At 38.8% G+C, this 144179-nt stretch overlaps 2 protein-coding genes across 3 annotated transcripts in view; one reads left to right on the plus strand and one right to left on the minus strand.

The window, feature by feature from the left end:
- Positions 1-14089: 14089 nt before the first annotated feature.
- Positions 14090-115609, minus strand: vegfc (vascular endothelial growth factor c). Its single transcript, XM_042388926.1, has 7 exons — positions 115208-115609; positions 70368-70605; positions 64567-64757; positions 44671-44810; positions 36549-36691; positions 17823-18147; positions 14090-15040 (listed from the first exon to the last, which is right to left on the minus strand). The coding sequence occupies exons 1-7, from the start codon at positions 115319-115321 to the stop codon at positions 14932-14934; spliced, it is 1260 nt and encodes a 419-aa protein (XP_042244860.1). The 5' UTR covers positions 115322-115609; the 3' UTR covers positions 14090-14931.
- Positions 115610-139401: 23792 nt separating this feature from the next.
- Positions 139402-144179, plus strand: part of naf1 (nuclear assembly factor 1 homolog (S. cerevisiae)) — an 8193-nt gene continuing 3415 nt past the window's right edge. The window contains exons 1-7 of one of the 2 annotated variants that reach the window (XM_042399642.1): positions 139402-139506; positions 140349-140608; positions 140724-140868; positions 142766-142859; positions 142947-143029; positions 143134-143294; positions 143462-143513. In XM_042399642.1, coding sequence (XP_042255576.1) covers positions 140349-140608; positions 140724-140868; positions 142766-142859; positions 142947-143029; positions 143134-143294; positions 143462-143513 — 795 coding nt within the window. In that variant the 5' untranslated portion in view covers positions 139402-139506. The other variant, XM_042399650.1, reaches the window with a different exon arrangement.

The raw sequence follows: 144179 nt of genomic DNA on the forward strand, positions 1-144179 counted from the left end.
AATCAAAATATCATTGCAAAAGTAAAGGCAAGCTGATGGCATGGCGTATAGTTCTAAGCATACTATGAGGTACAGGAGAATTCCAACAGATTTTTCTCACTGCAAACAGACATTTGAATGTTATTTTAGAGTTTTTGATGTTTCCAGATCCCTTCCATGTTTATGAAAATACTCTGCTTTGAATAGTAATTTGTGTCTGACATTTTCCACAAAAAAATTCACTTACCTTGTCAGAAATTCTTAAAATTACATCTCCCTCATTAACGATCCAGAATCTATGAATATGTAATTATTTGTTTATTTCAAAGGTTTAACCACTGGCCAAAAGAGTAGTTAAATTACAATCTCGTACTTCACTGTAAAGTCCATTATCAATGTTCAAAATTCAGTGGCATCTAGCAGAACAGACTTGGCAGAAATGGAATATAATATTCATAAGTATAAGTTTTCATTAGCATATAATCATTTGAAGAACCATAATAATCGTTGTGTTTTCGTTACCTTAGAATGAGCCCTTTATATTTATATAAGAAGGAGGTTCTCTTCCACAGAGCCCACCATGTTTCCACAGTAGCCCAGAACAAACCAAACTCTGGCTATAGAGAGGGCCTTTTGCGTTTTTTTTACTTTCACTGTCACTGTATGTTCTCCTCATGTAAAAAATAATAAAATAAAAATAATAATGTAATACAATAATGTAGCCACCCTGACGTCACCCATTACTTTCTCTTCTTTTTGACTGTCGCCATCTTGGATTTTTGGAGCCAGAAGTGACCATATTTGGACAAGAGGGTGGAGTTGATGCTAACGCAAGCTGCTAGCTTGGTTAGCACGGTGCATTTACAGTCTATGGTTAACTGTGCTAATACTAATGATAATGCTAATTTTTGCTAGCGAAAACAGGCTTAAAACCATTAAAACAAAATGTACTTACCAGAAAAAACTGAAAATCCAACTCCCTAGAGGGTCTTTTAATACATCCAAATACTGAACAAGACTTTTTTAGGTGACCAAAATGTTACAATTAACTTTCATGAACTGAAAACACACTGAAATAGCGACGGCTACAGCTACGCCTATATGGGGTTAGTTATATAAAAATTCACCCCGTGTACAATTGTCATGACCGGGAAAATTGGCTATAGAGACCGAAACTGTTTTTTGTACCAGGCTGCAAACATGTTTGCCTTGCTGTAAAGTTGGCCATTTTAATATGAGGGTCTATGGGGATTCACTTGCTTTTGGAGGCTGCCTCAAATGGCCATTCAAGGAACTGCAGTTTTTGGCGCTTCCATGTTGGCCTCATTTTTTAGCCCTGGAGGTTGCTGCTTGGTTCTCCTACAGGCTTGGAAGGGGAGGGGGAGGGGTATTCAGTTGGTTGCAATCTGCAACCTCGGATGCCACTAAATCCTATACACTGGTCCTTTAAGGCTTCAAGTTTCCACATCACACTTGTATAAGTTTATAAAACTAGTTGAAAGTCACAAATCATGCTCATAGGAACATGCCTTAAACTCAGATTTCAGGTAAACAAAGAGAAACTTTCCCCCTTCACCAGATGAATGTGAAAACAGTCTTCAGATTTTGCTGCAACCTCTGTGAGCCAATCATCTCATTGCTGTCAAACTTTTAAAACTGTTCCTTTCTGTGCTGCTGTCAGCTGTCATTTCAGTGTCGGATCAGCACAACCCTCCTCCACCCCTTTCACCTCCAGTGTTAATCAGATCCTGTACAATTCATGGCATGACTACCCCCTTAAAATGATGACATCAAGATGGGGTCTAATCACCAAAGACTCTTCACATATTTCTTCAACCATCCCTATTTTGAAAACTTCCTCTCTTTTAATTGAATCTCTCCTGATTTAAGGTGAATCTTGAGGTTCACTGGAGAGTTTCCTGTTTTTTGTGCTTTCCATCCTCATCAAAATAAAAGTCTGATGTAAATGTCTTTCTTTTGCAAAACAGGGGGAACATTTGAGATGCACAACAATAGCAGGTTTAACCTGGGAAAAAATGTTATCAGAGGAGTCACAGAAAACTCATAAACAGCTCATAAAAACAGGAAACAAGCAGGGATGTGGTGAAAAAGGGTTTCTATGACAGCAAACAGTATATTGAGTTTTCTAACTTGTGATTCTGACTCAGCATATGGCAGTTTGTCTCAGCACTGTACATTGTAAGCAGCTCGTGTATTTGTCTGTATGTCATGTAGCCTGCCTCAATTGGACAGCTTATTGCGCCTTTTAGACTATTTCATGGATGTAGAGATTAGAACGAAGGAACTGCACAGCAATCACACACTCAGACACACACACGCACACACACAGCGTCCAAACAGGTGTTTCCAATCTATGCTGCTTTCATTCACAATTATTCACAGCTAGTAGACGGTTCAAATATTATTGACCCACAGGAGACACACACTCATATGAGTCAAATAAAAACCTGATGTGTAGTGTCATGTGTGTTGGTGTACACACTGGTTCAGTGTGATGTTTTAAATTTGACCACTTTTATGAAAAACAAACAAAAAAACCCAAAAAACTCAGCATTTAGACCATCATGGGACACTAAAACGTGTAATGGGCTATTTCAAGTGTATGTGCAGCTTGTTAAGGCAGACTGAGGCAGATTTGATTACAGGTCTAATAGTCAGCTGAGCCTAATTCTCAGCTCAGACATTTGATATTAAATTAGAATAAAAATGATAACCTTAATTTGTTTTCCTCTTAAAATGAGATGAGGCTGCAGAGTATTAAAATCATGAACAGCAGGATATGGCTGAGGTGAAGCTGCTTCCAATTACCTGGATTGGCTTCATGATTATAATATAATGGTTTAAATAATAAATTACAATAGGCTGTTATGAAAGGACGAAACGTGTATACCTTGAGTTAATTGTTAAATTAGTGATTTTTCTTGTCTGAGGAAATGTAAACTGTGATGATACTATAGCTATTGCGCATAGTTTTCCATTTTAAATTCAAAAGAGAATATTTGGATATGTTTTTTTAAAACCGTGTCTGAGTCTCAAGCTCTCCTGGCACTGATTGAGATTTGGCACTGCTGGGAGACATACTGTCAACATACTGTGTTGTGCCAGAGACTAGAAAATGTCCTACTGTATAGCCTATGAACATTGTGAACCCACATAGTGAGCTTTCAACTAGGGGGGTCATGCATTCAGGGGGCACTGAGGCACAATCTCATTGTCATGACATTGTCATGAGCATTTGTCATCATACAAATTTACTTATAAGATAAATTAGATCTACAGAGGAGTCCTTAATTTGTTATACAATATAAAACATCTAAGATTGAGAGACAAACCATAAAAGCTCCTGCATATCAATCTATTTTGTCTTAGTTAAGCTTTTTTGTGTCAATTTAATGGAAAGCTATAGAGTAGCACATTTTCAACAAGATTTATGATTAGATTTAGGGCTTAGATACAGTTGCTTTGATGATGGTATGTTCTATATACTCCAAAACAAGCAATAAATTAATTTTTTGTTTGAATGTACAAGAGTACAGTAAAGTGAACAACAGAAACACACCTGACCACTTCCTCTAACATGCCTACCTCGAGTGGCAGAATCTACTGTATCTTCTGTCTCTGAATGACTTCTTGTTTTCAATGTTTCCTGCAGCTAATAGAATGATACATAATGAAAACACAGTAAGCCCCTAACAAAAATCAAGGCTTAGCTTCACTCAAAGTGATGACCTCTGTTGATTGTAATCACTGAGCCATTTTGAGATCTCACTTGAGATCCTGTGGCTCCACCAGCCTCCCCTGCTATCTCTGCATGTTCCTACTAACACTGAACCAAGTTGTAATCATCTGCGTTGGCTGCTATATTTATCATTAAACCACCCCCTACCAGTAACTATATAGAACTATATTTGAATGATACTTTAATTATTAACTCTTTATTTACTATCACTATTGCATTTAGAATAAATATTGAACAAAGACATGTTAACGAAAAGGCTTAAAACTCAGGACTTAACTGAGCACTGTTGACTATTTAACACTAAGAAAGCTCACATTCACAACATATACAGTAGCTACTGTTTTTACTCACACTATAACTCTTGACTCTTCGTAAAAGATCTCATGTCCGCCTCATTTTGTAGGACTCATTTCAGTGCTGTAAATGGTTTTGACAAAAACAATTATTTAGCTACTAATAACAATTAGCAATAAGCTAATACTAATGTTAATTACTTATGTGTTATAGTTAAAACCACTGACACCAAAGTCACTTTAAATAAGAAAATTCTGAAGCTATAAATGATTTACAAATTAATTCCAAAAAATTCAAACTGTTTTCATGGTGTGAGCTGAGATTGGTTAAAGTGGGTCTCTGTCAGCGCCCCCAAACTGCAATGGTCATTACATGCCACAACATTTGGTCTGATGGTGGCACTAGAGGAGAGGTCAAGGGGTCACCAAAATCATTACATATGATATTTTGGGAACCATAAATTTCTGGGCAATCTGAGCAATATCTGCTCTGGTCCAAAGTGTTAAGACAGACCAACCAGTTAATGCTGTCATTCCTGCTGCTAGCAGGACAAAAACAGAATAATTCACTCTAAGTGGCTGCCTGTTCTGATTTCAATGCCAATGTCTGACTCACTGAAGTTATTAAAAGCCTCTGTTTTTATCTGTCAGTACACAATTGTAACCACAATTGTAAGCTCAATATCTGAATGTTTAAGTGTAACGTGAAGCCTTTTTTAAGAAATTAGATTTGTATTGCTACTCTAACCTTACCTGACCAAAGTATTTTAAGTGTCATCTCAAATTAAATTTGGATTAAATATAAATCTGTCTGCAGTTTGTTATTCTAAGGACAGACGTGAGGGATTGGTTTCACTATTTCCTTAACATCATAAAGCCAATCAAGTCATGATTGTTCCATTCCAAACATCACATCAAACATCAGTCATGAAACACAATCAATGCACATGAATAAAGGTATTATTGCAGGTCAGGGAACAGACTGTTATTTCCACCATCCTCCTGTTTGATTCTACTGACAGGCCTGATATGAGTGACAGGTCTTCTGTAAATGTTAGTGAAAACACTTGCACAGAAGTGAAAGAACATCTGGCAGAGGTTCAACTTAATTTGGACAAAAAATAAAATTACACCAACTGCTGTGAGTTCACATTTTTAATAGTGGCCATTCCCTTCAAGCACATTACACACACACACACACACACACACACACACACACACACACACACACACACACATACACACAGCTTCTAATTCTATTGTACTATCTAAGCAGCTGACACACCCAATGCCCCCATTTCCCTCCTATATGGCCGCGCTCTTTCACCCTCTCTCTCCATCTCTCTATCTCTCTTGCAGACACACACTTGCACACACACAGAGGTCATAAGTCAAAAAGGGTTTGAATGGCAGGAAGGGAGTGGGATTGTTAATACTGGACTTCACTGTAATATATGGTGTGAACTGCTTTCTGTGCCACTGAGCTTTATCTTCACATCTCTCTCTCTCTTTCCCTGTCTCACTCACTCACACACACACAATCACACATAGTGTGTGCCAACATCTTCTTATCTTCTCATCAGCAGACCTGGGTAGCTCCATTAGCTTCCTTCCCTATTATGGAGGGATTTGAGGTGTGTTTATGTGTGTGTGTGTGTGTGTGCGTGCATGTGTGTTGTGGGTGTGTGTGTGCGTGTGTTGTGGGTGTTTATTGGAGTCTCTTCAACTGTCCCACCTTTACTTCCTGGAAACTGAAACAAAAGCAAACAAAAAAAATTAAAGGAACCTCATGTATCAAAAAGAGAAAATAAAACAGGCCACTTATTTAGTTATTTATAAACTTTTTTTTTTCTTTTTTCATTTTTTGCTGGCCTATCCTGACACATTCATAGACTTTTTGCTGCAAATTAAATCAAAACATAAGGTGATGTAGTTAAATAGTGAAGAAGAACAACATGGACATAAAAACCTACTGTAAATTTATGATTTCATGTATCATTGTTTTACAACACTGAATCACTGAACACCAAAATTCTATGATATTAGCAAACATAGTATTTTAAAGACGCATACAGGCCATGAATGTATTACAGACAGTTAAGTTACTGTTTACAGTGAGCAGAGCAGTTTCCAGTGTTTCAGGTTTTCTTCCACATTTCAGCACACAGATTGGTCCACAGTGAAAACTGCAAAGAGCACAAAAGCCTAAATTTCCATGGCTTTAATTAGCAGGACTCTTCACAATCACAAACCAAACCAACCAACTTTCATGTATTTTGCTTCTTTTACTTCTGTAGTATTTCACATCTATAACATAATCTACTGAAATGTCTGTCAGAATAGGCTACAGCTATTAATGTGACTAAGGCAGGTCTGAAATGAGATTAATGTCTGAATTTTACATTAATGTTGTTCAAGTGTCACTGAATGTAATCCAGGATGTTGCAAAACATCAGTAGTTTACTTATGTTCTGTTTTTCCACAGCTGCTGTGCATCAGATTCTTTCCTTGGACTTTATTAAATACTTATAGCATCACACAGCAGCTGAAAAGAAGTGCGTCTTTAAATTGAGAGAGTGATGTGAGTATTTACACAAGTGGCACAGCAGCGATATCTTCATCAACACCGGATCGGCCCCACGCCCACCAACTGAGGATTTCGCCTTTGCTGAAAACAATCCTGTGTAAAACAATACAGGGGTTGGTGTAGGCGTGTTGTTTAAAGTGCCAGTGAGACAATGAAATACGATCCAGCAAATCTGGTTGTTGTAACAGATGATTGCATTTAAAGGTAGATCAGAAAAACACTGTACAGTGGTTTGTAATACTCACAACTCTGGAAAGTTATCATGCAGAAGCCCTGTTTACCAGTGCACACATGTGGAATGCATGTGTGTCCGTGGATTCCAAAAATTATGAATGGAACCGAGTGCATGTCTGTGGTCCACGTGCAAGTCCACAGCTGTCCGCAGAGGACATGGAAAGTATGAAAAGGTCTTAACACACACACACACACACACATACACCTTTTGGTCCCCACACTTCTGAAATGAATGAGTGCCCCTGCTCTTCTGTAGCTATCAGCTCAGCTTGTATAGTCAGTGGTTCGTAACAGTGAAGCACGCCAGGAACAACTACGTTAATGCAAGCAAAGTTATTATAAAAAGACACATTCAAACAGAATTTAAAAGGGTTTCAACAAAATAAAACAGAATAAGACAGATCAAACTAAAAGTGAAAGTTGTGCTTATATATAACCCTGTGCTAACAGTGCAGCACTCCCCCTGAAAGTTTAGATATGTTTTGGGTGCAGTGAGAAGCAGAATCTGATCTGAAACACAAGACAAGACTGAAAGTCTAAAGCCATGCTAGCGGCACCTATGCTGTTCTTAGATACAGCTGTGCTTCGAGCTAAATGGTAATGTCAGCATTTTAATTAGCACACAAAGATGATGTTAATATGTGGCTTAGCAGGTATAATGTTTACCATGTTCACTTTTTTAGTTTGGCATATTAGCATGCTTACTTTTGCTAATTTGCACTAAATACAAAGTACAGCTGAGGCTAATGGGAATCTCTTTCAATCAGAGACTTGTATGTTCCGGCATTCACCAGGAAGTAGCACTACTAAGTGAGTAGGCTACCTCAACACCAAATCTGTGCTTGAGTTTTCATTATTCATTTCACAAAATCTTGTAAGAAATCTATGGTGAAAATAATTAACAATAATTTAGGGACCAGAAGAAGATTCTGTTTTGATTTGAATGAAGATATGAAACAGTCACCAGTTGTGTTACAAGCTTAAGGAAAAGCATCAGAACAAGAAGTTTCATTTGAACTGAGTCTCTATATTATCCTTGTTTATATGAGTACTGACCTGATAATTTTTTATGCCCACAAAAGATTAAGCAAGCTTTATGAAATCAGTGTCTCTGTCAGAATGCGTTTCCCTTTTAAATACATTTAAAGACATCTTTTTTTTTATGAATTATTCACTAGGCAGTCCTGACTCTCCATCATGAAATTCCAGGTTACCTTTTATAAATCCTGTGTAGAGCAGCCTGTAAACCATTCATGAGCACATAAACATCACTCCACTGTACCGACATAAAAGAAAAAAAAATAATTTGCTTGAGTTGACATTGACACATCTCAAAGGGATTGGGGGTCATTAAAAATGCTGCTTGGTGGTTCTGTTTGTCTCAGTGGCCTGTTGTTGAAATAGTTTGTGGCTTCAATTAAGCAATGATCAAAATCCCTGTCCCTTCATCTCAAATTCATTCTTGTGGCTGCTGTTTATCAGTATAAAGGGTGCGGTCATAATTACAGTGGCATGCTACCAAGCATGAATATAATAACAGGTCAATTTGGGGTAGATACAGTATGTTTCTGTAATACATACTTTAATTTAGGTAAACTGACCCTTACATTTACCAATTTGACTTCTGTGCCCAGAACATTTTTGTATTAGCCAGGCTCGCCAGGCGCACCTGTGGCACATGGATATGGGGTGGTATCAGAAAGAATACATTTGCTACTTTCATCTCCTATTCAGACTCGTGGGCATTAATGCTATAACCAGAAAGAACCTGTAAGTAGAAAGTGGAAAGACAAGCAAAACATGAATGAAGTGGTTTGTGTGATTTCAGACAGGTTTATGTAGATGTGTCTTCACCAAATAAAGTGACAAAGTATCACTGAACCTAAGTGTGCAAAGTTTTTGAGCTGCTCTAAGCAGGTGGGCAGCAATCTTGGTACCAATATTGCAGTGCACTACTGGATTGGTATCGCCACACCCTCTACAGTGCCTCTCCTCCCGCTGTGGCGCACAGTGAGTCACCAAGATACCAGTCAAGGAAAAGGCCAATTCGGTGGTGCCACACTGCACTTCCTCCCTTTGTCACCACAAAAATTACACCCCAGATCTCAGCCACATCTAAACAGGAATAATTTCCAGGTTTTACTCATAGTACAGCACTGAGCACTTTAACTAGAGGACTTGGGTGTTAAGTACTGTGCTTGAAGGAACCCTGAGACTAGATCCACTAACCTTCCAGTTAAAGGTGGAAGTTTCTCACCTTCTATTTGCCACAGCTGCTTGTTGCAGTGTCCATGGGTACAGCTACAGACTAAATGTGTGGATTTGACAATGGACCACACACACTTAATATAACACTGCACTATAACAAGCATCTGAAATCCCCCCTTTGAACAAATGTTGTGATGTTCTGACATTTGACGCTCCCCTGTAATCTAATTTAAATCTAATTGACATTTCCTTCAGCAAAAATAACTTTAGAAATAACTCTATTCTCACATGCTGGTGAGAATAGTGATTGTGTTTCACTTTCACACAAACAACACAGACAAAGACAAAGATACACACACACACACACACATACACACAAACACATATTCCATATCCAACATGGGCACAGCACACAGTTTGATGTTGACAGTCAAACGTAGAAGAGAAAAGAAAGGTGAGGTTACCTCTTTCCTGTCTCCTCTTGTTCCACAGTCTGTCTCTGGTCTTTTGCCTGATTCATGCTCTGCACACACACCATCCACCATGCCATTCATTCAGGCTCTGCACGTGTGTGTTAGCATTCTTGCTTCGAGTGCAGCAGTGCAGAGGTTAGCAGGTTGTGTGTGTGTGTGTGTGCAGGACATGCTGTTCCAGGGGTTAATATATTTTATAATCTAGTCCAGATGTAGAGCATTAGTTGTTCAACCACCATCACCTCTCCTGTCAACCCAGTTAATATGTGTATGTGTGTGTGTGTGTGTGTGTGAGAGAGAGACAGAGAGAGAGAGAGAGAGAGAAAGAGTGCCGGCAACAGTTTGAGGTTTCTTTACAACCTGTATAATCCACATTTATAGTATAACATAATGAAACAATAATAAATTAACTGCATGATGATGATATATGTACTGTCTGTGGTGTCACATCATCATTGCATAAGTCTCACTGCATAATTTTCCCAAGGGAACAAAGCAACATTACGTATATACATATAACACATCCTGAGAGTACTGTGAGGATGTTGTCTGATTGGCCATATGCTAGTGATACTGTTCCAATTCATGGGCTACATCTAGCCGAGTACGGTTCCTAACGACAGGGAGTGTTTTTGCTCTACCCATTTTATTGAAGGTATATTGGGAGCTGATTTGTGTGAGTTACAGCAGCATGTATTTTGCATCAACCAGTCCTTTGAGGAAATCAAGATTTCGCAATCTAAAATACTGCAATTTTTCTGCATGAAATGGCCAAATTTCAATTCAATTCAATTCAATTTTATTTATATAGCGCCAAATCACAACAAAAGTCATCTCAGGGCACTTTTCACATAGAGCAGGTCTAGACCATACTCTTTAATTTACAGGGACCCAACAATGCCCCCCATGAGCAAGCATTTGGCAACAGCGGCAAGGAAAAACTCCCCTTTAACAGGAAGAAACCTCAAGGAGAACCAGACTCTAGGTGGGCGGCCATCTGCCTTGACTGGTTGGGTTGAAAGAGAAAGAAAGAGGGAGGGGGAGAGGGGGGGAGAGAGACACAGAGAAGCATTATAATAACAATACTAACAATAACAACAATAATAATAATAGAGATATGACTAGTAATAATCATACCAGTAACCGCTGAAGACCACCCCAGGGCAAGACACCAATAGGACCGCACCACCATCCCTTCACCATCCCCGTGGCGAAGGCCCACAGTTTGGATCCCAGAGTTTCCTGCCAGATGAGAAAGCACAAAAAACTCTGGCGAAGAAGGCAAGTTAGTAACATGCATTAATGGTACATGAATGCATACAGATGGAGAGGATGAGGAGGAGAGAGGAGTTCAGTGCATCATTGGAAGTCCCACGGCAGTCTAGGCCTATAACAGCATAATTAAGGGCTGATCCAAGGTGAGCCTGGCCAGCCCTAACTATAAGCTTTATCAAAAAGGAAAGTTTTAAGCCTACTCTTAAACGTAGAGAGGGTGTCTGCCCCCCAGACCAAATCTGGAAGATGGTTCCACAGGAGAGGAGCCTGATAGCTGAAGGCTCTGCCTCCCATTCTACTTTTGGAGACAGTAGGAACCACAAGTAAGCCTGCATTCTGGGAGCACAGTATTCTAGTGGGGTAATTCGGTACTATGAACTTTTTAAGATATGACGGTGCCTGACCATTTAGGGCTTTATAGGTGAGGAGAAGGATTTTGAATTCTATTCTGGATTTTAGAGGAAGCCAATGCAGCAAAGCTAAAATGGGAGAAGTAGTAGTTTTTTAGTTTTTGTCAGTTCACTTGCAGCTGCATTCTGGACCAGCTGGAGAGTCTCTAGAGACTTGTTAGAGCAGCCTGATAATAATGAATTGCAATAATCCAACCTAGAAATAACAAATGTATGGACTATTTTTTCTGCATCTTTTTGAGACAGGATGTGCCTGATTTTTGCAATATTATGTGAAGTGAAAAAAGGCAGTCCTTAAAAATTGTTTTATATAAGAGTTAAAGGACATATCCTGATCAAAGATAACTCCCAGATTCCTTATATTGGTGCTGGAGGCCAGGGCGATGCCATCTAGAGTAGCTATATCATTAGATAATGTGTTTAAATTTGTGTTCACCCACTCTGGCCCCAGGAATACATTTGACTATGTCCACTGGTGTTGCTAACTTCATGTTTCTCACTATGGATCTGCCAATAATCGGAGTTGGTTTCTCAGCAGGTGTATCACTGAGTGGGGAGAACCTGTTCTCAAACAACAGACTGCTTGGGCCATGGACTGAATAGGACCAATTGTCACATTTTGTGTCGTGGTAACTTGTCATTTTTGTTAACACTATTATTTAATGATGTATTATCATTGATGATGTATTATTATGATTAAGATTGATGATTATTATTATAGTACTATTATTATTGTTAATGATGTATTTTATTGAATGTGTTCAATTTTACTTTTATGTATGTAATTTTTCCCCATGAAAAAACCTAATAAAGCCTGTGTAAAGCAACAATAAATGTGTTTTTTGAGTTTTTCACACCACAGAGAAATGTGTAATTAACCACCCAGCCAAATTTGAATGATTAAAAAAGTCACCAAGTATATAAAGTTACATTTCAAAATCATGGGAAAAAAAGCAGTATTCTCTGCTGGGGGCATGTCCACTGAAGGCACTGAAGGCACTGAAAGCATGGTCCAACTGTACAGCCTCTGAGTTCACAATGCTCATATCAAACTCCCGTATAAAAATATTGACAATTGAAATAGGCTTTGTTTGTAGGTAATATTTTAAAAATTAAAACAATAAGTAATTGTGGACATACACTTATAGTAAGTGATGGACAGCAAAAAGACATTTTTATTCCCCTTTTATATTTATACACCATCCCTTTAAGGTTCATTCTCCAAGATTGTGGTGGAGTGCAGATTTAAGCCCACAGCCAATCAGTTGCAGGGAAAGGCTCAGGCCAGGAAGCAAGAAGAAGCGAGAAGACAGCAGCGTGTTGATGCCATGGATGTATAATAAGAGCTGGATAGGGCGCCGCAGCGAAAAATCCCCTGCGGCCCAAAAAAGGATTTTCTCGAATTGTGTTGGGGGGCCTTGACCAGATCCTTGGTCTTCCCGCCATCTCGAGATAGCAGCATTATTCCCCTTATTCTGTTACATAATGTTAGGAGCCACTATTTGATTCGGCACATACACTCGTACAGCAGATGAAAGTTATGTGCAAGTGTAACCACCAGCTGAGCTGGGCTCTGGTATTGCGGTTGTCTCAACTGCAAATTAAGTGCACTGCATCCTCCTGTTCTCAGAAGCTTAACTTTGGACTCCCCAAGTTCAACTTGGAACTAAACACACACATAGAACAAACAAGCACACGTCTTCCTTTATCTCTACAACTCCCTGAAACACAAGAGCAGTTAGGTTACTACTGCATCACACCCAGTTGACAGGGCCGGACAGTCAGTGAGTTTATCAGATTCAACTTCTGCTTCTTCATCCTACTCAGTATGGGCAAATGTGAAGACTGAGAACATCTTAGTTCAATTTAAAAGATGATGGATGTTTTCATATTTGCATGACGTTAACCTTCATTTGTATTCTGCCGTCTGTGTAGCCGCAGGGAGGACGACTCATTGTTGGAGAATGTCCAGGAAGGAAATGAGGAGGAAACAATAATACGGTTAGTTTTTTTATAACATGTCTTTAGAAGAGACTCACAAGTCTTGAACCAATCAAACAAAATGCTCTGAATGTGGGTACTCTGCAGTCATTCTTTAACAAATATTTATTAGTTGGAAACCATTGATTTCCAGATAGAAAAAGCAATTTAATATGAAAAAACAAGAAAAAAAAGCAATGTCACCACAAGGTCCAATGGGTAGCTGTTCTGGAGCTCTCTATCATATTAAATGATCTTCAGCAGAATTTGGAGTTTGCTAATGCGTCATGGCTTTGTAGATGTGATCATTGAGTGTTTTCAAGACCACTCATCCATGTTGGCTCAAAAGCTGAGGATCAAAGTTCATTATTGGCCTTGGAAACAGCTTTTATTTTACTTCCATTTAGTAGCTGTTCAGGGGCTTTGAAAATCTTATTGCATGGGACATTACAGGTGTGTTTATATGGTGTGTATGCGTGTGTGTACTGTAGACCTATAATATTCTTAAAATGTTCTTATTGTGATTTAAAGATGGACTCTAGGGAGATCAGCCTTGTGCTAAAAGAAATCCAAATAAACACATAAACAAATAAACAGGTGGAAAATCTTTGCCTTGTTACCTGGTAAACAATGAACCTGATAGGTTTATATGCAAGTCATTAAAATGTATTGTAAAAAATTATCTGTATGAATGAAAAGTTCTCCTTTCAAAATGGTCGATCCTTTTATGTATGTTTAAACTGCAGCATGCACAGCAGTGATTGATGATGACTGGTGCAACTTGTGATGATCAAATTTACCATAGCCTTCATGCATTGTTCAGTTACTGTTAGATAAAGTGATTTATTACACAAACTCTGGTGAGATGAAGAATTTAATCAAATCTCACATATCAAACACAAACACAGCTCTTACGAGGTCTTATAAACCTAAATCCTCATTCTAAATCTGCTCCTTCATATTTTCCTCCCTAACCTTTCAGGTATGAAAACTTTTGTGTGGGTTTGACTGTCAGTTTCACAAAATGAGGAAGTAGAAATCAATCAAAGGTGATTTCAGTGTTTTTAAAAGTACATAGTTTTACCAATAGCTTCTACCTTAAGGCCAAGATTTTTCCTTTTAACTTTTTAAACCACTGAATGCTCATTACTGGTGCTGAAACGCACCAGAACAGACTCGATAAGGAGTAAGTTAACAATATACAACATCCAGTATACTTTATTTTACAACATATACTTTACATGATACAAAAATATTGATCACAGTGTATTTTCATGGAAAAAGGTCGAAATTGCATAAACAGAGGTTGAAAAATAACATTTAATAAATTATATAATCAATATCTGACATAAGAATACTGAGACATAATTAATACAAAACCCCCCAAATATTTTAAAACAAATTATTTAGACAATATTTTAAAACAAGTGTCGAGTGTTGACTCTTTCTTTCAGTCCTTTCCATCCTTGGGCTCCGATCAGTCGCTCTCATATTAAAACGTCCTCATAGCCGGGTCAGTGCATTTCCCACCTTCAAACCACCAGAGTTTCCCATATCTGCACTCCAATCACTAAGGTTTCCCCACATTCATCAGGGTCCGCACACTTAGCTGCCATCACAGCTGATGGGGATACTCACGACCAGCAGGTCTATAGGGGATGGCTGATGAATTCTATGTGTTAAGTTTGTTATTTGCTCTTTAGCATCTTGTTAGCGCCTTATTAGCTGGCGGTTAGTCCAGCCGTCTCCAATGGGACGGTACACAGCGACACACTTCTTCACTGAAGGAGAAACCTGGTTCACACCTTCTCCTCCTGACCTCGCAGGGAGGCCTGAGACAACTGCAATGAAGAAGAAAAAACAGGATTTTGCTTTGAGACTAATAACATAACAGCAAAAAGTAGGTCAGGTTAGGTAGGTAAAATATCTAAAATGTATTGGTTTGGTAGGATTGAGCCCCTTTCACAAATATAACATTGTCTTACTTTCTGTGCAGAAAAATACTGAATACATTAACTTTATTGTCACCCATGTGTGTATGTAGGTGAATCTGGATTTTTCATTAATACGTTGGCTTGTGTCTGCAACCATCAGTCAACATAAAAAACACCACGACCTCTCCATGTATAGAATACCCTTTAACAGGGTGAAGATAGAAGGAGGTGATTGCACTGTATGTCACACAAGTTTACAGTGTAGAATGGAGCAAGCAACAGTTTGATTATTGCCAAAAATGGGACAAAAAATATAAAGTATGTCCTGAGGGTGGTGCTGGAGGAATCAAAAAGATCAAAAGGATTTATCCCACTGGAAGCATGAATGTATCCAGTACATTGTTACCTATTAAAATAAGATTGCTAGATCGCAATGCAAAGTTGATATATTGACCTAGCACTAAAGAAAGCTCATGGGATGTCCAAAATGGGAAGGTTTATCCTCTGGCGAGCATGAATATGCTCAGTAAATTTAGCTGCATTTTGCCCATTTGATTTTGATATTTCTTCTGTACATGTTAACAATTTGGCTTAGTGAGGAAAAGTAGGCCGAGTTTTAACTTCTGACTCAAGCTCTTTTTTTATTCTTCACACAACTATTTTTGCCACTTTTCATGTGTAAAGCAAAGTGCAACACCATGAATCCCTTTCTGGACAGACTGTCTGAAAGTGTGGACCATTATTCCCATTTTAGCACAGTTCTTTTCAAACATATCCTGGCCTTTATTTTAGACAGTTCAAAATTAGTGGGCATGGTAAGGAGGGAGAAATGTAGAAAAAATGCTAATGAATCCCAAGATTTTACTTAAAAGCCCAATCTGTATAATTTTGACCACATGAATTTGAGGTATATTTTCCATGTTATTTCCAGAGTCACCTCTTCATGTGTTTCTAAAACATGTGTCATTTATTTGTTGTTAGGTAGTCTGTCCAGGGTGTACCCTGCCTCTTACCCAATGTGTGCTGGTTTCCAAACTTCATAACTTCAAAAAAAGCATTTCTTGCCTTTAATATTATTCTACATTACACCAAATGCTGCTGGTGAGTGAGGCCCATTATCCTTTGATAATGGATAATGGGTCTGTTTGATTTTACCTTTATTGTAGAAACATGGAAAGCACCCAAACTGAAACCTGTTTCCAAATGTTGTTTGGAAATGTTCTGATCAGATTCCACACTGGTGTGGATGAAAAATAAGTGCTCACATATTATCCTGCATTCGAATAATTTTGGTCACTTTTAGTCCATGATTGTCTGATATGGTATACTGTTTCCTAGGAGCTTGCAGGTTTTAAATACAACCAAACTTCTGCAAATGATTGAGGACCACTACTGCCTCACAAAGACAAACACTAACTACTTTCTTGTGTGTTCTGAAGGTCAAAGGTTACAACTAAGGTTTAGATTTCAAAGCAGTAAAAGCTACAGCCTTCAAAACTACTATGTGATTAACAACCCAAGCCTGAGCCACCAGAGCTTTCACCAGAACAGGACATCAACCCTCAAGAAATGTTTCACAGTTTCACTTCCAATGCAGGTATTGCTCTTTGGCATTAAGGGACAGCGTGGTCTAAATCCTATCTTGAGACCCAAAAACATTTGTAAGAGCTTGTAAAAGCTCATATCTGGTTAACCCCAGATCAGAGTCAAGGTCAGATTGTTCAACTTTCAAATGACTACACGAGGAATGGAGCTCAGGAAGTCGAAAGACCACATGAAGTGTTGGAGGGATGGAGTCAATGTTTTACGTAGTGCTTACGCACTTCATGAACAAGGCAAAGGTTCTGGGACTGGCGTGTAATCGCCACTGCGTCTCTGGCTGCATGGGGTGTCACATGGCGGATGACGGAATATTTAGTCATGGTTACTTAAAGACACCCATGCACCCATGGTGAAATACACAGGAGAGTGCAACTGAATGCCCACGCACACACACACACTGTCAGATTCACATAGACACAAGTAGCAAATCCCAGACACTAGATTCCTACCACTACTCATAAATCACTCTCTTACGGGGTCACAAAGGGTCAAGACTGGATGGGATGGATGTGTGTGTATGCGTGTGTGTTTCCTCCTGAGAGAGGAAATGGTTAAGTGACAGCTAGGAGAAGTCATTAGCACACTGCAGTCTTGTATTACAGAGTGGGTTCACAGCAATATCCAGCTACCACTGCCGGATGCACAAACACTGTGTGTGTGTGTGTGTGTGTTGGAGCAGAGGTTGATGACTCTAGGATGTTGCAACCGCTGAACCACTGAAATACAACAAGAATTTTGGCGTCCAAATACTTCCACATAATCGCAGTGGTAAAGAAATTGTTTATACTAATTAGGTATTTAATTTACTTAGTGGTATATTAATGGGCTAATAACTTGGCTTTACACTCTTGGCTTTACATTACACATGGCAATATGATATTACATACTGTATGCACCAACATAGAGTAAGAAAGCATCATCATGTTGGAAAACTGATTTTGTGTAGATGCAGAAATCCTCTGATTGGCCATGATCAACACATCTTGTAGTGAAAATCTGCTATAATATTCCTATAAAGGCTAATCAACAATTATCAACAATTGCAAACCACAGGCAGCACTAGATTCTATGCATCCCTACTCCTTACCTGCATGTAGCTTGGTGGAACCTCCGTCCTTTTAGGAAACACTTGTTAGGCGACTCGTTACATTCACAGGAACACTTTGTTTTATTGAGGGGCTGGTGCCGTGGGCAGGTCTTGCTACACGTGCACTGACAGGTCTCCTTGTTGAAGACGTGGGTCAGTGGGCAGGAGGGAGTGGGCGAGACATTGCACACACACTGGCAAGTGTTACGGTCCAGGTGCCGGTTAGGGCCACAGTCGTGAGTTTGATCCCCGCGCCGACAAATACACTGACAGGTTTCCACGTCCAGTTCCTTATCTGGGCCACACACGTCTGTTGGGAATATGTCTGTAGAGATGGAAGGAGAGGGAGACAGGTGGAGTTTGTTATTTGAAGAAGTCTTTACAGGAGTAAATTAACTAGAGACAGTGTGTACTCATGTACAGTGTTACTATTTTACATTTTCTTGTGTCTATGGTCTCTGAAACTGGGGTCAGAGTTCCCCAGCATAATAAGTCAACTCTATCATATTCAAATTGACTATAAATGATCTCAATAAAATGACATAAGACGAACTGTAATTAGGAATTCCCCATCACCACTATTACACCACTATGTATAATTTAAACAGTTACACATCTCAGTGCTACATCAACAAATTAAATTTCACAATAGCCAAAACTCAAGCATTACATCAGTTAAAGGCTTGTGACATGTATTAGAAAATCAAAAATATAACAAAAGAATGTTATAATATTTTTAATGGCTTTTACTGCCACTCATCCAATGAAATAGTAGATTAATGCCATATGATGATATGTACTGTACCACTTTATTAACTAATAAATTTCGGTTCTTTGCCTCCGCCAACCTGCAAAGTTGCAGTTTACATCCATGTTTGTACAGACTCATATAATATTTGTAACGAAGACTTTGAAGGAATTTAATAAAAGGTACCTAGTATATTTTCCTTGTTTACTTTCACATGCTTAGCCAATAAAGTTGTAGCCATGACAGTAGACAATGATTCAGATATGGATGTTGCCGCAAAGAAGCTACAAATTCTAAAACGTGGATGATTCACATACATCTTCAACCCAGCAGCACAGAAGATCTATACAATCACCACAGTTTCAAGGTGGCATCAAGATTAGTGTCACCGATTCAGTGTCCAGCTAAATGTGAAATATGGTCACAATCTCCTTTTCTGTTTCTGAGTTATGGCGTTGAATAATGGCCAGAATAGTGTTTTTGCAGAACATTATGATGTCAGTGAAGTTGACCTTTGACCTTTTGGATATAAATGTCATCACCTCATCATTTCATCCTGTTAGACATGTATGAGAAATTTAATTAGTGTATGAATTTTTGAGTTATGGCCAAAACGTGTCACAGTGACTATGACCTTTGACCTTTGACCACCAAATTCTAATCCGTTCATCCTTGAGTCCAAGTGGACGCTTATGCCAGATGTGATGAAAGTCCCTCCAGGTGTTCCTAAGATATCGTGTTCACAAGAATGGGATGGATGTGAGGTCACAGTGACCTTAAACTTTGACCACCAAAATCTAATCAGTTCATCCATGAGTCCAAGTGGACGTTTGTGCCAAATTTGAAGATATTCCGTCAAGGCGTTCCTGAGATATGGCGAATGGGGCCACAAGAATGGGTCGGACAACCCGAAAACATAATGCCTCCAGCCACGGCTGTTGCCAGCATGGAGGCAAAAAGATAATGGATGGATGGATAATGACCTAGGCTGACCCAGAGATGCAAGTGAATTTGACACCTCCAATGAAACAAAGGTGTGTGCCACTTAATTGTACATGATTGTACTGTATAGGTATACATATATAGTGTCAAATATACATATACTGGTCAGACTGGTATCAGTGCTTAAATTTGCAATATATACAGTATATGTGTAGTAAGTATTATCGCACTGATGTTTCATATGAAGATAAGGTTGTTAAGTGACATGCAAAGGTTACAGATGTGGTTATTTGCTGCTGTAAGAAAAAAAAGAACACTACTGCAAAACACTGTTGTAAGTTTTGGTCATTAAGTAAAAATGTTACTCAACTACATATAAAAACTGTGCATGATAGTTGTTTGATGACGCTGATTAAGTATGACACTAAAAACATTCCTGAAATGGTCAAGCGATGATCTCTCCTCAGGGATTACACAGATGGTTCTCTTTCATTACTGGCAAATTATCTTTTAGCTTAAAAACACAGAAAGAGACAGAGAGAGAGAGCAACAAAATTCTGGCAAATTGATGATTGTTCCATACACACATAAAGTATGTGTGTTTATGTGTCTACAGATGAACAAACACAGATAACAACTGTTACAAAGAAACAGTTTACTGCTGACAAAATGCAGGCTGTGTCTACTCCAGCAAAGTGCATACACACAAACACACTAAACAACCTAAATCAATGTAATGAATGTCAATGGAACTTTGTATTCCCCTGAGGACAACTGTTTTCATGCTGTGAACAAAACAACAAAAAAGACTTGATAAATTCTGTCAAATTAATATAACATTTGTGGCCATGGATTACTTATTAGTAATGCATACACTCAAATGACTTAATTTCTTCTAATAATTTCTGCCCTGAATGGCATCTGCAATAACAAAATAGTTGCCTGATGATGCAATCGGTCATCCCCTAAAAGACAAAAACGCAAAGACATAAAGTCTCACTGCATTACATTTATTATATTACACACGGCAAATATGTTTAACATGCTTAACCTCTACTTGCTTCTCCCAAAGTGGCCTGATTATGCACAATTTGGATTAATAATTGAACTTTTAATTTAAGAGAACAAAATTACATACTTTGAGGGCACCAGTTATTAATTTCATACATTCACACAAATTATGTAATTTGACAACACAAAGCCTTAATTTACGGTTGCATATTTTAGGGAACATATTATCTAATTCAAGGGCACAAGTCATTTATTTGAGGAAACAAATTACACAATTGAGAGCACGACATTATTTTAAGGGAACAAATTACATAATCTCAGGGCACAAATTATTAAATTGATGGAAAAAAATCATTCATTTGGGGGAAACAAATTACATAGTTGAGGTCACAGATTATTAATTTAAGGGTACAAAGTGTGGAATTTGGAGAGACACTGAATTTGAGAGAACATATTCCATAATTAAAGGACAAATTATTAATGTCAGGGATCAAATTATGTAAATTGATTACATAAATTATTTTTAAATTCTTAAATTTAAGGAAACAAATTATAAAATTCATTGACACAAATCATTTATTTGAAGGAACAAATGGAGGGCACAAATTATTAATTTAAGGACACATATTATGAGGGTGCAAATTATTAATTTGAGGGAACAACTTATGTAATTTGAGGGTTTGTGTTCATTACAGCTCACAACATAAAATGGTTTGATGTGTAACGCACAGACCTTCCAAGAACCATTTGGTGTGTTGTGACAAATTTCACGAGAAGTTAAACCATTACAATCATAATCAAATTTAAAGCTATGAAAATAGAACACATATATTATCATTTTTTGAAATGTGGGTATGATGATACTGATAAATTTGAATGGTACTGGACATACCATGGTTTGTACAATCATGTTCCAATGAGAGATAAAAAAAAAGGTTTTAGTTATGCAGGATCACACAGTGCTGATGCATTGTGGGTTAGCTGGAAATCTGGTTTTTGATTTGATGTGACAGTCACTGGCAGGGGTTAGTTCTCTACAAACTCACACATACATAAACACACATACAAACCGGCTGGCAATGTTATCTCTGTGGAAACTAAGCAAAAATTGGTGGTTACTCCAGCTCAAATTACACCATCGCAGGATTTCACATGAAAGCCATGTTGTGAAAAATTGTCATTATTATTATAAGCTCCCTTGCTTTGTTTCTGCTGGGAAACAGTTTTATGTTGCTATTTTATGTTCTTGCTTGAAATGCTTTCACCAAAGTTGACTTCTAAAGGTAAAGAAAAAAATAATGAAATGTAGATGCATTTTTTTACATGACAGTTTTGCACAGTTATACTAAAAATACCTCTGTTAGTTCTGTAAGGTTATACCTAAATTGCACATGGGACACTCATCTTAAGTTCCAGTTATTAATTTTTAAACCAAAATATATCAAAGAAACAAAGGAAAATGACCATGTGATACTTTCTCTGGACGGAGCTCTCAGTTGCTGCTGTTTAGGGGATACTTTATGGTTTCCAGTACAGGGCCAGAGAATATTTTTAATGATGCCAAGTTCTTTCTGTCCTCCATTCCCTTGAGATTTTTATCATTGCTATTTTCCGTCTTTGCTTTTCACCAAAGTTTTTGAGTTTCACCGTGTGCAAAACACAATTTCACAACACAAGAACAAAATAAATTTAAATAGAATGACATGGAAACTGTCTACACTGAGGTCTAGGGATTATCCTGAGTGACCAATACGTTGTTTTTGGAAAGACACATTATTGTTGAGTTTTTCACAGTCAGTTTCTTGACTGTGCCTTGATTCACTACAATCCTTTGTTTCTCTTGTTGATTTTCACTAGAACACTGGTTAAGGTGACATAAGATCATTTTCTGGTATATAGTTCCAGTCAAAAATTTGGACATGCTTTCTCTTTCAAATGAATGGGAAGGTGTGTACAAACATCTGACTGGTACTGTATAAGCATCTAAAATAACACTTTATGTTATTCTTTTTCAATACTGTCTTTTTCAATACTACCACTGGGATGCTGGAAAGTTGGACATTTTCTAGTTCATATAGTGGCTTTAAATTATTTATTTCTTGACACACAGGGTATATGTTTGGTTTATGACAATGTAATTTTCTTTTCTTATTTGATTTCTTGGTTTGTACAAAAGCTATAAAATATCACATATTTTTGTAGCCTCTCTGAAGAGCAAGCTGTTGGCTAACCCTAACCCTAATTTGGTATTAAAACAATGAAAATGCCTCCAGCAGTGGCAAGTATTTCCAGTTTTAACCTACAATATAAACACAATAACACATGTATTTCAGTTGAATGCCATATAGTATTTCTAGTATAGTATACTTTTCTCCTCTCATGTGTCTTTTCTCAACATTCCTCCACTATGACCTCATGTTCATTGCTGCTGTCTGAACATTTAAACAAAACATACATCTCAATACAACATCCAGCAATCCATTTCCATGGGAATGTCCAACCTGAGGGGGCTCTCAACTGATTTTATATGTCAAAGTTGATTTACTAGTTATGATGAGTACTACTCAGGCTGTGGAAACAGTTGTATAATGTCTTCTGTGGCACTGGAGGGAATTTTGTCAAGTCTGAGAAAATAACTTAATAACTTAATAATAAATAATAATTTTTTAATACTAATTTGTTACCTAACAAAAGCAGGTACTGAGTTGTACTGTGGGAAGTGTAGTGATCTGGTGTTTCCAGCCTCTGCTGCATTGCAGGTCTTCCACTTTAAGGTGCAATAAAAATATCACTCTGTTAACAAAAATGTATATGCTCTGAAATTATTTTTAATAAATATATTTTAATAAAGCTGCTAGGTCCTTCAAGTGTCCATTCTGGAAACCACATTGAAACTAAATTTCACCTCAAATTCTCAGATAAAAGTCAGCATTCACAAAGTGGCCAAATCTCATATTACAGATGTAGCATAAAAAAATTTCAGTCAGCCAGTTAAATAAAATGTAGAATATGTACAACATTAGTGTTTGGCGTCTAGGCTCTGACCTTGTCGCTCCCCACACACTAACTTTCCCACTAGGGCAAGACAGACTCAGAGCCTACAGGTGGATGCTGGGGTGGAGGTGGGGCTTTTGAAACGCTATATGAATGGCAGCAGCAGCAAATGGCAGCAAGAAAGCATGTGAGCAGTGTGGCAGCAGGTATGTGTGTAAATGTGAGCAGAGCACTGACTGCTTAAATATGCTGCCATTATTATAAGGGTGCATTGGATATACAGTATGTTACAGTGAGGGGAGCATGGCGTGTCAGTGGAGCGGCAGCTCAAGCTGGACTGCCTGAACTAGCTCACACTTCATTTCAGTCAGCCAACTCACATGGAGTAGATCATTATTTAAATGTAGAATATGTACAGAATTAATGTTTGGCGTTTAGGTTCTGACCTCATCGCTCCCCACAAAGAAAATTTGATCTCACACATCAGGGAGTGGGTTGCAATGATATTAACTTTCCCCCCAAAATGGCATTACATTCAGAGTCCAGAACTAGCCATTATGAGGAATCTGCTATGTGTGGGCCTAGGCACCAGCCGCCATATGGCCATTCCCCTGCTTTGCACCTCAGACTATGAAGGGAACATACTATCTAGTGAAACTGCTGTGTGTGGGCCTCGGCACCAGCCACCATGTGGCCTGCTAAGCACCTCAGACCATGAGGGGAATATATTAACCATGTCCCCTGCTAAGCTCCTCAGACCATGAGCCATCAGGGGAATATACTAACCATATCCCCCGCTAAGCTCCACAGACCATGAGGGGAATATACTAACCATATCCCCCACTAAGCTCCTCAGACCATGAGGGGAATATACTAACCATATTCCCTGCTAAGCTCCTCAGACCATGATTGGAATATGCTATCTAGTGAAACTGCTATGTGTGGGCCAAAGCAGCAGTCACTGTGTGGTCATTCCCCTGATAAGCGATTGTTTCAATAAAGAAGACTCAGCTGGAGTTGAAACTACAAGAGTATGCAGTCTAATGGCAACAACAAACGCACAACAAAATGGAGAGAAGAAGAATCTTCCCTCGCAAATGATCTTTGGCCGAACACAAAGTGGCTCACACACTTCACCCAGACAACAGACTAGTTTCACTTGGCGACAGCATCTCACTCACGGAATTAACATTAAATAGCAACAGTTGTAATGTGATGTAATCTGCCACAGGCGATATTTCCGCATTTTACTGACAAAGATGTGGTCAGTGCCAACTAAACAAGTTTGATGCTTGAATGTTGCCATTGATCTTGGCTGATAATAAAGAGGGAGGAAAATTAAAGGTTTGATGACATAGATGATGTATATAAATGGCATAGATGATATAGATGGTGCTGCCGATGGCTGCCTCAGTATGTTGGTGCACATTGTTTTGTCTTGTTTTGTTTGTAAATTCAGTGTTTTACTACGGTACCCAGAGCTCTTTCACCAAACAAGAGCTCGTGAAAATCAAGGAAACAACTTCCGCAGATTTATTTCCCAACTTTCTCATCCTATCTGTCGAATTACTGGACATTTTGGTCAAAGTTGCGCTCACTTTTGTTCACACAGTGAGATGCCGGAGGAGAAGAAGATGAGCCGGTGCGCTCATGTGTCTCCACAGACATGGACTACGCACTCCATTACCAGGAATATTTCTTTCCAATGTGCGATCACTGTGCAACAAACTAAATAAACTTCAGCTACTGGTGGGGAAGAACAGAGACTTTTCTTTATCATTTTGTGCTTCATGGAAACTCGGCTGTGTGGATCAACACCGGACTCTGCGCTGCAGCTAGCAGGCTTCCAGCTGTTCAGAGTGGATTGCGACAGAGCTCTCCAGCAAAACAAAGGGTGGAAGTATCTGTTTTTATACTATTTTACACTGTTTTTATACAGTGGCTGGTGTAAATATGTGACAGTTATTCTGCAGAACTGTTCTCCTGTTCTGGAAACCTTTATCATCAATTGTAAACCCTTCTAGCCCCTGTAGGTTTGCTTTATTCATTCCGGTAGGTGTTTACAGGTCGACGTCAGCTGATTAAATGTCAACCTGAGAGGGGAACACTTTAGATCACTGTTATACTACAATAAACAATGCATATCACACCGTTCCCTGCGCTGCATTGGGACACTCTGACCATGTCATAGTCCTATTCAACAAGTATCTTCGCCCCCTGAGATGCAAGGGGCCCTATTTTAAAGATCTAAAGCACACAGTCTGAAGCGCATGGCACAAGTGCATTTAGGGTGTGTCCAAATCCACTTTTGCTATTTTAACGGCGGAAGAAATGGTTGATGCGCCATGCGCATGGTTCAAAGAGGTAGTCTTTAGTTTCTTAATTAATCATTGGTGTGTTTTCGGCGTAACATGCAATAAACCAATCAGAGTGTCATTTCCCATTCCCTTTAAAATCCAGGTGTGCTTGCACCTAGGTGGATTGCTATTATGACAGCGCATTTGCCAAGTAATAAGAAGGAACGCTTCTCTACAGAGGAAACGGATCTGCTGGTGCACAAAGTGAAAGCGCACAATCCATTACAAGCACACTGGCCCCTGCTGCTCCGAACCCTCCCGTGGCCCCAGACCACCAGTTTAAAATCCTGTCTATTAATTTGTTGCAAATGTATTTTCGTTTGGTTTTTGAAAAAGTTTATTTTTTTAATTACAGCTTTGGCTTCTTTAAAATCGTTTTGCTCAGTCATGGAGTAACAGGTCAAATCAGTGAGATTTTAACTGCTGAAAGTATGGAAACCTGATCGCTGTGCTCTCAAAAATGTTAAAGAATATTTGTTAAATATTGCTCAAAAATTAAATCATTAATTTTAGTCATGTAAAGAATCATCAACACAGTTGTCAGGACTTGATCAGCTCTCCAAGGTGCTGATACCCATCTGGCGGGGGAACTGGCGTTTCCTGAGGTTCGGGTTTGAGGGCAGAATTTGAGTTTCGGGTCCTGCGTTTCAGCAATTATCTTGATGATTGGCTACTCTAGGCGGTCTCGGTGGAGCAATGCCGCTGTGAAGTGGCCCTGCTCTTGGAGCAGAGTCAAACCGTGGGTCTGTGCCTGAACTACAGGAAGAGCAAGCTCCAGCCTTCCTAGGTGACAACGTTCCTGGGCATGGCTCTGGACTCCAAGAGGGCGATCATCATGCTGACTCTGGAGAGGCAACAGGTCTTTGCAGCCTGCCTCGGCCGCTTCCAGTGGTATTCTCAGGTTGACTGGGGGCTCTGCTTTCATCTCATGGGCCTAATGGTGGACACTGTGCTAGTGGTCCATCTCGCCCTCCTGTACATGTGACTTGTCTAGAGGTGCCTGCTGAGCTTGGGCCTGTGTCCACAAAGGTCCCACCAGACGAGCTAGTGGTTTCTTGTAGACTTCACAGAGCCCTTTGCTGGTGGAGGGATCCAGCCAACATAGCAGAGGGGAGTGCTCTAGGATCAGTGGTCTATCGCCAACAGGCCTTCACAGATGCATCCCCTGTAGGCTGGGGAACTGTCCACGGAGGCTGTGGGGTCAATGGACACTAGAATAATAGAATGTTTCATATTATTTCATTATAAATTTAATTTATATTTAGTTTAGTCAGAAAAAGATTAAGAAGTGTGTGCTCAGTTGTTAAAAATAAATAAATAATATGTGAGGTTAAAGAAGCTGTCTTTCTCACAGGCATGGTGGTGGAGTCTGGTTGGGGCTACTTCTGTGTCAGCCACATACACCCCTCACTCAGGACGGGTTTTTTTTTAATTGATTTTACTGATTATTCTGCCAGTTAAACCCCAAAGTCACAAACCACCAAACTAACTGTCAGGAGGGAAACAGATGACAAATAATGAAAGTAACAACACAAAATCTCCGCCTGGAACCAGGTGAAACGAAAGGCAGGAGCCCCAGTTTGAACTAATACCAGGGAAAGTGAGCAGGAGTCCAGAAAAGAAGCTCTGTGTTTCACCGACTCTCCGTGCTACAGTTCCCCGCGAGAGAGGCTCCCTGCCCGGGCGTGCACTGCACAGGCTGACTAGCAGTGGTGACACTTAATGTCTGTGACATGTTGTACAGATATAGACATTGAAGCCATAGTGAAAGGAAGGGAAATGAAAAGCAAGAGGTTCCGCGACACACACATGTTGCTCACGCAGGCTGTGTGTCCCAAGTGTTACGCTTCCTGGGAACCATCATCACCCAGGACCTCGAATGAGACCCTCACCAAGAAGGCTCAGCAGAGGATTTACTTCCTGTGGCAGCTGAAGAAGTTCAACCTGCCAAAGCCAATGATGGTGCACTTCTACACGTCATCAGTGATTCCATCCTCACCTCACCCCACCTTGGGGGCGGTTGTGGAAGATGGGCAGTTCGATTCCTGGCTCCTCCAGTCCGTGTGTCGATGTGTCTTTGGGCAAGATACTGAACCCCAAACTGCTCCTGATGGCACAGCCATCAGTGTGTGAATGTGTGTGAATCATTAGATTTCCTCTGATGGGCAGGTTGACACCTTGCATAGTAGCCCCTGTATTCTTATTGTAATTTTTTTTATTTATATACTTATACCACCTGTCTTTTGTGGTTATTATATTTTTCTCACTTTGTACAGTTACTTTTTTTTCTCTTACCTTCTGTTTTTTGTTTGTTATGCATCACTACATCAAGACAAATTCTGATTCTAATGACAGACAGCAACACAGCCTACAAAATCCGTGTGTTAAATTTTAGTACTAGAACACACAAATACTTAATATTTACTCACTTAAGTTTTGAGTGACAGTGAAATGCTTGCATTGAGGAGCCCTGCTGGTCCCCATAGAAGCAGATAGCCAGCCAGCACTGACTGAACAGAGCTTTAACAGCCAGACCAGGTGTGGATACATTTGCATGTAAGCACAAGCAGCAAAATTTAGCTCAGTGACTGGAGCGGTGATTCTTTGCCATCTCCCGAGGAGTAAACACTTTAAAGCAGATCCCCAACCACTGCAGCACGGTGCTCCAGTCTCAGACCCCGAAGTACACATTGTTTCCCGCAGCTGAAATGATGATGACTGCCAGAGTTTTGGTGCTCTGGGTAATGCCAGAGGAAGCAGCAAGGGGACACAACGCAAACATAGTTCCTTACTCAACCCCCCCAACGCGACATGTTCAGGCTGAGAGTTTGCTTTTGAAATGCTATATGAACGGCGGCAGCAGCAGCAATGGCAATAAGCAAGCATGGCAGCAGGTAAGCAGCAAAGTGTGAGCAAAGCACTGACGGCTTAAATACATCGCCCTGATTATAAGGGTAGTGAGGGGAGTATGGCATGTGAGTGGGGTGGCAGCTCGAGGTAGGCTGCCTGAAGTATCTCGCAGTTGTCGCTTTATAAAAACAAATTGCTAAGAATGGCTGGGTTAAAAACATTGAGGGGGCTTAGAAATACTCTAGTAGCTCACATGGTAAATTCAGTATGAGGCACATTTCCACATAACTCATTTCATCAGTACACAGAGTCATGTCATACTCACCACTCTCTTTTTGACATGAATACTGCTTTCATTCACTTATTATTACCAATAAATTCTAATTTGCTGATTTTTCATTCAGTGTTAACTTACTGTCAATAAAACTCAACACTCCCTTCAGATGTTTCACACTAAAAGTCATCCAGGAAAGAGAGAAAATGGCGATGGATTACGCTTTTAATGTGAAACATCAGTGGAAGCTGTGGAAATATACATTCTGCTGAATTTATCAAGACAAACAGTTAACATGGAGGAAATGTTGATTTAGAAAATTAGAAAGGAAGATCTGTCTCAAATATAAACCAGTCTCAAAATAAAGGCTTGGTTCTCTCTGTAGTTGAGGCCAGTATTTGAGAATTTACAGTAGTCTAAATTGTAATCTACAGATTCTCTAATAACAGCCTTCATATATTTTGTTTTTATTATGATTTTTAGTATAGAGGTCTCACTCATTGCAAATAGTTACAAACATAGAATATCTACATCATATATCCCACAGCTCATGCTATGTTTGCCTCACCATCTGCTTTTCTGAAGGCATTTAGCTTCACTCTTTGAATGTTGCTTTATATCGCGCTGAGGATGTATCTTCTTGCCCCTACATGAACAGAGGGCTCACTGCCTTTTATGGACAGTCAGTCAGGGGTCAAGGTTTTCCATTTCTGACAATATTCCAGACTGTCTCTATTTGCTTTCTGGCTGAACTTGGCTTTTTCAGTCTTATTCTGTAAAATTTCATGTGTGCGTAATCCATTACAAGACCTCACATATTGTTTCATAAGGACGAGATCATCCATCTTCATCTGTACCTCCTTATTCAAACACCATGCTGTCATGCTCACTTTGTATCTCAAGGTCATTTCTAGCCTTTTCAGACATATCAGCACATATTTTGGGGAGCTCTGCCACACAGAATTATTTGTGTAATATTTCCTAATAGTAAGGTCTGTTCTACTGGACTAATGCCATGGTTTGTCAAACCTACTTGCCAAATTTCTGTTTTATATCCTAATCTTTGAGGGGTGACTTTGGGGTCTCTCTCCATCATGAGAAGTGTCTGCGGTTTGAGGCCTGCTGCTCCTCACAACTGAGAGTGAGTATGATGTTGCATGTTCAGACGGATTTCGGGGGAGTCAGTCCACACATCAATTAAGTTGATACGCAGATTAAGATATCTGTCCTTGATTAAGATATACTATATGTCCAGTGCACAGCACCATCCAACTCACACAACTTCTGCAGATGTGCATGATTTACAGAAAAGAAGCACAATGAAAGGATGAGGTAAGAGTATGAGAGGAAGGAAAGGCTGTAGAAGTTGAGGAGAATAGATTAACACATACATTAACCTTTAACTTGAACAACAGGAATAATGTTTAAAATGTCAGTATAAGTCTTTCTTTTGAAACCTTGACCAAATCTTAACCAATTTTCATTACTTAACCTACACCTTTTCAAATGGCAAAGAGTTATCATGTCCCCACCTCCTGTGAATGGAACATAATCTTTTGACCATGGAGATAAGAAATATTCATTATATCCACATAATGGAAGTGTTGGACAGAGTTCAACACCTTCTGGGTACCATATATGTCTGTACCAAATTTCAGCAATAATTAACATATTGAAAAAGAAAGTTGAAATATTTCAATAAAAAACAAAAAATGACAACATCATGTTGTCAAGTTCTCACCAAAGTCATTAGAATCCATCGTATGGGAACCATGAATAACTGTTAAAAAATTGTGCCTATTGAGTAGATGTTGAGATATTTCACTGAAAGGAAAAGAACTTTGACCTGCTGGTTGTGCTGATGTCAGAATGTTGTTAGAATGTAGGTCTCTGGGGACTTTGAATATCCATTGCACATTCATGTTCTTTCATCAAATTGTTGTTGTATATCACCCTGAAGCACAAATGTTAACCTGATGGTGGCGCTAGATGAAACATCAGAGGACCAAAGTCAATAGGGTTCATCCTCTGGAGAATATGAATGTTTGTACAAAATTCAATGGCAATCCATCGAGTGGATTTTGAGATATGTCAGTGTGGACCAAAGGGGTGGACCAAATAAATGACGGACAGACATTGCCATCCACTCAGCTAGCATGGCTACAAGACAACATACTGATGATTTTGCAGAAAAAGTCTGTAGTGAGGCTAAAACACAAGTGCTCCAAATGAAATGACAAAATATGTCATATGACAACATCTTGTCAGGGCCATTCAAAACAAAATAGTTGTCTGAACTTACGCCACTATGGTTAATGTCTGGTTTAAGCACAATAGAAAATTTGGTTAAGGTTAGGGAAAGATCATGGTTTGGGTTAAAATACTAGGATTAAAGCAAAAAAAAAAATGTTTTGACTGAGACTTTTTTCAAGGCAAATCGTAATCCCCATCTGCAATTTTCACAACTCCAACACTCCACCACTAAACTTTGCATTTTGGGATGAAACGCCATATGAGAGGCTATATGAGAGGTAGGGCTATTACAATCAGAGGATGAGCTGTTACCACAGAAGCTGTTACGAATAGCTTATAAAGTTGTCTGTGCAGCTGTTTCAGTCACTGCAATGGCATATAGGCTAAAGTGGAACTTTGCATAGACTGCATGGATGCTGGCTAGGTTACAACAATCAATGGCACATTGCTTTTAGGAGCCTATAAAACAGTTCTCGAGGATGTGTGTTAAAGTAGAGCCAATTTGATACAATGGCTCTTGGTTGTTTAACAAAAAATGCATCGCTAATAAGTTAGCGAACAGAGTTGCCAAGTGCAAGACATTAGCTGGCCAGCTATGACCTGTAGCAAACTGTAATCTATCCGTCCATTGTTTATATGAACCCTTTTTCACTTTTAACAATAATACAAATCTTGACTGACTGACTGTTAGTAGGAAATAGGAACTAGAGTGTCCTGTGTCAAAGTCTGACGTTTTGTTGAGCTGTCAAACCACCCCAACCTCCTCCCTCTGTGACCTCTATGGCTCTATAACAATGTCACACTGCTGCCTTCCAAGAGCTTTGTCACATGAACATTGTTGTTGGGCATTTGATAAGTTGTCTGATACTGTGTTTTTTCTTTGGAAGCTAGTGTGAAGTTTGTCCTGAGTTTGGCGCTAGAGGGAAGGGAAAGTCTTAATTAATTCACTGGGAAACATGCATGTAAATTTCATAGCAGTCAGTGAACTCAGTGTTGATATTTCTTGTCTATAAGTGGAAATTTAGATTTCAATGGTGCTGGGGGAAGGTCACACAGAACAGTAGGGTTCATGGGCAAGAAAGTTCATTCTTGACCATGTAAAGAGTAGTTTAATGAACACAATCTCAATGCAAAGTCAACTAGCTTTTTCTGGAACTCTTAACCGCCTCTCTCTCCACCCCCAGAGAAAGATCATGAGATGCAATCGAAAGCTCTGGAAAAACCTAATAAGTGGAGCTTGAGTTTATTCAGTTATTTATTTATTTTGTAAAATTAGGATTTATCCTCTGAGTACTATGAATATACACACCACATTTCATGAAAATCCAGCCATTATTTTTTGAGAGTTTGTTTCTGTTTGTGTTTATGTGTATATTTGTATGTGTGAGAAGCTGTGAAATCTGCTACTCTGGGGTCTCAGCATTCTTCTGGTTCTCATTTGTTTACACTGGGTCCAAAGAGTGTTATCATAACCAAACACACACACACACATACACACAAACACACACAGAATAGAGAAAGGCAGCTCTACTAACACAGTAAGTGTTTGTGTCAGTGTTTGGTATGTGCACTGCAGGCCTTGGCAACATGTCATCATGCAGTAACAAGGCACTTTGACCCCCCCCCCCCCCCCCTATTTTTTTTTGCCGCTGTGTAGCTGGTAACTTCCAAACACATTCATGTAGGTGTACACTGCGGACATTTTAACCTGACACTGTCACAGTTCACTCAGCCGATTACGCTCTTGCCAATGCAGCCTGCTGCTGCAGCTCCCTCCACCACCCCAACCTCCTCCTTGTGTGGTATTTCATATTGTTGACTTGAACAAAGATCTGATGTTCATGTGTGTTTATTTATTTAGGGAGATTAGCTCTGTCAGCAGAATCCTTGTCACTGTTTGGATTCTTTAGAGCTTCTTCAAACAGCAGGGCCTTTTCTGCCAGATCTAACTGTGTAATTATTTACTATAAATTGTCATTCCTTGATGTAAGTGCCTCCGACTGAAGTGACACATTTGGTGGTATTAGAAACTGACTGGCCTGTTACCATTTGAGACATCTAATCAGAGCAGTTTGTATAATTATCATTGTACAGCAGAAGTAGGGCTGGGCGATATTACAATATACACAAAAAGGTTGTTTTTAGTCTAAAAGTATTGTAGATGGTAGCTGGCTACATTAACCATTTTGAGTCATGACAGTCCCATAAACTGTGACATGATTAGTAACACGATATGTGCACCTGCTGCAGTTTACAGGTGTGTTGTGACTCCAGGCGGCTGTGTCCAACCCATAGTGAATTTACATTTTTTTAAAAATTGATTACATGCATGCTTCAATCCACATCTTCAAAACTCCTCATACAGTGAACTTTACCGACAAACTGAAGGACGCAGCAGTTCATTTTACACACAAAAGCAAATTCAAAGCAAAGTCAATCAGAACACACTGAGATAGAAACACTGACAACAGGCAACACACGATAATCTTTTTTGATCTCTTTTTCCTTGAAGTAGTAAATACTTTTGTTAGTGATGTTTTGTACAGAAACGAGTCAGAAATGCAGCAAGAAAGGTTTCATTGGGCCTCATTCACTGATATGTGCATAGAAATATTCTTACTTTGCACACAAAATAAGTGCACATTCAAAATTACCATCTGATTCATGGCACGTGATCACTGGCCAATTTTGTTCTAACCACCATGCGTATGTTAGTGAATCAGAATCATTCTAAATTGATAGCGTGTCCGCTATCGGTAATTAGCATACTACTACATGCTCTGCTTTTAGTACATCATGGCCTTTTGTTGTCATTTTTTAAGACTGTAGGATGTTTATGATTTGTGCGTACGTCTAAGGTCTAAGGAAGTCTGTTAGAAGCAAAGGAGCAAATAGTGTGATATTGTTTTAGAGCCAAGAGGTCAACAGATCCATGACGTTGGGGTGGTTGAATCAACAAAATGTTGGACTTGATATGGGAGACCACTGTTCGCCTCCTGCTTACTACCGACTGTCAGTATGTGTTTCTTTTAACCAAAATGCTTCCCTGACCTTTACTAAATAGTTATTTGAACCCAAATAATCAAGTCTTTTATTGTGCCTAAACCTGGCCAAACCCTAATCATAGTAGTGTCAGATCAGAAAACGGTTAAGTTATTGCAACAGTGATCTATAACATTTTGGGAGGTAGAGACAAATAATGTTGTCCTGCCGATAGGGGTGTCAGATCAGTCAATGCTTATTGATAAATCCAGCTGCTGATTTATGTGTTGCACTCTCAGGTGCTGCCGCCATCATTGCTGTGGCAGAGTGGAACTGAACACATTCACACTGACAGTGGAAGCAGAGGTGTTTGGGTTAATGTCGGTTCTGTGTGAATGTGTAACTTATTCAGTGAGTCAGTTCAGTCAGTCTTAAAATACTAGTCTGGAATTGGTTATGGCAGGTTTTGGGAAAATATAACATTAATGTACCTCTTCTGTCTGATCTTCAAAGTCTGGATGTGAAAGTGATGTGTAGAGTAACCAGTTAAACCCAGCAGAGATTACTTGCTAGGTTTTGATTGGAATCATCAAACTCAAGATCTTTTGCATTTTAATAAAAAGAAATACAACATCTAATAAAATAAAATCAGAAGCTGAATTTCAGCCAGGAAATGTAATGCTACTACCAAGCTAGCAAGAGATCAGCAGGGTGGCTTACCATCAGCTGCATATAGGAAGATTGCTTCATCTTTAGCAGTCTCTGAGTGGTATGTTGGCCCTTCTGTCAGCATGCCACTCAGAATGTGATCAAACAATGAAGATTTGATGGAGATTCATGAAAGTGAAATTTTATGGAGCAGAGGGTTGTGGCTTTTATGTTATGTTTTTTCCAAAGTTGCAAATTAACTGTTGGAGCAGATGACAACAGCACAGCCCAGAAAAGATGTCTAGCTGTCTGTTAAAGCTGTACCAAAATTCATTGAAAAGTCATTGAAAAGTTTTGTGGATTAAAACCTTTCTTTTAATGGCATTTGACGACTGTATTTCCAACATGTAACTGATTCCACAGGCTCTACTAGACAGATTTCTTGGCAAAAGCACTTAGAAATCCTTTACAAACATTACAGTGCTGTACGGAAATTTACAAGTGAGGTGCCACTTACTTCCTCCTTTAGCTTGGATTTGTCTATATGTATCATTCTGAGGGGCAATTACAAACAATGCATTTTTTATTTTGAGGACTTGTTATCTGGCATCAGTGGTTGGTTCTACAGATGTGGACCCTCTCCCACCACCTGTGGCCACCTTTTCTTTTAGTTCTCCCTTGAATACATTATTTTCAAAGAGAATGCCTGTTAAAGATTTCCCACATGAGAGCTCCCATTTGCTGTATTTTCAAGATAAGAGAAATCTGTAATTTCAATCAAAGTAACGGACCATTTCATTTGGTCGCCTGTCAATGGCGTCATACCCCCTCTACCAAAGAGTATACATGCACAAGATGCATGCGTCGGCGTTGTGGTTGTCCACGACAATGGCGTCTACCAAAGAGTAACTTACACACATACAAGATAATCTGTTGCCGTTGTGGTTGCCTGCCAGAAAGTCATAATATTGACTTTTATTCAGTTTTAAGCCACATTTTTATGATAAACTTTTTAGATCTTGGTCGTTGGTAACTATATCTTTTAACCGGATGAAGGATTTTAGTCGTCAGATGTCTGGATCTTAAGTTATCAGAGAAACAAGCTGAGCAAATGTTAGGAGCAGCTCGGCTCACAGCCCCTCCTTACGTCCTGTATCTGCTGAATAGCGTCAGAGAAACACTGATTTTTAACATGAAGCTGCTGTATTCAGTGTTTTTACCAGTTTTAATCCCTGTGTACGTTTGTTTTGGAGAGGAGGAGACCTCTGCGGATAATTCAGCTCCCGGTAAAAACATCCTGAACCATGAATACTGAAGTAATCCTATCCCGGAGGAGCTGGTTGTTTAACAATGAAGACAACGACTCCAATGATCCCCCACTATGTCACAATGTCATCACACTCCGTCTTTCGTTATTGTTTTGATTGAGAGACCCCTAGCGACAGAAATCACGTATTGTGCATTTAACTGTAAAGGGTGATTTCCCTGCTTTTAGATGTACCATATAGCAGCAGCTGTAACTTTTGATTTGTCCTCCTCTTGTTTTCATTTTTTTCTGGGCCACAGCAGGAAAAATAAGCAAATGAGCTTTGCTCTATAATGTTTTTCTGAAAAATGATCAGAGATTCAACATAAACCTCTTTATGTGCAAATGTGCAAAAACTTACCAAGGTGCTGTTGGGAGGGCCTCGGAGGGGGCAGAGGTGGTGGAGGGGGGTTGTGTTGCATATTGGCAGCCATGCTGACACACCGACACAATCTGTTGCTCCAAGCCTGACCAGGAGGACATGTCCTATTGGCTACCTGACACCTTCAACAGAGAGAGATGGAAGGAGATACATGAGACATTCTTGCTTAGTTAACCTTAAACCTAAAACCTAAATCTAAAATCCTCTGATGAGCACATGCAATGAGAACACACACGTTGTAGTTTATCAGATAGAATACACTGCAGATATACTATATATATTATATAAATATTTATTAAATCAAGATCAGATCTAACAGGAAACATTTCTGTGACTCCCTTTAAATTCTTGGAAGGCTGCTGGAAAGCTTTTTGTTATGTCCTCCTGCTGCAGCCTCCTGATCTAATCCACTTTCCAGGCAAGGCACAGTTCATCTTAAACGAGCCCATTGTCACTTTTCCTAGTCTGTTGAATTATAGGTAATGCAGTCTTTTATACAACACTTAGCATTTTTACTTACAAGATATGTGCATTCTGTTATCATTGCTTAATTTGTAATGCACTCCAGTATGTGACATTTTACTCTTGACTTAGCAATTCCACATGTACAATTTTTTGAAAATATTACCAGTAATTCCTTTCAATTTTATCTGGTACCTGCTGCCAGTGTATGTGACCAGCATAGTATCAAATGAAAGATAGCCAAACTAAAACAAGTGGCTCGTGAGAATCTTTCTTGGGGGTTGGTGGACAAACCCAACTGGTGGGCAGAAAGAGAACTTTGGAGGTATGCCATGTTCTTCTGTGTCTGTAGAACGTGCAAGTGGGACACTGTTTGTAGATTACCAACACAAGCTTGATAAGTTGATACTATCATTTGTTGTATCTTTTAATATCTGCGGCAGCAAATTCCAATTCTCTAACTTTCAACCAATCCAGTCTAACCTAATCTGAAATATGAATTATACATGATCCTCAAAATGTTTACAGCAAAGTCTAAATGGCAATAAAACTGGTATCAACCCAGCCAAAGAAATCATCGTCTCTTTCTATCTGATCTTCAGGAGTTGGCTTGGACTGAAACTGAGAAATTGGTTCAAGAAATGGGACTCCTTAGATGTGTGCGCATTTCTGACTGTGCAGTCTGCCAGGCTTAAGCCTCTGCTCATGATAAGCTAGTTGAAAGATTGTAGACAAATAAACACCTTGATCAAAGGAGGATTTCTTGGGTCAGCTTTAATCGACTGAGGGAGAGGGAAGTGTCAGGATTATCTTTGCTTAGATGTCTTTGAAGTTAAAGAAGTTTAAAAAAAAAAAAAGGAATTTCTACTGCCTCTCACCGCTGTGTCTGAAATCAGAATCCATTTTATCCAGCTATAGAAATGTATACTTATTGAATATTATACAGCAGAACCAAATGAGCAGATTATGATTCCACTGTCTCTCATCAGTTGAACCAACAGCTAGAACTACTCTTCCCCTTGAAGTTACTGTTCTGCAATACAATGTAACACCTTGCTTTTCATATTTTTAAAATCCAACAATGACGTTTTAAGACATCTTATTTGAAATACTCACAGAAAGGGTCAAACATTTCTGAAAGTTATTACGGAGGCAACAATTTGATCTTTTGTCAAGACCGCCATAAGGTAAACAGTAGAAACAGCGTTCTTGTTACAAAGTAATCCACCAGGAATGTGAGCCTCCATGTTTGTGACTAGCAAATGCAGTGTCTTGCCAGATGACGTCACATTGAGTTGCAACAAAAGTTGAGCCTGGTTCAACTTTTTTGCCAGGGCCAATTGCGTTGGCACACCCACTGCATCAATTTTAAAGTCTTTGTTGAATGTAAATCACCCTTAATGCTGAATGTAGACTGTCAGGCAAACGGGCAAAATAGTTCCTATTTTTCTGAGGATGTGTTCCCGATCCAATGGATTTAAATAGTATCCATAGATTTAACTGGTCATCAAACCTTTCCCAGTCATTACCCCATTTCATCCCCAGAACATCTGCTTTAGCAAGTACTACTAAATGTAAGGTCACTCACACAATGCTAAGATAAAGTTCATCATAAATTATCTCATTGGTTGAGTTACCCCTTCTTCTTCAAGATTCAGCACCATGATATTTGCTACATTTTTGCCATATATCTAGGTTAAGCATTAAAATAGGTCCAGGTGACCAGGCAACATCATGCTATCAACAAATCAACACAATAAATACCTATAATCAATAATCATCAATAAAATCACTTTAAGTCAGGCATTGCAAACATAAATGATAAAAAATTACATGAAAAATATAATTAGGATGATAAACTGCACTGTGTTTCCTGCTAATTTACAGTTGCTAGCATGCTAACAAGCTAAAATGAGATGGTGAACGTGGCAAACTTTACCTACTAAACATCAGTATGTTAACATCGTCATTGTGAGCATGTGAGCATGTTAGCATGCTGACGTTAGCATTTAGCTTAATGCTAACATCTGTGCCCAAGCACAGCCTCACTGATCTGTAACTTGGATGCAAGTGCTTACTCAGGTTTATATTTTGAGACCATATATTTTGGCATGTCAAGCACAATTTCTTAGATCCAATGCCAACTTTCAGTGACAATGATGTATACAGTAGTACTGTATGATGCTACTGTGGCACAACAAAGCAAAGGAAAGGTTTGATGATCAGGTAATATCTACCTGTCTGGTGGACAGGTAAATATTGTGTTTGACACTGCGGGCCAAGGTTCATCCCACATTTCTCACAAGCAGTCAACATTAGTTTTCTTTAATGTTTGACCACAATCTTTATCTAATCTTAAATCATTTAAGTTGCCTAAACACAACTACAATTTCACCATACTGTAGCTGCCAGGTGCAGATATAGTATTGTATAAATAATCATTTGAAAACTGTTGAAAGTGAACATTCAACAATGCCATCAATAAAGAGAGAAACCTAAAGAGATTCCACAAGTTCCTTACATTTACATGACGTTTTAAAGGTAAAGCAATCAAATATGGTTTAGAATAGTTCAGTTGATTAGGAGACTTGAAGGAAGCTGATCATAGGCAAATAAACAACTTCATCAAAGGTCCAAGAGGCCTCTTGGGTCAAGTTCAGATAGGTGGAGAGTCACTGATATCTCTCTGTGTCTGTGGCTACAGCAGCTCTGCTGTTTGCTATGTTAAGACCACATGACCTTGGTATTTGTTTTCTCTAGTTAAATTGTTCCTGTTTTCTTTTCCCCATGCCTCTTTAATCATTTTTCACCATTTACGCCCCTTTCAGTCCATCTTTCTCCTTGTTTCTTCCCCACTGGCTTCTCCTTTCAGTGCCACATTTTTGCTGTTGTATTTTCAATAACAGGCAATAACTCTGTACAAGATTGATACATTTCACTTTGCACTTTCATCAGTGGCTATTAATGACTCACAGTAGGACAAGCATGAAGCATGGAAATCTGATTGGCTGTGGCACACACACACACACAAACACACACACAAAAAAAACAAAGCTATGACAGATTATGATCATCCACATACTTGCTACATGTCTCTGGCCATTCTAGTCATGTTCCACAGGAAATGAACAGGCTGACAGTAACCAGCTGATGTGTCCCTGTGAATGTGAGTTGTTCTCCATTGAATCATGATGACTCCCAGAGATATTCATGGTCCCCAGAGGAGGATTTTTAAAGGAAAATGTCAGTGTTTTAGAACCTGGGTTGTTTTTCCATAGTTTTGGCCATCATTCCTATCTGTTGTGACAACCTTTTTACTCATCAAGTTAACTGTTGAGCTCTGGAGCACAGCATTGTAGCGCAAGAACATCTAAGACAGCAGAAACGGTGCAGTCGTATGTTCAGACTACCAGTTTATCCATATTATCTAAACTACTCATGTGGTTAAATGTAACCACATGAGAAATGTAGGTTATGGTCTCTCATTGCTAAAAGAAACAGTGCGTGCACAACTTCAGTAAGATGGGTAGGTCAGAAAGTTAGTTCAAAATGGACGATTTTAACATTTGCCTTAATTTTTCTAACAAATAAGTTTCGGGATTTGTTTACAATGTGTCAGTTCACACAAAATATAGCTCATAAGATACAGAGGGCACTAACCTGAACCCTAACCCTAACCCATGCTCCAGAGGAAATTAACTCTTTTCTTAATGACCTCAATTACATTTTTTACATTTTCTCTATCCGATGATAGGACTGAAAGAATAGTTAAACTGCCTGTATGATGTTTGCTTTCATATTGTGGGGTTACATGAACATCGCAGACTCTAGCAGCCACTAGTGGTGATAATGAGTCTTTAATTTCAGTTTACAGCCAGAGGTGTCAGTGAGAAATATCACAAAGTGTAGCCCACTTTGTGAAATCTCTCAAATCAACTGTGGTAGGATTAAGTTGCACCACCTACATAAAACTCAAAAGACGTAATAAACCACTATCTCTTGACTCACTATATATTACCATTTTCAATTAATATCAACTTTACAAATATTTTCCAAACAAACAAAAAAAAAAAACCCAACTCAGATTATCCCTGTTACAGAAAACAAACTCCATCCTGATGCTGAATTACTCCGGAAATCTAATACCTTGTTTGGATTTCCACAAACTGCCAAGAAAAATATGCTTCCTCTGAAAATACTGTGCACACACACAGGCACGCGCACACACACACAAAGTCAATTATATAAAACACCACAATGTGAAAATAGTCTGGATAAAACGCAACATTTTTGTGTTTGCAGACAGACAAATTGTTTGAATTTGTGAGTCTGGCAATGAAAAGACACACAGTGTGGTTTCAATTAGAGTTGCAGTGGCATGGATACATAAACAGACGTACACACTGATGTGGGGCTGAGAGGGAATAGAGGAAAATGAAAGAAAAGGATAGAGAGAGGGACAGACGGAGAGAGAGAGAGTTTTTGGGGAAAAGTAGTCTGGTGTGAGACTGGTCACACTAATGTGAAACATACGTGTGCTTATATGTGTGTGTGTGTGTGTGTGTTCTTACATACTGGATGATTTGTAGGTGTGAAAATCTCTACAATGCGTTTCCTTTTCCAGCCATAATCTGACACACTGTTTAGCACCACTGCTCTGTGTGTGCCTGTATATATTGTCAAATACCTGCACGCATCAACATTCACCTAACATCACAAGTACTCTCCATCTCTCTCACACACACACTCAAACACACACAACCCTCACTTCATAGCATCAAGGCCTATTAATGTCAATGACATGGATTTTGTGAGCCACTTAAACATCCAGATAGAAAAACAAAATACTCTGTAGGAAGAGTGAAACTGTAAATATTCAGAGAGTAGAATAGTTCTGTTTAATGGGTGAATTTGAATGTCTGGAGTTGTCTAAATGTGTATGATTTCCATTTGATCAGTCATATTATAGAAGATCATTATATTAAACATCCTACAGATTACATTCCAATTATATGTCTTTCATACACACCCACACTCTCACACACAGTCCTCATTGAGAAACTCTCCATGTCTTTCCTTGGTTTAGATTTATTGTGAAGATCTATGGGATATATAAGTACACATTCCATATTGAACAGGTCATTACTCTCTGGTAGTGTACCCCACCCATGCACACACACACACACACACACACACACACACACACACACAGAGGCTTCTTATTACTTTTAGGAACATCTACTTGGATTTCCTCTTCAACAGTCTGACTATCGTTCATCACATTGTTCACGCATCTGATTTAGAAAAATGAATGGGACTAGAAAGGAGCATCAAAGGAGCATCCTCTCCTTCTAATATATATAACTATATATAATAGAGAAGATACAGTATATTGGCCAACACCAGCTTATCGTATGTTGTTTTAAAAATGTTGAGCAAATAATGAATGTCTGCTGATATGTTTTTGTAACTTAAGTATCGGAATCAGTATATATATATATCTCAGCAATATCTGTGGTATATTGTGTGAACGGGGTTGTGCCCATCAGGCCAAACAATGCCTTTAAACTATGATATAATCCCAATATATCACCGCCAGGAATGAGATATTGCTTTTATAAAATGGTTACCAAATATGACAATATAGAAATTATAGACACAATCCAATAAAAACTGTTTTAGTAAATAACAATTACATTCATTTACAAGACAGTAGTTCCCGGCTGCCTGCAGTTGCAATGCAATGTTAGTAAATTGCTAAATTAATGTTCAAGCTAGTCAGCGATCTAACCAGAGTTTAATTATTTAAATTAATTTGAACGTTTCCAGGTAAAAACTGTCCAATATCACTAGGGTCAGGTTGCAAAGTGTTTGCAATAACGTTAGGCCTACTCATTTTGTTAGGAGATGTATTGTTTGGTGTGGTGAGTATGCTGCTGCACCTTCTCCGGACACTGAACTTTGATCGCCAATAGTTCTAGAGAGAGGTCTCACATTTGTGCCCACTTACAGACATTATCTCTTTTGCTTCACGGTCCGCATCCAAAACTTTTACACTATGGTGCTGCTGAGACAGTGGTTGGTGTAGCTCTTGTTCCTGCAGATTGCAGGCAACATTTTAACGGTAGCTGCAGAGTGATAATTAAAAATAGAGCTGTAAAAGGCCATAAAACCTCATAGGTTAAGTATACGCTCATTATACCACGACTATCAATCAAATTGTGAGATTGTAACCACCTGTTTTAAAATATAAGTATATATTGTGTAACTGTAACCATTTAAGCCTCTGTGCTTAGAATTTTGATGTAATTAATAGTTTTTTTTGTTTGTTTTTTTTTTAAATTAGACAATCCTGGTGAAAATCTGTGCGTTCTGCTGCTTCCAGCTTAGTCATTCTCAAAGCCTTTATCCAAACAACATACTGTTGTGTATACACAGCAATATTGTGTATATTGCTGTGTGGATATCTGTATGTTTCAGTGTGGAATATGTACCAGCTGTAAAAACAAATCTCCTGGGACAGTTAACACTATCTATCTGTGTACTACCAGGGGGGTTGCCAAAATGTGATAATTCTACACATACTGGCTTCAAAACACAAAATTGTAGGCATGGATTTTCTAACATTAGTATATCCAGTAAACATGTGATCAGTAGGATGTCAATGATAATGAAAAGTTCTGTGGTTTTACAGTACAATATTATTCTTAGTTTGCTTTTTACTGATGCTTTCTGATGCTTGCTCCAGGTCTTGGTTGTGGTGGCAACAACCTAAGTAAGGTAGACTCTACCACAGGTTAGACCCCCCAGTGCAGGACTGAATCATTGTAAGACAGTGCTATCTGGGAGGTCATCATACTGGACACTCTCCACTCCTGAGCTGCATCAAGACATTATGTCCATAGAAATCACAAACAAGGAAAAGCCTTGGTGGAGTCTAACCACTGAGAATGCGCTTTGTTCTGTTTTTTGTTCAGTTGACAGAGGTCAATCATTGGCAGTAATAACAAGTATTTTGTAATTAATTGATGCAAACCAAATGTTTTTTTGCAAACAGGTCTCAGTGGGTATGTATGTCTATATCAAAAGATTCTATGAACAGTGATGCCTGCTTTCATTCAGTTTTGAAACTCTCCGAAATGATTGAACACAAGCATCCTTATGTTTTCAGAGGGTACAAGCCCAAAAAATACATTGTGAATCATGTCCTCATGGGAAGCTAACTGACAACTGACTGAGTGTTATGTAGTGGTCATAAATCACAGCAAGCTTCTTGTATGTATGCAGGCAGGAACACACACATACACACGTCATGGCACTGTGAAGTTAATCAAACGATAATCTGAAAAGCCTTTCCTAAAGTAACACCCCTGTATACACAGCACAGGAAGCAACCTCTGTAACAATAGACTCAAACACTCTTTGTGTGTGTGTGCGTTGCCAATAAGAACTCCTCTGCTGGTAAAAGGAAAAGGTTGTTCCTATCCTGAACGCACACGCAGGAACTCTGATGAGGCAGCAACCAGAAGGAGACAGAGGTCTCAAGCTGTTTGCAAAGCTGACAGAAAGTATCTGCAGGTTTGTGTGTGTATGTGTGTGTATGTATGTGTGTTTGAGACAGTGATGCATTAGTGCTTACTCAGGCAGGGCTCTCCTGATGATGCTGTGAGCTTGTTTATAGACGTCCAGTTTGGACAGGCAGTTGCACTGGGTGTGGTTAGCCACACTGATGGTCACCGGCTTGGTGCCTTGGGTGATCGGCACCGTGATCTCAAACAGCTGCAGAAAGAGAAAGACAGAGATGAGTCAGACAGATACATTGAGGGTGATCATTTTCTGAATCAAGGCACAAGATTCAAAGCACAGTCAGGTGACAGAGTGCCACTTGCAATTTGGTATTTGGCAAGCAGCCCGCTTGCAAATGACCACAATGGAAGTTATAGAAAACACTCTTAGGCCTTCATACATGCAACCTTTGATTCTTCCCAGCATCTGTCATCCACCAGACATTAATCTTTGCTCTGCTTCTTACACTGAGTTGTAAGATTACCTGAAGATGTGATTGTCAGCCAGAAAAAAACATCATCAACACACAGATGGATGATGGCAGCCACAGTAGAACTACCGGACATAGATGCTGAGTGTCTATCGGCTCAGCTAATGATTCCCATATCCTCCACTGACTGAAGTTGATGTTTGAAACATCCCAACTTTCATGAAACACTCAGTCATGATACATGTCATCCATAGCAACAGGGCCAACCCTGGCCTTTCTCTTAGCTTATGAGTTCTCCATTCTTTCATAGAAGTTGCTTTAAGTTGTGAAGTACAGGATGGCCTCTGCCTTTTAAAGCAGATACAGACTGATTTAAACTTGATTACTATACCAATCCCTTCAATCCACAGTGATGGTATTTTATTTCAGCTGTTGCACAAAAGACACCTTGGGCCCTATTTTAACGATCTAAAGCGCATGGTCTGAAGCGCATGGCGCAATTGCATTTAGGATGTGTCCAAATCCACTTTTGCTATTTTAATGGCGGAAAAATGGTCAGTGCGCCAGGCGCATGGTTCAAAGGGGATGTCCATTGTCTCCTAATAAATCATGGGTGTGTTTTCGGCGTAACATGCAATAAACCAATCACAGTGTCATCTCCCATTCCCTTTAAGTGCCAGGTGCACTTGCACCTTGGCGGATTGCTATTATGATGGCGCATTTGCCAAGTAGTAAGAAGGAGCGCTTCTCTGCAGAGGAAATGGATCTGCTCGTGTGCAAAGGGAAAGCGCACGATCCATGACGAGCACACTGGCCTCTGCTGCTCCTGGACCCTCCTGTGGTCAGCCACAGGCCACCAGTTTAACATCCTGTTCATTAATTTGTTGCAAATTTATCTTTGTTTGGTTTTTCAAAAGGTTTATTTATTTAATTACAGCTTTGATTTCTTTAAAATCGTTTTGTTCAGTCATGGAGTAACAGGTCAAATCAGCAGGGTTTTAATTGCTGAAAGTATGGAAACCTGATCGCTGTACTCTCAAAAATGTTAAAGAATATTTGTTAATATTGTTCAAAAATTAAATCATTAATTTTAATCATGTAAAGAATCATCAACACAGTTATCAGGACTTGATCAGCTCTCCAAGGTGCTGATGCTGCTGCTGGCAGCAACTAGAAGCTGTGCAGATTTATTTCCTTCATTAGTTTAATCATTGTTTTCACCTCATTTATTTCCTCATGTGTTCCTCATGTCATCACGTATTGATGCAGCAGGAAAGTCGATCTGTGTCTGATCTGTTATTTAAATACCAATGTGTATTGCCATGATTTGGTCAAATAATTTAATCCATCATTACTGCGATTAGTTAATTCTGATAAATATTGTGACTAAGCATTATGACATGTATTTTTTAAAATATATTAATATACACAATAATAATCTTTCGCATTGTAATCCTTTTATTTGTTACCTTTTGGATGTTTGTCCACTGCTGCGTGTCCTGTGTGTGTAACAAGCAGAGTGTATGTTGTGCACCCGCCTGTGTAGCCGCACATTACTGTCTTGATAATGTGCGCTTAAATTAACAGTGAAACATTGTGCCATTGACTTTAGATCAGGTTTTTGTTGGTCAATAGCGCAATCGCTCTCTGCTGCCTCAAGATAGCAATGCCCCAACAATGCCTGACCGCACCTTACTTTTAGACCAACACGCCAATGGGCGCTCTGATGGGTGCAAGTGCCATTGCTATTTTAACAACGTGGGTGCTGAACGGGAAAATGACAACTGCGTTGATCTCAAAATAGCAAAGAGACTTGTGCTGCGTTCTGCGCCGCTCTGCGCCAGGCGTAAGATAAGGCCCCTTAACTCACTGGACTACGGAGTCAGTTAGATATCTTTACCAACCACCTCAATGCAACATGAATAAGTAGTCAAACCCAGGTCAGTGTTTTGATTTTGATTTTGATTTTGACTTTTGTTTTTGTTACTGATAGTTCAATAAAAAGAAAAAAAGCTAATTTGAGAATGCTCACCCTACATGTAAATTGCTTCTGGCTGGTAGCACCCTAAAGGCTTTCAAGAGACTTAATATAACAACTACAGTAGAGCCTGTTCCTTCCTTTTCTTTGCTTACATGGCTAACAAACACTGGACTAGTTCAATGACTTTCTATATTCAGTACAGGGAGAAATTATTCAGTGGTTCAATCGTTGATAGTGTTTATTTTGGAATCATGTTCCAAGGAATCAACAACAGCATTACAGGCCAATCACTTTTGGACCACACTTTAGAATCTCTTGACAAAATATCTAGCTCTTTAGTTCCTACATGTTCTACTGTCTTAGACAGCTAGTTGTAATGCTCGTACTGGAGCTTTTTTTTTGCTAGAATTTTGTTATTATTGGATGCCAAAGAGCTAAAAGGAGAGTGATATTGCGCATAATGTTCATCAGGTGGAGAGAAACTCAGCTCCAGTGGGTGTCTGTTGAACAAATAATAGGCCACTGCTCCTAACATGATAGCAGTGGTGGAAGAAGTCTTCCGTGGTCTTTTTTATTGGACTTTATTGACTGCTAGAACCTCAACTAATGCAGATCAATGTGCAGAGATGCAACACTTGTACACCAGTCTTCAAACACACAGGCCACTGCCTCAGGTTATACTGGACAATGAAGCAATCATGTTCAACCGGAGAGTGGTTAGCCTGACTAGCTGGATAGCAGAGTCCGAGATATTCTAATGCAGCCATGTCTCAGTGAAGATGAGGGCACAATAGTTTGTCATTTCTCTCTGGGAGGTCAGAAGCAGTCTTAGGCAGTCTAGTTTATTGTCAATGGAGCAGACGTTGGTGGGGAAGGATGGGAGAGTTGGTCAGCTGGGGTTAGCCTTTAGCCTTGCTTTGATGCCAACTCACTAGCCACGCTTCCGCTTCCTCGGCGTCCCCTTGGGCGGTAGTTCTCGTGTGGTGATACCGAGGTCTTGTGGCCTGGTGCCCCCAGCAAGCCGAAGCAATGCAGATTCTCCAACGTATCTCCATCCGGTTGTGTTTGGCATTTCATAAAAATTTTGCAGTGATGACAGTAATGAGCTCAACCCCGCAGTAGGCATCACATGACCACAATATTGCGGTAATTAGGTTATCGTCACAGCCCTATCCAGTGGTTCCCAACCTAGGGGTCAGGCCCCTCCAAATGGTCACCAGATACATTTGAGGGATCATGAGATGATTAATGGGAGAGGAAAGAAGAAAAAACAAAGTTCTGATACACAAATATGTATGAACTGTATGTATATGTATGGACTTTTTCTCTAATCTTTGATTTTTGGTGAAATATTGGATCATTTGAACATTTATCGAAATTAAACCATGTGAGAAGTTTAGAGGGAAAAATCACTATTTGGTGGAGCTGTTAACAACTCATAGATATCTGAAATGTGACCCCGACTACACACTGCTTTTTGTAAGACATCAAAAGACAAAAAGGTTGGAAAACACTGGTTTCATCTTTAACAATGTGTTGTATTTTAAAAGCTTGTTATATTATCTATTGTGTCAAATCTTCATCTGAGAAGTAACTAAAACTGTCAAATAAATGTAGTGGAGTAGATAGTACAATATTTCCCTCTGAAATGTAGTAGAGTGGAAGTATAAAGTAGCATCACATGGAAATACTCAAGTAAAGTACAAGTACCTCAAAATTGTAGTTAAGTACAGTACTTGAGTAAGTGTACTTTGTTACTTTCCACCACTGCATGATAGCTAATGTCAGCATATTATATCTTGTATTAGACTACCCCCTGCCCCCTAGTGGCCACATATTGACACAGCTTTGATTCGGTTTCAAAGGTATGTCATTATTAAATAATCATTCCTTGAGTTTACTCAGTCCCATTCAGTGGGCTGGGATTTCTATTTCAGTCATTACAGGTTGACCATCACAAGAAGTCACTATTTCACACATTCTTTTAACAAGGACGCTTCAACAAGGACCCTTCATCTTGGAGTTGAACCTGATGCTTGAATCACTGGGGAAATCAGCACATCTGAAATGGTACAGCAAATCCAGGAATCCTCAAAACCATCAAGCACAAAAACACCTAAATGAAAACAATGAGTGAGAATCTGAAGGATTACCACTTGAAGAACAAAAAGAGTAATAAGTAGCTGGGCTTCGGTTTTTTAAATGGCACTGATGAAGATGCTTACACAAGACTGTGTTGAATAGAACACGAACCCTGAGAGACACTTCATTCTTTCAATCAGGGAGTTCAACAGCATGAATAGAAACTAATTAGTCTCAATGATTCCTATTCAAGACCCCTAAACAGCTTAAACTCTCTCTCCCACTCATCCTAATGAGGATATCATTAAAGCTGACCTCAGTCTTTTTGACCTGGTAGAGTGCTCACCATGGTTACGGCACACACACACAAAGAAAGCTCTTGGAGATCATGGTGACCGCTGCTGGGTTGAAAAGTTCACCTGTACACATTTCTTAAAGTTGTGGTGTTGTTTGGGCTCATAGAGCTTTGAAAATTCTTCATACTTACTGTAGGCTTACTGCCACTGACTTTCAACAAAAAATACTGAATCTGTTCTGTAGCTGCTACTCAACAACTGAACAAGGGCAATGAAAAGATAAATGTAAGCTTGTTGAGATCTCATAAAAACTTGATTGAACCCTGAGGAGACATTGGTGTGTTGCAGCAACAACAAACAACAAATTGTAATTTCAAACAGAGTGACACAAGACTAAGGAGTTGATTACCAAACCTACCGCAAGTTTCCATCATGGCACTCCTTTAGTTTAGTGGAGTATTTACTAATGCTGTGAATACACACATTTGAATGTATTGCTCCTAATTAACACCTGACGTTGGGCTGTTTCACATTTGCTTTCTGCAAACTTGAAATACTGGTATTATGAGACATCAATAAACATATTACTGAACTGTGTCATGCACTCACTTCGCACAAGAAAAATGGCTATATGTGAGGTCATTTTAGTTTTAAAATACAGTTAGCTCATCAGAAACATCAATGATTAAATTAAATATATCAAGAGATAAGCAGAATTGTAGTCATCAACAAGTTTAAACACATATGTGCTGCATCTGTACTTTGGCAAGATACTGTAAAAAATGATCTGATCTGGAATATGTGTAATTGGCAGCTTCATTCATTAAACAAAGGATGAGATCTGCAGTGATGTTAACATTGCAGAAAAAGTAATACAAACTCAAACAAAAGACCAACGAGAGACAGCAGCGGGATAACAAAAACCATGTGAACAATAATGCTGTTATTGCATTGCTGGTCTTGTCTTTGCCATCTGACCATTAGTTGCCAAGATATCTTGCTCTGGACCACAATGTTGGAAGACATGACTGACCAACTGACGTCATGATCCAAAGACCCCATCAATAGTGCAGCAAAAAAGAACATCACTAATATGAGAAATGTGGGGTATTAAAAGTAACACAGCCAACAATGACAAAACCAGAACACATTAGGCACAATATAGAGAAGTGAAAGAAAGAATGAAGCAGAGTGCCACACGAATATCTGTAGAATGAAAGTCCATGACAGCGCAGGTGTTGAACTAAACCCTTATGCAGAGAACCACCAGACAGAAATAAATGCTTAAAGATTCTTACAGTCAGTCCAACAGTAAATTATACAGTTTAGCACAACTTCTATAACCTGCTAAGTGTTGAAACCTCTCAGTGCCTGCCAGCTGCTTTAAGGCACTGCCAAAGCAAATCAGTACAATGAAACTTTCAGGATGATGAAACCAACCGCAGGAACGCTGTTAACAGAAACAGCCACATTTGACTCCTAACCTTTCCATGCGTCTATTATGAGACAAATTATTTTCAATCACATTCAAAAAGTCACTTGAATTTAGACAAACTGTAAATTGTCTATCTACTCTGTGATAATTGGAATGACGTACTATGTAACCTATGTAAATCTGTAAACTCTGGCCAGTAGTCTGAGACTGCAGCCAAAAACAGCAGTTAGGAAAAACTAGCAGAGTAAAAGAATGTCTTGTGAAACCTCAAAAACACTGTGGCTCAGCACCCAGAGCCTTGTTACTACTGCCAGACGAAAGCCTCTCAGCTTCAACCTTGGCCTCAATTTTTCTTACCTCAACTGAAAGGTGACATGCTCCATGAACGCTTTTGATTTTGTGCTCTGAGAACTGTTCAGACACCATTGTCCAATTTTCAAAATATGCAAACATCAATCTGAAAACAAGGATACCTTTTTGGTCTTTTTTTAACTGACTTTTTGGTGGTGTTTGCTTTTCCAACAATAATGGTGTGTTCCAGTTGTCTGAGAGGGAAAAAATGGCAACACAAAAGCGTGTAACAGTCAAAGATCATGTTCATATAAAGCTTATTAATGTGCTGTGCTAACAGCTCTTGGCTCCTCAGCTGCACTCTCACTCCAAAAAGACAGTATGGCTAATAAGGACAGTTATTTTCTTAAAAAATGATCTAATATTGTTGTTTATTCAATATGTCATTTTTTACCTGCCTGTAATGAACTTCAATTCCCATAAGCACTATAGACCATCACAGGTTGAACATCACAGGTCAACAGAAGAGACATGTATGAGTCGAGGGGTCACAGATAGGTCAGCTGTAAAGACAGCAGGACTGAGAGGGCCTAACGCTGTAGAAGTTTTAGACAGAAGAGATCAGAGCTTCACAGTTGGAAAAATTATATGTAGATGTGAGTACTGATGAATATAACGGATGTTGGTGAAACCAAATTATGATGACTTAAGTACCCATGCTGCTACTCTGGTAAATTTTCATGGGAGCTGTAATTTTTCCGTATCCTCCCAAAGTAATCATTGTTTAACTTAACTAAAAGCAAGTGCTGTAGTGGAGCAAATGGGTCTTAGAATATTGAAACTAATCTCAGGACCACGCTTCATTTTTTCAGAAAGACAGATTAAAGAAATGTTATATGAGAGACTGCAGAAAAGTATTAAAATAAGCTGACAGAAACATCCCCAAAATCATCCTCCACTTATGCTAACACATTAGCAAACACATTAGCATTCACTTGGGGTTATGCTTGTGTCCAACTAATAAATGTTGACTTCACCAAATTCTGAGAAAAATCTCTTTTTGTCTCTTTACCTGAGAGATATTTTCTAAACAAGCTACTCATTAACTTTGTCTGCCATTTGGTGCTATGTAGGCAGCATACAGTGGGGCTATTTGAGCTGAACTTGGTATAAATGGCTTCCTACCACATTTGATAAGAAATTTGCAGACCAAAAAAAAACAAAGCAGCAAGCTAATAGTAGCTAAATAGCTTAATAGAGCTGGGTGATAATTCTTTATGATTTTGGTAGTATGAGAGACCCCTTTCACATCATACAGAATCATTTGAACCCATGTTAATGTCAGCTGTTTATGTTGTGTCAGTATCTACTCCTCTCCTGCTTCCGTAGTGTTGACGCATGTACACTAACACACAAACACTCACCCAAGAGGATACGCACAAAAATGTATTTGCACATGTTGATCGACAATACACCAAACACACACACACACACATCCTTGATGTATTCTGCCCACAGTAGACTTCCTGCTCTGATTGAAATCAGCTTTAACAGCTCATCTAACAAAAGAGCTATCAGCCCAAACTGCCACTGCCAGTTCATTAAATTGACACTCATAGGAAATGAATAAACCAGCTGAGCTGAAACAATAAGCTATCACACACTGCATGAGCCAGTCCATTAACAACAGCTACCTGGAAATGAACAAAGCAGCTGAAAGAATTTACCCACTGTTTCAAGGCATAGCTCAGTGGGGACTGAGGTGAAATAATCCATTGTAACACAAAGGGCCCATAGTTAAACACAGACAGTGTCTTATTTAAAACTGCGACATCATAATACCATTTTTATCAGATGCAAGTCCATGTTTTGCGCTTCTACCTCATCTACCACCCGCCAACGTCGAGGTTGTTTGATTTAGATCAGGTGGCACAGTGAAACATACTGTTGTGGTTGCTTTGCAGAGATGCAGAAAAAAACCTCTCCAAAATCACATGCACACACACACACACACACACACACGCACGTTGACCTGGCTCACTTTTGGGGACATTACATAGTAGCGCTGGGCGATTAATCTAATGTTACTTTCAGTTACGATTTTGGCTTCCAACGATTATGAAAACAAGATAATCAAGATAAAATGATTATTGTGCCACATTCCATTTTGCAATGATGCTCTCATTTTGTCTTGTGTTATAAATCCAGCGCATCCCTTTCCTTTACAGCAGTGCACCCCTCCCTAAAAGCCTGGGAATCCACATAGTAAGCGAGACGTAAGCAGCGCGTTCAATCCGTTCAATCCACACCGACTCCGACCTGCGTTCAGCATCTCTGTCCAGAGCCAGCCAGGACAGCCGCCAGACAAACTGCCTTCAACAGACTGACTGACAGCAAACATTTACTGAACCAAAATAGTTTTCATTTCTGCTCCACCAGAAGAAATCAACAGTATTTGTATTTATTCACTGTAGCCAGTGAGGGGAATCTGCCTGTAGTGAAACAGGCAGCTCACAGACAGACTGAGAGTCTTGATATTTCAACTTATGCCATTAATAAGTTCAAAACATCTCACAGCAGGATGATTGTTTGATTTAAACAGCTGTCTGTACAGATTAACAGTAATATGTTTCTGAAAACATTTGAGGCGAGAAATAGGTAATGCACTAATAGAATCTTGATCAATATTTGAATATTTGTTTCATGAGCTGTCGGCTTTCTTTTTTCCAACTTTATTGAGTAAACAACACATTTGTTTTGATCTGAGATGGTGCTATAGTGCGAAATCTAGTGGCTGAATGTCATGTATTGCAACTTTAAATTCAGTGTTAGTTTGTTAGAATCAAACCATTAGCATTTCCAGCTCCTTTTCCACTGTTTCTAAAAGTTGTCTCAATTTCTTACCACAACAAAATAAAGTTGTATCATCTGCAAATAATATAGTTTTCAATATTTTGGAAACCTCATATATATTATTTATGTACAAAATAAACAACAGTGGTCCCAACACTGAGCCCTGGGGAACTCCACAAGTAACCTTCAGTAGTTGTGAGCTACAGTTATTTGCACGTATTGATACCTATTCTTCATGTAACTGTTAACCAAGAGAGTGCTACCCCTCTAATTCCATATCTTGTAATTTCTTCAATAAGTCATGGTCGACTCTATCAAATGCTTTTTTTGAGATCCAGGAATACCCACACTTCATATTCTTTATTTTCTATTGCAGTTGCAAATTCTATGAGTGCAGACGAAGTTGTCCTTTTAGATCTAAACCCATATTGCTGATCACACAGTACATTATAGATTGTTGATAGGTCTTCTAATCTTTTATAGAATACTTTTTCCAGTATTTTAGAGAACTGTGAAAGTAAAGAAACTGTAATTAGAGAGTACATGTCTGTTTCTGGCCTTATATATAGGTATGACTTTAGCGGTGTTCATTTTGCTTGGAAATACACTAGTTTGTAAAGACTGATTACAAATATGTGTAAGAGGTTTCGCCACACACTCAATAATATTTTGAACAATGGACATATCAATTCCATTCCAGTCTGTAGACTTCTTATGGCCTTTACACACCGGGGATGTTTTTTTTGCATGTTAATATATCTTTTTGAACTGTTGTTTTTGTCATGAGTACTTTCACACAGAACGCAAATATTACAAGGTGAGAAAGAGACATTTTTTTCAGAATGAGGTTGATTTTTTCTGAGTTTTCAAAGAGCAAACAAAGACATCAATCAGTCACAAAGTCTAATCTGCACAGACAGCTGTTTATTGCAAAGGCCCACATGGGGTGTTGAATATCCCGCTTTATGTGTTATTTACTGTATCTACATTGATTAATCAGCTCCCAGTCTGTCTGTGAGCTTGGCTTTTTCACTGCAGTCAGGCAGGTAGGCTCACTCACTACAGTGGGTGGGGAAATAAAGCCAATGAATCAATATTGATTCCTGTATCATGTATCATCATATGCATCTACACCATATATTTATAGATACAAACACTATTGATTTCTTCCGGTGGAGCTGACATGAAAACTGTTTTGGTCCAGTAAGTTTCTGCTGGCAGTCAGCCTGGTGAAGGCAGTTTGTTTGGTAGCTGTCCTCTCAGCTCTCCAGGAGCTGCAGCTGACAGACAGCTGCTTCTGTGGACAGAGATGCTGAATGCAGGTTGGAGATCATCATCATCTGTTGATGTTGAACACAACGTGCAATTAACTCTTAAAAAAGACCTTTTAAAGAAGACCTAATAAAACAAGACTGGAATAAAGTGTATGTGGAAGATGTAAGATCATCATGATCATCAGTGATCATCAGTGACGTTGATGATGATGTTGATGATGTCAACATCATCCATCAACCTTTGTTCAGCATCTCTGTCCACAGAAGCAGCCGTCTGTCAGCTGCAGCTCCTGGGGAGCTGAGAGGACAAACTGCCTTCACCATGCTGACTGACAGCAAAATGTGTTTCTGTTGCAAATTTTTATCTCTGCCAGAGTGAATAGTTTTGATGCGAAATATTCGCAGGTATTCGCAGGAGTATTTTGCATTTTCGTGTTGTTTATTCGTCACAGCCCAAGTGCGTAAAGGCCTTTGTTCTTAAATGTTTTAAAAATGTCAATGATTTCTTTTTCATCTGTTCCCCTTGGTAATAGTTTTACTTTCCACATCAGTAGTATTAGTCTTTGCAATTTCCTCAGCCAAACCAGGACCAACATTGACAAGAAAATTCCTTAAAGTCACCTGCAACTAAATCCATATCATTAATACCTTATTGACCGGAACATAAGACAACCCTGATTATAAGATGACCCCCCCTTTTTCAAGACCAATTTTTGGAAAAAGACTTACAACTTGGATTAAATTATTTGCCTTTTACTCGCAAAACTTTTATTGCACTTACAGTAACATAATGAATGTAGTTAATTGTCGTCAACTCGAGTACTTCACCTGGTTCACTGTTTCTGCTCCGCTCCATGGAGCACACACACACACACACACACACACACACACACACAGTGCTCAGCCCTGCCCGTGGTGAAACAGAGGAGAGAGACTATTGTTACTATTGTTACTATTGTTATTTACCTAATTTATGTGCACTTGCTTCATTTCAGCACAATGTGAGGCTCTCTACTGCATGCACTTTTTCCAGACATATTTCCAGGAAAAAAAAACCCTGTTTTATATTCAGACCAATATGATAGTTGTATTATTCTTTGTCAGGAAATGATTTGCGTATCCTATTTCTATAGTTCCATTTTTAATAATATAAGTCAATACTTTCCATGTATTTTATATATTATTTGTTGTCCTCCAACAATTACTGTAATAGTCCCTTTTGCTACTTCTCATAACGCTTGTCAGTTTGTTTTTATATGGCTTGTATTTGTGTTCTACTTCCTTTGCCCTTTTCTGTAAAAATTCTTTATATAATTGATTTTCTTCTTGCACATGTTTTGTATTCCCTTCGCCACGGCTTTTCAGCACATTTCTGTTTCAATACTTTCTTTACTAGATGACATTTTTTTTCATAGAGAGTACTTGTTATGGACAAAAATATCTCATAGGCTTCATTTACATCTTCCACATAGACTTTATGTCTAATTAGGTTGTAAGTTTTAACATCCCTGTTGGTCCTAATACAGCTCTGAATGACTGCACCGACAGATAAGACTGGCAGATGTTCACTTGTGTCATTTATAAGTAGTCTACTTACTACTTTCTACTTTAGTGTAGCACTATGTTGTTATTCTAGTTGGCCATGTAAGTGAGGAATATAGACTCATACTGTACATTGAGTTATTGAACTCCATGTGAACACAATACAATCTACTATTGTATTGTGTTCACATGGATTTAAGAAACCAATATTGAAGTTAAACCAAGTCTCAGAGATCGCTGTGAATTTCTTATCAAGTTGTTTTAAACAATGTTGGCTCTTTAAAAGGTTTGTATTGAGGCTCCTACTATTGAAATGTATTATTGTTATTACTCCTTTAATTTTCACATTTCTGGTTTGCTGCTCAGTAGTTGTGATCACTGGTACTTGTCCAGTTCTGCAACCTCCCTGATGACCAGCACTTTTGCCTCCTCTGGTTATCCATTCAATTTTATGAATACCTTGCAGTTTGCTTTCCACATCGATTGGATTTTGTTCTGTTTTCTCAGGAAGTCTGCCCTCCTGGCAATTTCAGAATTTTTCTTTGTTAGGTGTTCGTTCACGTAGACACATGATCCATTCAGGTTTTTCCCTTGTCTGAGCAGTGTGTTTTTCTCTGCTTGCAAAGCAAATTATTATAGCAGGTTTCTCGCTTTTGTTTTTTCAGGGGAGAGGATGACACAACTCTAAATCATTGCTGTCCATGGATATGTCTTTGTTGTTAAAAAAGCAATCACCTATCACTCAAGGGAGTCCAGTTCAGTGGGCTCTCCAACCTCCGTTTGGTCTCCAACCCACTGACAATAAAGTCATTCATGAAGGAGTACTGCTCCAGGTCTGCCACTCGGCACTCCAAGAGGGCAATGCTCTTATCCTTCTTGACATGTTGTCTTTTCAGTTCCTTGATCTCTCCCGTCAGGTCCATTATCAGTTTCCGTTGTTTAGAGATAGTTGCAATCTCTTCCAACATAAAGTTGAGTGATTTCTTTATGTCCTAGACTTCCTAGTGTTTAATTGTACAAGTCTTTTTTGGTGGCATTTTGTTCGCTTAGCAAAATGTATGCATGAAAGGCCAAACAGAGTCTGCAAAAAATACGAAACAAAGTTTCGACAGTAGCCAACAACATCAACAAGGCCAGGCTGGGCACAGCCAAGCTAAGCTAACTAGCCTAAGCTAGCTAGTAGGCTCACCGGTGACGTTCGCTCAGGTCTGTGTTCTTGAATTATCGTCTCAATCCAGGTGTTGGTCAGAGCCAAAATATATCCAAATTTTGAGGGAAAAGACTGTTGAAAAGCTGAGAAACAGAGACATAGATACACAGCAGAACAGCATTACACCAGGTGTCAAGCAGCTGTTTAACTTAACGATTTATTCTCTGCCACAGCACCTTGACCTTAGATGCACAGACTTCAGGTTTTATGAAAACTTAAGTGCTGTCATAAGGATTTGTACAGGTGGTTCTTCAACCATGTAAATGGGAGTCTTCAATTCATGACTAATTAATGACAATTTTTTTAATTTAACAGAAATATTGGCAAGATGCAGTGCCCCGGTAGCCAAGTGGTTACTATGCATGCCTAGGCTAGGGACCCTTGTTGCATGTCATGCCCCGCTCTCCCTGTCTGCTTGTCTAATCAGCTATCCATTAAAGGCAAAAAAAAGCCCATCTTGTCTGTGCAAGAGACAATAGCAAAAACACACAGGTTTTACTGTAGTAGATGTAACAGTGGTTTGTATATATATCACTATCTTCCAAAGTAATTGTGCGCATTTTTATCTGTCTAGGATTTTGAGTGTCTCCTGAAATATATATTCATCTCTGCCCTTGGAAAACATGTTTGGGGTACTGTATTCATACGGGAGTTTGCATTTTGGCACTGTGCCTCCTGAAGAGGAACAGTTTTCTCCTCATAGTGGGTGGCCCATTAAACTTAAAGGGGAGCCGCTGTCATTGGGTCAGTATGGAAACTGTAGTCCTCCCACTAATACAAGTATTCAGTCTGTTTTAACATCTCTTCGACACTGCACCTCAATCACGTCTCTGACTCTGGTAATCATTACCAGTGGTAATGATTTTGCTCTTAGGGTTATGGTTAGAAATCAAAGGAGTATTTTGTCTGTTGAGCATCAGCCCACACACAATGTTGAGTGCAGGTGTTGTTACATTATCAGACATGTTGCTTTATCCATCTTCATTCTGTGCATCTTCACCAGGCGCATAGCTGTGTTTGGAATGTTAGTGAGGCATGTCCTCACTTTGTATGAGTGTTTTGCACTCAGCTCCTCATCCAGCTGCAGGAAGACGTCATGCTGGGTGATCTTCCTCTTCAGGACATGTTTATAGAAAACATGTGCTCTGATATCTACAACATCCAAGATTTTGTGAAACATTGCTCTGGATGAACAGCACGCAGCAGCACTTACTGTACACCAAAGTAAACATTTGCAACTTATCCAAGACATCAACACCAAAGTGCTGCTCGCATGCCTCAGCTGTTTTGTGTGAGACGTCATCAGCTTCTGTTGCAGCTTTGTGCTCGTCCAAGTGATTTATAGTTTTCATAACAGTGCTGTTGAATCAAGAAGCAAATGTCTGTTTATGTGCCCTAGGTGGCAGGTCTTTTAGCTGCCTGCTCATTGCTCCCAAAAGAGGACGATTTCCATCTATTTCTTTTATATGTGTACACATTATGGACAGTTAATCAAAGCTGAATCCAAGCATTACCTCCCCAGCTGCTTATAAGGTTAATCTCTTGGCCAAAATTTATGTGGAACGTATTTTATTTCGAACGATTTAAGTTAAAATATCTTGTGGGTAAAATTTTGTCCATTTTCTCTCCCCTTGGGAAAGCTTAGGTTTAGGTTAAAATGGATTTTTTTTATACTGTGTTTAAATGATTGTAAATGTATGTTTTTATGAGGATTATGTTAAATGAAAATCCCTTTTTGGAAACAGTGTTTACATAGGAGTAAGATGATCTGGCTCAAAAGCATTTCAATTGGCTGAGTTACTGGGAACCAACCCAACAATACTTTGACCAGACAGCCTCTCATAATGGTGTGCTGCCTAAGCAACACTGTGCTACTGTCTTCAATATGCACTTGCTAGTTTCTCATACATCTCATCACCATACGTCTTTCATTACATTCAGTAGAAGTCACTTAGTGGTTTGGAGCAGTTCCAAACATTACCACACATTCACTATATGGACCACATAATATTTCCTCTTTAACTATTCCTGGCCTCCCTGGATGTCTCTCTAACAGGAAGATGGAATGAAATACATAGATGCCTTCATTGTCTATAAAATTGAAATACAGAACAGAAAGCATGTGTTTGCAGTGCATGAAAAGAGCTTTTATCATCTTTTTTTTGGGGGGACCAATTTTTAATGAAGTTTAAGATTACGAATTTGGATTAGACGTAGAGGCCAATGTAGACAGATCACACAAGAAGCAAAGGAAAGTTAACAAATCAGATAAATGTGCACACTTGGGCTAACATTAGCTATTTCAGCTAAATTATGCTAACACGGTAGGTAACATAATCATGTTGCATTAAACTCACTGAAATATTATGACAATTGTCCGACTCAGTGCGAGTCCTGGAGCTGGGGAGAGCAGCAGGTGAGCCAACTGTCAATCACAGCTGTCAATCAATGGTCACATGACAGACATCAAAGCTATTCACTTCACTTCACTTCACTTCAGTTCAATTCAGCTCAAATAACTTTACTTATCCCAGAGGGGCAATTTGTGAGGCAGGCATACTAAAAGGAGTGTTTGCTGATCATGCAGTGAGGTCAGAGACTGGAGGCAGTGGCCTATGATTTTAGAACAGGTACACTGTATTCTAGAGGCGCTTCTTGTTTTGGATTGTGAGAATGTGGAACCAGCAGATGAATGATAAGGTTATTATGCTTTCGATGACACCATAAAATTGACAAACACAATGCCAAAAACTAGCTGGTTTCCACATGAGCAGCGCCAAGCCCACTTCCCCACCTAGCTATTACAGATCTTCAATCTTATTAATGCAGCAATAATTTCCAAAATGACCAGCAGCATACTTATTAGAGGGACTGAATTTAGAGATTGAGACCATAATGACTCACTGAAAAAAATGACTGACTAGGTATTTCTAGAGAAAAGTTAAGGTTTTTTGAATGAGAGGCAGTTGGAGCATCTAGTGGCCGTCGGTGGCACTTTCAGGTTCTTCAGCATTGGTTTCAGCGTAAAGCTGTGGTAATTGCTGCTTGGTTTGCAGTGAAGTAAGGTGCATTCATGTTCCACACATGATGAACTGTAAAAACATCAGTGATCCCCTGACTTTTCATCTAGTACCATTAATAGGTCCAAATTTTAATTTGTACAATTATTTGATTTGTGACCAAAACTAATGACATTCCCACCAGCCTCAGCTGTACTTTGTGTTTAATGCTAATTAGGAAATGTTAGCATACTAACACACTAAATTAAGATTGTGAGCATAGTTAACATTACCTGCTGAATGTTAACATCATTGTGAGCATGTTACAGCAATGATGTGAAGTTTTTTGTCACAGAAAGATCTCAGTTTATGAAAATGGCGCTTTGTGCCATCTTTTGACTATTAAGAGCTTTTTTAACATTTGTATTTTTATAGTGCAACAGCTAACAGATATCAACATTCATTGTCTTCAACTCAAAAACATTTAAAGTGTGGCCCCTTGAGGCTTACCTTGCAAGGCAACTGGATTCGCAAGATCACAAGATCATGTGAGAATCCATCTTTTCAGGCATCAAGTTATGCGCTTGTGTCTGAACCACCAGTGGTTCTGACCAATCAGCGTCCTATGAAGATTCTTGTGTTATCTTGTGATCTTGTGAATCCAGCTGCCTGGCAAGGTAAGACAGGGATAGACAGATAGATCATCCGATCACCTGCCAAGTACTTTTTGAAAGTGCCTGTCCTTTTCCAAACAGTTACCAGGGATGACTTCTCAGATGGTTCTGTGTAACAAACCATCTGGTGCATCAGGTTACCTTGAGGCTACAATTAATTACACCACAAAATATGAAAATGTTAATGGAGCAACATAAGGCTATATACTAACATTTGCATTTCTTAAAGCCTTACTACCAGAATGGTAAAAAAACTGTTAAGTTTGTCTAGAGGGTGGCACTTCAGAGTTCATCCTGTATTTCATCCTGCCATTTTGATACAAGTGTGCGATGTAAAATGTAGTTCTTTAAGTCCTTTCATGCCTTCCTGTTATACTGAAACTATATTAAAGACTCAAAATTAACTTGATTGATTATTATTTTACAGTGACACAAAAAGTCACTTTTAGGCTCAGTTTAAACAAGCCGGGTCAATTCATTTTTCAGCAGTGATTAACGGTCACACACTGAACAGGAGGAGCCCATAACTGAGAGAAAGAACATGCTGCAAAACTCAGCCTGACCACACAAACACACACACACACCCACACACACACACACAGTACTCCTCTGGTCAGACCACATAACAGGCCAATTAAAAAGCAGACCACATGCTAGTAACTCCTTCTCTTTAACCACAGTTGTACTCTGGAGACCAGTAGACACCCACACATACACATTTCATTCTCTCCCACTGCAGTTTAACCCTAAATGTCTCTCTCTCTCTCTCTCTCTCTCTCTCTCTCTCTCTCTCTCTCTCTCTCTCTCTCTCTCTCTCTCTCTCTCTATCTCTCTCTCTCTCTCTCTCACACGCACACACACACACACACACAATCATTTATATTATGTTTTTCTAACTTTCTCTTTGATATGCATTTTTTATCAGGCAAAGTAGTGATTATCTACGAAAACCCAACTTTTAAAGCAATCATGAGTGTGCTGGATTAGATTAATGGGTCATTGTCACCAGTAATATCAGTCGTTGGCAGGGGGCGGTCATTCAAAAAGTGCTGCAGACATCACATTTGGTTGTGGCCGATATCAAGTTTGTAGTAGAGCTATTTGGCAGTCCAGCCATGAACTTGACAAGGATGACAAAATATACAATTTTTCATGTTTCGCTGTGTATTATTTGGTAAGAAAAATGTTCTTAGCCTATATTTCTGTCATTTAAAAAATAAACAAATGCCATTTTACCTTCAAAATCACGATGTTGGTCGAGTAGCCTATGGAATAAAGCATTGTAGGCTAGTTTTGTTTGTGTAACGGTAAACAAACAATGATGAATCGTATAGCTCCGGGAAACCAGAGACCACAATGATCAATTTCTCTTTCACTGTCAATGTGGAATGGAACAGATATTTGCTGGGAGCTTTAGTATAGCGGTTGCTGTAGGGAGAAGATCAAATCCCAATCTGCAATTGGTTGCTGTTAAACTCTGCCCAACTTCAGCTTGTTGCTCTCAGTGCTTGCATCGCACCGCTCACTGCTGCCAAGGCGTCTGAAGCCCTTTGTCATCAGTTTTCATTGAAAATGAATGACTGCCAGCTCCTTTTGTCGCATATGAATCTTTGGGGGTGAGAGCACAGTAAAAAAAAAACGCACCTTCCTGCCGCCCAAGGAAGAAAAAAGTTGCAGTGTGCTTCATTCCGCTCACTGTGGCAGTTGTGTTGATGAACTCTGAGGCATAAATTGTGAAAATTCCATGGAGTTGTTGTTTGGCAGATGTCCAATTTAGCTATCTGAGGCTCATGCTAACACTAAACTAGCATCTTCAGCAGAAGCAGTGAGCAGCTGCTTGGCTAACACACGCCGAGAGCTGAGTGTCAGACAGCAGAGAACAGTGCTACGATGCTAACATCCAGGACAAGCAGGACTCTAATTACACATTTACAACAAAATCTACACAGTGATAAACTATATAAGCGACACTGCTTTGCTCTGAGTAGAAATGCATTTTAGGGTGGGCAGTAAATGAACTGATAAAGTTATAGTGAGAGTATTTTTGTGTCCCGGGACATCTGTCCCAACTGAGCAGCTGTTTCCAGCAGCTGGGCTAACATTAGCTACAGTGAACAAAACACATCACTCCATCATGTAGATCAGGTATGCAGATTATTATATATTAAACCAGACTTAAGTCTGTCTTGGGGCAACCTGTTTCACATTTATACAATAGTTACAGGTTATTTATTTTAAAGGTTGCAGCAATTTTGATTAAACGTTAATTAATTATTAGATGGGCCCAACACCTCTACTCTGATCTATTTAATATCTAATGAAGGTGGAAACTGTACAACCATTTGCTGTATTAATACTTTGGATTTCATCTGGCCAGTTGAATAGATGGTGACAGATAGGAGTGGGAGCTCCTTAATTTTAAATTAAGTTATTATTTTGTTATTTAATTTATCATTTAAGTAACTTGGTGTTTACTTTTTCTGTTCTTTGAAATTATTATTAATCTAGCCTACTCCTATTTTGTGTTGAACATAGGTCATGTCAGTGGCTAACATGGTTTTATAATGGAAACATCCAGCATATTTCATCAATTGTTAATGATTAACCAATAATTGATTGTTAACAAAGCTGACTATCGATTTAAGAAATTGCTTAAAATTTGCATCCCTATTACATACTTTTGTCAAAACTGTTCATTTTATGTTCAAAAACCTGACATGACACAAAATTACTGTAAATTCAACTGCAATTTGCTGCATTCTGCTATATCTACATTTAAAAAGAAATAGAAAAATAATGCGTAAACTCCTAATTAGGACATACAACACATAAAATTAATTTTACCATTTGAACTGTAAGCATGTTAGAAGAAGAAGAAGAAGAGGAAGAAGCATGTGCTTACAGTTTTGCTGAGGTAACCAGTGGAGATATTTCTGCACTGTTTGTCTTCAGAGTGGCAGCATCCTCCACATCTGTAGACGGACACACAGGGTGGTTTATAGAAGATGTTGGTGGGAGCCCCGAACTCCCTGCCCACGTCGACACAAACTTCCCTGGGCATGCACTGAGTCTTCTTCCACTCCGACTCTATACCTGCACACACACAGAGGAGTCAGACCACCACCACAGCCAAACTGGAATCTATTGTGGACATAACTTCAAGAAGGTGGCAAAAACTGTCAAATCTGTCAGTTGGGGAGGTCTATTGGCCAGATTTGACAAAAGGATAAGCATGCATGAAAGCACTCTAAGTTGTTTCCAGAGCATGAGTTCTTTAAGCTTAAATCTGTAAAACCACAAATTTAGCTGAAATATGTTCATACCTGCCTTTTTTAATTTTATGTTATTTTATAAACCTCCAGAAAGAGACACCTGTCCACAAGGGGTTCCTTGATGTTTATTGTCCCTGTGCACTCTGTGTTACTGCAGGTGTACCTTGAACTCCACTATACTATGCAGCCCAGGTTAATACACAATTATACCGTTTTCATAAAGTTGTTACGTGGCTTTGTGACTCTGTAACATAAACACTCTCCAACCAAAATCATCACAGAAAATAATGTTTATGTGTTTAAAGCATCTGTACTGATCTGTAAATAAATGTGCTTCATCTTACAGTATCTGTTGTCCACAGCTGCTTTATATTGTATGAAAAGCTTCTTCAGTTCTTAAATCCCTGCAGCATCTGAATGCAGCAGGACTAATATGTTGATAAATCCGCAGCCTCTGAGAAGTGCCGCACCAGAGTGCAGTGCCATTACGCATGCCATTTGCTGTGTTTACCTTAATTAAATTTTCTGAAAACAACACCAGGCTTTGCAGAATAACCACACACACCTGTGAGGGCCCCTGCCTAACCTACCTTAAAATGTATTGATGCTGATGTGGTTATGAGTTATTGTTATATTCTTTTGTGTCCATTAACGTATCCAGGAGAATGTGGGTGTGGCAGCCAGCCAGATTCAGAGCACCTGGGCCTAATGCTCCCATAGGATAAAAGGTCAACTCCCAGTGTTGTTCAGGCTCTCTCTCTTGCTTGGACTCATCCCGGCCAGCAGCTGCAGGCTTTTGCTTTTCATTTGACTTTAGTTTTGTTTACACCCCACAACACCTTACACCTCACTGTTCACACATTCACACCTACATTACTGATGTTACTGACTAACTCTATATTTGTAGTTATTTCTTCAGTTGTTTACTTTATTATAATAAATATCTGTAATTTACTGCCATCTGTTGTGTCCATTCCCATATTTGTCATGGCCTAGGAGCCAGGTTATGATACACCTCTATACACATCAGACTGGCCAGTTATAACTTGATAGCCTCTTTTCTAACCTTTTTTTCAGCAAAAATAGTTTTGTTTTATTCTTGAGACACATTGCAGTGCAAACGCTGTTGTGTAAAATTAATTACTAAACTATATGACCATTTACGAGGTGTGATACATTAGAGTTATGGCTAAAATAGAGTAGATCTGATCATGACTATTACATCATTCATAGCTGGATGTCGCCCTACTTCAAAACTCATTCCTGTGCCACTGGCTGTTAATGTTTGTCTTGGTGCCTGTAACATTACCTCTGATGATGTATAAGGCTTGTATGATTAAACTGTGTTGCATTCAGGCAAATATAATTTTAATGGCCTATTTTGGTTAACATATGCATTTTAGAATCTATTAAGTATGATTGGTTTTGGATGGGCTAGGCCCACCTGATTTTCTCTGTGCCCACCCACAATGTTATTTCTGCTACTGGCATGAATGAGAGTCTCTGAAACAGAGTGGGAAAAAGAAGGATTGTAGTCTAGAGATATTCTTCTGATGGAAGAAGGCCATTTTGGTGATGTTTTTGATATGTGTGTCAAAACTGAGGGTGGAGTCTAGACTTACACTAAGATTTTGACCTTATCAACAGAGGATGTAAAAAAACAAGGGATGGCCAAATTCAGATGGGAGACTTTGCTAAGTGTGGCTGGCGAGGCCAATATGAGGATAGCCTCATATTTATCCTGGTTAAGTTTGAGGTAATTGCAGGTCATCCAAGCATTAATATCATTTCAGCAGTCTGTCAGGTTGGATGGTGGTAGAGTGTCCGAGGGCTTGGTGTGTATGTAGAGTTGTGTGTCGTCAGCATAGCAGTGAACATTGAGGCCATATTGATGAATTATATCTCCAAGAGGCAGAATTTAAATAATAATACAGTAATGATTCAAGAACTGAGCCCTGGGGGACACCATGGGAAAGGGGGGAAGTGGAAGAACTAAAGCTGCTAACAGAAACAAACTGTTTTCTAGCTGAGAGGTAGGACTTAACCATGATAATGGAGTGTCAGTGACACCGAGTAGTGTTTTTAACTGATTCAGCAGAAGATTATGACAGATTGTATCAAACGCTGCTATGAGATCTAACAGGATAAGTATGTTGAGATAACCAGAGTCAGCAGGAACAAGAAGGTCATTGGTAACTGTGGTAAGGACAGTCTTGTCACTGTATTTTGCCCTGAATGCAGACTGAAATTCTTCCCATAAATTGTTGTTGGACATATGAACCTGGAGCTGAATGGCTACGGTTCGCTCAAGGAGTTTGGCAAGAAATGGATGACTGGAGACAGGCCTGTAGTTCTTATAGTCCTCCAGGTCAGTTTCAAGTTTTTTTTAGGACTGGGGTAATAGCAGCCATTTTTCAACTAGAGGGAACAGAGCCAGACAGAAGAGATGTGTTAATGATTTGTAGGGGGCAGAGGACAGGCAGAGATGATTTAATCAGGAGGTGGAGTGGATCCATGAATCTGTGACAGGTTCAGTTACAAACTGTTTGTTGACAGGGGTGTTGATATCATTATGTTGAGTGGACAAATGATGTAGCTGCTGGTAGATGGAAATAATTTTGCTCTGGAAAAAGTCCATAAAAATCACAGCAGAGTTTAGTAGAGGCAGCCAAAGGAAATCGTTTAGCAGGTTAATGTAGCTTATTGATGGTGAGAAAAAGGGCTCTGGGGTTACCTTGTCCTTTTGCAATGATGATAGAATAGTATGTGGTCTTAGCCTTGTTCAGAGCTTCTTTATCGGTTCTGACATGATCTTCGTAGGCTAATGCATGAACAGTTAAGACAATTTTCCTGTTGAGACACTCTAGTTGGCAACCAGTGGCATTAATTTTGCACAGCTCTGGTGTAAACCATGGAGCAGAATGGCAGAAGGACACTGCGTGATTTGATTGGGGCAAGATGATTCAATGTATCAGGTCATCAGTTGATGAGTTTGAGTGATGAGTGTAATGTAGTCATAAGTGAGTTCAGTCTCCTACATGTCCATATTCCTGATAGTGCGAGAGGCATGAAGTCAATGTGAGGGGGCAGGAATTCTAGCATTGAAAAAGACAGCCTTATGATGCGATATTATTAAATCCATGCCATGTAGGTTGGAGGAAGAAATACCAGAGGAGCCCGCAAGGTCTGATATATGACCTTTAGCATGTGTGGGAAAGTTAACATGTTTCACAAGAAGTCAATATTATGCTTAGAAATCACATCATTTATGAAGGGTGCTTTGTTATTTAAACATTGTATATTTAATAGGGCAAATTTCATTGCGACAGTGTCACTTGTTTAGATGACTTAAGTGCATTACAGTTGTGTGCAGTTGGTTCTATGTTTTGGTCAGACACAAGAAGTCAATGTTATGCTTAGCAATCACATAATTTATAAAAGGTGCTTTGTTATTTAAACATTGTATATTTAATAGAGCAAATTTCATAGCGACGTTGTCACTGTGATTAGAGGACTTAGGGACATTACAGTTGTGTGCAGTTTGAAAATCTTGAGTGGCTGAGAGTGGAGTTGATTTGCCAAGAAGCACATTGTTAAAAACCTGACTTTTTACACAGTTTCTCTTGCAAGATGCAGAATTCAGCAATAGGGGGGCTCCATGTCGATAGGTGGAGCCCGTTAGGTAGGTGGTTGTTGAGGGAAGCGGCGAGGAAGAATGGCTAGAAACAGGTGTTATTGTTGACATTAAGCATGAGAGCTTGTTAGTCACACGAAGAACGAAGAATGTTCGCTGACTGTGCATGTGTGCCCTCAAAGCTGGGGGGGATTCTGTCTCTGTTAAAAAAGGACTTGCACCCCTAGATCAAGTTAAAATTGTCAACACAAAGTTTTGTGAAATGCAGGCTGACTAGAGCCAGGTGTGGAGGCTTTTTCTTTTAACATGTTTGAAATAAAATTGAAAATTGAAATAACTAAGCAGCTGGCTAAAATGCCCCATGCCTCTGTTAAAAGAGAGGAGGGGACCAGAGATAAAAACTCGCTTCTCACAGTCTTTGAGTAAGTTAAGAAGATGGATAAAATTGTTTTAAAGTTTCCGACTGCTTAAGCGAGGTGTCAATGGTACCAACATGAACAATGAAAGTGGGAGGAAACTCCTGCAAATCTAGGATGTCAAACCTGTTGGCCAGTAGGAGGTCCAGAGGTGAAGCAGGGGGAGACGGGGGCTTTACACCATGTTTGTCCTTGCAGGCTACTGACCAGTGCTCTGGTTGACATGGAGCTGCACCAGGGCCTACACTCTACCCCCACCAACAAGTGACAGGAGACATGACAGGGAGTAGAACTAGCTGTTGCTTTGGGCTTTGCTCCCATGAGAAACCATGTATCAGGCTAGAAAACAAACAGCCTCAGGCTCTGGAACTCCTGTGGTGATTGAGCCAGGCAATGGAAGAGTAGGATTATTGTCCATTACTGGAATGGAGCAGTCAGGGGAGTGAAATGTGCTAGTCGCATTCAGGTTACCGCAGCCAGAATAGCCCAGGACTGCAAGTTGTTTTGCCTGAGCCATGCCAACAGAGCCAGGCTCAAGAATGAGCTTGTCTTTCTGTCTGAGCTCAGCTTCCAGGCAAGCAATGTTTTTCTTCACCTTTGAGACTGTAAGGTGGCAAGAGCCACACTCAGCCATCACACTTACAGTTAGTGTACCACATAGACTCAGTCACTGAAGTGGATAAACATGACCAAGATAAGTGTTACACTTAATCACTGTCTATAGGTAAGAGTCTCTTAAAATCCCATATGAAGCCACAAGAGCCAAGGTCAGCTCAGTAGGCTACATCCAGCTGACAGCCAGCTTAAGATTACTTATAATGTAAGATCCAAAGTCTGATAACTGAAATCTTTAACTTGTTAAAACATTTAGGTAAAACAACCATGATCTAAAAGTGTGCATTAAAAATGTGGCTTGAAGCTGAATAAAAATGTTAATTTATGACAGAGCTTCTGATGGACAAACACAACACAATCCTTTGTCCAGTCATTAAAGCCCCCCTGCTATGGGACCATAACTGATGCAGAAACAAACATTTTGTGACAACAAAAAACGTTATTATCCCAAAGGCCACTCTTCATTAGGTAATATTATAAACACCCTCAAAAAGGACAGAAACAGCCCTGGCTTTAGGACTTGACAAAATTTTCTGAGGGAAGTTTTTAGAGGCAACATTAAAGCTAATTTATATTAGCTTCTGATTATAAAATAGTCTTTGCTTTTTGGCCACTAGTGTTAAAAATTGAGGAAGATAGGTTGGATTTAAACAAAAGATTTGACAGTAACACACTTGTACATTGCTTCAATCTACAACTCTGCCAGGAGCCATTTTTTTTCCAAAAAAGTCTGAAAAAAAGATAGTAAAGCAAAGTCCAAACTTACTTTTCATGACATCCAAGTGTACATAGGCAGCAGCGAATGTCGGTTCTTCTGTATCTGCCAGTGACCTCAGTCGAGGAGGCTGTGGCCGGTGAGAGAGTTTGGAGGCCGAGGCGGCAGCAGACAGTTTGGATCTGCACTTCAGAGCTGCCCAGTATGAAGGATAGATGAGACTCATAAGTTCATCAACACTAGAGGCTGAACGCAACTTCTGCTCCATGTCTGGCTTTGGTGGAGAGTCCTGAAAGACACAAGAGACACCTTCACTGAGAATACTTGTTACTGTGTGTTATTATGGACGCTGATTGGCCAAGAAACATGCTGTCGTATCTGAGGAACACATCACAGAGTCATTGATTTTCAACAAGTAAGCCACAGGTAGTCTCAAGTCTTGCTTATGGAGAGCCGAATAAAGTGCCAGGTCAAGTCCAAAGTGAAGGCCTACAAGTCCCAAATCAAGTCCAAGCCCTAAACTTTGTGTTTCAAGTAAACAACTCATTATGTGCCCTTCACCAAACTGAAAGCCTTTTTAAAATAACTAACACTATAGTTAATTTAAAGAAATAATGTATAATGATTACATTTTTATGTTAATGATTTAAAATGCGTAGTTATTACTTTCAAATAAACTTCATAACAGCAGTGTTTACGTCCTTATCTGATAATCTGATAAACTTGAGTCTGACTTGAGTCCAAGTCATGTACATATTAGGCAGCTTTACCTCTTAGTTCATGAGTTTACAGCATTTTGCACATTGTGTGTGTGCTTTCAGCACCCTCTGTTTTCTACATTTGGTGCGCCTTCTGTTTTTAGGGGGAGCACTTGAATTTCAATGTTCAAATCCTGGAAAATGTTGATAAAGCTTGGAGTAGCATTAAATTGGCACCTCAGGTAAGTTTTAGATTTGTAGGCATCTTACATCAATGTTTTTGATTACCTGAAGGAAGCTGCTGTTGATGATATCTCTAATGCAGCACACGTGTGGCTGACTGACACCTGCAGTCAGTTTTCTCTGCATCGTTGCTGCTTCGTCCCCAAGTTGTCTTATTGTTAGAGACACGTTGTAAGCAGGAAGACTCCATTAACCATTGTCACGTCCGCCATTTTGACCGGAACTCTCGCGTGACATAACCCAACGTGGTTCATGTCCACCATCTTGTTGGGACACAGCTAGAGTATCTTCAGTACATTTAATTGCTTCTTACTTGATGCATGCTGGGATAGCACACTTGAAAATGACCAGAATCTTTACTTTCACATGAAGTCATAACTAAGTCCCAACACCTCCAACCTTTCATCTAGCACTACTATCAGGTACAAACCCTAGCTTGACCAACAGTTTTGCCCATGGCATGGATCACCAGTAGATGAGTCTTATTCTGAGGGTGGAATCTTTCTCTAGCACCACTAACACATGCTAAAAGTTAAAACTGTTTCCAAGAATCATCTAAGTCTATGCCTCCAATGGAAGATGTGCATTTTTGTTGAGCAATGAGCAAGTAATCTTTCATGAATTAAAGCAGCAGCCCTTGATTTATGATTTTTGACCGTGGAACGGGTTGAATGAGGTCTGACAGTTGCAGAATTTTGTGCAATTACACAGATAAATAATGAACAATTTTAATTTAAACGGACAAATGAATGTGGTTTCAGGAGTATTGTTTTGGTGTTCTCTTGTGGAGCTAACTTTCACTAAGTAGATGTGATGACAGGACAAATATCACAAAGCTGGCTCCTATTTAGACAGGCATCAAGGAATCAGAACACCTGACAGGTCATAAATTCAGCTGGCCCCATCTCTGTCTGTCTTTCACACACACTCACAGGCCCTGGGGGAGCTGAGAGTCTGAAGTGTGAAAACAGGAGCTGTATGAGAGGAAAGCTGATACTGCTGTCTGGGAAATTCCTGTGGTACCCGGTCCTGCACATACGTGTGTTCACACACAGAAAGTGACGTGTTAGAATGTTCAAGTAGGGACAGAGAGAGAGAGAAGTGAATGTTTTATATGATAATTTCCCTGCACAGTTCTGTTTCATATATCCTGAGCTATTTTACTCCTTTTACCACAGTTTAAGTGTATTGCTACCAAGCACTGACAACATACATGCAAAATGAATTGGATGAAATGATCAGTTCTAAGCAAAGTCTTTCTGGGTAACATCACATCAGTTATCAGAGGTAGTCTCAAATCAAGTCGAAAGTCTTCATCAGCAGACTACAAGTTAAGATGCAAGTCTTAAGCCAGGTCATGATTACAACAACACAGCACTAATTCCATTGCACTTGAACATTACTCATTCAAAGCTGTTTTAGTAGCGTCTTAGACCAAATCACTTTAAACCATTTCAATGGCTAAGATAAAAGAAAAAGGGGGCTCACCATTTAAATGAACTTTTTTGAGCTATGCTAAGCTTTGTGTCGTGACCAAGGTTTTGCTGGGATTTTTTTTTTCAATTTTACAAGCAAACAACTTCAGAAAATTCACAGAGCTGATCACATTTGGTGAAATAGAATAACATAATGGCCTGTTTGGTAAAATAAACATATAAGCTCAGCCAAATTCGGTGATGCATGACTTGTAGCATAGTGCTGTAGGTTAAACTATAAAACCTGTCAGGCTGTATTAATTAAACATGCAAATCAATAGGTTCAAGAGGCAATTTCCATCTCTCCATAGTTGATAGGAATCTGCTTTGGTGTGCTCACATCAAACCAAAGCCAAAATTCCAGGACATCACATGGCTACACTGATAATAACACATAAAAACATAAAATGACCATGGTCACACAATAAAACAATATGCATAGAAAAGGAATAAAGTAAATAAATGAAATTATCATTTGTCAAGATATTTTACTCTGATTTTAAGTGTTGGACTGACAAACCACCTAAACACCTTGGTTAAAATGTACATTTACACTCAGAGTCTGTGTAAATGAGTGTAAAATAATAATTAATTTGGCAGACAGTGTTTAGACTCTGCTAGCAATTCTTCTTTGACAAATGTATGGCTTTATGTGAATGTTATCTCATTTCCTGTCCTTCAATACAATTAGGTATATGCCATTGTACTATTTATGATAAACAGCAATTTAACAACCACACAATCACTCTGACAGGAACAATGTGACTGTTCGATGCAAGCAAGGTTGTTCTGCACTCTCAGACTCATGCTCACACGCACACACATTCACACTGACTGGCCTTTGTATTAGGCCAGTCAAACAGACAGTGAGTAAAGCAGTCCATTGTATTTTACTGCCTCTGTAACTTTGTTTAGAGCCACTGCAGAGATAACACACACAGCACTCCATTTCCTACTAGAAACAATGTGTTTATTTATGTGTGTGTCTATATGCATATGCATGTTTTTGTGTGTGTGCGTCTGTGTGCATAGATTTTTTCTTCATGTATACGTCCTGTCTGAGTTTCCTCTGTCTCTTCGTGTGTGTGTGTTTGTCTTTCTATTTGTGTCCTGTCTCAGTTTCCCTGATTCTGTGTGCTTCTGCTTGTGTGTTTGGGCGTATGTTTTCACATATAAATACACACACACACACACTGTCCCTTCACGTGGGAAAAGCCTTTTCTCTGCCGTCACATTGGCTCAAAGAAGCTGAAACAAACAATTGAGAATTCAACAGCTCTAAATAAGACTCTGCTGTCACCTGACAGAGGAACTACAGCTTCCTGCTCTGAATACCAGACCAGGCAGTGCAAGGCTGACTGTGGACTCATGAGATCAGTTTTATCAGCACTTTAGAACTGTGAGTGACCACATTAACCATTTTGGTCCTTCCTGCTGTTGATGTTTCCTGGACATTTAAACCTGAAGGTTTGGAACAGTTTTGGAATGGAAGTACTGCTCATGAACAATTCTTCATTGAAAATATACAGTTGGCAGTATATTAAAGCCCCAAACTGGTGGTTTAGCATGTTGTAGCCCATTAACTACAAACCCTGCATGTGCTAAATTGCTGCAATTTTCAAAAGCATGGCGTTTTTAGATCCATGTCCAAAATTAGCGGCAGCCATTCATAGTTCATTTCAGTAAACCATGAAAATCAACTTTCCTTAACCCTTGAGATCAGTCATCTGTCACCTCTGTCAACACTTCACAGCATTTATTAAACAGACGCATGAAAAGCTGCATGAAAAGCATAAAGTCAATCCAGGTACTTCTTGAGACAGTCCACATCACACTGTCATGAACTGCTACTGTGGTTAATGTCAATATAAGTTGGTCATGTCAAAAACTTGGATATAATAAATATTAGGGCTGCAACTAACGATTATTTTCTTTATTGATTAATCTGTCAATTATTTTCTTCATTAATCAATTGTTTGGTCCTTAAAATGTCAGAAAACAGTGAAACATGTAAATCACTTTCTCTCAAAGCCCAAGATGACATCCCCAAATGTCTTGTTTTGTCCAACTCATGGATATTCAGTTTACTTTCATAGAGGACTAAAGAAAAATATTCATATTTGAGCAGCTGGAATCAGATAATTTTGATTTTTTTTTTTTTTAAAAATGTCTCAAAAATATCAATCCATTGTAAAAAAAAAAAAAAAAAAAAGTTGGCAATTAATTAAATAGTTGGCAACTAATCAATTATTTGACTAATTGTTGCAAATCTAATAAATATCACATAAATTGTATATGCCAAATCTTTAACTTTCTCACAGATACAGAATCAGCAGAGTCACAGCAAAACATGCAGTTCACATCACATGTTGTTGGAAAAATTGAACACCATAGATTTTCTATATCGCCAGCCATAAGTGTATACATTGACAGTGCAAATAAAGGCAGGGGGCGCTAAACAAAGAGATATTCAACATGTTTTTTGCAGTTAAAGATTCATAGTCAATCACACTAAAGACAGCAAATGAACAACCTCTCACCCAAACTGAGCTGAAATAGGCTTAAACAAAACCTTACAGAAAAAGTGGATACAGATGATGAATGACTGGATGGATAGATAGATGGATGGATAGATATCAACAACAGAAAACATACACTAACAAAGAAAATTAAGTAATTAAGTAAGGATGGCTGCTTTAGTGAGTGAGTGAACACAAGGTAAGTGCCTGACATAAGTGCCCCTTATCAGCACCGGATCAACAGGAAGAGTTTTCAACACAGCTACACTGCTAGCCACAATTACTAGCAGAAGACTGAGAAGTTCTCTGGCTGCCTGGGAAGAAGGGTCAAAACCCCGATGGTATGCTTAGAAAAATGAGAAAGTAATTACATGCACATCACATGTTTGTGTAAGAGTATTAAATGTATTAAAATTTTGAATCCAGCTTGATTTTTGACATGTTGGAAATCAGGTGCTGTTACTTTACTACAGGGTCATCAGTACTATTATTAAGTTTGTTTTTTGTTATCAATTGTTTTTTTTTCCAAAGAAGAAAACCGAAGCAAAATTCATTAAAATAACAACACAAAATAACAGGGTATTGTAATATAATGTGTCCCATTATAACATGAAGGGGGCAAAAAATTTTAGACATTCCACTAATGGCCAATACTAATAGTGATCAATCAAAACATAGACAGATAACTAGTGCAGCAATAGTTTCAATTAGAGCTGGTTATTATCAACATAAATTAATCTGCCAGATAAGATCTTGATCAATTACTGTAGTACATAATGCCAAATAAAGCTGCAACGAATTAACAATAAATCAATCAGTCAATCAACAGAAAGTTAATCAGCAACCATTTTGACAATAGGCCAAACAATTTTTAGGGATTCGTCAAGCACTTAAGTTGAATTAAAGCTAAGTACACCTTCTCAAACGTGAAGATTGAATATATATCTTCATAGTTCATGATAATGGAGAGGGTGAGAGTTTCATGAGATGGAATTTTCTAGGAGTAAGATAAAGTCTATGTAAAAAATTGAAATGGAATTTATGATTATGGTTTTTAGATGTGCAGTCCAAATTATCCCACACTGTAAACCAATTGATCTCACCATCGAGATGTTCAAACCCTCTTTCCCACACCTGATGGACAGTGAGAGGACCACACGAGGAGTCCAGTAACAAGCTGTAAACCTTAGAAACTAGTACTATTATTAAGTATATAGAATTTGTTGGGTCAGTGGGCTAAAAGATGCAAAATCCTGGAATGATTCTCTGCTCAGACAAAGGCACAGAGGTAAAATTGAGTCAGATAATAGTACCTCTACCTCAGTGTAATATTCTTGTGCTCTTTACACCCCCAAGTATAACATTGCTTTTGCCTTGGGAATCAGTGTAGTTGTCCATCCTGAACTCTAGCTCAAATTTGAGAGATGAATGAGGTGGGAATTTATATATTAATAAAAATGTAGTTTCCTTGTTGGAATGCAGGATCACTTTTTGTGTTTCTAAATCTAAAAGGGAGACTTACAGATGTACGTCACTTTTTAGCTCATTTCCTTGTTTCAGGTTCCAGGAGATCTCTCAATTTCATATCCTGACATCTTTCAGTACCAGCAGAGTAGTCAGTCAGGAGTGTTAAAAAAGTGGTTAGAGTGGTTATAAAGGCCATTGTTTGAATATGATGTTACAAGCCAGCTAGTAGCCATGCAGCATCTGTTGGTAGTGTGGCATCTGTCTGCCTGAACTAACAACATGCTTAATTTTAGACACTTAGATCATGGAACTGAACATTTACAGCATATGGTTACACTGTTAGATTTGGCAAAAAAAAGGATCTGCTCTCTGAGTGAGCTCTCAAAGATTCCAAGAAGCAACCAGTATGAAGATACTTAAAGCATCAATATGCTTCAATCAGTGTTTTTTGGATGCTTGGAAAGTGTCTGAAACTCCTTCGATATCGGAATTGCGGAGGCTGTGTTTGACTATTTACGCAACTTTCCGTAATTGACAATTGAAGAAATGTGTGTGTGAAAGTAGGCAGGATTTGAACTTCTCTCTCAAGCTCTTTCTGTCTTCACACAGCTAGGCTATTTCTGTGACTAAGCTGTTTGGAACAGCTTCAGACATGGACGGACAAAATTTATTAGGAACTAGTTTGTTTCAAGCATCCTCGAGCCTTAACAGTATCATGATGTAAGGGAAATATTGGACACTGAACATGTCTAACCAATGTGACACAACCAGCAATGTTGCAATTTCACTTGTAATTCCAAAAAGCCCCTCTCATCGGCGATGTAATTTGATTCAAGAGTCTATGGCAATGCTAGCGACTCTGTGAGGCTATGTTTAGCCACAGTGCTGCTTTGAGCTAAATGCTAATGTCAGCATGGCAACATGCTCACAATGATAATGTTAACATTCTGATGTTAAAGGATATAGGATTTTCTGCATTTTTCTTATTGTCAACAAATCTCATATGCAGAGCCAGGCTTTGGACACAATACTTGTAAGTAGGATGAGTTCATTGTTGGTTTGGCTCTGCATATTAGATTTGTTGACAATAAGAAAAATATAGAAAATCACTAACCAAATCAATGTTTACCATATTCACCACCTTAATTTAGCAGGTTAGTATGGTTACATTTGCTAATTAGCATTAAAAAACAGTGCAGCTGAGGCTCATGGGAATATCCTTAGTGTATTTGGTCATCTAACTCCATATTGGACAAACTGAAATGTTGACCTGATGATGGTGGTAAATGAAAAGTCAGAGGATCACCAAATCACCAAATGTATTACTATTGGTCCTCCAGGGAACATGGATGTCTTTTTTAATTTTGTGCCAATCCATTAAGTAGATGTTGAGATATGTCGCTGGACAAGCGAAAACTTGGACCTACTGGTGGAATCAGCAGGTCCAAGGTATAGGGTAGAAGTCAGGGTATCAGCAAAATCCCTAGAATCCATCCTCTGGGCACCATAGGTAACTGTACAAAATTTCATGGTGATCCATCCAATAGTTGTCAAGAAAAAGTGCCAAATATGTCAACATCATGGTGGCGCTAGAGGTTAGTAGTAGGGGTGTGCCTGAATACAAATATGTTATTCGGCAAAAAACAAATAGTGTGGTTTTTTGGGGGGTTTTTTTTTAAGAATATTTGTTTCATACAAATGTTTTAAAAAGTATTTCTTTCGGGAAGGAAAAAAAAAACGAGTTGGGGGTGAGTTAAAGCTACTGACCCACGTAAAGCGCTCCCAAGGGACTCTCCATAACCTGTTGTTCCCCTTCTTCTTTCCACAAAGGTAGGTTGTAAAAAAACAGACAATAAATGAAAAGTGCAAAACAATAATCACCTTTGGAGTTCTTCCCTACATGTTTTACTGTGTGTATAAATAGGTAGAGGTCTGTCTGCAATGAGGTGATGAGTAAAGCTTTAGCTCAGTAGTCAGTGCAGTCATCTATGATCTGGGAGACTCCAGTTCGAGACCCGGTATGGGGACCTCCTTTGTAAGGTCATTTATTCATGAACACTTATTGTAACACTTTAATTTTCTAAAATTAAAAGCGTAATAAAATAAATAACAGGATTTTCAGCAAAAAATGTGTTAACGTGTATAAAGATGTTACCGGTGATATGCTATGTTCTGGCATACCCTCATTACATTATTTGCCCCCACCATTGTTTTGCTTTTTTATAGAAATAAAACCCATTTAGTTAATTTTCTCGTATTAGCACCCATGTTCATCAAAGAAAAAAAAACTCAAATTTGTAAAATGCTAAGCATTTTATAAGTACTTAGTTGGACGACTGTGCTACAATTATAACTAAAGTGTTCCATGAGTCAGCCGCAGGGCTTGCAATACACTGGCGGAAACCTTGATGGCATCTAAAAAGTATAGGCCTACTAAGTACTTTCAGCTGAACATATGACAAGATGGTAAGAGTGTGTTGATATAAGCGAAAAAATCTTGGCACTTAGTTTTGTGATCATCTGAGGGAGAGAAGGATGAAAGAAGAGAGATTATGAGTGAGAGGAAATAAGTACTGCTGCTGTGGAGCAGTAAGTTATTTGTTTCTGAATATTAACGGATAGGTTTATATTTTTTCAAGTGTGCCTTAAAACAACAGTCAGGTGTTCATATGAACAGTGAAAGAAGTTTTCCTCGCTGTAATCATTCTTCCTGTTCATACTGGCTATTAAAAGATCCCCTTCAAATGCGCTTTGAATGTAAGTGATGGAGGCCAAAATCCACAGTGTGTCCACACAGTCATTTTGTGCAAACATGCATTTAAAAGTTTATCTAAAGCTTGTATGAGTCTTCAGCAGTCTGAGTTAGTCATATCAAGTGGATATCTGACACATTTACAGTCTTTTTAGCATCAAATTCCCTCTTTGTGTTTCCTCAGACAATGTTTTTCTGTTGAGCTGCGGTGGAAGTATAGTAACAAAAAGAGGAACTTTGACACTAAAAAGACTGTAACGTTGAACGATATCTACTTGATTTGACTCATTTGGAAGCTTCATATTAGCTTCAGATAAACTTTTAAATGCGTTTTCACACAGAAGGAGGACTGTGGATTTTGGCCCCTTTCACTTACATTATAAGTGCATTATGAAGGGATCTTCTAATGGTCAGTATGAACAGGAAGAATGATTACAGCAAGAAAAACATGTTTCAATGCTCAGGGTTTTCACCAGTGTATTGTAAGCCTGGCAGCCCACTGGGCCTAAACATCAGGGATGTTTTCTACACTAAAATGTGTTATACAAGTAGTGTAGCTCCTTTAAGGAATAGCTCAGTGCGTAGTGAGTGTGCGCTCGAGAGAGGGAGAGAGAGCGTGTGTGTGATGGTGAGGCTGCAGCTACCGGAGCAACGCGCCTACCATCTGAGAGCAGGCTGAGCAGGCAGAGAGTGGGAGAGTTTCTTCTTAAAACAAGCACTGAGACCCGAGGAGACATGAGAACTGCTGCTCGCTAACAACTACATGTGTTTACAGCAGAGAGCAGGAGGGAGGACAGACATCTCCACTACTCTGTGCTGCGACTCTGCTGCTGCTGCTGCAGACAGTCACGGAGCAGACACTTTCAGTTTATAATTATAGTGTTTGTCATCCAACTAAGTATTAATAAAATGCTAAGAATTTTAACCGCCCCCTACCCCCGGCCCACTAACTTTTCTGGCAGAAACTCTGATGTTCATTTGGGCTCCTGACTGTTGTTTTGAGACAGACTTGAAAAAATGTGAACAGTGCTGCCAGTCTTTCCCCCTCTCTTGTGTGTATGTGTGTATATGTATGTGTGTGTATGTGTGCCTGGGACTGCACTCAGTACAGAGAGATCATCTTTGCTTGGATTTTACCAACGTTTTTCATCTAGAATATACATATCCATATACAGATGACAGTCGTCATGTGTTTAACAGGGGCAGTGTCAAGAAAAAGAGGCAAAAGACAAGAATAGTCTGAGCAATTTGTTTACAATCTGTGTACATCCCATAATTTGTTATGAAGTTGATCCAACAAGATTTATACATAACTTCATATATAATTGACACACTTGTATGGTCAGAGTTTCAGGGCTACATTGGAAATCTCTGTGCCAAGATCAGAGTTTAAATTCAAACATATCAACTTTCAATACTATTTAAATTCAACTGTAAAACCCTTAACGACGTCATCTATGATGTGATTCGTTTCTGATCGTCTATTTTTAATCCAAACCAAAAGGGTTAGGTAGAAAAGCACCCTAGATTGAACATATAACAGTGACAGTGGCTGGAAAAAGCAGCAAACAGGACCAGGCTGGATACAAATATAAACACAAAATTGACAGATGACAAGCCAGACAGCTGCACACATGTCAGACAGCTCAGGTAATATCTGTGATTATAAGACTCCCCAAATCTTGAAACCAGACAACAGCGTTCTGCTGCATGATGTCAGCAGCTGACAGTCATCTACTCTGTCTAGGTGCTTTTTATCCACACAGGCTTTATCTCACTGTAAGGCTCTGGGATTTGCATCTTGAGAGTTTTGTGTTACTGCTCTTTAGTTTTTGAGAGGAATTGTTGCAGCTCACAAATCCAAACCAAACTGTCAAGCTGTCTAAAATCAAAGATATTATGTGCATCAGTACTGAGTGTTTTTTGAAGTCTACTGTGTTTGGTTTGTCTTAAATATCCAGGTCCATGTTAAAGTCAAAAAGGGATCAGAGACTAATGAGTCCTGCAGAAGCTTTATTTATCTGCTGGATTGTTGCATTTGATCATTGGTCACAGATAAAACCCTAAGTTGATTATTTTTTTGATCCAACAGGACAAAATTCTGCAAATGAGATAACATATTTTTCTTGACCAAAGAAAAAAAAAAAGGAACAAGGTCAAGGTAAATTTATTTTCCATGCTTTCAGATGCATCTCATGGTCTTCATCAGCAGATGGATTTAGTTTTCATCATACTTTGTCATGTGATAAACAGGTGGTTGTATACAAATGACTGTTCATCTGCTGATGAAGACTGTGAGATGCACTTAAAAGCTCCACAAAAAGCTAGTAAGTGGATCTTGAGTTTTTTTTTTTTTCTCAAATTATGAACATGAATGAACTTTAATGCTCATTTTATTATCAATAAGGCAGTCAGGTGCACTTATATTAACAAAACTGTGTTAATTTATTGAAGATATTTCTTCACTTTGTTGTAGAAAATCTGTTTTTAGGACTCAAAAATGCCTTTAATGTCTTGTTACGAAGGGGATGTTTGTGCAGTCTAGAAAGAAAAACAATCTGACGTTTTCTCACACATCTACAAACAGTTTCCTCATGCAGGGACCTTGCCTGCAGTTGTGACATACACAGAAAAATGTAATGTAAAAAAATAAGAATAATAAGTATATTATTATAATTATATCTGCAGGAAAGCTGACAACTGACACAAACAGAGGACTTTCCATGAGGGAAGCAGAGCCAGTGAAACATTGCTAGAGCACAGATGGTAAAACACTCAGACACAGCAGACATGGAAAAGACCTGTCAGATACTCAAACACGCAGCACATCAAAGAAAGGAAATCCAACAAGCCTTTTAAGACATTAAACCATCTAGGACATATAGTTTCATATGCAGCTCACAGTCAGGATTTTGGGCATGTTTCTCACTTTCCTTTGAGATAGTAAAGATCCAATTTTATTGTACTGAGACATAAAAATCTAATAAAAATTTATTTATTTGACTATATTATATTATATTATATTATATTATATTATATTATATTATATTATATTATATTATATCATATCATATTATATTATATTATATTATATTATATTATATTATATTATATTATATTATATTATATTATATTATATTATATTTGTAATGGTGACCCAGAGTGAAGGTTTTGGAAATCACTTAGTAAAAATCCTTTAGTTAAAACTGCACTAATCCATATTTCCAAATTAACAATGCATCAAATGATTATGTGTAATGTTACTCATAGTAACCAATCCTCTGAGAATCATCATAAACTACGCACTTCCCCTCAGCTCCACGCAGCATTTTTGTCTATTTTGGATTATTGTTTCGGTTTTCCAGCTTGCAGCTTCTTTTCTGCCACAACAGGCAGCTGTTTTCAGCAAAATCTTTCTGATAAACTCCCTGTATACTACTCGTCCAGCACCAAACAACAGATAAAGTGCTGCATTACCTCACAATACGTTTTGCATTCCCTCTGATGCATAGAGGAAGGCTGAGCTACACTATGTATCAGTTACAGGTTGTGACCATGAAGTGAGAGTCTGCTGCCATGGCTCTGACATGCTATATAACTGCCATAACTCCTGGTGTATGATAACACATCTGGCATATCTGATAGAAATACGAGATTCAAATTCAGAAAGTTGGACTTTGTGATGTTTTCTCATTTAATTGGAGCAGCAGAGTACAGTAAAGTGACCGTAGCATCCATAGCATTCAAGCAACAAGCACAACTGCCAACCACGTCCACAGACACAGCACCAGCCACAGCTTCAACAGAGCTCAACCCACAGCAGGAAGCTACAGCTATACTGTCAGACCAAAGGACTGATGAGCCATAAGACCTCCTTTCTGTAGTGTCTGCAGAGTGTTAACCACACTAACTGTTCAGGGCAATGCAAAAAGTATTGTGAGCTAACGCAGAAGTTATAGCAATGGAATGCAAATGTACTCAAAATCCTTCCCATCACAACCTTTTGGGGGATCCGTACTCTGCTGCCCCAAGTGGTCAAATATATATTGTTACAGCTTTAATCTGATACAGTATTGATACAGCTTTAGTCTAGTGTCTTGTAAACTCATATTGGCTGGGCACCAGAAAGGTGCAGGACACTCAAATAAACAAAATCTATCAATCAAAAAAAAATATTTCTTATATTGAAGGGTGGCACAGACATTATTGGCCTGAACCGGCTGAAAGCTAATAGTTTGTGCTATTGAATTTTTTTTTATTACCTTTCTGTTTTCATGCCCAAAAATAACCAACTTAGAAACAAATTGTTGCTCAGCAACAGAGAGACAAATGACCCATAGCCTGTAGATAAAGTTCCATAAGACTTAAGATTTACTGCTCATGGATATAGCTGTATTAATATATGTTAAATATGTTACATACTGAGGCGTGTGTGTGTGTGTGTGTGTGTGTGTGTGTGTGTGTGTGTGTGTGTTGCAGAGGCATCTGAAGTCAGTCACCTCAAACAAATCACTAACTTGGTGGTCTTACCAAGAGCGAGTAGTTTGTGTTTTCCTTCTCCTTCTGTGTGTGTTTGTTAGAGTTAAAAATTCATCATGGCTGTGTGTTTGTTTATCCGTCAAGTGTTTGATCATGTGTCTGCCTTGACACACAAACACACACGCGCACACACACACAGACAGTTTACACAGTTTACACTGGGACTGCAAATGTGTAACCACAGCATAGTAGCTAAAACAACAACCGCTGATGTAACTGACTGCTGCATGAAATGTTTACAGTTCGACATAGACAGACTTAAAGTAGTTTGTCAGTTTATTTATTTATTTATTGTTATTCTGGTTCGCTAGCCTGATATTCAGACAGAAATAACTTTATTCAGCCTGACATTGTGTTCATGTTTGGGGGGTGGGGGTGGGGGGGGTTATTTTGTTGTTTTGTTTGGTCCTAATCCATCAGTAGAGTGTTATGTGTCAGTTTCAGGCAACACAGAATCTGATGTATTGATTGCTAGGAGCAGATTACTCAACATTCCCCATTGAAGAAATATGTGATTTAAATTATTTTTGAAAGGATTTGGCTGGCGATTTTCTATATTTTTGTTATTGTCAACAAATCTCGTGTGCAGAGCCAAACCAACAATGAACTGATCCTCTGATATATCAGATTCCTCTGTACTGTAGGCTAGGGTTGCACTGATCCAATACTGATATTGGATATTGGGTCCAATATTGACTCAAATAGCTGGATCGGGTATCGGTGACATGGGGCCAATCAATCTATAGTCCCCTGACTATCTACTTTATAACCACGGTGGTTATGTCAAAGCAAGCGACTAATTAAACTTGATTATTTAGGTTACATTTGATTATTCAGCAATGGCTGGCAGTTAGCATTAGCTCTGCTCCTCAGGCTCACTTCGGGTGCTTTCACCTCCAGGATTACTTTCCTCTCTTAGTTGCATTGACGTCAATCTGGCACCATTGAGCCTTCCAGTAAAAAATATAAGGTCTTGGTTACTGTCAATTGCCTTAAAGTTGGATTTGATTAGCAGCAACACACATACACACGCACTCTGTTCAGTGAGTGTATCCTTTTCAAAACACTAACGTCATGTGTTTGTGTTTGTGTGTGTGCAATGCACGCAGTAACACATAAACCAAACGTTAATAAGTTAGTTAGGAAAGCAATGTTAGGAAAGCAATGTTAAGCCTGATGTTGCCTTACACATACTGTAGAAGAATGATCCCAGTCTCTTCCACACAGTGAGGCACACAGCTTATTAATTAAACACTGGTATCGGATTGCTACTCGGTATCGGCCAATACCCAAAGCCCAGGCATCAGTATCAGTATCAGGACTGAAAAGGCAGGATTAATGCATCCCTATCATAGTCCTCCGTTGTCCAAAAACTATTAAAAACACATCAATGATCGCCACTACGACATGTTCCTTCATCCCTGAAGACAGTGGTTACCATAACTTGTTTAGAAACAGCTCCAAGGAGTAAAAATAGTGATAAGATATTAACTCACCACTGCATAACCTATGTGCAGAAACCCAGTTCTGTTTACAGAGCTTTGCTAACTTGTTGTGCTATAGAGCACGACCTCTTGACTTTGTACTGAACTTCTTTGAGAAATTTATAATGTAGTACAAAGTCAAGAGGTTGTGATAAGCAGCACAACAAGCTAGTAAACAGAGCGTTTCATGCAAGTGCAGTGGCATCTGCCATACAAGGAACCTCACTCTTAAGAGTAACCATCCTGTTTTACTCTTTGGAGCAATGTCTAAACAAGCTATGGTAGCCACTGTCTTCATGGACGAAGGTACGTGTCACCCAATACAGCAGTGTGACTCACTGGCGTGTTTTTAATAAGCCCTGTTTTAACCAAAAGTTCCAAGTATTTTGGAACCAGATGAACCAATCTCAGGGACTAAACTGGGAACTAAAAGTACCTGTAGTTCAGTCCTGTTTGTGTTTCCACCACATCTGAGGAACCAGGTAGATCATGCAAATTAGACCTATGAGGAATTTAAAAAATATGACGGTGCTTGAAACGCGGTACTCACACATGAGGAAAAAACAACACAGAATTGTCCTGTTGTTCTTTGTATTCACTGCTGCATAAGAGGGGTGTAATGAATGAATGAAAAGCAGAAATACAGAGAGCGTCTGTCTCCACAGTAAATCATCAGCTGAGTTTTTAATGGTTGTTTATTTCTGCTTTAAAACATAACCGACATGGAGCAACCAGAAAATAACATCTTATTTCTCTCATTTACTGGCTTTATTCTCTACCACCACACCCTTTCTTCCTGGTCCTTAATCTGAACTAGAGTACTTCCTTGTTTTATGAATGAAGCGGTACAAGTTGAAGCAGTCGCACTGTGTGTTTTTGACCAATCAGCGATGGTCATCCGTGAATCTAGCTATATACCTATGTAGAAAGATTACATCCTCCCTTCTTAATCCCACCTTCAAATCACTTAACTGGAGATGTGAGTGTTGATTTAGAGACTACTTGTGTGCAGCAGTGGCTTATATGAGTCAGTATTACTACATTGTTTTGGAGCTGCTACTGTATGATGACTACAGGTATACACAAATTATGGTAGCCACTGTCTTCAGGGACAAAGGAACATGTCACAGTGGTGTGTCTCATTGACATGTTTTTAATAGTTTTTGGACAACAATGGAGTAAGATATATCAGGCTTTGGATACACACATAATACTTGTAAGCAGATCAGTTTATTGTTAGATTTACTCTACACATGAGATTTGTTGACAATAAGAAAAAAATATAGAAAATTGCCAGCCTTATCCTTTAAAGGCATCAAAAGTTGTGTTTTGATCTGAATTCAAATCTCAACTGAATTTAATAGTTTACTTTTTTGATAATGGAGAGGTTTGAATGTGGCCAACAAGTCTGAGCAGGGTAAACACAAATAAACATAGTCCACTGAACACATGGACAGTGCTTTTTCCTCCGCAATCTGCACATATCAGTGCATTGTTTATTTTCTTATTTTTAAAATTAATTTCTCTCATGTTCAGCACCACCACAGTACCCTGAGTCCCCTTTCATTTACCTGTACTGCAGCAGCCCCGAGCCCTATCATCAGCTCCTACACTCATGGGTCAGGATTGGATTTAAAGATAACTGCTGGTAGCTGGTTGGTTCTGATACTGAGCTTTGCTGGTGCAATGTTGTTTACTTAACTGGACCCAAGCAGGACTCTGACACAGACTCTGTCACATTCACACGTGTGCATGGACACACACACATGCAGGTTTAAGTATAGAGATATGGCGTAACACTAGATACCCACACAGACATACACACGAACGCTGTCAGTTTTAATCAGATTTCTTTTTTAACTGCCTATTGATTCAAGCTTTTTTTTTTGCAGAATCTGAGTGTTAAACCAGCTGCTCATACGTATGCACACACACACACACACACACACACAGAAAGTGAGAGAGAAAACATCTGCAACTGATAACAGAGACAATAATAAAATGTTTCATACTAAATATGGGAGAGAGGTGCAGAGCGAGAAACCCCCAAACAGACAATGGAGAATTACAAATGTGAGAATGATAAAGTGATTAGATTAGATTAGATTAGATTAGATTAGATTAGATTAGATTAGATTAGATTAGATTAGATTAGATTGGGTCATTGCAGCACCAGGGAATGAGTTCTTGCACTTACTCGGATAAGAAGAAACAGTATAAATAAAGTTTTAGGTATGACATGAAGTAGAAGGATACAGAATGATGTGCAGTAAAGAAAATAAAGCAACATAGTTTAGAACAGGCATGACGGAAAATTGGCAGTGAGTCCGACTGCACTCTAAAAGGCACCACAAAGAGCTACACTACGCCACAACATACCACAAACAATCACTGATAGCACAAAGTATTATACTGAAAAACTATGAAGCATTCAATAGAATAGCAAACCAAAAAAATATAAAGTACACTCCAGATCTCCTGTCCAGATGTCAGAGTCAGGCCAGCTGTAGCTAAGACAGCAGGTGACTACTCCAAAACATGTAACAAATGAATGGTAGATTTAATGGTGATTAATACTGTGTTATTACTGTGTAATCAGTTCCTGTTAAAGTATGTACATGAACCTTAAATAATAATCAGATAAGTGTGTTCAGTTTATATATTCCACAATCAGAGAGGACAATGCTACAAAAACACCAAATATAGACAAGCAAACCCACCAATGTTGTTTTCAGCTAACGTGCTTTGGTACTGACGTCTTATCAGAACATTCCACTTCTGGAGTTCAGATTTTGTGAGGGGCTGCTGCACCTGTTGCCTGTTGTATGATCCAAGATTCACAGTATCCTACTCATGTGACTTTCTTGCTAAATCAATTTTTACTGTCTATATAACAACTATGACTGACATGACTATTTGGCTAACTATTCATACCATAAAATGAAGAAGCACACTGCATTAAAAACAACAAGTTAATATCTCTGACTCTCAAAACCTGCAGTTTAATGTAATTCCTGCAGCAAAAAAACAGATGTCAGAGAATAAAATGGTGCATTTCCCATCCAAAGCCAGAACTGCTCTGTGCCATATATAAAAAATGGATTATGACTGACAGCTGGCAAGCATCTTATGCCTGATCGATCAGCATTGATCATAAAACCTGCAAATCTGTCACACAACTCAAACAGTTATAAACACAAAATAGCACACAGTAAGCCTGAATTGGTGATTTTTCTGTCCTTGCTCTTTACAAAACCATCCAGCACTTTCATATCATGATTCATTTTCCACTTGGTTCTCAGTTCTCAGTTCATTCTTTATGCTTTTCAACTTTCACCCTCCCTCACAGTTGAAGTAGCCAGTTGATTACGCTATATGTTTCTGTATGTTTATGCTATGTTCCCATGTCTGTTTTTGCCTCCCTGCTTATTTGCCTCCTTTAACTGGCTCAGAATTTCTTGTTTAAGCGGAGGCCAATCAATAGCAGCACCCACCAGCCAGCAAGCTACTTATTAAAATGATCAATCAATCATGAGTATGATGTTGCTGTGGTGTGAAATTAAATCCAAAGAAATGTATCTGTTATTATTTATTTTCCTAATAGCCTCTTGGCCAGCCATTTAATACACAATAATTCTACACTAAATCCTCCTGGCTCTAATTAGTAAACAGAATAAAAAGAGCATATATTTATGTGCTGCAAAATCAATAAAACTGAAGGTATTAAAGAGGAGAGCCTCCAATTCACAGAGTCAAAAGAGACACCACACCACCAATCTCCACCACAGTTCTCTATCTCAGTCTTCCTGCTATCAAACTGTGACAAATAAAGCAATGACAACCAAGAGGATCAGCAGAAAATAGATTAACCTTTTACCTGACTCACAATAATAATATAATAAGTTTATTTAGTATAGCACCTTTCACAGAAATAGAATTTACAAAGTGTTTCACTAGAATAAGTTAAAAATATGACTATAAAACATACAATATACAAACAAAAACACAGGCAACAGGGTACCCCAAAAGAAACACACAAAACAACAATCACTAGGCATCTCAAGGTGAGACAAAGACCAATTTGAAAAGATGGGTTTTCAGTTGCTTTTTAAAAGCTTCTGCAGTGACTGCAAACCATAGGTCTAAAGGAAGAGAGTTACATAGTGTTGGAGCCACTACTTCAAAGGCATGATCACCTTTTGTTTTCCGTCGAAATGATCAGAAGACCTAAGTGACCTACTGGCGATGTAGGGATGGAGAAGGTCACAGATGTACTCAGGTGTCTGTCCATACAGGGCTCTATATGTGAAAACAAAAACCTTAAAATGAATCCTAAACCTAATGGGAAGCCAATGTAAAGAACTTAGAATGGGTGTGATGTGAGTTGTCATGCTGGACCTGGTAAATAGCCTTACGGCAGCATTCTAGACCATTTGTAGACGGTTCAGAGATGACTTGCTGAGACAGGTGAAAAGGTAATTACAGTAGTCCAGCCAGGATGATATGAACGCGTGAATAATCATCTCTAGCTCCAGTTGTGATAAGACAGACATGTGTTTTGCAATATTTCTTAGTTGGAAATAACATGTACGGGTCAATGATTTAATATGCTGATTGAAATGCATAGCCTGATCAAATATAACACTGAGATTTCTTAAATCAGGCTGAACAGCTGAGGAAAGGGACCCAATATTCTGAGCAACCTTGGGAGCTATACTGTCTGACGCTATGATAAGAACCTCTGTTTTGTATGTATTAAGCTGTAAAAAGATGTAAGACCTCAAGTCCTTAATGGAAGTCAGACAGTTGTACAACGCAGACAGTTTGTTGGAGTTATCAAGCTTAAAAGAGGCATAGAGATGAATATCATCAGCATAACAGTGATAGAATATATCTCTAAATTTGCTAATAACATGGCCTAAGGGAAGCATATATAAAGCAAATAAAAGAGGACCCCAAACGGAACCTTGAGGCGCACCACAGGAAAGAGCATTAGTTTCAGACATGTAAGGTCCAAGTGACAGAAAAACTCCTATCTGAGAGGTAGGAAGAAAACCAGTCCAGGGCGCTCCCTGAGACACACACCCACTGTTTAAACGTCTCTATCATTATTCTGTGATCCACAGTGTCAAAAGCTGGGCTAAGATCCAGCAGCACCAAAATAGAGCACTCACCCACATCTGAAGACATCATTATGTCATTGGACACTTTTAGAAGAGCAGTTTCAGTGGAATGCTTCTGACGGAAACCCGATTGGAACTTGTCTAAACTGTTGTGTGCAGTCAAGAGACCAATGAGCTGTTAGGCAAAAACTTTCTCTAAAATTTTTGAAATAAAAGGCGGCTTGGATATAGGATATAGATATTGGGAACGTACAGATCAAGGTTCGTTTTTTTTCAGGAGAGGCTGAACAACTGCATGTTTGAAGTAAGCTGGGTCACAGCCAGATTGCAGGGAGCTGTTTATAATAGAGACCAATAATGGACCAATTGACATTTTTAAGCAAGGACATGGGTAAAATATCAACAGGACTTGAGGAGGATTTCATACTACCCACCAGATCAGTGAGGTCTTCCAGGGAAATGGGAGAAAAACAGTCCAGAATTGACAGCCAAATTGCATAAGTGGAGAGGGGAGTAGAAGAGGGGATAATGCAGTTCTGACATCTCTAATCTTATCATCAAAGAAGGAGAGAAAATTACTGCAGTCCTTATTTGACAAAACAGGCACATCCGGAGGTGCAGGAGTGACAATGTTGTTTACAGTGTCAAACAGGACACTGAGGTTGCGTTTACTGGTGGAAATAAGATTGGCAAAATAAGAAGCCTTCGCATCTTTAACAATGTTGTTTAACTCAGTTAAAAGGTCTTTGTAGTAAAGACGGTGAACATGGAGCTTGGTGGATTTCCACAGTCGCTCTGCCCTCTGACATTTACGCCTGAAACAATGAATGGTATCATTTAACCAGGGGGATGTATTAACAGAGGGGACAAGTCACATTTTACAATGAACCACTTTATCCAAAACTAAGGAGCAATGTGCATTAAAGGTCTCATGCAGACAATCTACATCTGCATGGGAACACAACACTGTGCTTGGGTCAAAAGCTGCAGAGAACTTTTCAGCTGTTACATGATTTAAGATGTGAGAGCACTTTAAACTTTTACTGGGCAGAGAATCTAAGTTAAAAGACAGGTTGAACAAAACACAATTATGGTCAGTAACAGGCAGCACCTCAGAGCAAATGGAGTCAATATTTAAACCATGGGTAAAAACAAGGTCCAGAGTATGCCCCCTAATGTGTGTGGGACCAGACACATGTTGAATAAAATTAAAAGACTCAGTGACATAAATAAAATCAGCAGCAAAGCAAGAGACATCTTCCACATGAATATTAAAATACCAATACCATAACAACTCTGTCAATATTTATGATGGAGGACAAAAAAGTCAATAAATTCAGATACAAAAGAACTGTTAAAACCAGGGGGTCGGTAAATTAAAATAGAATAAAATTGATTAGAATGACCAACTTGCAGTTCAAAAGAAGAGAGAACTCCAGTGCTCACCGACCAACTCTGAAAACAGTTCCTGAAGACCACAGCAAGTCAGTACAACTGGATAAAAAAATTACTGTTGATTTTTTAAAATCACGTGGTGTCATTTCACTTATTTAAACAGCAATGAGATGGCCTGATCTAGACAATAGAAAAAGGAGAAGTGAGACAGGTACAAGGGGTTGTGATCATTATTTGGTGAAGGCACACCCATATAAACCTTTCTGAAATCATATAACCCTTTGTTCATGTTTCACTCTTTCAACTTTTATTCTATGTTCTTTAACCAGCATGTGATCACACAGAAAAAATACAACAGCGATCATCCTATACTGACGGTCTTCACCCTGTTGACTCTGTAAAGCCATCTGAAGACGACAGGAATCTGTTCCATCTGCATGGAATGATGCTGTGCTTTGTCAGGGCACAATTATGCATGCCAGATTTGCTGGTTTAAGTTTGTGCAACTAGCTCCAGACTGTTGCAAAATATCCACAGAAACCTTTGTGAGTATGTGTACATCAAACAGGTTTTGATTAATTATTTTGTATAGTTTATAATGCAAATCAACAGGTATGTTGCAGACTTGTGTGACACACTGAAAACAGTTCACAGACAAAACTCTGAAAAATAATCTTGTCACGAATGAGAACAGGACAGACATGGTACAAATAGTAAGGAGCTGATGAGGGAATGGGCAGCAGGTGCAGACAATTAAGAGTGGGGACAGGTGTGTAGTCCGAGGGCATCTGGTGGACAGCTTGAAGATGGCAGGTCTGGGGAGTTGGAGAAAAGAACATGGCCTGGGAGAAGTGAGCAGGGGCTGAAAACAAACAGAGGGCAATGCAGAGGGCTGAGGATGAGAGAATGTGGCTACAGAGAGGGACTGAGGAACACAGCTGAACTAATTTTAAAAGTGAAAAGAAAATACAACATGATAAATATTAGACCACATTCTAAATTCTACTTTCATTTTAAATATGGCACTATGGAGGGATTTAACTGCGGATGGTTATTCGATGGATAATTTTGATGCCAAGTGAAATCACGCACAGGCAGCACACACAGAAAGCATGGTGACTGTTGGATACTGTTGATGTTGGATCATCATTCAGTGTGCTAAGCTACTTTTTCTAGAGTAGTTTATAGTGCAGATTTCCACTTTCAACAAAAGTGTGGTGTTGTTCTAGTTTAACTACTTCCAATGAAGAATCACTTGTAGCTTCACCAACTACAGTTTCAAAGAAGCTTCAGTTCTCTGGCATATCCTCTATTTAATATACTTCTATATTAATATACATGCTGATTAACACTTCTTTAGGTCCTTTTTTTGTATCTATTATCCATTAAACTTTTGAAATGAAAAATATCTGCATATTCATAAGTTAATGTTGAACTTAATCCTAGATCACATATGAAAACACTGCTCTAAGATGCATGCAGAACTGACAGCATTTGGTAGTAGTGGTGGTTGATGGACCCCATCAGTGGCCAACACATACACAACACAACTGATCTCATCATCTGTGCTTGTTTGAAGAATTTTTGTCAAAATACATGCACAGAATCATGTGGAAATAATCGTGAATTCCACAGGTGCTAAAAAAGAATCTGCTAATAGTGATTGTGTTTCTTCTTTCATAACTATATTACTAAATTATTTTCATATGTCGTAAAACACATAATGTATAAGAAATGGACCACACTGACAGGAGCAGATATCCCATACGTCAATCTCGAATCATATGACCACATGTGAGCATTACCATGAATGAACAGACCATGAAAGTATACAGTATATTACATTTTTAGTCAACGAATAATAATTGATAATATGAAAGACGGATGAATGAACAAATTAATTAATTAATGTTTTAATTCAAAGTCTGTGCAATCACACACTGTAGCTCCTGATCAGTAAAATAGTCTCCTCCAACAGCCAATTATAACTCTTGTTCACAAGTTGATTTAGCACTGAGAATCAGACAAGAAGAAGCAACAAAACAGCTGTACAAACTAGGAAAACATGCAGGCAGCACACCAACATTTACAGAACTGTGGGCTAAGGTAATGTTACTACTAGAAGGAATGACTCAGTTCCAGGATAAACGTTGTCAGTCAACCATTTAAATCTTCCTCTAGATGTTCACTGAAGAAATATCACTATGTTATCCCACATTTGGGCTTCTTCTCCCAAGCTAAACCCAGACAGTAAACTGTATTTTAGTGAACAATGAGTGAATGCTCAGCTGCTTTGCAGTGGAGGGCACAATGCTAATGCTGGGTGAGAGGGGTGAAACCATATAAGGTATTGATCAACTGTTCATTTCTGCTTGTCCAAATAACGGTTACAATACAAAGTGCACTTGTTCTGTATTTACTGAAAAGAGGTCAATGCAGTCAATATAAGTTACACTGTTTTAAATCTAATATGTTAAGCATCTTAAATGCGATGTCATCTGTTGCACGTTGGCATGGGCACATGTGCTGTCCCCTCTCAGTTCTGGCTTGGAACTGAGAGAGACAGGTGCAGTAACAAAGTATTGTACATAAAATTGTTGTTAATTGCATAATGTAAGCTAAAATGCAGGTTATATGATGTGGATTAAGTGCATGATAACACTGTGTAAACCACGATTCTGTATAGTTTGTAGCATTGTAGTATTTAAACTACAGCAAGCTGTTGTTACAGTCAAGTGTTGTGCTGCGGTCTGTTGTCACAGCAATATGGGAACTGTAGTATTCACTTCTGCACCAGGAAGACTGTTCAAACCAGACAATTAATGTTGGTATATGAGACAGTGTTGAATGTACATATGTTCCTGCACTTTACTTAACTTGCAACATGAAAGAGGATTGTGGCAAGGGCTTTATTTGATTTCATTTTATGCATCCTCAGAGAGAAAGCATGTGAGAGTGCATTGATGTTCAGCACCCTTGTCCTGTTGTATACTGTGATTGTAGGTATGTTATGAGTTATTCAATTATTCCTATTTATTCTTGTTTAGTGTAACATCTACTTTATTTTATTTATACAGTTTAAAATATCAGGGACAGTGCACATTAATAGATATTTCTGTAAATGTGCTAGTTTTTAGCCATCTTGGCTACTGGGGATAGCCACTGGAGATACTGTGTCTGCTCAGATTGTGTGATATACACATACTGTCAGTTCAGGCTTGGGACTGAGAGGGAGAGAGAGAAAGCTGTTCATGAAAGAGTGCATGATTTTCATCACCCTTGTCCTGTTGTATACTGTGATTGCAGATCAATCAGTAAAGCACTGAAGGAGAGCGGTGTGTCTGTGGGTTCTTTATCAAGCCACTGTGGCACCGGTGGCAACACCTTTTCCACTAACATTGCAATGGATGAGAATAACCATGGTAACTGTACACAACAAATACAGCAACAGCTTTGGCCTCAAAATGCTCAGAGGATAAACAAATTAAAAATGCAAAACGTGAAAACTAGACAAAAACTAGACAAAACACTAAAATATGTTTGGTTTTTGTTGAAACTAACAAAATTAACAAATTATAATTTGACTGAAATGAATATACATTTTCATCAAAAGGCTAAGAATAAAGTGCTGGATAGTGCATCATGTTTTCAGTTGAACAAATTGCTAACTGAAAGTTTTTAACAGAAAGACTCTCAGCCTCTTGGCCTCTAAGCTCCGCCAGCCTCACTTTATTATGCATTCTATCCTCATTGACCCTCTTTCACCCTCCATTCACTCCGTTCACTGCACCCCCACCTCCCATTCAGACCCACACAGCCAAAAACATAGCATGTCAACTGGTGAGGTCTGCAGGTCAGACCTCGGTGGGTCCAACACAACTGGTTAACCTTCAGATGTCAAAACACTCTGAATGAGCCCTCACATACTCTGAGTTCAAAGAGCATCAAGAGTCAAAAAGCTCTGAAAGAATACTGGTCGAACAAAATGTGTCCCAGAGGACTTAGGACCAAAAGGTATTAAAAAATGTTTTAAAATTCTGCAGCTTAACAAATTCATTGCATACATGGAAAAATGTATCAATTTTGCTATTTTCTATATTTAAAAAAGGTCCATGGAAGGTTTCTATGAATAAAACTGAACTTTTGCCACTGATTAAATGTTAGAAGAAAACCTTTTAGATGCAAACAGATGGGGTGAGGCCATGGGTGTAGATTTGGATATGGACAATAGGAATATGTTCCTAACAATGTCAAGGTGTTGCTGGATTGTTCCTACCAATATTTTTACTGTTCTCAAACAATCTAGCCGCTTTATGTTAACAGAAAGATCTCTGCAGAGTCACCAGGTTTGTGTGTTTCCTGCAAAAAAGTGCGCTATTAAGATGAAGAGTGAAAGAGCAGGATATTGGGGATACTTGACCTGATAATCTGGCAACCCTCAACTTAAAACTGTATGCATTGTTGATTAGCAGCAGCCCAGCAGCAGCAGCAGCAATAGTGGAGTCAGTGAGGTTGAGAATCTGAAGCCGTTTATAGTTTAAATGTTCCAAATGTGACAGAATTAACAACGATTTCACTGGACCAAACTAAAATCTTTTGATATTATATTTAATTTCAGGCATTAGGTGTTGTTAGCTAATTTGTGATTGTTGCTCAGACATGCTGTTTAATTAAACAACTTTATTACTGTTAGTGAAAATTCCTCCCAATCTGATCCTTTTTAAAGTTGAGCTTAGTTAATATGAATGTTCTGTGATCAATCCAAACTGAACTGCGAAATTAGTGGGAGAAATATTAAATACCATCTGTCCCCATTTCCATGAGTGGATCAAAGCATTATTTATAAACTAAATTTGCCATATATTGTCCAGCATAACTGTTTGTGACTGTCAGGCATCATTTTATTATGAATATCCTGTCAGCGGCAGCCTGAGCAGCACAGAGACACACAGACAGGTGAGCTGCAGCCTCTCAGGTGAGCTCTGATGTCATAGTGAAAGATCTCGCCGTAAGTTTAGGAGTTGACTGAAAAATAATACAAATAGAAGTTTTTGAGATGATTTAAAGAGGTTTGAGCATCACTGTGGCTTTGGTTTGAAACTCTTGAGTTGTGTTGCCCAAATCCACAAACCGAAAGTAGGTTTAAGGTTTGAAAACCTTACAGCAGTGAGTTACAGAGCAGCACATAACCTACAGGTTTCTATGCATTTATTTTATTGTAACATTTATTATGACTGTCTGTGATATGTTATTTTTAAATATTAATTTTTGTCTCAGATTTATAGTTAAGAGGTTTATCAATAAAATCAAATGCAAAAATCAAAGAAAATATTATAATATTTTTTTTAATGCAAATTAGTAAATGCATATTCAGTAAAGTAAACATTTTGCAGAGTCAGCCTCTTTATGTGTGTATGTGTGTGCGCACATGTGCCTATGAAAGAGAAACGAATGAGAGCAAGTACACACACAGTTGTTTTGGCCGTCCTATAAAATATGTCCCTAACAAAGTTAAAACCAAACCTGCACCCTTGTAGAATGAGTGAGAATATCAAGGCAGGTGAGGAGAGAATGGGAAAGGAGGAGAGATGGAGCAGGAAAAGGAGGAATGGCTATCAGGTTTAGCTTGGATTAAGTTTGATCCTGTGACAGATGTTACACTGCAAAAAAGTATCATCTCTAAATACATGTAACAGTCTAAAACTCTTCATCCCAATGGAGACTTGGCTCATGTGGGATTCTCTGAAGACACATTTTTTTAACTTCTATACAATCAGCAATGTTAATGGACACGGTGTTAGCTGAAAAAGTGAAAATACAGGCACTGATTTCTGTTCTAATCACCTACAAATTAAAACCAAAGGGGAAAAGTCTTGGGAATGTTGACTCTTCTTGGTAAAGGACTTGCTGATGGGTGTTGAGGTAATAAACTTTAAAGCTCCCTGAAGGGAAATGACACACTCACAGCAAATACATTATATTGCCAAAATTATGTGGCCATCCTTGTCTGCATACTGTAGTGTACTTCTGGTCTGGAGCTGTTTTGAGGATTTTTTGTTAAGTTCCACTTAACAAAAAAAAAGCAAAAAAGCTACAGCATACAATGATATTTTGGACGATAGTGTGCTTTCAACTTTGTAGAAATATTTTGAGGGAGACTCTTTCCCATTTCAACATGACCAAGCGGCAACCTAAGGGGCTGAAAAGTGAAGCCAACGTTGAAGTGCCAAAAACTGCAGTTCCTTGAATGGCCACTTGAGGCTGACACCAAAAGCGAGTCAATCCCCATAGAACCCCATGTTAAAATGCCCAACTTTACAGCAGAAATAAACATGTTTACAGCCTGGTACAAACAATGGTTTTGGTCTCTATAGCTGATTTCCCCTTTGATGACAACTGTACAGGGTAAATTTTTATATGACTCACCTGTTTAAATTTTATTAAGTCTTAAAGTTATGCATAATGAAGGGTATGGCCACTTTGAGAGACAGGTGGTACAGTCACTGGCAAGTTGCTACCACGGCAACATTGCTTAGGTAACGTAACCATGGCGTAACCCCAGATTCATAGAGTAAAGGTGTAGCAATTTCAGTGTGTTTCAGTTCATGAAAGTTAATTATAACATTTTGGTCTTGTTCAGCATTGTATTGTATTAAAAGACTCTATGGAGTCAGATGTTCATTTTTTTCTGGTGAGTACATTTTGTTTTAATGGTTTTAAGCCTGTTTTTCGCTAGCAAAAATTAGCATCAGGATTAGGATTATCACAGTTAACCATAGACTGTAAATGCACCGTGCTAACCAAGCTAGCACCTAGCAGCTAGCATTAGGATCAGCTCCACCCTCTCGTCCAAATATGGTCCCCCACCAACCTTACCCTCCTCCCACATTCTTTTTAAGTCATGAATCACTGTATCCCCTCAAATGCCCCTATATTGCAACACTTTTGGTGAAAAGATGCAGAAGGTTTACTGTGATTAATAGAAAACCTCCTGCGTCTCGTCTGTGTTCATGTCAACAGCGACAGTGAACACAACAGCTGTGAGCGCAGTGCCAAAGCTTTGGGCCCATCCTGTAGGTCCTGTGTGATCCAGCAAATCTGGTTGTTGTAACAGATTATTGTGTTTAAAGGCTGATCAGAAAAACACTGTACAGCTGTTTGTAATACTCACAACTCTGGAAAGTTATCACACTGCAACCCTGTTTACTAGTGCGCACATGTGGAATGCGTCTGTCTCCACGGACCCCCGAAAAGTATGAATGGAACTGTGCGCACATCCGTGGTCCATGTGACTCCAGCACCCCTGTCAAAATGCAACTCCAGGCTTCAAAAATTGGAGTCCACAAACCAATGAGTCCATTATTATATACGTCCATTATTTTTTACAGTCTATGAACATGACATTGCCCCGAGCAAGATGTGAGGCCCATAAAAAAATTGTTTTTGGAACTTATCTCCCAATGATAGGGGCCAACCTCACTAATGTCATAGATAAAAGATGTTGAGATTCGTGAGTAATTCATTGATATGAACAATTAATTAAATAAATATTAAATAAATGAAATATATATGGTATAATGGGTGCCAGGTATCAGTGTGAATTCCTCTTTCTCAGCTGTTATTTTGTTAGCTTTCACTAGCAGATTTGTTCTTCAAAGCTCATATCCAGCATGGACAAATGTGTAGGAGGTGTCAGGCCCAGGAAGAGGCAGCAACCAGGAGGATGGCTCAGGGTTTATGGTATGTGTGTATGTGGAGGAGGACACGGTAATATAGATTATGTGGAGTTGGAATAGTTACAATTCATAATGCAAAGGTGACTAAACAACTATTAATTTTATGTTTCTCCTTTTCTGTTCTCCAGCAAAAATCTCTACTGGAAAAAGGGGGAGAAACCGTAGGAAGTGGAACAGGGATCCCTTTCCAGGCCCGACAAATGTACAATGTAGGTTGTATACAGAGTAGACAGAAGGAGCAGAGTAGGATTAAAATATGGAGAAACATAATGACACTATTAAGTAACATAAAGCAAAGATTGAGCTATAATTCAGGCAGTGCTGCTGTTCATATAGTATTACATACACCTCAACTCCATCCCAACATCCACCTGTAGGCTACCTTCTTCTAGTGCAGAATTATTATCGTCACTTCCCACTCCCTGCTCACTATGCTGAACTCAATGTAACCTTGTGTGGGTGATGAGGTCAGAGCTTAGACACCAAATATAAACTTGGCTGACTGAAACTAAACAGTCTGATGGTGATGATGTTGTCCTCTACAGGAGAAAATTAAAAAAAAAAAAAGAAAAAAAGCTGAGAGAAAGATGGAAGTCTTCCATACTGAAAGTCAAGCTTCTCATCTAGATACATTAGCTTAGCATGACACCCACTAATTTGTATTTGAGATAAGTCAAGGGTTGATGTAGGAGTTTTTGATCTAATTCATTTTCTGGCATGTAGATTTCATCATAATGACGTCATATTGTTTTTGTTGGTCGATATTATTACTTCCTTTCACTGCTTGCCCTTCCTTTATCTCAGTCGAAACTATTACCAATCACACCTCACACTGTTTCACAATGTATGGCGGAATAGGTGCTGAGAGTCACTATGGTTGTTTTTGGCTCAGAGAAAAGAAGGAAAGAAAGAAAAAAATAACCAACACACATGTAAGTAATCTCACACACCTGGTTTACATCTACAATGATTAGAGATGAACAGCAATGACAACACAGACACACACACATACACACACACTCCATTGAAAGGTCAGTGCAGCAGAGCAGGTTACTGCTACAACCCCAAGCTAATTATTCTGTACAGGTCAGAGTGTGTTTGAAGAGCTCTGTGTGACATGATGTTGGCTGAGATGAGGTGTGTTACCTTATTGTAGTCAGGCAATTCTGTCTTTGTCCCTCCTTTGTTTTCATTTCCACCAATTTTCACCAGGATGGTCTCATTTTCCTACAAACTGAAATAAAGACCTATGCGAGAACTATTGTCTACTGACAATCAACATGACAATACTGAAAAAAAACAATAAAAACAGAGCCAAAATACTCACTGTGCAATTGATACATGTCACACTAAATGAAGGTCTGATTTCTGTGTTGGTCTAACCTTAATACAGTCTCACCCCCACTTTCTCACATGCCATGATAGAGGCAAGCAAATGAGCAAATAACGATTCATTTCTTCAATCTAAAGCCCCACTAGGACTGGGACAAATGGAAAAATAGGACAGTACTGGTGTTAATCATCATGTTAATCAGATTAGCTAAAACGTTTCTTCCATTGTCACACAGAACTGAAAATACAGCTCTTTGTGTGCAACACACATACAGTATGTGAGCCATACAGAAGTTAATACTAAACAACACATGTAATATTAAAATCCAGCCTGACCTAGAGAAATAAATCCCATCCAAATCCACATCTGTGTATTGTTACAGCTAGAGATATCTCAAGCCAATCCAATGAATCTGTATCAGGGCAGGTCCAAGCATATTTTAAGGCATTGATAAAATAAATCCCATTTAAATGTCCATCCTTTGTTTACTCTACAGTATTTTGTCCACCTCAGCCTGTCGTTGCAAAGCAGCTTTCTTTTATGACAGCAGGCTCTACCATGCAAGCATTTCACCTCTATACATGAGTGAAAATTAGAGTGTGTGAATGTAAAAAATGATTTAGGCACACCAGAAAAAATGACTGACTTCTGACACCTGGATTGGGAAAATATGCAGTTTCACTAAATTCCAACACTAACAAATCGGTATTCAAATCTTTTATGTCTCCCCTCTTTCTTATTGACAAAACAATCAGCTAGCAGCTTCTCAATTGTAGCCAGTGCTAAAAGTGAGTGCAGACTTTCTCCAGTTAAAATGAGTGTTTCTGCAGTTCCAACATCAGCGGAGTGTTATGTCTTCTCTCTAGTGGATCATGTTACATCAATTTCAGGACTCACCTTTCCATTAAACGTTCATTAATATCATATCAATAAGTTTATCAGTCTAATAGACTTGAACCAGGACCTTCAGTATTTGGATCATGTAGCTTGTGAAAAATAAGGTGTGAAAGAAGGTGACACTAGTTAGTTCATTGCATATATGAAAACCCACCCTTCATATTGAAATACCACACAAATAGAAAAATAGCTAAATGTCTTGTGTCTTCCCTCCATTTAGTTTATTGGTGGTTGGAACATAAATTGCTACATTAGCACCATCATCTGGTAAGCAGTGAGGTTGGAAGGATACATAGTTTTGTTCAAAAACACCAGATGATCCACATGGTCTCACCACTGGAAAATGAGAAAAAAAAAAGTTTTCTGGCATGTAATGACCATTACAGCCTCAGGGGGGCACTAGCATCCCGACTTTCGATTTTGTTACTTTAAGTACTGTAAGTAATGTGACTTAAAGTTTTTTAGTTTTGTAGTTGAAAGACGTTGAAAGAAGGCCATGTGATCTTTTTCAGGGAAAAGGTTGAAGGAAAGGTGCCAAAACTTCATGATTTATACCAAAACAGGACAGTTTCGTTTACAGACAGAACTCTCACTGACATTGACACAAACTTCACCCTGCATCAGAATTTCTCAAAGTTAGATTATTTAACCATTACCAACAGGGCTCAAGACTAACAGCGTCTAGTCTTCCAAGGGAAGATATAAAATGTGTTTGGGACAAACAGAGATCTTTAAAGATCAGGTCATTCCTTTCCTCTGCAGACTTAGAAAGATCATCCATGCTTTTATCTTTTCCAGACTTGACTATTGCAGTGCATTTTATTCTGGTATCAGCAGGTGAAATATCCAAGGACTGCAGTTGATACAAAACGCTGCTGTCAGGCTTTTAACATGTACTAAGAGAAGCAACCACATTACACTAATCCTTGCTGCCCTTCACTGGTTACCTGTGAGTTTTAGAATTGATTTTAAGATTGTATTGCTTATTTTTAAAGCCTTGAATGGTCAGGCTCCTGCCTATATCTGTGATTTGCTAACTCCCTATAAGTCTGATTGATGCTTGAGATCCTCTAGCAGGGCCCTACTAATGGTTCCAAAATCTTGACTTGTCACTAGAGGTGACCGGGCCTTTGTTGTTTGGGCCCCTCAGCTGTGGATCTCCCTGCCTGGAGATCTCAGGCAGGCATACTCACTATCTTCTTTTAAATCTCTTCTTAAGACACACTTTTTCTTAAAGATTCTATGTATATGTGTAATTTGTAGAATTGTGAATCAATTTACATGTATTCATCATTTTTTGTTGCAAATGAGTGAATGGGTTGTAACGTAACTTAAAAAATGAGACCTTCCCCGACTTTCTCGGTTGTCTGTAACAGCTTGTGGACTAATTTCTATGTGAAGGTTCTACGTGAATTTTCCACGAAAATTTAAAGGATGTGACATTTTTGCGCACTCCTGAGTGCCTTGCCTCTCTCACGCTAACGTCAACAAATGACCGGCATAACAACACACCAACACAACACATCAAAAACGTGCTATCTGAGTAGAAACACCCTGCAGATATTAGCTGTCCAGCTAATGAGACAGCTAGCTGTCTCCGTCAACCACAACACATTTCACAACAAAACACCCCAGTAATGACAAGTCGCCCACTCCCGAGCACACACAGCTAAAACAACATCATTTCCTCAACAAAGGAGCAGAAAATAAATTCCAGAGCAATAGCAGAACATAGCTTACCCCTTTTGTTTTTTTCTGTTGGTAGTCCAAAGGTCGTAATAGCAACACATTTCACAAGAAAACCACAGCCTGTTGCTCCCTGGCCACAGCCTGTTGCTCCTCAGCCCCAGCGCATTGCTCTCCGCGTCAATAACAATGGTAACCACACAACCATATGTTTTTTTTAGGTTAAGCCTATAAGCTATTTGCACAATGATACTACATGGAAAAAAAACAAACCGACAGCTTACATAAATTAAATAAGCATCATGTATCCAACAATATAGCAGTGTGAGATTAACCAAGTTTAGCTTAATTTATAAGCTATCATTACATTCACAATCCCTCAGCCAAGAACACAATAGGCTGCACCAGCAGGTCCCATTTCAAAAATGACTTCTACCATCAAAAAGCAAAATTTATACAAAAAGCACATGACTATGACTTAGGCTGAAAATATAGTTTGTGCATCCACAAGTCCGCGAGGGTCTGCTAGTGTCCGCGTGATTAAATTTCATCATCAGAGGCTCCGTGCGGACATCCGTGTGCCTGCAATTTGTTGCGTGGACCTGTCCGCACCAGTCTGCGCGGACAGAACACTGTGTTCCTGTAGACGGCGATGTACTGCGCATGTGTGGAATGCGTCCTCCAAGCGGACCCCAGAAGTTAGCATAAACAGGACAACTACCCGTCCGTGGTGTCCGCAGCTGTCCGTGTATGCGTTCGCTCGGGAGTATAAAAGAAGCTTTACATGTGTCAGCATATCTTCAAGTTTTTAAAACAATAAGAAACATCCACTGAGCTGGGATGTGTCATTTCCATTTGCTTCCAGACTTTAGCAGAATTGAATGAAAATCAGAGAGGAGTCACAGAAATGTAGTTGCAGCATTTTAGTGAAATAAAATCTGGCAACATTTGCACATTACAGTACGCACAGGACCAACTGCTTACTGTAGGTTCGACATTGCTTTAAATCCAAAAACAGGCATATTTATCACAAAAGTAATAGAAATGTCCCCAGATAGTGTGGATACTATATTTAACTGAGCTTAGAATGTCAATTAATGTTATTTTTCTGTTTCTGCTTTCTGCATAGCAGAACATGATGGAACAACATCTCATTATTTGTTAGAAATCTGTCTCTGAGAGATCTGATGTGCTTACAGACACACAAACATAATTTGGCAGAGCGGGTCATTAGAAGGGAAACAGTAACTAACTCATCCAGAAAATCACATGCAATCATCATAAGTAGGCTATTGCACAATTCTCTTTTTTACTTAGCAAACAAAAATATACAGGCTACAGACCAACAAAGCTTAAACTCTGATACTTTCACACCCTCATTTATATGTTTGCAAAAAATATCCCTAAAAGCGTACAATACTATAGTTAGTTACTAAAATTTATATAATGCAACTTGAAAACAAGTCATGAATGATGACATTTTCAGGACCATCAGCAGACCTTCTGCACAGGCCCCAAACAATTACACATCACGGACAAACAGCAGCAACAGGGATCCATTCCAGAAAGCAGGTTCAACAAACTCTGAGTCTAACCCTGAACTCTGAGTTGATGAACCCCAAGATGGGAAACTCAGAGTTTTCGGTTCCAGAAAAGCTGATCAGAGTCAGTTCAATCAACTCTGAGTATGTTCACTCTGAGTTAAGTGTGTGCATGGTGAATGAAAAAAGACATCATCAGTGGAGCTCTGATACTACGGTTCACCGTGGCAACAAGTAAATAAAAGGCAGAGCCTCCATTTTAATCCAATGGATGTAGAGATATTAATGCATGTGTATGCGGACGGTGCACATTTATCTTTAAAAAAAGAGCCTGTGTCAGAGCAGGAAAAGTGTCAATAATGTTTTATTCAGTGTTGTCCATTAATTCATCATTTAATCAGACTTACATTTCCTTAATGATGATAAAGTGGAATCTGACTGTGTATCAGGCTGCAACTACATTACATTTTAAATATATTTGTTCAGCTTTAATCTGACGGACAAAACACAGGAAGCAACAACTGAAGATGAAAAATATAGTTAAAGATTTAAAACATATATAGATCAAAGACACAGAGACATGACTGTAAGCTCACAGTCTGATCCAGTAATAATGTGTTTGGCGATTTGCACTTGCAAAGGCATCGAGTTTAAAATACAGTAGATTTGAAATGTTTAGACATCTATTTGTATCTCAGCTCAACAGCATTCAGTGATGCTGTTTGATCCTGCTCACTCAGCATATTAACATATAATCTCCAATATTATAGGAATGATGTTCCATCAGTGCGACCAATAACATTCATCATTGATCCTACGTGTCTGAAGCTTCATACCGATTTTTTAGATATAATGCTATATTACACATTATGTGCAATAAACATTTTAGTGCAGGAGCTGCTCTAACAAACTGTCAGCTGTCTCGTGGGCACAGAGTCACAGAGTTACAAAAGAAGGACATGCAGAGGTTTTGTTCTGAGCTGAGGCTGAATTCATCCTTTGTAATATTTGAATGTCAGAGCAAAAACCGCTGTTCACAGAAATGACTGATGTGCATAAAAGCGGTAACTTTAGAAAGTCCTGAATAACAAACTATTATCTGACCAGGATTTAGATTCTGACAGACAGTAAACCTCTACAAATGAATGTGCTTCAAAAGACAACAGAAAGATTAAAAAAGAGTGAAACTACAAATGTAAAGGAGACAACTGTTGCTGACATCAAAACAAACACCACAATTCCGATTTCCGCTTAGGAGCAGCAGAGATAGTAAACGTCTCACTTCGCTCTATATTCCATCCACCACAAATGGACAAAAAAACGTACAAAAAGGGCAGAATTTTTTTTTCCATCCTGTGAATTTTATTTATTCATTTTTTTCCCTAAGCCTCATGGGTCCTTTCACTTCGTCAGGCCTGGGGCTTGAGCCCCGGTAAGCCTATGCATTAAAATGGCGATGATGCTGATTTTCCTGGGAGGGCAAAATTTCTGGATGAGCGGAGCGGACCTGGCCCCCGGGGACCCGCCCATAACACCAGGACTGTTACTAGCTAGCTAACTCTAGCCAGGCACTACCCTGGCTGTGTGTGAGTATATTAGCTAAAGCATACATTTAGATTATTTCAATATATTACTGTGGTCTTTTTTTGTTATAATCTAAGCCTTAAACACTTATTAAACATAGCCTGTATGTGGACAGTAGTGATACATGGATTGCAGTTATATCCGCAGGCACTGCTGTTAAGCCGCAGATTGGGCAGGTTGGGTCATAAAAATTAACATTCTGATTAATAACGGAAGGGAAGGCAGCAGACAGCTTCATTTTTCAGGCACAAATTACTGACTCACAACTAAGCAAACTAACAATGGGGAATACTAAGAAATAGACAGACACTAATAAGAAATTATTTCTGCAATTATACAAGAAAGATTGCATGCTACAGTCTTTCCAGACTGCATGGGTTATCAGGAGCATAAACGGGACTGCAGCAGGCGGCAGACATAGTACTTAAATATGAAACTGTATTGCAGGCACAGTTCAACATGGAAACATTTACAATTACTGAAAGCGGAATCTCTCCATTAATAACTAACAACTATAGATGATAATAACAAAGTAAAGAAACAACATTTTGATTTTGGGATGGTTTACATTCACTTTGGGGTGGTTAAAATTGTTTTTTGGGATGGTGGTGAAAAAAGATTAGCCCCGATTACCAAAGCCATTACCTTTCAATATCCATGTCCATGTTTTTTTACAACTTTTTGAATAGCTACCTAAGATGTAATTTCTTTTGAACCATAAATCCTACAAGACGCCCAAACAGATGCTCAACAGAAGCATTCTCTGTCCACTGTTGAATCTGCAGAGTCATTTCACATTTTTGGAGTGATATTTATAGGTAACACCATTGGTATTTGGAGCAGATGGACACCTATCTCAACACTCAGGCAGAGCAGCAAGACTGAGCTGAACAGTCCACAGAGAAATCACACAAAATTCCTCCAAAATGATTGCTAATTACACACCACATTCTTCTGCAGACTCCAGGGGGTTGTGAAATATGGGCGAGAAATACAGACAGAAAGAGACGGGGGGGGGGGAAGCAGTTGGGGTGAAAATAAATAGAAAGTGAGAGATGAAAGCAAGACTATGTGGTGACTGAGTTAGGATAAAGGCTAAAGAAAGAAAGATCATTGATAATTTTCTATTCTTAGTCATCTTCATCATGATGGAGTAAGAGTGATGTAGCAACTTAAGCCCACAGAGAACGAGAGAGAGACATTGAGACAGACTTGGAAAGACAGAGAGAGAGAGATGCTGGCGCTGTGTCGGGTATTTCACCACATCCATCAGTCTACTTCAGAGTTCATGGGTCATCTACAGATTACATGGAAGTTGTAACTTTCTGGCGAGCTGCAGTACATGGCTAGAAACCACCATCACTTTAAACCATCATTAAATTTCATAACAATAATATTTGACTTGGAGGGACGTTTTTCATCCCAGCTTGGCCAGATTCTATTAAGGCTTCCTGCAGAGAAAAGTAAAAAGTCATCCCTGAAACATAAGTCACACACTGTTTCTATGCTCTCAGATGGTAAATCGTCTCTCAACACAAACACCTGTCTGTACAGTAAGTGTAGAAACAAGAGCGCCAAGAAGTTTTTTTTAATGAGCTCAGCAGGAAATTGGTAGGTAAAAAAATGGGTGCTTGCTAACACAGACAGCTTTAGCCTCTATTTGGAAAGTTCAAATATCCAGCAACCACCGATTACAGCATTAATCAAGGAAAATCTAATGGCAAGACCTTTGAAGTTGCATGTTTTTGTCCATTTATTACAAACTGTGTAGTATTCATTAACGCTAACTAAGGGCATTTTCACTCCTGCCTTGTTTAGTTCAGTTGAATCGAACCTTGGAACGTTTACCCCCTTGGTGTGGTTCATATGGGCAGGTGTGGACACAGCAGTCGCGCTACGGTGTGGACCAAAACAACCGGTTGAAGAGGTGGTCTTAGTCCAGTTACAAACAAACTCTGGTACAGTTCGTGTACCAGAGTTTGTTTGGTGAATGCCAAACAAACTGCGGGTGAATGCCAATATGAAACTGTAGCGGGACAAATTGGCGGCCCGCCACAGTTTAATACATTAATGTGAAACCCAACTCATTGTTCTCTAGACGTTGCCTTGAAGTATGTGCAAATTTGCCATTCTGCTCACATATTTTGTCTTAGTATATGGCCCAAACGATGACCGCAATTATGAAGAAATGCCAGTTTTGCCGATGATCCATTTTGGATAGCTATCCCAGAAGAAAAACAAATTCTCCTTTCTCCCCCTGCCAACCCCACAAGATTTCTGACCAATGAACGGAGTGACAGCTCCCACATGGCTTTAGTTGATACATTTTGCTCTGCTTGAAATTTTGCTTTGTGAAACCAAACCCAACCAAAGGGAAAATGCAACAAAGCAGCAACTCATCCACTGATTCAGACCAAAGGCAACAAACTACGACGTGTGAAAACACCCTAATTTTCAAACTATATAGTATTTTAGATTAATGAATGCTTTTTTCCTACCTTCCTTTCCATTCACTTAACAGTGATATGAAAATCAGCTTACTTGAAACTCTGCAAGTATATTTTCATAGAATGGTGAAATGACTAGAATTTCATTTTGAAAAATGTAAACATCCAACATTGGCTCATTGGGGGGGAAGCGGTATAATTTCACTGCGGAGATAACAGAGCATATTTTAATAATACTGTTGCTCTCAGTCAGTGTTATGGGTCTCTCATTTGTCATTCTGATGGCAGGGTTATCCAAGCTACCTTGGCCAAGCTGGTTAACATACCCATGAGCATGCTGGTGGTGCGCTGCCAAAACATTTTGGGTGAAACTCGCGCTCTAGAATTATTGTTCCACATGTTGGACTAAGTGGATTATTAAACTATTTTGACTATAATCGTTCAGGTCAAAGAGCATATTTTTCATACAACTGTGTGCACCGAACCATAACGTCTGTACCATGACGGTTTGGGACGAATACATGTACCATTACACCCCTACTAGAAACCAATGTCAGCATAGACTGTAAGAAAAACACATTAATTGATCCAATAAATATGATGTGCTTTGGCAGTGATACCAGGTAATCTGTGGTAAATAGGCTAAAATATGAAAAGACACCAGAATGGTCCTCCAAATCTGTCTGAGTGAAGTTAGTCATTGTAGTATTATTAGAGTGAATGCCAATAAGCAGTATATGACACCTTCCAAATGAAGTTGGAAAATTTGAAGTTTCACATCAAACCAGCATCACCAAAGAGTACAGTTCATTGATGAAATAAAGGCCAAGAAACTGAAAAATACAATACTGAAAAATAAACCAACAGTACACAAGTATAGGGAAAAATCAGCATTTTACAAGATAGTAAATAAAGCTGCATTAATCAATATTTTATATAAACAATGAATAAAATGACTATATGTAATGTGAGAGTGGTCGCTTGTGGTGATGAACACAGGTATTTATCAGTTGTAGAGTTATCTACAGAGCATCTCTCTGAGCATCTCTAAGCTCATTGTTTTAGATTTACAGCTTGCACCTGTACTGTTTTGGTACGGTCTCTTCACTCAACTCAACTTTGTTTCCAGGAGCATGCAGCTGTTTTCAGTGGAAAAGCTCTGATGAACCCACTATACACTACCTGCACGGCACCACACTGCAGGCACACAAAATTGGTGAAAAAAGTGAAACATTTATTAGCTAAAGACAAAAAGTTTTATGGCCAAAGTAGCAAAAAAATCAGTGTAGATTTAACACCACAAAATCACCAACCTTGTCTGCTATAAATCAACAAATAGATATAATGGATCTGCATTGGCTAATATGTTTAAGAAGAATCATGCTGCCCAGATTATGTTGACTGGCAACATTTGATCCCAATGCAGGTTGTAGTGTGACCTTTTATTAACAGGCAACATATTGTACAGGTTGGAGGTTGGGCTGAATGTATAAAAATGAGTAATAATAGTAACATGAGTATGACACCAAAGGTCCTGGTTTGTGTTCTACTAATGCTTCAAGTCACCATTGAGTTTTTGCATGTTTAACTGTGCACAGTCTTTCTCTGACCTTAACCATGTAATTTGAGTTGCCTAAAGGTCAACTTTGCTGTAGGGGACAGTGAGAGCTGTAGTGACCATTTTGCAGATGAATTCAATGTAAATGTCTAATCATTATGTTGCTTAAAAACATAACAGCGTTACATTTCCAAAAAGGAAAAAAAAATACATATTAGCCAAAGAAAATAAGTTGCATGTAAACAGAATTTTTATTGTCTCTGCCACCATAGACCTCTAGAAATTGGAAACATCAGAGTCTGCAATCGAACTGACTATGTGAAGCTCTGTGTTGATGATTGGACAACAGAGGCACAAAAACAAAGGAGCTACCATATTTTGGAGATGTGATGAGCGAGTAAAAAATAAAACAACAGAAGTGCCATATATAAATGCCAGTATATTGTTTGTATAGCTGTAGATTTGTCCACATCGCCAACTACATGGTTAGTGCAATGGCAAATCATGCAAGGACGACCATGCAGCAGTATGAACAGGATTGCAATAAGACATTAAAAATACTGTTTGAATTACACAAAATTCAAATTCAATTGCCAAAAACAACTAATATGACCAAATTAACATTTAAATACTTTGTTGTGTTTGTCTAAACGGTTTGGCACTCATTTTATTGCCATGTGCAGTAAAAGGCCTTTCATCTGGTACTTCAGGCAGTACTATTATTACCCTCTAATGCTGTTATTTCGAAATACTGTTTGGTCCAGGACCAGTAGGTGGATAGGGCCTACCCTCAGAAAACCCCAAGGCAATGAAGCAAAAAATGTTCTGGAGCAGACCCCGCAGGTCAAAAGGAGAACTAGATGTGGAAAGCCAATGAAAACATGGAGGAGAGGTAAAAAACAAAGAGGAACCACTAGGAAAGTTGTGAAGACAAATGGCACATAACAGGGTTCATTGGAGAGGCTGACTGGGGATTTTTCCTGCACAGGATGCCAAATGTAGTAAGTCAAATGAGTCAGGGAGGATCCAGGCGGAACCATTTTATGGCCTTGTAAATGATTCAGTGTGCATGTTGTCAGCCCTTGTCAGAACTCAACCAGCACGGGTTCTTCAAGGACAGAACTCACACTGATATTTCTGGACAAAAGGTAAAGTGATTTGTTCAGGATTAAGGACTGCACATAGACACCCAACTTAGGACACATTCATTCTTCAATAAATACAAAACAAGACTCTGAAGTAGCAGCCCTTAGAGGCTATAATATTCATTACACTTCACAATGCAAAAGTGTTGAAACACTGTTAATTTCTGATGCAGACCTGACATATTTTGCCCTAAGGGTGATGTGAAAGAAAAGTTCATGGAGCACCCATCACGTACAGTAAAGGTTTGATGATGGGTCCTTGTATACAAGAGTCACATTAGATAATTGTTAGGAATCATCCTCTGGGGATCATGAATCCATACCTGACTTCATGGCTATCTTGTCAATTGTTGTAGAGATATCTTACTCTGGACCAAAGTCTCGGATGGATGAATTACCTGACTAACTGGAAGACCAGCAAAACCAACCGTAGTACCCAAAGCTAACATGGTAAAAACCTGTATCATCTCTATCATATTACAAGTGGACCACTCTGATTGAGGGCTGAATAAATAAATAATATTTCTATATTAAAATTGAATCAAATGTCTGTGACTAATGTGAAAGGTGTCGCTTGTAGTGATGAAGTCTTTCAGTTCATCATTTTTGGTTTTGGCAGCCATATATTTATTCTATGGATGAGTCTGTGTCACTCATCAACAGCCATTTCAAACAAATAAACTCTGATAACCCCACTGGAGCCACAAAAGGGAGCCACAGAAGGCTTTATACAACTTATATGCAGTAGTACTCTCAAACACCAATCTGTAATCAGTAGACTTTGATGTGTAAAATTGGAGTTCTCCCTTAAAGTAAAACAAACAAAACCATTAATGGGGTAAGTTAAACAGCTTATTGAAAGCTCTGGGTCATTAACCTTAAATTGCACAGTGGAGATATGCAGGCAGCAATAAAATGACTACGCAAGCATTATATACTGTCATATCTCTGTGTTGAGCTTACTAATAAATCAAAAAAAGGAAGGCTAAAAGAAAGGTCTTTAACTAAGGTCTAACTGAAGCTGAACAAAACAGAATGAACCACTCGTTTGAAGCATGAAACGAGCAAATCAAGTATTAAGAGCAGATTAAATGGTTGTTTGAAAACCTCATTCCTACAGCATTATCTCCCAAATGCTCAAGCACCAATCTAAAAGACTAGATTTTTTTTTTTTTTTTTTTATCCTTTCAGGCCAGGTTTTCACCTGACAGCAGAGATGAGCTGGTATCAGCTTTTATTGAAATTCCTCAGGATAACTTTAAAGGCAGAAGACAGAAGCCGAGAAAAACCCATCATCCCAATTAATGTGATCAAATGGCTGCATGTTACTGCTTAGGACTTATCCCCCTCACACTGCAGTGCCTCTCTGGAAGCCACACACACACACACACATACACACGTGACCCCTGTGACACCTGCCTTCATTGGCTCTTTTCTCTGGCTAATTTGAAAACTCTACTTCCTAATCCTCCCCCTTGGAAAATGTTCACTGCTCTCTCTCTCACAGTTTCCCTTCCTCTCTCATCCACTTTTTCTATCACTTCAGTTCAATTCAAATCTGCTCTGCTGGCATGACTTTAAAGAAAGGTAGGTTTCAATGGTGTATCCATCCAACTGTTATTATAGAACCTGACAGATGAATAACAACCATTAAACAAAAGCCAGTAAATATCAATGTTACATTCTGTGTGTAAAACAATATGCGATGTATGAAATCAGTGTTTGTGTATGTCTCTCTGTCCTTGACCTCTCAGATCCAGAGCTCAGCAGTAAAAGCTCGAGGTAAGACTTTAATGATATCCTGCTCACCAGAACAGATGATTATAATCAGTTAGGAAAATACACTCAAAGAGATGTGGCTATGGCTTCTGGTTCTGAGTGGTTGTTGCTAACGCAAGTTTGGTTTTCAATCGTCCAAAGCCACACACACATCAAGGGAATAAAACCTGGGGATTGAATTGAAATAATCAGTAAAACTGAGCGAGAGGGAGAAAGTGAAAGCACCTGGGAGTGGTTTTGTTTTGTTGGGTGGGGGGATTTGGCGTTTTTGGGTGGGTGGTTGGGTGGGGGGGATTGGCCATGTTTGACCAGTAAAGTGGTATTTGGTTACTGTACAGTTCCAAAAGGTAGAGGAACATCTTCTAGACATTTTGGGGGTATTTGTCTGCATTATCTGTGTGTACCCACACATTTTGAAGGTAGGCTATTCATAAGTAAATAAAGTATAATTGTTTTTCTGGGTATTTTCTGGTCATATTGGTATATTTTTGCAGGATATATGTACATGTCAAGGGGGTAAAGACACATTTCCTGGGGATATGGGTATATTTTCTGGTTCAAATTAATTCACAAGAAGGAACACTGAGGTTAGAAACCTAATCCATGTAACATCATGTGCATGCATAAAATATATAACAGCCATAAATTTGCATCTAATTTCTATTTTCTAGCTTTAATCAAAGTAAAAGGGTAATGCAGCTTTTAGTAATGCATTTAAAGTTGGGAGATCACAATAGACAGAATAAAGGGGAATGGTCAAAATTGAAGCAGCAGAGGCTCAGATGTCCTGAATTTTAGTCTCTAGTAAGCGTCAAGCTCCAAAATCACTGGATCCCACAACTCCCATAAAGCAACTCAGTAGCATTTTTTATTAGGTTTGTATGTCAAGGTAAATGCTCTTTAGCCTTTACACAAATCAATATGGCAATAATGTAGGTTTTGAAGGAACTTCCCTTACATAGACCCAGTTTAGATGGTTTAATTTCACTCACTATGTACGCAATGTACATAGCCTTAGCAGGCGGGTATACTGGGTTAAAGAGGGTTTACTCTCTACTATACATGGGTTGCCCTTAAATTCACCTCACTCAGCTAGTTTTTCATTGCCAGATGATTTCCTAAAAAGTAACAAGATGACATGAGAATGAAATCAAACCTAAGGCTATTCCTCATTTCTGTAATGTGGGATTTAAGGATCTGCAGTCCTCCTTCACCCCAACCTTAACTTTTCACTTAAATGTGCTTTGATATAAAACAGTGGGATAGTTTCAAATCTCATGAACGCTCCTTGATCCCAGGTTTTAGACCCCCACTTGCCTAAAAATAACAGTGAAATAATGGTGAGACCCCTGATGGTACCTGGTCCCCCTCACTGACTGAATCAGGTGAAACATTAAAGTACATGCAGACTGGTGCTGTATGCATGCAGACACACACACGGGCAGCCACGTTCACTTCAGACAAGTTCCCATCATTTTTCTCAAACTTACCGGCTCGTCCATCTGCTCCTGTTCGTAGTAATCATAATCGCTGTGGCTGAAGTCGCTGGCGAGGTTGGTGTAGAGCAGATATGCCAGTAGAAGAGATATTCCCAGTAGGTGCATATTTATGAAGTCCTCAAGTGTTTATAATCCGCGAACCATAAAAAGGGAAATTTTTAAAAAACCCTCCCCTGTATGTGCGCTCCCCTCTCCTTCTGCCACTGATAACACTCTTTCATTTGGCCGCTCTCTCTCTCTCTCTCTCTCTCTCTCTCTTTCTCTCTCTCTCTCTCTCTCTCTCTCCTTTGTCTCTCTGTCAAGGTCCAGTACTTGTTCCACAGCGAAAGTGCAGCATGTGTATGAACCCCGCTGTGAATGAAAGCCCGGTCATATGGAAACAGATAAATCCGTTCTGACGCGTCAATTAACATCGTTAAATCGCTCATTTACAGGAAAACGAACGACATACCTTCAAAATAAAAGCCCAGAATTAGCCACTTTGTGAAAGAGCAGTAATAAAAGGTTCATTATAGAGTAATCGATATTTTCTACTGACCTCTATCGCCAACTGATAGGAATTGCACCAAAGACTCCATCTGTTGCAGATCACCTCCACCTTTTCCTTTTCTCTGCGGCAAGTTGACCAATTATGCAAAATCATTTTCATAACACAGAAGAGTCATGTAAACCTGTTTCGTTATCTCCATATCACTGTTAGTGATCATAACTTTGAAAATATTGATATGATGTGGTGTTCATATTTATTCTTTATACATATTTATTCTTATACATTTAGCCTATTTTGGCTAAAATCGCAATATTTTCTTCGCTGAGAACTTAACTCATCGCATTTATCAGATAGTCTAATGGCATCTCATATCCATGGATTCAAGTAAAAGAGTTGTTTCCTCAATACTCAGCATATATCAGACATTTGTACTGTATCATGGTCTCTAACCACGAAATCTCAGTGCAGTTTTATTGAGAAAGTCCTAAGCGGAAGTTACATTTTAAAATCTGTGTTAGCTTCACAGTGATCCCTGATGCATGACAGGTGGGGAGTCGAGGAAACAAGTCAAACCAGCATCCACCAGACAGGTAGAGAGAAATGAAGAGAGACAGAGAGCAACAGAGATGATTTCCTCCTCTCCCCGAGTTTTCTCCTCAGTAAATATCAGGCCACAGCAGACTACTGACATAAAGGATCTAATAATCTTGTCAGGTCTGCAAAGAGATTACAATAAATATACTGTTGTGACAGACATTAATACTACAAACTACCACGTGATCTTTAATTCATCTGATGAATAACTTCAAGGGTTATGTGACTGATGATTATTTACCTGGATGGGGCTACAAGCACTGAGGGCAATGTTGTTGTCTAACATTGGACACAGACCAGTTTGACAACCATCCCTTCTTGGTAAATGTCTATCAATCCTCATGGTCACAGTTTGTACTGGAGGCATTTATGGAAGAAAAAAAAAGTAGTCTGAGTAATTTTCTCAGACTTGACAAAGCTCCTCCTGAGCCACAGAAGACTGGTTTCACAGGCTGTGTAGCTCTCCCTGTGACTACTAAATTGTCAGTGGAGTGTCTCTTTAATGATGCTCTTCAACCAAGCTGATGGGCTTTTGACCTTTAGAACTTCCTTTCTCCCCCCCCTCCCCTCAGCAGTGACTGAAAGGAAGTCACAATCCTTTTGTCATTTGTCCCAAAGTTATTATACATAATAGACTTGATTTGAATTTGACTTAACATTGGCAGCATAATATGATCACATGGGAATCATATCCATAGGAGATATATGAACAGAGTAATGATGACATATCTGTACAGGACGGGACAGCCACAGGGAGCAGGTTGTATCTGCAGGGACATGTGATATTGCACAGCAGGTCGTTGACACTGGTGTTCTGTCAGCTCTGGAGATTGAAACACTGGCCTTGATTGACCAGCTGGCTTTGAACCAGCTAATTAATCTGACAGCCAGTTTACTTAATACATTCCTGGTAATTCATTTGATATAATAATAAAAAAAGAAAACATATCAATCTGACACTGTATAGTCTAATTATCCTTTTTTAATATTTTTTTTCAAAATGTTCAAAGTGGTTTTTTTAAAGAAATATGTATAACCTGACTGATATGTTTTTCTCAGTAATATTAAAAATTTCTGGCTTAATCTGCAGCAATCATAGTTATTATTAATTTAGAGAGTTTAACACTGAAAAACTCAGTTGATCAGGACTGTGTGCGTGTGATTTGATCAGATTTGTGTGACAGTGGCCTGTCAACATGAGCACGTATCGTCCATCCATCCAGGCGAATCCTGATTGGTGCACAGAAGTATGTTACATCACTTTATCCTACTATCTCAAACCAGTGAGAAGAGCACATACAGGACTGTTCCCCCTGCAGAGTTGAAAAGAAGTCAGCAAGCTGCAGGGCCTTTTCCTACTGCGACAATCTCTCTGCTGATATCAGACAGCCTGACTCTGTTCAGTCTTTTAAATCCAAACTTAAAACTCACCTTTTGGCCTTAACCTTTGGTTGTTTATTCTTTGATTACATAAGGTCCTTGTATCTGTTACCACTATCCCTCTTGTGGGTTGGTCTCTCTCTTCTTCCTCTCTGTCCTTGTTTTCTTCTTTTTGTCTTCTCTTTTCACTACCAAGGCTTCTCTGTGCATCCTGGGACCTCTCTGCTTCCCTTGGCTGTCTGGTACCTCATTCTGGACATTCTGGATATGGATCTTCATCCTCCAGAACACTCAGCCTCACCTCTTGACTCTCTCTCTCCCTTTTGCTTCCTGTGTCTGTCCTCTTAACAGGTTTCCATGGTAAGAGGAAGTTATGTGGCTATTGTCCTATCTGGGAGCACATGGAAGTATGTTGTACAGATTGTAAAGTCCCTTGAGGCAAATTTGAGATTATAGGGTTATATAAATATAATTGATTTGACGTGACAAGCTTTCCTCCAATATGTCACTATTGTTTTTTAATCTGCAAATTTTTTCAGTACTTTAAGCCAATACGAGAAAGACAAAGACAAAATGTTGAATTTAAATACATGTCAGTCTTTTTGTTGTATCTGTTCTCCCCGTAGTGTTTTTGTATATGACTTTTGAGCCCAAAAACCGCAAATATCTCTCACTTACTCTTGCTTATTTTTATGAAAATGTCATAGGTTGTTACTTCAAAAATTTCAGTACAATTGATTACATTTTCCTGACAGTGGACCAAATCAGAAGAGATTTTTCAGGGCTGCACTCACATTCCTGATGGGTAGAAGTGTTGAGGTGAGCCCAGTCCACAGTGTGAGCAGGTTCAGCTGAAATAACTTGGCATGGAACAGAGAGAGATGGAGCAGCGACAGAGTTATTGAACAGGCCTTGGGCTGTGGGCCGAACACTGACACACAAACACATACACACACACACACACTAGTGAAGTGGAAAGGTTGTACTATGCAGGGGGTCTCTCTCCATCTCCAAGTTCAGCCAAGATTCTGTTATATTGAGGAATGAGCGTGTGTACGTGTGTGTGTGTGTGAGGGGCCACTGCAGACATTTAGGAGATATGAAATCCTTCAGCATTGCTGGTATTCCAAATATTACAACGCACACACACATGCACATTCTAAGAGCAACAGCTTGAATGGAGTCTTTTCCTTTGGGCTGTATTCAGTTAGGATTAAATTGAGTGAGCAGATACAAATAGTGAGCTGGAGTCATTCATTGAAACAGAATTTATTTAAATTTATTTATTAAAATTAGATAATTTATGACAGAGACAAATATGGAAATGGTCGTACATGTGCATATTCATATGCAATATTTGTTCTTATTACCTCATGGATGCTAAACATCGGAAAAGTGTGCGTGTGTGTTTGTGTCCCGTGCTCCTCATTAGACCAAAAGGGATTACTATTTGGCTTTGCATTGTTTTGATTGGCCTGTGCCTCAGAGTTCAAGGGTCAATCCAAGGATTGTAGGACTGGCCGGGTCAATAGAGTTTTGAGATCACTTTTCACCATGACAACAGCCACCCGTGTAGCCAGCAGTAACTGAAATCAAAGATTAGGACAACAATGTATCCTCCAGGGATTATCTTTCAGCTATTTCATAGGTTCAAGCTGAAACGTTCAATTCCACAGGGCAACACTTTTAGGTCATAAAATGCTGTCACTGACGCACTCATGGACTCCATGTGGATATGTATATTACAGTTGGTCTGGTCAGTTGAGGCAGCTGTTCGCTTCAATGCAAATTAAACATCCAGTGGCCAGTTTTGACACAAAAATGATAGCAGCGTCAGGTTTCACAAACGTTTATCACTTGCAAATTTCAGATGAATTCTACAGGACACATGTATGATGTTTGCTCTGATTAGTCAGATATGTAAAAAAAAAAATGAATGAGAGAGTAAATTATCTCATGTTGCAAATCGCAGCTTGCATGTTTGGTGAAATGATGAAACACAGTTACAACTCTGATACACAGAGTGACATTTCTACGGCTGCACCTGAATATAAAATGTTTTCACGTTGAATCTGATTTGTGCTAATGCAGGTAAAACAGCCTAAACCAAATGTATACAACAACGTGTGGATGGGAATTACTGATTCATCAATACACCTTTCATGAAATTTTGATGAATAATGTAATTACAGTTTGTAAACACAGTACACAGTCAAAGAGATAAAAAAAAATGTATATGTTCTAATCACAGCTCAGTAATAATCCAAGGCACTATAAAGCATCTCTTGTGCACTGATGAAAGCCCTAGATTCTCCAACAAGTGCATATTTTCTATTCAGACACCTCAGATTGTATTATCACACTTATCATGGGCTCTTAGCACAGATATAAAGCTAGGTTGTGTTCAAATCCTCATCAACTGTTTAATTAAACGTTACTGTTCTGGGTGAAACAGTGAATATTTGTCTTTTTAAGTGTGTATGTGTGTGTACGTCACCCATTCCAACTGTGGGAATTTTTATTCTACCGGAACTGAAAAACAATGGACAGGGTGGTAATAGGGTGTTCTGTTTGTGTGTGTGTGTGTGTGTGTGTGTGTGTGTGTGTGTGTGTGTGTGTGTGTGTGTGTGTGTGTGTGTGTGTGTGTGTGTGTGTGTGTATGTATGTGTGTGTGTGTGTAAGCTATGTTTAAAAATTCAAAAAGTGGAAAAGTTGTAATTCATGTTGTGTATTGGAGGTCTGAATGGAAATGGCTTGCCTTCACTTTTTCAGGAAAAATGATGCTTCTTGTTAACATTTTGTAGACAATATGAAAGAGTCCCTTTGAATCCAGTTATGTCAACCATGAAACTGTAAGCAGTGATGATGAAAGCGACAGGAAGAGACTGAGAACAAGCTGTGTATAGGAGCCAGACATAAACTCAAGGTGGTCAGTTTTAATTCAATCTTTTGATGCATTCTATGGCCAAAAACATTTCAAAGCTATGCAAGACTGCTACTGCCTGAGCCTAAAAACTGGAAGTATGCATGTCAAACCAGAATTTGGCTCCTTTACTGAATAAAGAAAGAAGCCATTGCAATTCATATCCATTCGTATATTATCAATATTTGGAGGGGGCCTGGCACAGTTTTAAAGCTCATTTAGTAGATTTTCATACTGTAGTTAAATGAATGAAAACAAGCTGCCTGCAAAGTTGGAAAAACACATTCAGGTATTGAAAGGGCTATGATATGTTTTACATAATCGATCAAATTATATGTGCATTTTTGTTTTTGATTGTAGATTTTTATTCATAAGGGAAAATAGTACACGTCACAAATGGGCTGTTCTATTTACCTTGGTTTGCGTCACAAACATATTTTTTATTCAAAACATTGAACTTTGCTGAAAAGTGACATGCTTGCAGGTCTGGTCCATATATGCACATGGGTGATTGTCCGATGAGGACCTGTCTCAACAATTGTTAATACCCAGAAATCATCTGAGATGAAGTCAGTAAGCAGCACAGCTGTATTTACCAGATCCATGATGAGCACTTACCAAGAGCACAGATGAAGCCAAGACCTCAAGCTCAGATGTTGGTGTGCCAAAAAGAACAATCGAGGAGACTTTTTAGGATTATGAGAAAGGTGCAGTCAGGTTCTATTTATTTGTTTTGTTTTGCCAAGCGTGTCTGAATTCTATTAAAAGATTATAAACTCACAAACAAAATGAGTTACATCACATCTTGCATCCTCTGCATCAAACCAAATATGTTATTATTTCAATCTGCTTAATTTCTGGTGGTTTCACATGTAGTTATTCTGCACGTCCCATACAAGAACAACACCATCTACCAAGAAGCTCTAAACTGTTCTCTGAATCACCGCTATATTCCAATGACTAACAATGTTTGTGAGTAGCATTCTGTAAGCTGCTGTTTTAGGGACTCTCTCTCATTCAAGAGGAATTCCCACCAGAAACCACAAAGACACAAGAATTACATTCTGGTGACAAGAGCAATTTTCTGTTGAGTTGTTTATTTAGCACATCTGAAAGGAGACATACAGAAACATATGAGATTAAGGATGGAGGGTCGTGGATCTAATTCCTACTCATATGGGACCAAAGACACCAACTGTACTTTTATTAATAAAGCCTAAAAAGTATGTGAAATTTCCACCTTACATATCATATATTTGCCTGTATCCAAAAGCATAGTGGAAGGTAGAAATTATTTTGTATTCTTTGTTAAATGAACATTCCTCTCTTTCTCCCTTACACTTCTCTCTCTCTCTCTCTCTCTCTCTCTCTCTCTCTCTCATACATACACAGATGTACACACAAACACAGTGGCTGGAGGGAAAGCATGTTGGTGGAGAGATAAGCCTCCTTTGTTAGCTGGTTGACACTCAGACACCATTAATTAGACTGGGCCCAAGGAAACAGGTCAATGACCTAACTAATAGCTGATGTATGTGTGTAAGTGTGTTTAGATCTGGGTATTGGTGTGTGTTTGAGTGTGTGCTTAAGTGATACATTGCACTACAATGTGTTTTTCACTTTTTAGTCATTCTCTTCTGACTGAGACAAATGCAGAAACCCTTCTGAACCCTTTGCACACTGGCCGCTTTTACTCGGTTATCACACTCTTTATCTAAGGATGTGGGAATACCAAACTCTTCTTCAATCACAGTCCACTTACTAGTCTTTTTTTGATCTTTCAACCAGATCTCAGTGTCTTCATCAGAATCCGCTCATTGATGCAGACCCCGAGATGCATTTGAAAGTTCAAAAGTTTCCAACATACCAGAAATATCTGTATATAAACAAATAGAGAAGTGTGTCAGTGTTCCAGTGATATCAGAACTACATTGATAGGACTTGTCATCATGTAAGTGTGGAGGAGGTTATGAGGGCTCTAAATGCTGATGAACAGAACAACACTTTGTGAAATCAGTGTACCTGGACCGAGACGTTTATGTGGACAGTAAAGTGTGAGGTTGATACTTCAGACTGTAGGTCTGAATACAGTGGTTTAATAAACTGGAGTGTTTGTTGTTTACTCCCTGTTCTGTCAGACCAAATCAATATATTTGAAGTCAAAATCTTGCCATCATCAGACAAGCAAATACATACCTCTGGTTAATGTGTGTAATGTGTGTTTGTAATTAAAAGGAAAATGCCATCTTGCCAACTCCTGCACATTTCCTTTCTCTCCCTCTCTTTTTTTTTTTTTTTTTTCTTGAGGGGCGGCAGAGGTAGAGCGGGTCGTCCACAAATCGAAAGATTGGCGTTTCGAATCCCAGCTCCTCCAGTCTGTATGTCAAAGTGTCCTTGGACAAGATACTGAACCCCAGAACTGCTCCTGATGGCTGTGCCATCAGCGTATGAATGTGTGTGAATGGGTTAATGTGACTTGTAGTGTAAAGCGCTTTGAGTGGTTGGAAGACTAGAAAGGTGCTATACAAGTACAGTCCATTTAACATTTACCATTTGAGACATACAATTCCACCTGCATTGGCGATTTAACATCACAATGCTATACATTGTGGAACTAGGCTAATGGCTGTGTTGAAAAATCCCTTCCTATCTACTTGCTAGTGCCCTGTGTATGAATACGCTCCACCATTTTGAGATTGTAAAATGTATTCACCTATAGCGCCCTCATAAATAAGTCCATGGCATGTACACTACATTTTGCTAAACATTCCACATTGTAATATTTATTGCAGTAAAGTGCAAAATCATGATAATTCATAAGTGTCTGAAATCTCAATTTACTGCTCACTATAGAGGAAACTAGTGAACTACCGAGACTAACTTAATTTATTCGGGAATATTGAATGAGTAATGTGGGAGTGATTTTGGACAAAGCCAATTAGTTACCTGTAGGACATGCCGTAGTCCTTTTTTTTTAGCTCATATTTATTTACATTTTGGTGAATCTGCACCATGAAATGCCATGATGCATGAACTCCTAGCAGTTCCTGTTTTGCAGTGTAACTATAGATGTGTAGACAACTATCATCTGGATTACTTTTGACACTGAAGAAAACAGATGCATTTGGTGATTAGGCAAGATCTGAAGTTATTATGTGCACCTATTTTTATGTGATTTCTAAGTAAATTGTTAATTGACATTGGAGTCACTGTAAAGAGTAAGTCATGCTGATTTTAGCAGTGTGTGTGTGAAGTCTGTGTGTTCTGATATGATTCAAAAAAGGGGTGCGACATTTGACTTTTTGGGTTTAAAGGGTTAATGACTTCAATTCATGTGAAATCCATAGTAATGAACCAAGTGCATTACTTAATGATGTCCAGTACTTTGGTATCACTGAAAAGGGTGCATTTAATTCACAAAGCAGGTGTGTATTCAATTAAATGAAGGCTCCAACTATTTAACGTCATGAGGAGTACATACATACACTACACTATGAAAACATAGTCTTCTGTGAAAGAGATATTTCAAGTCTAAGAAAATAACGTTAATGAAATAGAGAGAATATGACTGATTATGGGAATTGTAGGATCCAGTGTTTTGGAGGCTCATAGGGACTAAAAGTCAGCATATCTCTGCCTCTGCTGCTTCAGTTTTAACCACTCTTTTGTCTCATGTTAGTTGCCCAACTTTATGATAAGGGCAACACTAAATTGCTGGAGTATCCCTTTAACATGGATGCTATTTAACATTAAATGTTTTGGGATTAATTTTGCTGACTGTTTTTAATGACATGGCTGGAAGAACAGAGAAATGAGATAAAACAGTGTATGTCATCCTTACTGATATGACCGTCTTTTAATTAAATGTACTGATTTTACAGCCAAAGGCATTTTAGATGAAGGCAAATTAGCTTGCTGTAGGAAGTTTAGTTAGTGTCGTTCTTTCTCCCTGCATCTCTCCAGCTCTGGGTTACATAAACAACAAATCCTTGGCTCAACATTGACCTCTTGGTTAGGCAATTAATCGCGTGCGCGCACACACACAATACATCCCAACACTAATAGCTCAGACCCCCCACAAATAGCACATCAAGGTTAGGGGCACTGAGAACCAATCTCTCTCTGCCTCTGTGTGTGTGTGTGTGTGTGTGTGTGTGTGTGTGTGTGTGTGTGTGTGTGTGTGTGTGTGTTCGTCCCTCTGTGCGTCAGTGTTTGTGTGTTTTTCCCTAATTGGAATGCTATGCTTTTGGTCGTGCAATCACAGACGTCTGTGGAATTTGAGCTGATATGAAAATAATTGCTTCACTTTGGCTTGGTCAGACGTTGTAACGAGCACTGTGTTTTCACAGAGTCAGAAATGTAACACAATCTGCTCCCATGTTTACACTCTAACTTGTTATAACCTGTTCACAGGATGTTTTTCACCTAGCAATGCTGCAATGCACTTCAACTTTCATTTAAATTCTCGTTTTGTGTCAACCGGCGTGTTCAGAATACTTTATCATGGTAGAAAGTTGGCACAAGTTTGAATGTGTGTGCGAGTTGAGAGTACTGTGCTGTGTGTGTGGCTTGTGTGTTTGGCTAACATGGAGACATGTAAATCCCTGATTAAGTCTTTAACATAAACTTCCTTCACTGACTAATCAACATGGAATACCAGATATTGGTGGAGGGGATTAGACATGTGTGTGTGTCTGTTTGCGTGTGTGTATGTGTGTGTGTGTGTGTGTGTGGTCTGTCATAGGCTACATTTGGGGACAAATTTCAGACTTAGGACCAGTTAATTGGGGACGGCTTGTATTATTGGGGACAAAAGCCATGTCCCCAATTGGGACATGTTAGGGTTAGGTTGAGGTGAGAGTTAGGGTAAGTCTCCACGAAATGAATGTAAGTCTATGTAATGTCCCCAAAAGTGATCACGATCTGAAATGTGTGTGGTTCTGTGAGATCCTGAGACATGCTTCAAACTAGAAAACATGTAAGTATCGGACCTAAGGGTTATTTAAATTATGTAACAGTAAAGTTGAACTGTTTCTGCAAAGTCCTGCACTGAGCTGAAATGATGGTTTCAACGAGGATTTCACCATAAAGTGGGTGAATGTCACATGCTGATATAAATGTGAGAGAAATATGAGAATGAAAAACTTTACACAAGAGGGTCATTTAAAGAAACACAGTGTAACTGACAATATATACTTGGCACATTAGTCTAATGTACTTAGATCATTACATATACATAGTTCATTAAGACTGTAAAGGCTATTATGATTTTCCTTATTTCCTTATCATGTTAGAATGTTGCATGTTCATATTAAATGTGGCCAAAGTTTCAAATAATGAGGTAAATGTATATAAAAGTAATCCCTGTCAGCAGAAAGCTCAGGTTTCAGACTGCTCTGAATGCTCGGTTTCCAACAGTCAATTCGTGACAGATTTCTTTATATGGTCAAAACAGTCGTTTTTACGACAGCAGAATAACATTTTACTAGCTAAGTTACCTTTGTTATTTCCTGACAACAAATGTTTTCAACTACAATTTAGCACATTTCCCACACATTACTTACACTTTTATGTCAGACCAAAAGCAGGTAATGAACATAATATTTACCAGACAGAGACATACATAATCTTTGTTGCTGTTTATGTTTGTGCTGTCCATTCTCATATTGCAGATCGGATTCAGGCTTGAACATGTACGGATGGATTTGAGATGTTGACATTTGGAGTAAAGAATGAGAAAAAGAAGTGAAATACTGCTCTTATAGTTTGTCTATGTAGCCTTTGGAGCTGGCTTCCAGAAGCTAACCAATCAGAGTAGGGTGGGCTCATCGGGAGGGTTGCCTTAAAGAGACAGGAGCTAAAATGGCCTGTTTCAGACAGAGGCTAAACTGAGGGGCTGCATAAAGGACCAGTGTAAGATAAATAAGGAATTTTTTGAACTGTGAATCATGCAAAGCTACTCTAGTGGAGTCCCAGAATAAAAATATAGAGCTGGAAATGGGCATAATTGGTCCCCTTTAAGTAAGCAATACTGCATCATAAGGCATCTGTCTCATCATGGACATGGTTGAAGTGAAGTAAGTTTGTCATATATTGGAACACCCCAGAGTGTTATAATGCTTATACTGTGTCATGACCATCTACTAAAGAAAAAAAAGGCTGTGTTTCAGTTATCTGCCAGTTTTAACCCACATCACCACGCCTTGCCCAGGAGTATAGGGGCCTCCAGTACCAACAGATAGAGATAGAAATAGAGGTGATGGAGTAGCAGCTACCTACAAAGTAGAAGGGTTTCAGGGCCAGATAGGTTTGGACAGGATTTTTTTTAAATAATATTTTATGTCATTTTCTTAAATAATTATAACAGAATAAGATTAATATACAAATAAAAATAATTACAAATTAATATATAAAAGAGACTGTCCTCCCACTATTTCCTAATTCAGAGGAGGGGGCGTGGATGGAGGAATCACCCCAACAATGGCCACAGGAGAACGAGAACAAGGCAGATCAACAAAATAAGCAAAGAAAACAAATAAAACCAAGTACACTGTTGCCAGCAAAAGGGAAGTCAATAAAAATCATGTAAAATCTTTAAACATAAAAGTATGTTTAAGTATATAACTATGGAAGTATGTTTAAAGAAGAGATTTAAAAGAGGTGACTGATTCTCATTCCATAGCTTCGGGGCTCTGACTGCGAATGCTCTGTCACCTCTAGTTTTCAGCCGCACCTTGCGAACAGATAAAAGATCTCTGCCCGAGGATCTCAGACTATGTACTGGCTTGTATGCAACTAAGAGGTCAAATATATAGTCTAGAGCCGATTAACAGATTTTTGGTTGAGACAGGTGAAGACACTGTTGCAATAGTCGAGACGTGAGGAGATGAAGGCATGTGAAATGGTCTCTGTCTTTGAAAGATAAAATAGATCGTATTTTGGAAATATTTCTAAGATGATAAAAACAATACTGCACAAGTTTTGTTGTGTGCTGCTCAAAGCACGTTGCAAGCGAGTTGTTATCAAACCAAATGCAAACCAAAAGATTCTTCGCAACAGGCTTGATGTGTTCCAACAGTGAACCAGCAGATGGCAGGATTTGTTTTGTTATGTGCTGGGGGCCAATTATGACAATCTCTGTTTTGCTTTAGTTGAGCTGTGGAAGATTTTGTGACATGCAGTTTTTGATATCACATAGGCAGTCATGTAGTGAACTCAGCTTGTCAGGATCAGTGGCTGTAACAGGCAGGTACATCCACATGTCATCGGCATAAAAATGAGAGGAAACACCATGTCTATGGATATTATGTCGCAGGGGAAGCATGTACAGAAAGAATAAAATTGGTCCCAGAATTGAACACCATACTTGACAGGAGCAAAAGATGACATGTGGTTATTAATGGAGACACAGAACCTCCTGTTTGACAGGTACCATTTTAATGCCGACTGAAATTTTTCAAAAATGTTATTGTTTTCTACTCTTAAAAGTAATTGCTTGGACACATATTTTTTGATATAAAAGGTAGCTTGGAGATTGATCTGTAATTTTGAGGGAAGGTAGGATCCGGCCCAGATTTTTTTAAAAGAGGTTGTACACAGGTGGTTTTTAAGTAATCTGGAACAAAGCCATTAGATACAGAACTGTTAAAAACTGACAGCAGACAGGGCCCAATAGATTTAATGAATGGATGAATGATGAAACTTTATCGGTATTACATCAAATTGACTGGAAGACACTTTCATAGAAGATACTATCTCTAAAAAAGATACTATCTCTAAAAGCTCAGACAAGGAAACGGGAGAAAAATTATTCTAAGTGTTGTGGTGGGTGATGGACATCAGAGTATGTTCCATTAGGGGTAACAGAAGTTCTGATAGACTCTACTTTATCACTGAAGTAAGATAAAAACTTTTCACAATCAGCATCGCTTTCAGCTAGGGCAAAAGGATGGGTCAGATTTAACAGGTCATCAACAGTCCTAAATACAAATCTAGGGATATGGTGATGGGCAAAGATAAGTTCAGAGAAATATTACAATTCTATCATACTTTAAAACAAATGCAGATAAGAATTCGGGGAGTTCTACTAAAAAGCTGATGATAGATTTTGGAGGGTGATAAATTGAAGCAAGTATGATCAGTTGGAGACCACTTAGTTTAAACGGGAGAACTTCAAAGGAAGAAAATTAATTTCATGGTAACTGATGGCATTTGAGATGGTTCCTAAAAATGCTCACAAGGCCAACACCGAGACTCCTGTTCCTGGGTTTGCTAAAATAATAATAGTAGTGTGGAGGACACAGTTCAACAAACTGGTAGTGATCCTGAGTTTGCACTCAAGACTCAGTTAAAAACATAACATCTGAGTTGGCAGATAAAATAAAATCATTTAAAATAAAAGTTTTAATGGTAAGAGATCTCACATTAAAAATAGACGCTTCAAATGTATTTGGGCTTAGAGCCACAATTGATGGAGGAGCTGTGGCTGCTGGTGGGACAGTGGTACAATTTATGTATGATTATTTTTGTCAACCTGCTTAGTGGTTCAAAGTGAACAAGTAACCCTATTCATTATAACAGTCAAGGTGTTGGAGACAGGGAAGGACAGTAGGATGTGGATTGAGGTGGAACATAGAAGAAGAAGAGGGGGTTTCAGATGGGCATGAGTGAGATGCAAACAGTGGATGAGACTGCATAGTGTGTTGTATGTCAGCAGTTAGCATCCAAGTACCTGATTTGTTTGGGTGGATACCGTTAAAAAGAGACAGACAATTCCAGAACAGGTTGTTCTGTCAAGTTGTCAATAAAACCCAGATTGTGTGCTCTATAAGCAGACTGCAGCCAAGTATTAAGACTAAGGAGTCTGCTGAAACCACCAGTACTGCGGCCTACTGTGGGAATGGGACCTGAGAAAAAAACAGACTCTCCACAATACTTTAGGGAATTAAAAAGATGGTTAAAATCAGATTTAGTCAACTCAGACTGAAAGACTGTGTCATTTCTCCCCACATGGACTATTACTCTTCTAATAGAGCTTTTTTTTTTTAGAATATCAGGATATAATCTTAGGCTGTGGCACCTGGGAAACAGTATGTGATTGTATTAAAGAAACTCAAATTCCTAGTTATAGAATCACAGACATTCAGTGTTAAGTAGTATTGTTTTTATTTTTATTTGAATAAAAGTGGAAACAGGCATAACAATCCTTTTTTTGTGATTATTACACTTCTAATTTCAGGATATTAAAGTGTTAAAATGTGTGCTCCTCAATACTATTAATATAATACCTAATAACTATTGTAGCGAGGGAGGGTTCCCACATGGTCTTCCAGACCATGGATGACTGCGCTGACCACTCAGCCAAAGGGCTCAGCTCAGCCAGACACACAGATCTGCAGCTATTAATACATCTATGACACAGAGACAGCAGAGCAGAGCAGAGGAGAGAGACAGAGACAGCAATGTGACCTAGCTACACTACAATTCCCGCCCTGTGCTTATTTGACATGTTTTTTTCTCTTCCCAAAAACAAATCATTTTAAAATATTTGTACAAAATAAATATTTATACAAACTATTTGTGCTTTTCCAAATACTGTATTCAGATTTCGCTCCACCTCTAGTGTTAAGGACTGTGGACAGATGGTTGTAGTCGGGGACAGCTGCAGCAAGGGGGCGGTGTTGTACCCTAAAAAAAATCTGAGTTTAAGGCGTGTACCTATCTATAAGCATGATTTGTGACATCACAACTAGTTTGGAGCCAATTGTGGTCCAGTATGCAACTTAAACAAGTGTAATGTGGATAACTTGAATGGACTTTACAGTGAAGTAGGAGACATCTTGTGTCCAGTAGTTCAACATTTGAAATGAAAAATATTTAAATATTCATAGATTCTGGATTTTTCAATGAGTGGGAAGGATAAGGTGTCTTTTTAAGGATTCTAGCTAGTAATGAAGCTTTTTTTATGGAGAAACCATATCAGACACAAATTATTATTAAAGTATTTTCATATGTCTTAAATGTCTGGAAGATTCTCATTAATTAATCAAAAGGGGACTCCCACTATGAGCCAGGAGTGTTCACAATAGGGTTTTTTTCTTTTATACACATATAACATTAATAATAATCTACAGACCAGCCATGTAGATATTTAGAAAGCATGTGTTCACATGCATACAGGTCTGGATTTATGCTGTAATGACAAGTCTGAATAGGGAATCACAGTATATGCTGTATAGCTGCCTATACCAACTAATATCAATACTAGAGCCTGACTCATACTGGATTTTTGAGGGTGATACTGATATTTGAGTTACTGAAAATTAAAAACTGATAATGCTACATCAGCTGGATTCAACTCCTGTATTCTGCACTAAAGCGGTGTTTCTCCAAAGTTGCTGTCTTTAGTGAGCCACTTGCCCAATCTCTAAAAACCCATGCTGGTATACATCAGCTGCACAGTGAAACATTGAAATACAACCTGCACCTCTTTGCATATTCAAATATTTCCAGAACGCAGAACCCCAGCACACTTCTTCTCATCATCCTTCCAGACTTCATCGGAACATTAAGAAACAGTGATGTAGAAACAGGGCCAATGAATGTGAAAGTGAATTCCTCAAAGGCAAGGGGGAATATTGCGCTGATTAGAACAAGAGATAACATTGTGTGATATGACAGTAGAAATATGTACTGGGACAGAAGTAGTGATCCAAATGGATAACAAGCATCTGTGTAGCTCAGTGGCAAGCCACTTACTCCCAGACAGTTGCATAAATGAACAGTTGGGGAAGTTCTAAAGTCAGGGTGATTTTTCTCTTTTTACATTGTACTAATGTCAGATTTAAGATTTAACACTAGTAAAGAATTGAAATAATGGCCTTTAAGGGACCAAACGTGTAAACAATGACTGATAAATGTGGAGGTGATGTTGTTGTTTTATTAAAATTCAGATCTGGTATACTGGTCACTGAAGTTACCCTCTCTCAATATAATATATTGATGATGTAGACGGCTTAACACTAGAGCCACCAACATTCCAATACCCCCTAGAACCACTGGGGTTTGTTTTTTTTACCCCCTGCCGTAACAGCATCAGCAATCATAAAGATGTCATTTCTTGAAGCACTTACATTGTTCATTTTCATCTATTTTTTTAAATAATAAGTAAGATTTGACAAGATAACTATTTAAAATTTAGTTTTTGGTGTTTATTAATTTTACAGTTGCTTTAGGCTATTTCATTACAGATCGAAAAGGTCAAATACATTTTAAAATTCATCAATAAACAAGGCTACAAGAAACAAACAACAAAATAATTAACACATTAAAATAATTTTATTATTGTAGAAGAAGAAAATTATTTTGGATAATAACAAACGTTACGATATTGTAACCCTAGTTCTCACAACCCTTATGCATATTGTGGCGAGGCAACAGTTTCACATGTGTGTGAGAACGGTTCTGCTTCCAGACAGTGTATAGAGATAGACATAGTAGATATGCAAGCTTGAGCATATGCCAGATCTACTTAAATTTTACAGTCAAATAATTTGTTCAGCAACCCAGAAACCAGAAAGTAACCATGTGTAAATTAATAATTGCCACAATTATCTGCTGCTGGAGTTCTAGAGCAAGGCACTGAACCCCTATATACTCAACTATGCCAAAATTCTATAGAAAAACAGGAGATTGACCAGTGTCTCATTCACTTCTAAAAAAAAGTGTTGGTTTAAATATCGCAAGTGATAAGATATAATCTTTGAAATTAGTTATAAGTATTATCCAGTTACTACAGATCTTTTTCCTCTTAACAGCTCAGTCAAACAAAATGTATAACAGTAAATAAAAGTTGATTGATTTTAAGGATTATGGTAATTTCTGCATGTTCTCCTCTTAAATTTACCATATTGTTTGACGATATTTATCCAGCCACAGGTTGCGTTTTCTATATATGTTTTGAAACAATGCAATATGTTTTCCATAATTTACATGTACCTAGAAATGATATTGCCCATGACCATATTGAGCCTTAATCCAAATAAAAAAGTAAGTTATTTGAGATTCATGTTCATCAAACATGATGCATCAAAAGAAATCCACACATCAATATATGATCAAGTAACACATACATGCACACAACATGCGCATGTGTTATTCAGGCTTTTTCCCAGGCCTGTGTTTGCCAGGCACTGTCAGAGTAATCCTGTGAGCCTAACCATTCACACACACACACACACACACACACATTCCTGTGTTTCCTTAATGGGGATAAACCCTGGGTCTTTATTCTTTCTGGGTCAAACACCCTCAGTTCTCTTTCTCTGTCTCAGCTTTTCTTTTCTGAGGACAACAAAGTTTGGACATTTGTTTAAGGAGGCCACCAACAGTCAAACAAGCAGGTTTAATCAGGAATGATCATCAACATGAAGCCTGGGAATCAGAAAACAGCGTCAAGTGAGCCTAGCATTTTTACCAGAATGATAATATAGATACTAAAAGCCCTAATCTGACACAAAACAAAAACACAAACAAAAAATATTCTAGTTTTTAAAAACAAACTTAAAATTAGACACAGACTTTTATCACACCTTCTGAAATCTAAAGAAAATTTTGACAAATATTGACTTTTATCTATCTCTCTTCTTCATGCTGCCCCATCTCATCATCACTGGGCTGGCTGCTCTGTCACTGTAAAAAAAATAAAAATTCAAACAAATAAACTCAAAACTGACAGCTGACTATAGAAGCACACAGTCTGTGTTGTTTATGAAATGACGCAGACAAGAAACTGACTGAAGCTGAATAGAGATTTATTAATGATGTCATTAAATTATTTGGCAATGAGAAGAAGAAACCCCTCGGGGGGCACCAGTGGATGGACAACAGCACAAAAGTGGTCAGAAATAAGGCTTGAGATCATAAACATCCACCACAAATTCTCTGGAAATTCAGTAATTGAGCAATCCGAACAGTAGTTATGAAGCCATCTGTTCTGGATTGTTCTGTTCTATCCATCATATTATTTAGAACTATATTTTTACAGCTAATCCTAGGTTGTTAAATCTATCTTTGTTTTCCATTTGACTTTTAAGGCTGCAGTTTACCCAACGCCCCACAGATTGTTCTTGTGTGAATGCAGAGTATTCCTGTTAACTTAAAGTTTTATGGTGCAAATCAAAACATGTCAGTGTATGTAAAGTCAAAATGTAAAAGATGTGGAAACTGTAACTGCAGTAATGCTGGTCTTGTCCTGTTATGGTCTTTTCCCTTTAAAACACAGCTGAAAGTTGTCACCCATGGGAGGAAATGGGGAAGTCACACACTGACAACAGGAAAAAAAAATCAAGGAATTTGTGGAATTTTCTCTGACATTATGGAGGTGTCACAGTGGAGATGCAGTAAATTCATTCTGTTTGTGCGAGCAAGTAAGTATTTGTATACGTATGGAATGCTGTTGACTGTGTTTTGTCATGTGTGACACAATGAGTGACATTGGAACCGTTAAAAAGAAGAATACTCACTGACAAACAACACCTGCTCTGTGTGTGAGACAATGCCAGAAAAACACCTGCTGCCTTTACAACCTGCAAACACATCCTGTGGCCCCTCAGAGACGCAAGTTCAATTCCCTGACTACTCTGTGACACAAACAGAGGCACAAAAGAAACAAATTTTTAACTACAGAACTTTGACAGCATGGTGGAGTTCATTCCATGTCAAATCATCTTCAGACATTCACAGACACATGAGAGATTCTTTCTACATCTGTGTAATAAGACAGCAGGAAGCAAAGGTGCTTATCCAACTCACCAAAGAGGTGAACATAAATCAACAGCAGTGTCTCTACTTGTTTGGCTGTGAACAACAAACGATGTAGGCAGAAGAACAAAAGCAGTACACACTGTTGTGTTAGCAAGCAGTCATTCAGAAACTTGTTCGTGGTCAGATGCTTAATTACCTCAACTGGCTCCTGAAGGTGAAGGAACAGCGTTGCCCAACATCTGCTTGAATACAACATTTCACTCTGTCATGTTCATGACCATAGGTAAGGGTTGAAATGAAGCTGACTGGTAAATCAATTGGCTCTCCTTCAGGCTCAGCTCCTTCTCCACCAAGACATTTTGATACAATGTCTGTCAATTCTCCACCAATCTGTCTGTGTCAACCAAGCCTCCAGGAACAGTGCCGGGCTGTGAAGCCAATTTGACATAGTGGCCAAACCGTGTAATTACAAGGTCATGTGACGGCCCAAAAAGACTTTTTCCCATAGACATTAAATTTACCTACATTGTGAGAGAGACGTCTGCAAATCAGCTGATAATTTTTTTGAGCATCACAACCCCTGTGAAATGACTTGTCTCACTATCAGAATTTGTTCCGTTTGGTCCGATCACATTTCTAGAAGAGCCGCATGATTAAATTGTTTTATCCCGATTCAAGTTAGCTGGAGGGCTAAATCGGAAGTAGTCGGCTCGGCCAGTGAAAGTCACTGGTGCACTTGCTCTATGGGCCCAATGATCCCGAAAGATCCGGGTAATTTTATTCCTAGAAGTCAAAATTCTTTGGCTTCATGCGCCACTGAGCAACTTTCATAGGAATGAACGGGGCTCCACCCCCGACGCTGTATCTAGTTCTCTTTATACATCCATGGTGCCAACACAAGATACCTGTTTAGCTAATGAAAAGATCATGGTTTGGGTTGATGTATCAGCGATGTGGTTGAAGTTGTTTAAGCAAGCGCCCAAAAGTGACATATATTTTTACGTTAGAGTCACAGCGCCCTCTAGCGGCCGTGGTAATTATAACTTATATACTTAATGAAAAGACTAATTTTGTTGTTTTTCTTGGGAGGACAGTCTCTCTTCACTTGTAGCAGCAGCTCACTCCCAACACAGAGGGAGCTATCAATCATTTATCATTTATCAGCAGGGTACATATGGCCTGTTTTTCTCTTGATCTGTAACAGGTCTTGGAAGTATATAAAACTGTATTTTCCTGCCATATTAGAAAGTTCACCCGACACTTTTGGCAGTAGGTCATTTTAAACAATTTGAGGACTTTGAGTCAGTCTGAGCTAATTCACTTTAGCTAATTTTGTGTTTCTATTACTGATCCCTGTCAAACTGTGTTATTTCCTGACCACTACATCAACCAGACTAAGAGTACAGCCATGCTAGCAGCTCTGTGACACTGTACTTAGACATGGCATTGCTTTGAGCTAAATGCTAACATCAGAATGTTAACATGCTCACAATTAGCCTACAATGTTAACATTCAAATAGGGTAGTGTGTATTAGATTAGTGTGTTAGTGTGCTAACTTTCACTAATTAGCACTAAATACAAAGTACAGCTGAGGCTCATTAGTTCTACAGCTATTTAGTCCTAATACAAAGTATTGGACAAAACACAATATTGACCTGATGGCACTAGATGAAAAGTCAGAGGATTACGAAAGTTATTAATATTCGTTCTGTGGGCAACATGAATGTCTGTTCCAAATTTCATGGCAATCCATTCAGACATGTAGCACTGAAGCAAAAAAATCTTCAAATGTTTAAAAACTAAAATAAAACACTATCATCTACACTGACAAATAGTAAGAGAATGCAAGAAATTGTCAAAAGCTTCAATCACGCTTAAGAATTTAGAAATAAACAGAGAAACTAAAGATCTCGATTAGTATGTGATGCTTATTTGCAGCCCCACTTTGTGATTCAGCTGTGAGGTGGACTGTCATGCTTCATACTGTGGAAATCTTTGGAAACACTATGATTACATTAGTTAACTGTGTTGCTCAACAAAAGTAGGAAATTCTGTTTTAAACATTGTGTTTGTCCCTTGAGCTGTTCCTAATAATAAACTTAAACCTCCAACAGGCATTCTTACTTCTGTAAGACAATATCAGTTTGTCCTTGATAGGCTGCATTCATCTTTTTTATTTTTAGTTTTTTGCAGGAGAAAATCCAGTTTAGAGCTGTGTAACCCAGAGGAAAACAGGTGGGATGGACTGAACAGCTGTGTAAAGTGCACCATCATTGACGACACAGTGTTAGAGTCGATATCTGGAATAAACTCTCCTTGAGTTTAATGAGCCGAATTGTTTTCTGTGCAGCAAAACAAAGGTTCTCAAGGTTTTCTTTGAGTGTGCACATTAGGAATTTCTCAGTTATGATGTCTGTTTTCTATTTTGCCATGTGAGACAATGGGACTCAGAGTTTAAGGCCTGGTTCATACAATGGTAACAAAGGAAATATCAGAGGGAGTACCTCCATGACTCGTATTGATGTTCCATTTCCCATCCACTTGGATTCAAACACCAGTACAATTCCAGTGAAACATTCTGTTGAGGTGAGTCATACACACCAACAACAATAGCACATTTCTCAACTCCTGTGGTGCATGCAAATATAAATCCTATTGGGATTCATTTATAATTACTCCCAGTGCTTACGTAGAGCCGGGGACTGGAGCCATTTATGTCATTTCATCTTCAAAAGCAACACCGATTGGAGCAAATCGGTCCTGCTTTGGGACGCTTGAGAAGTGTTGTTTGATGTGTGAATCAGCTTTGAACAGTTAAAACAGTGGCACTGAGCCGATGCTAGCTGATTAGCTCAGTAACAATATGCCCATTTAGGAGCCAGCATCAGCTGATTTTATGCAGTATTTATTTGACCCTGCTGCTGCCAGGTTTGTGCTCTGAAATCTTCTCATTAATTACAAAACATACTTGCACAGGAGGCATTTTTGCATTTGTGACACTGACACCATATGGGAAAATGGATTTTAGAGCTCGAAAATAAGCGTCAGGGGTGAGTGTAATTACAAATTCCATTTCCTCACAGGATTTTGAGCATTTGGTTGTACAAACATTCAGCCAAGGAAAGGTTATGGAGGGACATTTTGAAAGCTGAGACATTTCAGCAGCGGTGGACGGGACGGCAGCTCAGAGGTTTAAACCATATAAAAACAAAAGGTTTTAACACATTTCTGGATTAGGATATTTGCTCAGGCACACAGAAACACACCCACACTCCACATCACAAAATCCATCAGTGTACAGTTTCCCTGCCTGCCTTCTGTTCTGGACGGATCACACCAAACTTATGGAATCATTTATAATTTTTATAGTCTTCGCTGAAAAGGATCGTCGATCATTTAAACTCAATGAGGAACACTGTTCATGCACTCCAGGATTATTGTGTAAATGTAAATCATGATTTAATTAGAACTCTTAAACCCCAAAACCAACTAACTTTCCAAAGCAGATTTGATATTTGATTTCAAATATCACATGATGTTGGTTCAGATCAAATAGTTTTATTTTATGAAAGGTTTCAAAGTCACTGCTTTGGATGAAATTCTTTCTCCCTCTCTGTCTTCACTACACTACATTACATTGACCCACGCCCCCTTTAATCATAGCCTAAATCAGTGGTTCACAAACTTTTTTCACATCAAGGACCCTTACACTGACACAGATTAGACCATGGATGGAATTATAGCGAAAATAAATTATTCCTCTTTTTGCTGGGGACCCCCTGGAAACCCCTCAAGGACCCCAAGGGTTTCCACTTTGGACCCCACTTTGAGAACCACTGGCCTAAATTAATCAAACGGTGTTGTGCTGCCATCTATTGGTCATATGATGAAGTGAAATTCTATCTGTGTCCTGTACTTTCTAATTTACAGTGTATGCTGGTACACTGATACATTTTAACTTTTTTGATGATGTTCCAATAATAACTTCCAATGTGAGCAAAAGTGCAACAGCATAATCTACAAATTCTATTTGACCAAACATTACAAGATGCTAAAAACAACAATGATCACTATTCCAATATTACTGATGATTATTTATATGTTTTGTAGTATAAACAAGCATATTTTCCTGATTTAACTTTTACTGAAGTAAGATTTTGAATGCATGCCCTTTATTTGCAATTGAGCATTTTACAATGTGCTGTTACTACTTTTACTTAAAGGATTTGAAAATTTCCTGTACCATTCATGTACAGTTTGAAGGTATTTGTATTTATTTGACTATTGCCACTTTCAGTTTTAGTAATAGCCTACCATTAGAATTGACTACACACAATCTTAGCTGCAAATAGAGAAATATACACGAGATATTGTTTATAATTCTGTATGTTTACTATCTCTGTGCGTGTAGACCATAATCTGGCAATTGAGAGATCAATAGTGTGTCTGTGGTGCTCCAGCCTATTATTGAAGGACTAGTTGTTTGGATGGAGGTCATGCTGAAGTAACAGACATAAAGGCCTACTCTTTGTTTGGGAAAAATACTTTAATAGAGTGAATCAGTGATCAGGATCTGCTCTGTCAGGTGTTATATGTGTGTCTAGACTCTATTGATAAATGTGGCCGGGTGTGTGTCAACACGGGAGGTGCTGACATTCTGTATATACTGTATAAAGTGTGTTTCTGTCACTACGCCAGTTCCTTTAAAGTGCGCAACAACCTTGCGCACATCCGGAAAAACATAACCCACGTGTTGTTGATAGCGCATGGGTGTATTAGCTGCGTCAATACTCGCAGACAGAAACAATAGCCGCCGGAACTTAAGCATTTTGCCTTCAAAACAAAATACAGGTATATTTAAAACACAGTACTTCATAATTGTTTCACCGAATATTGATTTCCTATCTTATATTTATACATAATTCTGTATCCTACTCCTATTGAATGCGTTTATTCATAAAGGGTGTGAAAATGACAAAACAAAGAAGCCTATGGTTTTTACACATTTTCCATTTAAGGCTTTATTTTGAAGGTCGGTAGCTGGCGGAAATGCTCTGGTTTGTTGGGTAACTTGACACCGGTCTGGACCTTCATGAGGCTCCTCGCAGCACGGATCCAGTAGCCTCACAAACGAACAGGTATTCCTTCAATAAATCTTTGTTACTTTGCTTACAAGCTGCATATTTCTTTTGCTGAAAAAGGTTCTCAAACACAAGTCAGCAGTGTCGTTACTTAAATTTAACTCAGCTAGCCCCAGTCAGCTCGTTAGCTAATTAGCCGACGGATGCTAGCGTGGCTGTAATGAAACACCGCAGTTAACGTTTCTTGTAAGTTTTGCGTGCTGTTCTACCTTTTTGACTTCTTGACTTCACTGACGTTTGTAGTTTTGTACGGGAATTAATATCAGTTGTGACATAGTTTTGCAGTTAATTGAGAAAAGTGTGTTATAGTAGTCTAAAGGTAACGTTACTTTTTAATTTAAAAGCCCATTTATTCTACTTTTTCCGCACTGCAATGGCAGTGTTATCTGCTCTTTCCTGTAAATCGATTTTTACAGTAAGTGTTACAGTAAGTGTTTACAGTAAGTATTACAAGGCTAGGTGCCATTTTGTATAAACAGCACACCATTATATTGAATTCTAGTTATTTTAATTATTGGGTAATATGTAAATAAATAACGCCAGAGAAAATGTCCATGACAATTTCCCAGAGCGAAGTTGACATTGAAATCATTTGTTTTGTCCGACCAAAACTCCTTAATCCAAAAATATTCCTTCTTCTCTCATAGAGGACTTAAAAAACCAGCATGGAATAAACTGTCAGACTTCTCCTGCCTCTTTGCAAGTTTTTACACTTGTTCGTTGCCTTCAAAACCAGCAAATATTCACATTACTAAAACTGAAACCGGTGTATTAACACTGAATTTTCCAGTGAATAAACACTCTTATCTGTAAAGGTTTAAAATGTGTGTACATTTAAGATGGAGGAAAAGCTATCACAGGAGAATGGACAGATATCACCAACACTCAAGGAAGAGGAAGAGGAGATGGAGGTTACCGTGAGCACACAACTAGAACATCTGATCGTAACACCAGACAGCACAGACACGTCATCAAACACACAAATGCATCCAAAGGAACCGGGTGACGTACATACAGACTCAACAGCAGCAATGCCTTCTTTAGTCAGTGTGTGTAAGACAGAGAACTATGATGACGGCGATTCAGAAGATTCAGACAGGTATCTATACTCACACACACACACACACACACACACACACACACACAATTTGACAAAAGGGTGAAAAAAGCAAAAGAATGAAAAGTGACTCTGCTCCTTCCTCTCCTGTCCTCAGTGACAGCTCTTCCTCCTCCTCCTCCTCTTCTTCTTCCTCCTCCTCCTCCTCCTCTTCTCCATCTGCTCTCGTGTTTGAGGAGGAAGATGATGAGGGTTTCAGCCAACCAGCCCCCATCAAAACCAGAGATGAAGTCCTGCTTGAGGTCAGTCTGTGATTGTGCGTTTGTGTGTGTTGATAAGGACAGAAGAACAGTAACTGGAGTCAGTGGATTTGTATATAAATCTTAGTGGAACAGTAATGTTCTGCTTTTCCACTGTGGTGATGTTTGGGAAGAGAACCTAAATAATTTCTGCTAAGCCTCCGTTTTATATCACTTCCCTTCCTAACTATGATATTAAGCCCTTTTCAGTCAGATGTGGAATGTGAAAATTATACTCCAAATCATTTTGTGATTTTGTGAATAGTTGCCTAACCTAAAGGTTTCCCAAACATCTTAGCTGTAATTTACTATATAACATCATGTGAGGAAAGACATATTAAAGAGATATTGCAGTTATCCCTAGTATGAAATTGTAGTTTTTCTGAGAACCTTCAGTGCACAAGCAAAGTGGAGGTAAACAGTATAAAGTACAATTGTCAAGAAAACAGTAAGAAAAGGTTGCACATGACCAGAGCTGGCTTTCATTTTCAATACTACTGTGAATACAATACATCACTGTTTAGGGCTAAAATCAATAACACAATTATCGCATTTACCTTGGTAATGATTAATCAAACAATATTTTATTAAATACAGCAAAGCACAATATTCTCTGTCCTTGCACTGGAGCTCTTATTCATATATATATATATATATATATATATATATATATATATATATATATATATATATATATATATATATATATATATATATATATTAAAAAAATTATAGTGAACCATAAACAGGAGATCATGGAATACGACATGACTCATATTTCTTTAACATATTCTGTTGTTGTATTGTGTTTATTGTGACCATGTACAGTGTTAAACATCAACAACAAAGCCAAAAACACACAGGACATATTATACAAAATACAAAGCTACACACAACAGCACATCACACACACCCACAATGTCATCTAGAAATGAATAATGTAAGCTTGTCAAATTAAAAGCAAGATTATTTGTGTTCATGAGAAGAACATGAGATGAAATTTAGATTCAGTGGTTACAGAGCTGAGTAGCTTTTAGTAGATTTTTTAATTTGGTTTTGAGAATACTGATTGAACTGCAGCTCTTCATATCATCAGGTAGGACATTCCACTGAGTTGTGGCTTTCACAGAGAAAGCTGACTGTCCAAATGCAGTGTGACATCAGGTATAGAGGATATTCTGGAGGATCTAATAGAACTTACTGCGCACACTAAGTCACATAGTGGACGAGGGGCCAAACCATTTAAAATTTTATAAACTAGGCACAAATTTGAGAATAATCTAAAATTGTCAAAGCTCAGTAAATTGTATTTCTCCAGTACCCTACAGTGATGGCTTTTTGTCCAGAGTTTTTACAGTTTGTTTGTACAAGGACTCAAGAGGTCTTATAGCTGTTTCTCCAGCCTGCTCCCAACATGTGATGCAATAAGACCAATGGGAAAGAATCATAGCATGCATAAATATCTTGGCTGCATCCAAAGAGAGACAATTAATAATATGTCTAAAATTTGCTAAGTTGAACAATTTTTTAACATATTTCTTAAAGTTCAAATTTGGATTCAGTGTCACACCAAGATATTTAAAATCAGTGACTATGTCAATCCTTTCACCTTTGATGAGAATATCAGTGTTAGTGTAAAACATACCTTTTTGTCTTGTTTATATTTAGATTCAGACATGATTGACTGAGGTAATTATTTTCCACACAAGTCAGATTCACCAAACATTGTTCATTTCTAATGTTTAGACATTCACCACAAGCTCACACAGACTGCAGAAACATCTTACTTAATTCGGGCCCATTGTGGTGTTTATTTTCCTGTTGGCGTGACGTCTCTAAACCCTGTGAACAGATTAACTGTTATACCAAAAGCTGACAATGTCATAATATTTGTGTGCAGGAGCTGCCAGCAGCGGAGGAGGTGTGTGTGTCGTTACCAGAAGACGCAGAACTGCAGCCAGTTGGAACAGTCTCTAGTATTCTGCAGCAGCTGGGTAAATGAACACACACAGGGTTCACTTCAACATCTGATTTTTATTATCTTGTCAGCTCTGTCTTTAACCGCTCTTCTATGTCTGCAGTTATCATCCAGTCTCTGAAAGACACGCCCCCTCTGACCGATGACAGCATCATCTTTCGATCTGATAAGCTGGCTATAGGCAAGGTGCGTGGAGCGGCAGGTGTAACGCCACCTTCTTCATTTGTGTGTGAAGAAGTGTTTAATGTTATCTGCTTATTTGTGTCCTGTCTCTTGTCTTTGTGTCTCAGGTGTTTGAAGTGTTCGGTCCAGTGTCCAGTCCACTGTATATTCTGCGTTTTAACTCTACAGAACAGATAAGCAGCAAGAGGCTGACAGAGGGACAGACTGTTTATTACGCACCGACCATTAAAGAGTACACAGGATATATCCTCACACAACAGCTTAAACTGTGAGTACACACACATACACACATATTGCAAAGAGTATTAACATTAGACAAATATACTGATTATTTACAGTTCATTTGTTAAATAGTTGTCAGCTTTTAGTGTATTGAAGTTTCTTTCTGACTGAAGGTGGCCAATAGGTTGTATTGAAAATACTTTTTTTCTTCAGTTTTAAGGGATCTGATGCATCCTGGAAAAATGACCAAGAGCCACCAGAAGAGGTAAGCACACAGACAGACTCTGCTGTATTTAATGAAACAACCAAATTCCTCATGAACTATGCTTTCTTTCTGTCCCTCGCTCTGCCTGATGTTTTTAGGCTTTGTGTACAGAGAGGCAGACACACACAGTGGCGTTTTTATCCAGTATATGTCCAGTTTTTCAGCATGAGCCTGTTTGATCATTCCAATTATGTTCATTTCAAAGTCTATATTTTTAGTTTTGGACTCCACTAGAGTAGATCTGCATGACTCACAGCTCAGAAAAAAACTCCTTATTTATCTTATACTGACCCTTTTTGCAACCCCTCAGTATAGCCTCACCACAGCGTTTTTTTTCCGAGGCCAACTTATTTTTTTTTAATTGTTTGCAATTGGAGCATCGTGTGTTTATACTATGCTGCAAATAGCAGCAATGTGGCGAGGTGCTGGGCGTCTATTCTGCACTGAGCACTGAGTGTTTTGGGGTTTTTTTCTGGTGGTTGAGAGTTGAAAAATATCTAACTTTGGATGAAACACTCCACTCATCACTGTCACTTTTCAACCAACCGTCCAGTCACAGTAGAGGAGGGGCAGAAGAAAATACCACAAAACCAACCGTCATCAATCTGTACTTGATAATTAAAATAGTATGATTAAAATCATTCTTCATTTCAGGTAATTTATTTT

The sequence above is a fragment of the Thunnus maccoyii genome, chromosome 2 (assembly GCF_910596095.1).
Source record: "Thunnus maccoyii chromosome 2, fThuMac1.1, whole genome shotgun sequence".
In the NCBI taxonomy this organism is placed as follows: Eukaryota; Metazoa; Chordata; class Actinopteri; order Scombriformes; family Scombridae; genus Thunnus; species Thunnus maccoyii.

Excerpts from the sequence above, each read along its gene's own strand:
- vegfc (XM_042388926.1), bottom strand. The coding sequence starts at position 115,321 with ATGCACCTACTGGGAATATCTCTTCTACTGGCATATCTGCTCTACACC. Across the intron at positions 18,148-36,548 it reads GCCCTCCCAACAGCACCTTG|ACATATTCCCAACAGACGTG; the intron begins GTAAGTTTTTGC and ends CCATCTCTACAG. Across the intron at positions 15,041-17,822 it reads TTCCACCAAGCTACATGCAG|TTGTCTCAGGCCTCCCTGCG; the intron begins GTAAGGAGTAGG and ends TCTTCATTGCAG.